Source organism: Corvus kubaryi, unplaced genomic scaffold, assembly GCF_017639235.1.
Source record: "Corvus kubaryi isolate FWS band 111438036 unplaced genomic scaffold, C.kubaryi_AGA036_p1.0 37308, whole genome shotgun sequence".
NCBI lineage: Eukaryota > Metazoa > Chordata > Aves > Passeriformes > Corvidae > Corvus > Corvus kubaryi.
In genome coordinates, this window is record NW_024581096.1 from 21,393,367 (window position 1) to 21,536,062 (window position 142,696).

At 43.6% G+C, this 142,696-nt stretch overlaps 5 protein-coding genes and 1 long non-coding RNA gene across 34 annotated transcripts in view; 2 read left to right on the plus strand and 4 right to left on the minus strand.

Moving 5' to 3' along the window:
• Positions 1–20,786: 20,786 nt before the first annotated feature.
• Positions 20,787–51,328, minus strand: PIAS2 (protein inhibitor of activated STAT 2). Of its 10 annotated transcripts, none has more exons than XM_042028799.1 (14): positions 51,306–51,328; positions 39,301–39,775; positions 36,955–37,039; positions 36,307–36,357; positions 36,122–36,212; positions 32,674–32,808; positions 30,625–30,730; positions 29,984–30,057; positions 28,978–29,138; positions 28,242–28,375; positions 27,647–27,818; positions 25,326–25,465; positions 23,453–23,490; positions 20,787–22,764 (listed from the first exon to the last, which is right to left on the minus strand). In XM_042028799.1, the coding sequence occupies exons 2-14, from the start codon at positions 39,770–39,772 to the stop codon at positions 22,576–22,578; spliced, it is 1,848 nt and encodes a 615-aa protein (XP_041884733.1). In that variant the 5' UTR covers positions 39,773–39,775; positions 51,306–51,328; the 3' UTR covers positions 20,787–22,575. The 10 variants fall into 10 exon arrangements, 7 of the variants coding, with proteins under 7 accessions (XP_041884733.1, XP_041884740.1, XP_041884738.1 ...); XM_042028806.1 differs by lacking the exon at positions 51,306–51,328 and adding an exon at positions 48,620–48,724 and having other exon boundaries at positions 20,787–22,761; XM_042028804.1 differs by lacking the exon at positions 51,306–51,328 and adding an exon at positions 48,620–48,724.
• Positions 51,329–54,488: 3,160 nt separating this feature from the next.
• Positions 54,489–83,427, plus strand: KATNAL2 (katanin catalytic subunit A1 like 2). Of its 16 annotated transcripts, XM_042028808.1 has the most exons (18): positions 54,539–54,641; positions 60,544–60,798; positions 60,978–61,123; positions 61,534–61,700; positions 63,730–63,772; positions 64,182–64,305; positions 64,589–64,636; positions 65,284–65,379; positions 65,890–65,988; positions 66,775–66,852; positions 70,033–70,131; positions 70,695–70,758; positions 71,995–72,113; positions 74,202–74,293; positions 75,813–75,923; positions 81,241–81,481; positions 82,565–82,667; positions 82,986–83,427. In XM_042028808.1, the coding sequence occupies exons 2-18, from the start codon at positions 60,769–60,771 to the stop codon at positions 83,123–83,125; spliced, it is 1,800 nt and encodes a 599-aa protein (XP_041884742.1). In that variant the 5' UTR covers positions 54,539–54,641; positions 60,544–60,768; the 3' UTR covers positions 83,126–83,427. The 16 variants fall into 16 exon arrangements, with proteins under 16 accessions (XP_041884744.1, XP_041884743.1, XP_041884747.1 ...); XM_042028810.1 differs by lacking the exon at positions 60,544–60,798 and having other exon boundaries at positions 54,489–54,641; positions 81,319–81,481; XM_042028807.1 differs by lacking the exon at positions 54,539–54,641 and having other exon boundaries at positions 54,985–60,798.
• A 1,347-nt stretch (positions 83,428–84,774) lies between these two features.
• HDHD2 (haloacid dehalogenase like hydrolase domain containing 2) lies at positions 84,775–98,550 on the minus strand. 5 transcript variants are annotated; one of them, XM_042028824.1, is made up of 8 exons: positions 98,532–98,550; positions 97,972–98,043; positions 96,074–96,180; positions 93,697–93,905; positions 91,321–91,405; positions 87,950–88,166; positions 87,134–87,197; positions 84,775–85,920 (listed from the first exon to the last, which is right to left on the minus strand). In XM_042028824.1, exons 3-8 carry the CDS (start codon positions 96,172–96,174, stop codon positions 85,817–85,819), a joined length of 780 nt encoding a protein of 259 aa, XP_041884758.1. In that variant the 5' UTR covers positions 96,175–96,180; positions 97,972–98,043; positions 98,532–98,550; the 3' UTR covers positions 84,775–85,816. The 5 variants fall into 5 exon arrangements, with proteins under 5 accessions (XP_041884758.1, XP_041884760.1, XP_041884759.1 ...); XM_042028826.1 differs by lacking the exon at positions 98,532–98,550 and adding an exon at positions 98,333–98,421; XM_042028825.1 differs by lacking the exon at positions 98,532–98,550 and adding an exon at positions 98,242–98,415.
• An 86-nt stretch (positions 98,551–98,636) lies between these two features.
• LOC121664996 lies at positions 98,637–99,981 on the plus strand. The gene is made up of 2 exons (XR_006016190.1): positions 98,637–98,834; positions 99,351–99,981. It is a non-coding gene; the product is annotated as an uncharacterized LOC121664996 (long non-coding RNA).
• An 829-nt stretch (positions 99,982–100,810) lies between these two features.
• On the minus strand, positions 100,811–105,036 carry IER3IP1 (immediate early response 3 interacting protein 1). The gene is made up of 3 exons (XM_042028829.1): positions 104,838–105,036; positions 103,179–103,280; positions 100,811–102,309 (listed from the first exon to the last, which is right to left on the minus strand). Exons 1-3 carry the CDS (start codon positions 104,926–104,928, stop codon positions 102,254–102,256), a joined length of 249 nt encoding a protein of 82 aa, XP_041884763.1. The 5' UTR covers positions 104,929–105,036; the 3' UTR covers positions 100,811–102,253.
• A 15,355-nt stretch (positions 105,037–120,391) lies between these two features.
• Positions 120,392–142,696, minus strand: part of SKOR2 (SKI family transcriptional corepressor 2) — a 34,554-nt gene continuing 12,249 nt past the window's right edge. Inside the window, exons 6-10 of the mRNA XM_042028909.1 lie at positions 136,916–136,981; positions 136,432–136,530; positions 132,191–132,258; positions 123,436–123,500; positions 120,392–121,166 (exon numbers count right to left, since the gene is read on the minus strand). Coding sequence (XP_041884843.1) covers positions 123,438–123,500; positions 132,191–132,258; positions 136,432–136,530; positions 136,916–136,981 — 296 coding nt within the window. The 3' untranslated portion in view covers positions 120,392–121,166; positions 123,436–123,437. The remainder of the gene's footprint in view (positions 121,167–123,435; positions 123,501–132,190; positions 132,259–136,431; positions 136,531–136,915; positions 136,982–142,696) is intronic.

Sequence of the window (142,696 nt, forward strand, 5' to 3'; positions counted from 1 at the left end):
TCTCTGGGAGCATCTCTAGGAACTGAGGTTTTCTCCTTTCCCATTTGGAGCAAAAGTCCTCATTGCTTTCATCTCTCCCTGTCCAAACTTCTCATGAAATTACAGCTGTGTCAGCATCTGCTTATCTCAGCACAGGTGCTTTTGCTCTCAAGTACAAGTTGAACGCTCCACCCCCCCTATCTTCATGAAATTACAACGGGTACTCTGATATACCATAGCTTTACAACAGAATTTCAGCTTTAAGCATCTCCTCTTTCTTCTCCCTCAGGTTTTCAGCTCTTCACAGCACTAAAAGGGTTAATCTCACCTAGGCCTTGCAGCTGGAATGTTGTTTACCGCTGTTGGTCACATGATCTTTTGCCAGACAGCAGGGCAGCTTCAGCTGAATCTTGGCTGCACTGGAGACGGGGAGGAGCTGAGCCGCTCTGGCTGCCCACAGCAGGGCTGTGGGGGGTTCCACGGGTGGAACAGGGCCCATTGGCTCCAGGATGGCCGTGGCCCAGCACAGCCTGGCCTGAGCAGGGCCTGGGCCAGGCCCGCTGGCCCCCGCACACCTGTCCCAGCACCGGAAATGAGAGAGAGAGCTGGGGGGGAGGGGGTGTTTCTATTCTTAAGTGTGTATCACAGAGGCGGTCACGATTTTAAGTGGCTTAAAGAATTGTCCATATTCAAACTGGCCAGCTGATAGGTTCTGTTAGGTCCCAGAGGAAGCTGTAAGCACCCCTTTGCAAGAACATCACTTCCAAGACTACGCTTGCTAACCCATGACACCAGTGTACACTGGGTGGTTTTTTCCAGGAACCTGTTAATTTGGAAACTTTTCAACACTTCTGTAACGTTTGTTTTCCTGCACAGATTGGAGTAAATTGGAAAGGAATAAAAGACAGAGGAAAATAAATGTCAGTTATGTTGGAACCGTGGGTTCAGAGAATTTAGGCTTCTGGGATATAATAATATGCATGGAACAAAATGGAGGATTTTGGGTGTGGGTTAGTTCTTCTTCTTTCCTCCTTCTTCTTCACAAATCTGGCTGTTCTGGTATTGGTTCAAAAAACCCGCAGTGCGGATCATAGATGATTAGTTATTGGATTATAAGTAAAAACAGATTAGCTGATATTCCATAATTGGGTCATTTGGACTTTAGAAGACCTTGGAAGGGAGCTCTCAGGGGCCATTTTCCACCTTGTTAACTAAGAGGCACATCCCGTGCAGCTGTGCTATAGATAAGAAATAATAAACATCAATTAGAAGAAGAACCCTGCATCTCCTGCATTTTAGTCCAAACTCTGAGTAAAAGAACTCACGAAAAAGAGGTAAAAGGAAAATAGAGAATTTAACACAGCTTTATGTACAGGACTATGCCTGAGCACCAGGTCTGCAAAATGGTGTAAAAATTGGTGTGCTTACGTGCACACAGACACAAGGAAAAGCTGGTTTTGTTACCAGCCATCAAGTCTTCAGAAAGGACTCTTCGTGCTGACAAAGAACTGTGCACAGAACTGAAGTTCAGACTGCACAAGCAAGGGCCTAAAAGTGCTGCTCAGCTCTTCAGAGCAAAACAACAGCACTTTCCCTCTGCTGTGACACAACCAGGTTGTTTAAAGGAAGCTATTTCGTATCTGCTTCACAACCCCTCGAAGATATGCTGAAAGAAAAATGCGCCTTTGTGCAGGAAAAGCTTGACAGAGAAGTGTCTTGTGAACATTTCCTCTCATTCAGGGGAAGGAGATGAATAAAAGAGCCCTTCTCTTTCTCGGTCAAGTAAAGGACTTTGGTCATATAGATTATTGCGTCTTGAATACAGGTACTGACAAGGCAGCAAACACACTGGGCTTACAGCCTGCTCAATGTGAAGTTGTTAATTGTCTGGCCAAAGAGGGTCTGGAGCCCTCAGATCCAGCTTTTCCTCTGTTACGGTACTGCTTTGAGGAGATGGTGCAACAAATACCTGCTTTTTAATAAAATGAACAATGCCCTTGAGGCAACATGTAATTCTGAACTCCTGGCTGAACATTTATGACCGCTGAAATTGCTATTTAATAAAAATAAAAAGCCCTGCAGGCCAGAATTTCCACATTCCCACATTCTGCCCCTCTCCAAATATGTGCTCTTGTTATTTTGTTATCTTAAACTTATCTAATTTTATTAAACTTTATCCAATTGAGCCAAGTCCTGCAAGTTCTCCTTAGGCAGCTCTGTGGAAAGTAACAGCAGCGTTTTTCCACCCCCAAGGCTGACAGGGGTTTTAAAAAGGACCTTTCATTCTGTATGGCTGATACAACCATTTATCCCATCCACAGCGCTTTATATATAATAATATGCTTGATTTTATAGTCATCTTTCCTGACCTTCAGTTCTTAGGAAGTATTAGTGTATAAATGTTCCCTTAGCTTGGTCCCTGAAGTTGGTGCTTTTCAGTGAAGTCATTCACATGCTCACTCTGTGCTTGACAATTTAATTACCTAATATTTCTAAAAGACGTTTTCGGATGAAAGTCTGTATTAGAAACGTGAAGTGCTGTTATTACTTTAGTGCCTTCCATGACAGCGAGTTATTTTAAAGGGACTCAGTGCCATCCCTGCATTCCAGCAGGGAACTGATCAGTCATTTAACACATTTTTAAAGGTAACTAATCAGGGGTTACAGCACTGACTACCTGCTCCAAGCCAGGAATCAAAACATCCTCAGAGGGAAAACCCACTGCAGGGGAGGGCCTTGGAGCAGAGCAGTGAACACCACAGCATGGAGCTGTGCCGGCGGGGTTTAGGTTCGATATCGGGGAAAGGTCCTTCCCCCAGAGGGTGCTGGGCACTGCCCAGGCTCCCCAGGGAATGGGCATGGCCCCGAGGCTGCCAGAGCTCCAGGAGCATTTGGACAGCACTGCCAGGGATGCCCAGGGTGGGATTGTTGGGGTGTCTGTGTAGGGCCAGGAGCTGGGCTCTGATCCTTGCAGGTCCCTTCCAGCTCAGGATATTTTTTAATTCTATGTTTGGAAAGAATGAGGCCTTGGAGCAGTGTCTTGTGGTAAGACCCCTATTCCTCTTTCCCTGCAGCTGGAGGGGAGAAGACACGGGAGCTCCCAGCACACTGCAGGACACAACAACTTCATCCCTCACCCTCTCCTTCACCAGGAACAGGTATTTACAGTCGGCTGTGACTCTGAGGAGGTGCACAGGTAGGGAGGGTGTTGCTGCTTCTCTTTCTCCTTCTTTTGCAGGTGGGTGGAGTGCACCTGGTCAGGGCAGGTCCCTGATCTGAACATTCCTGTACATTCTGCCCACAAATGTGTGCCATGAGTTCAAGTGTAAGATTTAGGGTTCAACCCTGATCACCAGTGTTTATAGTAAGAGCACTGCTTTGGATGAGGCTGGGAAAAGGCCACATATCTGTGTATGATACAGTGTTGCAATGGACTCATCTTGAAGAAGAATCACAGAATTAAGTTGGAAAAAACTTCTGAGATCAATTATCTGACCTGGATCAGATTGGCATTTTCATAGGGGAAACCAGTAAGTTAGAAACACTGCAGGGTGGGTCTTTCGGTTTTCTTCTAATTTATTTTTCCCCTTAGCAAGCCTGCCCCATTATTTTTGAACAGAGCAGCTGTGGCTGCCCCTGGATCCCTGGCAGTGTCCAAGGCCAGGTTGGACGGGGCTTGGAGCAGCCTGGGATAGTGGAAGGTGTTGCTGCCCATGGCAGGGGGTGGGACCGGCTGAGGTTTAAGGTCCCTTCCCACCCAAACCATTCTATGATTCTTTGATTTTAAATTGCTGCAGTTCTTGTAACGTTTCACCTGTTTTGAGTCTGTTTTTTATTCTAGTGAACCAGTGATAAACAGACACTTGCATGTCTTTGCATTTCTTAATAATTAATGCTATTAAAACTCTTTCCCTTTTTTTTTTTTTTTTTTCCCCTTAAACTCTCTTAGTCTTTCATTGTATTAATATTACTTTTTATTGATTTGGACGTTCTGGTTACCCATGTCAGCTTCTGTAAGTGTTCTTATTTTTCTTTGGTTTTCAGATTATTTATTTCTGAGGTGAAGCATGTAGTGGTTCATTACAATAAGAATTTCAACATCTTTAGGAGGACGAGATGCCCTGCAGAAGAAGAAGGAGTCTAGTCTGGAGGCATTATCAGCAGCACTGCAGTGTGAGCTGCCCTAATACTGTAATACAGAAGTTAAAAGGAAGAAATGTCATTTTTTTGCCTGTACTGGCCATGAAACTTGAGAGTTTTGGCAAAAGTGATGTTCTGTTTGCAACAAAGGCGTGATGTTTCTCCCATCTACAGACACTGCTCTCACTTCATTCATTTCTTGCTTGCTGGAGCACACAGAGGATCTTAAACCCCTCTGCAGCAAGGATTTCATGGCAAGATACCTTTGATCTGGTTGCTGACTGATACAGCAGAACAGAAATTCTGTAACAACTCTTCAGTGAAAATAATTTAAAGTCACTGTTAATCTTTAATCTGAATTTGTGTTTCCAACTGTATGTATGACCAAAAAAACCTGCGGTGCCAGTGCCTTTCTCTCTCATAGAACAGCACATATGTCTAGGCCTGTTCTGGCATTTGTGTAAATGAAGTGGTAAATAAAATATTTGGAAGCGGATAGCATTTACTGATACACAGTCCTGAAGTTCCTGCCACAGGATAGCAGCCAGTCCTGTTGGCATAATATGTCCATGATGATTACATTTCGAATTAGTGCAAATGGACATGTAGGAGGCTTAAAATATGGAATAAAAATAAGCTGCTGTGGCCATCTCTGCTCCTTGTCCCAAGAGAAAACAACAGTGTGGCCTGTGTGTGTAAATGTGTTGGAAAATTTAAGACAATGGAAAAAGTTTCAGTTCAAAATGCAATATCTTTGCTAGTTAAATATTTATCAGGAGTGAATTCCACTGGTACCATTAAGAAAGTGTATAATTAGCAAAAACAAAGAGAAGTTAGGTAAATTTCTCACCACTTAGGTATTTATTTAGATTATGAAATAAGTGTATATAGCACTCTTCTGGCATTAGACTTAATTCTTGCTATGAGTATTGATTTTATATTTTTTTAGCACAGCACAACATAAAACCAGAGAAAACTATAAAAGTAGAAAACTAGTGGTGCCACTTTCTCTAAGTGGAGAAGAAAGAGAAGAAAGAAATAGTTCAAGGTTCAGAGGAAGTATGTAAATGTTGCTGTGAGACTTTGGATGACAGGATACCTGAGAACTTTCTGGAAAAGGAATGTCATTGTTTCTTTATAAAGGTGAAGAATAACCGAATGGGTCAAATTCAGAAATGAAGTACCTTCATATGAGGTGGATCACTGACAAAAGTATAAACATACACTAAAAATCGTCTTGTTTGTACTAAATTTCCCTTGGTGGCGAAAGAAGGAGGGGTTGGTTGGTTGTTTTCTGCAGACTGTTAAGTAGGAAAGAAACTATAAATGAAAAGGACTGTGGGGAAATAATACATTTTGGGATGAAGAGGCCAAGCTGCTGCTTAGACATTTCTCATTTTCAAACAGAACTTGGCTATCTTAATGAGAGCCAATTTCTGAGAAAACATACAATTAAAAAGTTGAACTCAATATCCAAAGTTAGTACAAGAACATGCAGTAATTGATATCTGCAGTGTATCTGTTCATGTAAAAAAAAACCCCACAACCTGTTTTGTCTCATACATTTAATGATATTTTGAGCTGGGCTGGTTGATATTTTAAATTAATATCTTATCCTTCCAGGAAGATGTGCTCATTACCATGCCAGCTGTGTTGGAAACTTTTTTTAGTTTAGCAATAGAAATGCATTTTTAATTTGATTTTTCTGTCATTTGTGACTCCTGCTCAGACAAGGAACCTATTTAGGTGTTTCTTGTGGTGTATTTTTCTTCACTTGATCAACAAGTACAAACCACTGCTGAAATATGTGGTTTCTGTTTGTTTGTTTGCTACTCCCTACCATTTTTTCCTCCCAGTTCTGTCTTTTTCCCTGAACCTGTGAAGCATGTCCTGCATTAAAGGGATTTGCAGGAATAGCCACGTTAAAGGTGCTCCTGTGACCTACAGGTGACTTATGACAGACCGAGACAGGCCAAGATTAGTAACATCTCACCTGCCTTTGCTAAGGTGTCTCATGTACTTAACAGATAACTACCAGCACTTCTGGGGGTCAAGATTTCTCTTTTCCTTTCTTCTTTTACAAGTCAAAAGAAGGGAAATATTCTTAGCACAAGATAGAAGAATTACGGAAATTAGAACTATTCCTTTCAGTGATGTAGTTTGTGAGAAGGGCTCTAAAAGTTTTGCACTTGGCTCATTAATGTTTTTTAAGTGGTTTTTGGCTGAGCTGGACCACCAGTTTCTAGAGCTGGTGTTTTGGCTCCAAAAGGAGGAGGAGACCCAGGGTGTGCTGGAGGCCGGGAAGAGGGGGTCACCTGGAAGGACTCTCATCCTGGGAGACGGGAGCAGGAGTGGGAGCAGGGCTTGCATGGCGAGGAGCAGAGGTGGGAGGAGAGGAGAAGGAGCTCAGGTGAGAGCTGCGGCTCTCGGCTGTGTGCACCAAACCCTCCTGGAACATTTGGAAGGGATGAGCTGTTCTGTCTCCACCAGTGGATTCTTCATTTTTTGTGGTGGTTGACACTTTGTGGCACAAAACCAGGGCTATAATTTAAGTTACTCCTTCGCTCTTTGTGCTCAGACAAACAGGCCAAAAATGTGAATGGATATTTGTAATGCTAAGCTTAAAAGTATGAAGAACCTCATTTCCTCTTTAGGTTGTGAATTTAATGACAGCAAAACTTTGAAACTTCACATCAACATTTGTATACTTTGAAAGAAAACAATAGCTGATTTTTATTTCTTTTTCCTTCCCCCTTCTGGGTGAATTTCACAATAGAACAGATCAAATCAACCTTGTCAGAGTCCTCAGTGCATAGAGCATCTTTTCTTCAGCCAGAGCTTGAGGAACCTGATTCACAGAAATAGAGCAAGAAAGATGTATCACAATCGAGTCCACATAAATTCTGTTTGTATCTTTTCTTCCTTTCTTTTGTTTTAAAAATCTCAAGACAGAAGAGGGCTCTGCTGAAAGCCTTGCCTCTTGCCAGATCTTTTTTAAGTTGACATGTACCTCAAGCTGTGCACTACAGAACAGAAGCTCACAGTCCTTGGAGTGAAATCTGGGAAATATTGGGGGAGAGCTTTAGGGGGTACCCACTGACCATTCTCACCTGCTCCTCAGTATGGAGGAAGATACTTTTGGAGAATTACTCAGTAGTATCCTTCATTTTTAGTGGATTTCTTACTGTGGAGGGCCGTGTCTTGTAATTTCCTCTATCTTTGATGTCTGCAACTGCAAAGTTTTAAAGTGAATAAACTTTAATATGACTTGGAGTGTTGTTGCTCTACAAGTGTTTCACAGTGATGTCATGATGTGACTATTATCTTAGGGTATTGGTTTTGAATAAGGATAAACATTATGTACACCAAAAGCAGAATTTTAGATGCTAATAACTTTAGAAATTGGAATATTGAAGTGCATTAAGAAGTATTGGCACTGTAGTAGTGTTGGCACAATAATTGCCTGACCAATGAAACTTTTAAAATTGGCAAAAAATGAAACATTATTATATTGTTACTAGTATTATTTTCTTCTCTTGCAGGACAATTTCTATGAATTGTAAACTTTCAGACAGCACCTTGGCCTTCATCAGATGGTGTAGGGATGGTTTGGGTTTTCTTATTAACTTAAATGACTTCCTTGGATATGTCGATTTCTTCTCTGAAGTCACAGCAGCCCTCCTGTCACTGACAGTGCCCCTGTTGTGACTGACTATTTCAGATGAACATGCTCTTCAGCCTGAAAGAACTCAGTGTATTTCACTTTCTTCTTCTTCTTAAGGGGGGGGAAGTGATGGAAGAAGCTTGTTTCTCTAACAGCTTAACTTCCAGTGATATGAATTCTGATATGAATTCTCAGCCCGTAGTTTTTCCTGTATCTTAAGGGATTGTACCATTTCATATCCAACCTGTGGGTTGAACGTAGAGTAAATACATGTATGTAGTAATGAAGGCAATAATGTAGGAATGCAGGAAATAAAGTTGATCTTTCAGTAAAATCCTGGAGAGTGGAGCTGCTTGTCTCTCTTCTCCCTCCATTAGAAAAGTACGTGTAACTGAGAATGATGGTTTTTGTACCAGTTTGACTTTCCCACTCACCACTCTATCAAGTAGATTAGAGGTCTTGCCCAGATATAATACAAGTTTTAATTGTGCTTATATTTTATTAGGGGTTTGTGTACAGAGACAGTTCTGTGACAGACTATTGCAGAACATATCAAACCAGTACTGACAATGAACTAAATTAACCTTTCTTTGCTGGGATTGCAGCTGGAGCTGGAGGAACTTTACCAGAGTGTCATGGAAAATATCATTGTCATCATTCCCATGTATGGAGAAGGTGAAACGGGACCAGTGGGTAATGTTATGGTTAAAGAAGACATTAAAACTTTAAAATTTCAACTGTGGTTGGAATCCAGTTTTGGAGAGTACCAGCCTTGATGTGAAACAATTGCATACATTTATGGCAGTTCAGATGTCCGGCCAGCCTGAAGGAGCCATTCTTCAGTCCCTTTCCCCCCTCACTGTCCCATGTTCTTTCTTTTGGGGAGGTTATTTCAGGCCAACCAACTGGGGAGTGAAAGCAACTGAGAGGGAGGGGAGAATTCACAGAGCAGATCATCCTCCAGTGACAAAATGTGCAACCTCAGGCCAGTTTCTCAGCGTCATTCAGACCCCAAATGCCAGACATTTGCTTGGGGCAAACTGCTGAAGGGAAGCTGTGGGTCTTTAATGCCAGAAGATTGGCTTTCTGTGCCTCACTTTGCTGCTTCTGTCACTTACACAATAAACGTGGCCTTCCTGCTATTCCTGACTGAGAGGACATGTAATTTGTTCTGGTCTGAAGATATAAGTCTCTGTTTTTCTACCAGTAATTATATCATAATGTGCTGGATATCTCTGGAAGCATAGTTGGATAGAAAGACAAATATTATTTCCTGTGTTGCAGATGAGAATTGTGAAATAAAAAAGCAAAGCCAACTGGAAGTTTTCTCTGGTGGTCCAGCTGTTAAGGTGAGGAATTGTCAGAACTGGGCTGGTTCAGATACCATTTTTTTCAGCAAACAGGTACAAGACAGACTTTCTCACCAGCTTTTAGTCCTGTTTCCCTTTGTTCAGGTGGAATTTCCTGTACTGGCTTGTTTTACAGCTGAAATTGACTGCACTTTACCCTAGTTACCGAAACAAAGGTCTCTCAGCTAGGATTTTATTCTGATTCTTATACTTGATGAATCTCAGCCACTCTTAAGTCAGGCCAGTTCCATCTGTGTGGCAGGAATGAGCCACCTCTATTTTAATTTCCAGTGGAAGTTCACTAACAATTCGGTTAGCATTCATCACAAAGTGATCGTCCTCCAGATCCTACTTAGAGCCTTACAAATATACTTCTCAAGTTTTAATTTAACCTTTGTAATAAATATTCCCACTGTACAGAGTGAAATTCTTGCTTGAAAGCTGCGGTTGGAGCTTAAAATAATGCGAGAGAGATGGTGAGAAGCCTCTGGGGTGGAAAGGAAGCACCATGGCACAGAGGGAACGGCTGCAGATCCATGCTGAGATACCACAGTGACACTCTGAGGATGTCAGTGGTGCATACAAGTGCTTCTGCTGAGCTGAGCTTCCACAGGCAGCCCCTGCAACAAAAGTATTTAAATATCTGAGTGTTAAAACACGGCACTGAGAGAGGCAATTGCTGGTCGTGCAGATATTCTGTGTGTGCCTTGTATTTTCCGTGAGGGCAGAGAGACAAGATTCACGCTCACAGCTTCAGAACCTAAATGATTTCATTGGCCTGCACAGGAGAAATTAATACACAAACACAAGATGATGGACCAAATCCAGTCTTATGATTCCAGTGAGTATTTCTGTGAATTTAATGAACCTGATACTGTCAAAAACTACGGGCTCGATTTTCTATTAGTTGTGTATGCAGCTTGCTGTTAACTGAATGCTTTATACAGGTGTGAAAGTTCAATGTATTTGCTTGTCTTCTGGTGCCTTCCAATAAATTAACCTATCTTGATTCATGTAGCTCGTAGGTTCCTCTAGGATTTATCTTCTTTAAATGATTTTAGCAAGGCTTCAAAAGACTGTAACAGATAACAGGGTGGAGTAGGAGAATTCTTGATAGCAAGGTTGCTTAAAGTGACTATTTCCCTGTAAAAGCCTAAAAATCATAGAATCCTAGAATGGTTTGGGCTAGAAGGGACCCTAAAGATCATCTGTTCCAACCCCCTGCCAAGGGCAGGGACACCTCCCACTAGACCATGTTGCTCCAAACCCTGTCCAACCTGGGAAAATGCATGTTAATGTCAGTGTTTGCAGTTAAAAAAAAAAAAAAAAATCAAAATCAAAGGCAAAGGCAAAAATGAACAGAAAGCCGTCCTTTGCCTCCCCAGACTTCTAGCAGCTATTCTCTACTGAAATTAGCCACCTTCTGTTATTTGAATCTCAGCTGAAATGTGAAACTTCGAGAAGTTTCCTTTTAAAAATAACTAAGTGGAAATTTGCAGGGGAAGTGGATACTCCGCGAGTTCAAACTGGATGAATAAAAATAAACATCTTCTTTGGATATTTTGATCCAGCAATTGGAAAACTCAGCAAATCAGCCGCTAGTCCAGATGGAAAGAAGTTGCTGAGGACATTGTGCCAGCTAGTTCTGGATCCTGTCCTTAAGGCACAACACTGTTTTTTTATTTGATTGCAAGGGTGTAAGGGTAAACTTTTTTTAGTTTAGCAGGTTAACCCTTAGGAAAGCCAACCTTCTTCTAAAGTAGGTCCATACTTTCTGTAGAGACTAGAAACAAGAACAATGTGAAAAATGTGGGACAGAAGTAGAAGGCAGCAAATCCGAATGGTCTGTTACCTGGAGTAACATATACAGCATGTCACTAAAGATTTGTGTGTGAACCCCTTCTCATTGGAATTTGGAACAACCATAAAATATGGCTATCCACAGACCTTTTTCTTTTTAGTATTGTAATCTGCTGTCAACAGAGAAGGACATTCATGGTTCTTTTTCAGCAGCTTAATATAACCCAAGATCCCAACCTTTGGCTGGAATGTAAGCCACCAGCCCAAGGAAAAAACAGAATGCAATGAGTGATGGTTTTTAGTAATTCAAACATAGTTTTTCCCAAATTGCTTGTTCTAGATAAGTAATTTACAAATAGCTTTAAGATTTAAAATATTTAAGTAGTCATAGGGAAATCTCAAATGGCTGCCATGACTTTTGAACTGGAATGGAATGGAATGGAATGGAATGGAATGGAAGTGAATCCCTAGGCAAGGCCTACTACATGGAATCCAGTAAGTTTATTTTGATGTTGGTTGTTATGTCTGCTGAAATAGTCTTAAATTTCAATGTGTATTTTGAGTTCTTATATCGTGCATGGTGTGCTTATGGCTCCCTGCTGGACGTGCCTTGCTTCAGATGACCACCATTCACCTATCTTACCCTGTACCAGCAAAAAAATACCACTGTGCTCTCCTCTATGAGGGACAACCTGAGAATGAAGCTGTTTTGGGCAAAAAAAAAATATTCCCACAATACCAAGGGTTGTCAAAAATACAGCACTCCTAGTGCACACATGAGCAAAACTGCCTAAAATGCATTTAGATTTTCTGTGTTATAATTAATAATTTGGTACTGTTTAACAGGGTATTACAAAGAGAGAACAAGCAACAAAAAAGCCTTGGGCTACCACACATAAAATTTGTTTTATGTCTTTATATGCTGGATGCTGATGTGTGGGAAACTACACTGTATTTATTTTAGACTCAGGGAACGTGTGTGGTTGAGATCAACAGGGATATGATGGAGAAATGTTAGGATTAAATTCTAGTCCACTTAATTTTTTTGTAAAGAAGCAAGAGCTCTCCTCTAATCCCAGAGTGGTTTGGATTGGAAGGGACCTTCAAGCCCATCCAGTCCCACCCCCTGCCACGGGCAGGGACACCTTCCACTATCCCGGGGTTGCTCCAAGCCCTGTCCAGCCTGGCCTTGGACACTGCCAGGGATCCAGGAGCAGCCACAGCTGCTCTGGGCACCCTGTGCCAGGGCCTCCCCACCCTCACAGACAGCAATTCCTTCCCAATATCCCATCCAGCCCTGCCCTCTGGCACTGGGAAGCCATTCCCTGTGTCCTGTCCCTCCATGCCTTGTCCCCCGTCCCTCTGCAGCTCTCCTGGAGCCCCTTTAGGCCCTGCCAGGGGCTCTGAGCTCTCCCTGGAGCCTTCTCTTGTGCAGCTGAACACCCCCAGCTGTCCCAGGCTGGCTGCAGAGCAGAGGGGCTCCAGCCCTGGAGCAGCTCCGTGGCCTCCTCTGGACTGGCTGCAGCAGCTCCAGGTCCCTGTGCTGTTGTTCCCCAGGGCTGGGGCAGCTCTGCAGGTGGGGTCTCCCCTGAGCGGGGCAGAGGGGCAGAATCCCCCCTCCCCTGCTGCCCACACTGGGGATCAGCCCAGGGCACGGGGGGTTCAGGGGCAGGGCAGGTCCAGCTCTCCCCTACAGCACCCCCAGGTCCTTCTCCCAGGGCTGGTCCCAGCCCTTTCTCCAGCCAGTCTGTACTTGTGCTTGCAATTGCCCAATCATTGGATCATTTGAGGTGGAAAAGACCCTTAAGATCATCAAATCCAGCTATAAAACTAACTGTGACAAAACCAGAGGTGCAACAGGCAATCACCTAAGTGTGTTTTCACATTCAGTTCCAGGAAACCACAATAGCTCTGTTCTAATGTTGTTTAGATCAGTAATGCAAAGACTCAGTATTCCCACTGAGAGTCCTGTGTTCACCTCTCTGGCACCCAAACCAAGAAAGACCTGGACCTATTGGAATGGGTCCAGAGGAGGCCACTGAGCTGCTCCAGGGCTGGAGCCCCTCTGCTCTGCAGCCAGCCTGGGACAGCTGGGGGTGTTCAGCTGCACAAGAGAAGGCTCCAGGGAGAGCTCAGAGCCCCTGGCAGGGCCTAAAGGGGCTCCAGGAGAGCTGCAGAGGGACTTGGGATGAGACATGGAGGGACAAGACACAGGGAATGGCTTCCCACTGCCAGAGGGCAGGGCTGGATGGGATATTGGGAAGGAATTGCTGTCTGTGAGGGTGGGGAGGCCCTGGCACAGGGTGCCCAGAGCAGCTGTGGCTGCCCCTGGATCCCTGGCAGCGTCCAAGGCCAGGCTGGACAGGGCTGGACAGTGTCCAAGGCCAGGCTGGACAGCCTGGGATAGTGGAAGGTGTCCCTGCCCATGGCAGGGGTGGGACCGGATGAGCTTGAAGGTCCCTTCCAAGCCAAGAATTCTGTGATTCTAGGAGGCTTTTTATTCTAAAGTTATGAAAAGGTTGAATGGAAATAGCAAAATGTAAGTGGGTAGGTAAATTATATCGTTCTTTATAAATTACCTTTCTTCTGGGAAAGTTATCATTTGGGGTTTTTTTTCTGCTCTCCTTTCCGTTGCTGTAAACCTTTGGGATAACAAGCAATGGGTATCCTAAATAACCAGAAAAAGCAGAAAGAATTGAGTTTTCTAAATAAACTCTTTTAGAACTGTTTAAACATTAACTTCTGGCCTTCGAATAACCGGATTTTCTTAGTTAAATTAAATTTTTCCATGAAAAGCCTGGAAAATACATTCTATCCTAAAAGTATTTGTTTATCACTAAGCCCAGCTATTCACATACCAATTTGTCTTAACTATCTTAAAAGCAATCAGAAGATTTAAAGCCTACTTTAAAAATTAATTCCAGACCACAGTGCTGGGTGGTGGGCAGGAAATACACCAGCCCAGCTGCTTAGAAAATGTCTTGGCCATCAGGACTGAAGGATGTGAGCGCAAGGACAAAAGAGCAAAATGCAGAATTTTTTCACCTCTGTGACTTGTGAGACCTATCCTGGCAAAGCAGGGGAGTTTTGCAGCTGTAGCCATGTTTCTAAGCCAAATTGATGGGTTTTTAGGTACGATACTTATCAGATTGCTTGTCAGCCTGTTGTCCTGCACATCTTCAGTTCAGAACATCTACAGTTCAGATAATTTACTCCTTTTTTCCTGGCAGCCAGCTCCTCTAGGCTTTGGTGCCAGCAGAGGGTGCCAGAAAGATGTGGCAGCTCCTGCACATTCAGACTTTTCCTTTTCAGGTTAGGTTTCTATCACTTAAAGTAAAGATTTTCCTTTGCAGCAAGACTGGGAGGAAGAATTGGTCACCAGCAGCAGCAGGGTAGAAAATTTAGTAGCAATTTGAAGCTTTAAAAGGACACAGTGCCAGGCCAAGGAGCTTCAGTGGCAGGACATCACCTTGTGAATCCTTAGGCTGCCTTTAAAATAATTAAATAATCCTTCTTATGCTGCCCCTGGAACTTCAGCTTTCCAGCGTGGTACAGAGCCCTTCCTCGGGTACTGGGGTTTGTTTGTGTGTCCCATTTCACTCCTTCCTGTTTAAAAATGCACTTCAGGAGTATCCTGTGACATCAGGAGGCTTCACGGGGTACATTTGGAACTCCCCACATGGAAAAACTGCAGGAAATGTCATGTTTTATTTTGGAGGTGGCTCCTTTTGAAGCATCACTGCGGTACCTGCTCAAGTAATCAGTGATGAGATAAGAGATGCTCAACTTTTAAAGTCTGAACTGGCAACCTGACTTCTTAAAAGAATAATTTACATACTTGTGTGGCTGGGTTTGAGTATTTAGGGTTTTTTTTCCATGTTTAATTTTTAGCCCTCTGTATGTGTCCTACTGCACTGCTGCCTTTCCCACGCTGGAGGGCCCAGGGTGCCTGAGTGTGTTCAGGGCTTTGTTCTTGTTCCCCTTCTGGAACATTGTCTGTGGTAATTGCTTTGGTGATTGTTCCGGTTTGGCCAAATTTAGAAATACATCCTCTGAGAGAAGGCACAACCACCCCTCCTCCACCAGGTTTGGGAAAAATAAATTTTCCTCAAAGGAAAGTGAAAGAGATAAAAGCTATTTATTTAACAAACACATGGGAAAAGGAAAATAATGCTAAATAATAAAATGTCTTGCTGTGGAGAAAACACCTGGGAAAGTGTCAGAGTCCTCCCTTTGGTCTCCTCGGAGCTGGGGCTTGGCCCGGGGCCAGGCCCTCTGTGCCCGATGGAAAGTCCTCCCGATGTGCTCTGATGTTAAAGCAATCAAGCAGTCCAGTAGAAAAGGGAGAAAATCTGAAATTCCAGGGGAGGAAAAATTCAACTCTCAGTCTCTCTCTGGAGAAAAAGCAGCTGAACCCCTGGCCAAAAAACTGTCCTCGGGAAAACAGCAAGCCAGGTGCTTCCTCCCTCCCCTGCCACAGCTGGGAAAAACAAATTGCTTCTGCTTTGAAGAAGTTTTGCTCAGTTTTTCCTTCCCCCTCTCAGGCTCAGATAGAAAGGCACAGGAATTAATTTCTGGGCATAGGCAGCGATAAGGGATACACATCATAAGGTCACCCCAAGACAGTGATAATAGAGCTACACTGCACAGGTTCATAATAAAGGACAGGCTGTCACTGTACATAATGTTTTGTGTCCTGTTCCTTTCCTAACAGGTGCAAGCACGCCATTTCTCACCTTGACTGCTTCTGAACATTGAATTAACACTTCTGAGTGCTTATTATAGCCCAAGGAGCTCAAGCTGACCAGGTCAGTTCCTGTGACATGTGAAACACCTTTTTCTCCGTGTCCTTTTCTGTCTATCTGAATTGAAGTTTCCCTTTTTCATTGCCAATTAACTTGGTCACATGAGATCTTTCTGCAATTGGGAGTTGGCTTCACTTTTACCTGCTTTAAAGAATTAATTGGAAAGCAGCAGTTTCCTAGCTACCATTAAGGTGTTCAAGGGTTTTGTCTAGGCAGAAACTCACAATAAGCCAGTTCTATTTTTTCCTGTAGCTGGCTCATCCCTTTTTAATTTTTTTTTTTTCCCCTCCCACTAGGTTTTACTGACAGTTTGAGATCCAACACTGGCAGCCAGGTTTTTCCAATGCATCTTTGATCATTGCCAGATTTTGCCTGGAGATCCTTGGCAAGTTGTGTCTGCAACAGGTAAAGGCAAAGGCTTCAAGGAGCTTGTTCCACCTCTGGACAACTTCCTAGGTAAGTTGTAATCACTTCTGTTTTATGGTGTGTGATGCACTGCCCAGTTTTGTCCTAATAGTTCCCTCTCAAAACCAGGAAGGAAATGGAAATTTTTTAGAGTGTCACACTGAATACACACAGAGTGTTAACAAAGGGTGGTGATGGCATGATCACCTAATTAAAAAAAATAAAAATTGCATCCTAATTTGCCTTACGTGGTTGTTGTTGCCTGTGTGTTTTCTGTGATCACTCCTGGCTGTGTCAAAAACATTGACACATTAAAAAAAAGCCACCTAGGGACTAATGGTGTTCTTCTATAGTTTGCCTAGACCACAATTGTTTCTAACCTAGAAAATGCCTCCCTTCACTGTTGCTCTTGCAAGAATTCTTGCTGAATGGCCAAGTTTTGTCCTCTCAGACAGAAGATGTGTTCCTTGATTTCCTAACAGGAATCCTCTGTGCTCTGGGAGACAGATGGCAAAAGGCTGGCAGCTCAGAAACACAGAATCAATTAGGTCAGAAAAGACCTCTGAGGTCATCGAGTCCAACCTGTGACCCCAATACCACCTTATCAATCAGACTTTGGCACTGAGTGCCATGTCCAGTCTTTTCTTAAACACCTCCAGGGACAGTGACTGACCATGTCCCTGGGCAGCCCCTGCCAATGCCCAATCACTTTTTCTGTAAAGAATTTCTTCCTAGCCCTCCCCTTGTGCAGCTTAAGACTCTCTTCTTGTCTTGTCCCTTGTTCCCTGGGAGCAGAGCCCAACACCCTCCAGCTGCCCCCTCCTGTCAGGGACTTGTGCAGAGCCACAAGGTCCCCCCTGAACCTCCTTTGCTCCAGCCTGAGCCCCTCTCCCAGCTCCCTCAGCCACTCTTCACAGGGCTTGTATTCCACACCTTTCACTAGCGCTGTTGCCCTTCTCAGGACACGCTTCAGCCCCTCAATGTCCTTCCTAATGTGGGGGGCCCAGAACTGGACACAGCACTCAAGGTGTGGCCTCACCAGTGCTGAGGACCAGGGAAGAATGACCTCCCTGGTCCTGCTGGCCGCTCCATTCCTGATCCAGGCCAGGTGCCATTGGCCTTCTTGGCCATCTGAGCCCACTGCTGGCTCATGTCCAGTTGGCTGTGGACCAGCACCCCCAGGTGTCTTTCTGCCTGGGCACTTTCTCTCCAGGCACTCTGTCCCCAGCCTGTAGCACTGCAGGGCATTATTGTGGCCAAAGTGCAGGACCTGGCACTTGGATTTGTTAAAGCTCATATTTTTTGATTCAGCCCCTGGATCCAGCCTGTCCGGGTCCCTCTGCAGAGCCTTCCTGCCCTCCAGCAGATCCACACTCCCAGCTTGGTGTCATCTGCAAATTTGCTGATGGTAGACTCAATCCCCTCATCCAGATCATCAGTAAAGAGATTAAACAGGGCCTAACACTGATCCCTGGGGACACCATGGTGACTGGCTTCCAGCTGAATGTGGCACCATCCACACCACTCTCTGGGCCTGGCCATGCAGTCAGTTCTTAATCCAGCAAAGAGGGCATCTGTCCAGGCCCTGGGCTGCAGCTTTCCCAGAAGAATGCTGTAGGAGATGGTGATGAAGGCTTTGCTGAAGTCCAGATAGACACATCCTCAGCCTTTCCCGCATCCACCAGGCAGGTCACCTGGTCATAGAAAGAGATCAGGTTGGTCAAGCACGACCTACTCCTCCTACATCCACACTGGCTGGGTCTGATCCCCTGGCCATTCTGTAGATGCCATGTGATGGCACTCAGGATGATCTGTTCCATGACCTTGCCAGGCACTGAGGTTAGGCTGACAGGCCTGGAGTGTTCCGGATCCTCCTTCCAGCCCTTCTTGTGAATGGGCATCACTGTGGCACCTCCAGTCATCTGGGACCTCCCCTGTGAGCCAGGACTGATGGTAAACGATGGGGAATGGCTGGATGAGCTCCTTGCCCAGCTCCCTCATCCCTCTGGGATGGATCCCATCTGGTCCCATAGATTGATGAGCATCTAAGTGGCTCAGCAGGTCACCAAGTGCTTCTTCCTGGATAACAGTGGTGCTGTTCTGCTCCCTGACTCCATCTACCAGTCCAGGAGGCCAACTGTCCCAAGGACAACCTGTCTTTCTGTTGAAAACTGAGGCAAAGAAGGTGTTAAGTACCTCACCCTTTTCCTCATCTTCAGTTACTATATTCCCTGCCCCCACAACCAATAAAGAATGGAGGTTGTCCTTGCCCCTCCTTTTGCCATTAACATATTTATAAAAACATTTTTTATTAGCTTTCACAGAAGTGGACAGATTAAGTTTTAATTGGGCTTTCTCATCTCCAGTTCTCTTTCTGTATGACCTAGCAACATCCTTGAGCACTTTCTGAGTTGCCTGCCCCTCTTTCCAAAGGTGATACACCCTCTTTTTTTTCCCCCCCGAGTTCCTTGCCTCCTACAACTTAAAGTCTCCTACAAGAGACTACCTAGACCTAGAAATTCCAGGCAAACCTTCCAGCACCCACCACCTAGATTTAAAGCAGATACAGAAAATACCTGCTAACATTGGAATCACAGACTCTCTGAATCATTTAGACTGGAAAAGATCTCCAAGATCATCAAGTCCAGCTTGTGACCAATTCCCACCTTGTCGACAAGCCCAGAGCACTAAGTGGCACATCCAGTCATTCCCTGGACACCTCCATGGACAGGAACTCCCAACACCTCCCTGGGCAGCCCCTTCCAGTGCCCGACAGCCTTTCTGTGAAGAAATTTTCCCTATTTTCCAATCTAAACTTCCTCTGGCACAACTTGAGGCCATTTGCTCTTGCTTAGTAGTTTAGGAATGGTATTCACTACTAATCATTCTCTCCCCCTCACACCATCCCCACCACTGTGGTGGCTGGAGAGAACTGGAGGCACAAAAGGTAAAGATCAGGGGCTGAGATAAGAACAATTTACTGGAAACAGCAATGAGATAAGAAAATGAACAGTAACAGCAACAGTACTGATAAAGGTGTACAAAAGGGAGAGATTCACGTGAAAAGTGGTCACCACGGAGCACAGCGAACTGCAACCACTCCACCCCGACTGAGAGACTCACCTTCCTCCCTGGCAGTGTGAGGTGGTACAGAATAGCCTCCAGGTCCTGGCCATGCCCCTGCCAGCCACTGCAAAAAACCCTGTCCTGGCTGGAACCAAGAGATTCCCTGGGAGCAGAGCCCGACCCCCCCGGCTGCCCCCTCCTGTCAGGGACTTGTGCAGAGCCACAAGGTCCCCCCTGAGCCTCCTTTGCTCCAGCCTGAGTCCCTTTCCCAGCTCCCTCAGCCGCTCCTGGGGCTCCAGCCCCTTCCCAGCTCCATTCCCTTCCCTGGACACGCTCCAGCCCCTCCATGTCTCTCTTGTCCTGAGGGGCCCAGAGCTGTCCCCAGCACTGGAGGTGCCTCAGCAGTGCCAGCACAGGGGACGGGCCCTGCCCTGGGGCTGTGTCACACTATTTTCTGATTTAGGAAATGCCTCAGTTCCTGCTGTTGGACAGGTGCAGAATCTCCTGGGGCTGGTGTGGTGGTGTTAGGCAGCAAAGTCCTGCCTCCATAGCTCTGTGACAGCGGAGTACACAGAGTATGAAAACCAGAAGCCACCTCAGGCTAAGAGCCTTGGGGAGGGAGGGTAGAAGCTGTCACTAGAATTTTAGCAGCTAGTTCACTTCCAGAAACAGCAGAAAAAAATCACAGCAAATGAATGGGTGAGGAAAAGAGGCCAGTTGGTGCAGCAAGGCTTTCACTACATGCTACTACCTGTGCAGTAGGGAGGACTTTGTGTGTCAACCTCATCCGCTTTAGTTCCCTTCTGCAGCTGGCTCAAAGGTGTGCTTGATACAGCTCACCAAAGCAGCAACCATAAACTCCCACAGTGCAAACAAAGACGCAAGAAGTCATCTAACCTTTTCTCCAAGATTTTTCTCATGTTAGAAGTTCTTGGATAGACATTCTGATGCGTTTTAGGATGTGTTGAAAGAAAAATAAACTAAAGCCACACCAAGCTACACTGGCCAGTTTTGCTTAGCAGGGCAGCAGTAGTGCAGGCCCCACCTCAGCTGCAGCCTCTGTCCCCCTCCCCACCCATCCCAACAAATTCCTTGTTCTCTTGTGGAAGCAAGAGGACGGAAGGGGTACTGCACTGCTCAGACCCCTTGGTACGCCCTCACCCTCAGCAGAGTTAAAGGATTTAGGAGTTACACAAGCCTTATAATTACTGGCACTGCAGGAAAAGCACTCTTCTCAACACCTGCTTCACACTGGGGCCCATGACAATCCAGGCTCACATGTCTGCAGCTCACACTGCTGCTGTCAGGGGTCTGGAAGGTTTGAAGCTAAATGCACACAACAGCTGAAGAACACAATCCTACCTCGGCCCCAATTACTGCCTGCTACACAGGGCACAGTAATTTACAAAATTGCAGCCATACTTTATTATACCCTGAGTGGTTTAGAGCACATCCTAAGATGGACACTTGTCCTTGCTTCACTTTTCTAATGTACCTGGGAGATGTTCTCATCCCCTCAGCCCATTCAGCCACACTTGAGTTTGACATTAAGAGCACAAACAGCATCTGCACCAGAGACCAGTTTTAAATCTTTTATTCAGAATTACTTTGGAACCTCTTTCCACACTCTACTTATAGGTCAAGTCGACGTGCAATGGTGATGCAGAAAGTACTGATCTGCTGCAGGCCATCAGGAAAAACTTCATGAAAAGCATGGTTTTATTGGAAATAAATCATGCTAGAAACTGATCCTTAACAGATACAAAATATTAAACAGATAAGAAAAAAGAAAAGAAAGATTGGATGCACTATTAAGACCAACATGTGAACTCAAGACTGCTGTGAAAAATCATACAAAAAAGGCAATAACAAACAGTAATGCAGCATTAAAGGTGGGGGTACAGGGCAGACAAGAGTTACAAAACATCCTGTTTCAATATTTCTCATCCACGTACTTGGTTCAAATACTGTAACAGTACTGGAAGGCAAAAAGCACCAGACATCCAACTAAAGAGATAAGAAAAAAGGAACATAAAATTAGCAAAAAAAGTAAGATCTGGTCATTAGCGAAGGAATAATCTCAAATACAGTTACTTAACAGAAACACAACACTTGGAAAAGCTGTTATTTCAGCATACATAGACAATACCATTATTCCAGCTCTATGGAAATGACTTGGTTTTCCTAGTCTGTAACCTCTTCCACATACAGTACTGCTGAGGTTATCCCCAGAGGTGTGTGTGGGCAGACACTGCATACACACCAACAAAGCAGCACGGTCATCACAGGAGTAAAACAGGGGGAAGTTGTTCCCTTTGAAGTAGAAAAGCAACAATCAGGAGGCCAGGAAATATGGGGCAAAGCATCATTAAGCCCTAAACACACAATTCAAAATTAGGTGGGGACACTGCACAGCTATGGCTTCTATCTCCTAAAAAGCCAAGCCTCCCTCACAGTCCACATGGAATACAGAAGCTACTGAAGAGACAGAAACCATAATCAAGAAATCCTAGAAAATACTCCTACACTGGAGAAAGCAATTCCTATTTTGTCTCCTTAGAGCTGCCACAGAAAGCAGCTGCACACTCAACTGTATACTGGGAGTTTTTGGTGGTGGCGAGGTGTCCCAATTATAACATGGGGGCACAGAGACTGTGTGATGCAGGGTTTGCATAGATAGTCTGTCCCCTTCCTAGCTCAAAGAACATAAAGAGGAAGAGGTCACAGCTTAGGCTCTAGTTGCATTTGTGAAAAACATGGAACTAGAAAAAAATAACCCCCCCAAACAACTCCATTTATAGAGGCTTCCTGTACGTCCCCAGGTGAGGGGGAGGTGGGGAACAAGACATATAACACATGTCATGGCTATTTCAAAGCTTCATTCTCTTAATGAAGTTTATTACAGGCCCCAGTGAAAATCTTAAAAATTCACTAATTCTTACACTTCTGCACCTTTGTCCTAATTGCTGTCCTAGAGTGATTAAGTGCTTTCCTTTATTAAAAAAAAACTCAGTTTGTTTTTACATTATTGCTGTGTTTTACAACAAAATTAAAAATCACTTATGGAATCCACGCAGCAACAGAAAGTCAATATCCCCAGAACAAACCAAAAGCATGAACACGTGTTCTCAAAAGGGCCTTTTCTATACCAGCTATTCAATGAGGGGGGAGGGTGGGGGAGAAAAAACAACCAAAAATCATCCTATCGCTTCTCCTCCTAGCATCAACAAATTCACCCCACTTTCCCAGGAGGCAAATCCTTTCAATAAATATCAGCGTGAGCTCCGAGGTGCTGGAATTCCAGGGGGTAAGGAGGAGCAGCAGCAGCTGTGTGCAATGCCTGCGGGGTCCCGTGCTGCCCCGAGGGTCAGTCCAGGGAGATGATGTCGGGCGCGCTGCCGCCGCCGCTGCTGGTGATGACGCCGGCCTTGGCCTGGCCCGAGGGGCTAACGTGCGTGCTGCTCTCGTGGTGGCTGGTGGAGGTGATGATGCTGCCAGGCGTGCTGCTTGTTAAGGTTGAGGTGAGACTATCCAAAAACATAGGAGGACAGTACTGCTTGAAACAAACAATGAAGAGTGAAGAGACTCACTGCAAGAGGGAAATGTATGCTCTGAAGATACATCTTCCCCACACAACAAGCCCCAGACATGCTCCCAGTGGGACCTCGGTAAGGCACACAGAGCAAGAACCAGAGTTCTGCAAGTCACTGACAGACCAAGAGGGGACAGCAGCCACAAGCCCTCCTCCCTCAATCCCCCCCTTTTTGTTCTCCAGAATGGTTTGGGTTGGAAGGGACCTTTAAAGCTCAGCTCATCTCATCCTATCCCCTTGCCATGGGCAGGGACATCTTCCACTATCCCAGATTGCTCCAGGCCCCATCCAACCTGGACACTTCCAGGGATGGGGCAGCGACAGCTTCACTGGGCTTCACTGGGTGTGCCAGGGCCTCACCACCCTGGGGGTAATGCAAGTTAGGGCTGAGCATGTGTTTGCTTTAGAAGGCAAATTATCAGTAAAGAAAGTTTCCAGGCCTGGATTCATCACAGAAAGGCTAAACTGTATCCTCCTTAATGCAGCTTCATTACCAGTTCTTGCTAGGAAAACAGGTTTTCCAAGTCTGTGGTTAGGTCTAAGCAAGAGAACTGCAAACACAGTTTGGATGACGGCATCCTGATAATTACTGGAGCACAACACCACAAAAATCAGCCTCGAAAATTAACCCCACAAAAGATCAGAAACATACCTGTGAATCAACTGGGATTAGCGAAAGAAAATCCAGACCTAGGAAGAAGAGAAGGGTAATAAATTAACATGTCTCTCTTTTATGCATGCACGACAAATTTAAGGATTTGTTTTGGTGGTTGTAGAACAGATTTTGCAATTCATACAGAGTTTCTAAATGGAATATACCACTGTGACACCACTCTCAACGACTACTTCAGGCAGCAGCAAAACGAGTTATCTAGTACAAGTGGCTCTTTTTAAGAATGAGGATGACATAATGATGTATTATTCACTGGATATTGCAGGGTGGTTCAATGTGGTTGCTTAGATGGAGGTTGCCATTTGGAGCTGTTGGTTCATAATGCAAGTTTCACTGCATATTGTACCTGACTTGGCCAAACTGGGACATGAAGAGTGTCATCACATTAAAGATGCTGGAATGAAGTAAAGTCACAACATGCACAAGTCCAAAAACAAGCAGCAGGTCTCTTCCTCCACCCACGGGCAGCCAATAAGGAAACATTTCTAATATCATCCCCGTTTTGTGTCTAGACAAATAAAAGGAACGAAGAAGAGGAAACTACAAGTAGTTCAATGTATATCCTCTAAGAGCAGTGACAACTAGTGTCCATCTTAAACACCATTAGCATGTAAGCACTTAGGGCAAGATGTTTAGAATTATGAAACCAATGAAATTACCACATTTTTTGGTTGTTTTTTTTTTTTTTTCTAAATATTGGCCTTGTGTTTGCTATGTCAACAGAAAGAAATGGTATACTCCCTCCCTCTCCCCTCACCTCCAAATCTCTTCTGGCCTGTGACATCTCTCCTCCTCTTCTCCATTAGAGAAAAATTTTGAAGGAGATTTTAAAGTTCAGCTGCATTTACAGAACTTCTTTTGTCTGTGCAAGTTCTAGAACTTCAGTTGATAAGAGCTGGACAACAGTTCTAGACTTCTATTCTCTCACCACATTCTCCTATCCAATTTGGGAAGACAACTGATTTCTTAACAAGGGAGAAGTGGAGGGAGGGAGCAGTAAGGGAGCCAAAATGGAGAGAAAAACAAGGGGAATGATATCCATCTCATTGCCAAACTGGTGCTGAAAGAAGAGGAAAAAACCCAGAGATGTTGCAGGGGAGGAATGGAGACAGGCAATGGAGCAGGGAAAGGGGAAGTACAGGAGGCCAAAGTGACACCTGTCACCACAAGTCACCACTTCCTGGGCTCTGGGTTTGTTACAGCCGGCCAAGAGAACCCCCAGAGTCCCTATATACAGTGTTCTTTTCAAGGAGCCAGGATAGAAAACAATCAGTATCCCCACCTTTTGTCTGATATTTAGCAGCAGTGTTGAAGAATACATCATAGGCATTTAGGGTATGTCTAGGTAAAGAAAGTCAATAGAGGTCAGCTCACAGATTGTAGCTCACCTTAACCTTTTTCATACAGTCTAGACAGAGCACCACTACAATCAGCTAGCAGAGTAACTACACTGAGGGCTGGGATGAGTCAGCACCCTCACACCTCTAGTAACTAAAACAAGCAACTACTCTCACTTGCATCTACAACACAACCACCAGATGTTTACACAAAGTCTGGCTGAGCATGGCAAGAGCAGTTTCCGGCTGCCATGCCCAAGTGCCAATTTGTACCCCAAAAGCAGTGTTTGTCACATCACTGTTGCAAAATGCAACCTGAAAATGGGCAGAAAGTCTGTACTAGGCTTGTCTAGACATCACATCAGTGCAATACTGCATATAGACTTGTTCCATTAAAAAAAAAAAAAAACAAAAAACAAAAGCAACCAAAGAGTTAATAAATTCTTCCAATTTTTACCCACCCCATAAATTAATACTGCTGTCAGAACACCCATGAAAAACACTCAGCACCTTACCTGGCAAGTCTGATGAAATACTGGATATTGGTGGATGATGGAATGGTACTGGGTAGTCTGTTAATGAAGGAGGAATAGCAGCAGCATCGACCGTCGTCACACTGGGCACTCTGGCAGTAGATGGCTGATACATGAGAACCCTGTTTCAAACAGCATGGGAAATTACAAACAACCTGGCCGTTAGTTGCAGAAGGGAAACCATGCACTGCTGTGCACTCTCATTCACAAGTCACCGTGTGACAACACAACTATAGCGTGGCTACTCACTACCAGTACTCCACTCTAATTTCCTTTTTCATAACAGTCTTCATAATAACATGACCGTATCTTGGCTCTCAACAGCAGCTGTGACATAAGAGCAAGTTGGCATTAAAACAAAGTACAGTGCTGGAGTCATTGGCAACAGTCAAAGACAGAAATGGGTGTCTGTGAGCAACCACAGAGGGATGTGCACGTGACCAGAGCCAGGAGGAGAGTGCTCCATTCAATTTCTCCACAGAACTGCTGCTCGGTGCCCACCTGTTACACCAAGGGCATGACTGACTGTTATCCTGCCCCACAGGATGACACAGATAACACATGTGGGAATTAAATATCAGCCTGTCTTTACTCACAGCCTCCAGTTCAGCTCTCTAGGAGCATGCCACACCCTCCTGGCAGCGTAGTTACAAACACCACCACAGGTGCTCAGGCACCAGCCACGTACATAAAACAGTTCATGAACTCCGTATCAGGTGGAAACAAGCAGAATTCTGCTCCCAGATGCTTCGCATCACTTCCTCCAGCCATCAGTGCTATACACTCATCTTCCTTCCCAGACTCCTACCTGTTAAGCTACTTTTGACATCAGAAGCTTGACTTTCAGACCCTCCCTTCTCAGGCACCTCTCATACTTCAGCCTACACTGTTGCTGCCTCTAAGAAGACACCCCAGTTTTCCCAAAACTAGCATTCAGACAACACTGTTTAAAGCAGGTAAGATATACCCCAAAAGCCTGGCTTTGATTTGGATTTGAAGAACGAAAATATGCCATATCCATACCCAAAAAGCAAGGAAAATACATGGGTCACAGAGAGACAAGAAAAGTCAGTCCTCCTACAATTACAGTTGCAGGTAGCCATCTCAAACACAGGAGCACAGAAGAAGTCTTGGCGCCTTCTGAAACTTCATTAAGAGATGTATTTGTAGCTACATTTTCTTGTAAAAGTAAGGAAGAGTCTCTTGCAGAAGGACTCCTCCACAATCCTCACAAAAAAGCAACAGCATTTCAGTCTCACTGCTGAAAAAGGTTGAAGATGACCAACTATTTGCTCTCCAAGGACCACACACACATTCCTGTGGACTAGAGACTCAGCACACCTGCTCATTACTTTTGAAACAGAAGGGGAACCTTCAAAACAGAAGGGGATTTGGTTTATTATTATTATTTTAGTACAAGACATAAGCCACTACACAGAGAGACACAGACACACACCTCATGCAGGCAGCAACACTAACTGATGAGCCATTGTTAAAAGCTGAGCTTGGAGCAGTGAGTGCTGGTGAGCCTGACCAGTGGCCCCCACTCCCTGCAGGTCTGGGCTGCCCCAGGGGCCAAGAGCAGGAACATTATAGAAGCTACAAGCAGCACCTGAGTCGAGGTGCACAGATCAGAACAGACAGAAGGTAGCACAGCAGGAGAGAAGCTGGGCAAGCCTGGTGCTAAAGTCAGGCCAGACTACAAAGATGGAGCAGTTGCCAGAGGACTTGGGAAGTCGTCAGTTATGCTAATCAAGGTGCAGGACTGACTGATGACCACAGCCAACAACAGCATCCAAGACGTTCCAGAATTTAACAGAGAGATGAAGGAAAAGCTTATCTTGACTCAAAACAGCAAAGTGGCTCCCTTCCAAGGCTGACAGGATGGATGAAACACAAAACACAGCCTCGTCCCCTGGGCACTGGAGCAAATTAGATAGAGAGTACAGCAGACAGCAAGAGAAAAGCCTTTAAGATGACACTAACTCAGCAAGAATGCATAAAGTTCCTCCACTTGGCATAATCTACTTTCTCAGAACACTGCCCATTAGCTTAGTCAGCTTCCTTTTCTATGCAGAAATGTCCCTGCAAACACAGCAACAGTCAGCGCAAGTCTTTTGTGAGGTGTAAAACTATTTAATAGTGTTTTGCCTGTACAAAGTTACTGTATCAATACAACCTTCTACAGGAGAGGCCTAGACATTCTCCTCTGCAAGTGTAGAGCTGGATTCCAAGTCCATTTCTCTACAGATCAGTTTAGCTGAGACATTACAGAATAACAACTAACTTTAAAATTGACAAACCCTTTGGTTGGGCTTCCGTGTATTTCAGACATAAATATGCACTTCCGTTTGGCTGGAGGATCTTCCTCTTCATCAGAAGAGCTTTCTATTGTCAAGTCGATAACATCAACTTTCTTCTTGTTTACCTCACTGGCCACTGTCACGGAACATGGTTTGCTAACAACACTGGAACCTGAAGAAGAAAATAAAAATCATTGTTCTCCAAAAGCTGGTGATGTCAGCAGTTTCTATTTGCAAGAGAACCAGGAACTCAGATCCTGTGTAATAGATCACCTTTGTGGCCATTACAAAGAATGTTATGCCCCAGTACCTGCTTTATGACTCTTCTGTATCAGACTATTAAAGAACAAACTTTTGTTTTCACTTATCATTTTAAGAATGTAAAACAAAAGGAACCTTTCATTTCCTTAACTGCTATTATAAAGAGCAAAGACAAAGATGAAAAATGCACTCTTAGAGACACAACTCTTTCTTTTCTAGTTTAAATTAGAAGAAGGTTAGAAGTAGTAAGCCCTACACAAAACAAACACCAACAGCCACACGCATTATCCAAGCACCTTGTGCTGGTTTGCAACCAGTACCCAGATGTACATACTTTCTATTTTTGTGCATTGTGGACTTGACACTTTCACAGCTTCCTTCTTTGGCCTCATGGGGCACCAGGAGCCATCTTCCTGGAATTTGATCTCATCCACATCTGAACATTCATTAAGGATTTCCATAAAGAGGCTGAAAAAATAAAGTTTCACTTTTGATTCTAAGTGACATTTTTATTCTAAGTGAAAAAGAGACACAGAGAAAAATCTAATTATGATCACCTTCTACCCACTGTGTCTACTCTCTCCCTAGTTCCTCTTACCCAAAAACCTGTAATTACAGCCATTGCAGATATCAGAAAATATTATCCCAACCTATCCATAGTTCACTCCAACACTATTGCAATGCACAGATTTACATACTGAAGCAGAAATCATCATCCCTTGAACCAAGTTAGACCACTGTTATCAGTTAGAAGTTACATTTTGAAGTTAACACCTTTCAGGGATGGAGACATGTTTAAAGGAAGATCTACCCCCAGGTGTCACATTTACATTTCTCCAGAGGAAATATCCTGAGACTCAAGAGTTTGATGGTGCAGTTAGGAGAAAAACTTATATAGTTCATTACATGGGAAGAGAAACTGTTTAACAGAGTTTAATGGTTCCTCCAGTCTGAAGTATTTTGACAAAAAGAAAGTATGAAGTGGCTAAAACTCAAGTCACATAAGTAGCTACTGAGCACATAATGAAAAATTTTAAGTAACTGTGTAATCTACAAAGGCAGTCTCTTACCCATCTAGTATTAGGCTCTCGTAAGCTGCCTTTTTGTCACAGACAGGACAGATCCAGGTAGGCTTCTTTTCATTCATTTGAAGATAAAGAGCAGCATCAAAACATTGCAGGTGTGTGCAAGTCACAGCCCGGCATGGGATTGTCAGTCTCATTTTTCCCAGCTGCAGCAGATGCATTTCAAGGGTGTCAGAACAGAAGACAGACAAACAGGCCTGAATGGTTAAGAGTGAATCCAGAGGCATTTGGTGAAACAACTCTTCCTGCTCACTACAGAGGTGCCCAGGGCTAAGGGTGCCGCAAGCAAATCCACCCCATCACAGCACCCACAGTGCTCTTAAAAGAAAAATTAATCCCTGCCCCAAGGCTTCACCACGCTGAGAACAGTCAGGAACATTTTTAATGGACTTGAAACAATGTTATTTACAGGATTTCATTTTTATTAAACAACCTACTGAAGCACCCACTTCTACAATTTTCTTATAACCCAGTATTTCAGGTGTTTTCCTGAGCTCTGTGTACTTGTTACACTCAGAATGACCAATTTCTTCTTGGAGAAGAGAATCCCCAAGGCAGCATTACCTTATTGTAAGGTGATCAACTTTTTTTAGTTTGCTACTGTAGCTACAGTATAAGCAAAGCCACCAAGATGAGGAGATAAGAGGTTTTAATTGTCACTGTATCCTTTAATTACTCTGTCAGCCTGCCAGATTACCCTCAGCACCTCAATATAGGAGATTAATCCTTCTACAGGCCTCACTGTGCACAAGCAGCAACATGACTCAGTGCATCACAGCTGAGGCATTCACAGTCCTAAACCACAGCTGGGTGACTGCTGCTACAATCAGGTGCTTGTAGATGCACCCTTCTCCCACTATTTTATCTTGACTTGTTAATATAAAATACAAAGCCAGTGAGGTTTCTACAGCAAAGCCTTTGAAAAGCAGCCCAATTCTGCACTACAGATGAAAATATGAATCTGTATTTGGAAGTTTCCAGCCATACTTACAGGACACATCAGAGAGACCCGCAGACTGGTTGTGGCAATCTCACTATCAGGATCTGCAGTTAGTTTTTCTTTAACTATTAAAATAAATAAAGAAGTTATACACAGAGATCATTATTTCAAATGCTAACCGTGATTCAGCAGTACATGCACTTTTCTTCCAGCTATCTAAAAAAATTAAGCATCTAGGAAACTAGTTCATAAACAACAAAAGTTTCACTGTTTATAAGCAACTGGCAAACTGCATCACAACATTATCTGATGTTGTTTGACTGCAGATGCAGTAACAGCCATACAGAGCAAACTCAACCCAACATGTGAAGAGATAAATAAAACAATCAGGACTGAGTGAGGTGCAAGTGACAAGAACTCAGGACATCTAGCTGCACCTCACAGCCCAGCACAGTAAGAGGTGCTCATGGCATTCCCATAAGCACATTTCAGATGAGACCTCTGGGTATGCTCCCTAAAAACTCTCACTGAAAAAGAGTGTGATGCCTCACCAGCAGCCAAAGGAACCTGTGAAACCCTGGGCATGGACTTTCTTTACAAAATACAGCAAGTCTCTTCTGTATTACCAATTCTAGTTTTAAAGAGCCACTGACCACCCTCCAAAAGTACAGACAGGCAAGTTTATTACTTACTTAGTGCTCTGGAATGATCAGGGTTTCTGATACCTTTCATTTTCAACCTCTGCAAAAGCATAGCTGAGGTGAGCTGGCGAACCAGATACACAGACATGGAGTAATTCTACAAAAAGAAGGATTAAAGATTAAATGCTGATTTCATACACTACTCCCCCTATGACAATAGCTCACTATTTACTCTAGTTGTAGCATACAGTAAAAACAAATGTTTCTTTTTGCTTAATCATTATTAAGAGCATTGACAGACAATTTGAATTCTGGGGAGGTCCAACATTCTGCCAGAATTCTCTGGCCAATCAGGTCTAATTATCCTGCTCCAGTTATAACTGAACTAAAAAGTAATTCCACAACTAAGAGACAATCTGGGCTCTTCTCCTGGAAAGATAATTTATATGTGACACATTTCATACATGTAGTCTTTTAAGAACTTCTCACATTGTGTCTCCTTAATCTTCCCCTTTTTTCCAGTGTCAGTGGGGAGCTCAAAGGATCACATGACAAAAGATAAACAGTCTTTATGGTATAAACAACACCTTCAGAAGGTACAGAGCTGCCCCAGTTTCTTTGTACCCTTTCTTTAGCTTGTTCTGTACTTCTAAGCCCAGCCTTGTTACACCATGTCCATTCCACTGAGCCTGGCCCCGTTTCCCAGCATTTTCTACTCCTCCCTAACTCACACCACTTGTCAGCTTCTTTTGTTCAGTGTTCACTCCCTCTTCTAGGTCACTAATGAAAAGTCTGCAAGCCCCAGTGCTGCAGGATAATAATAATGGTTTCATCCATTTAACAAGAACAACCTGTGACCTCTTATTTCCACTCTCTGCCAGCCACCTTCCTATAGCTCCTACGCCGCCTGGATACTGCACAGGAACTTCAAACAACTCCTACAAGCCCTGCTCCTCCTTTACCACCTATAGGAAAATCAGCTCTTACCTAGAGAAGCAGATAAAGTGTTCTAATTGCACATGAAACCACTAAGAAACCCAGATTTTTGGGTTTTCCTTAACAAATGGCCACCTGTTGCCTACAGAGAAGATTCTATAGGCTCAAGTCTGCCCAGCTCTGAGGGGTTTACGACCCCTTGGCTCAGCAGCCCTCCTGTATCAGCCCAGTCCATGCCAACAAGCCCTTACATGACACCCTGCGCTGTTCCCCAGGGTCTCACTTTGAGGATGAAAAGCAGCAAATTCTGGCACCAGCATTAAACCACAGAACTTGGTTCACCTCTCAAGGCAAGGGGAGGATGTCCAAGCATTCCGAGTCATCTGCTTCCATCAGAGTATATTTTGGCAATACAGGGAGGAAAGCTAGCAGGCATCAGCACAAGAGGCCAAGACCACCCACAGGACTGCAGCCATTTTAAGATTCTGTGCTTTGACTGGGAAGCAATGGCTCAGATCTTTCTCTCCATCCCTGTTCTAGAAAATTGTCTTTTGATGTCAGCATTGCCCTTCACTAATTTTTTCAACATTAGCTTTCAATCCAATTTCTTTTTAAAATTTTAATATAAAAGCTTATACTGAAGTCTCTTTGAAAGATGTGGTATCTTTAGTCCAGAGCATTTGATTTTGAAGAAAAACTCAAAGAGAAAACTACTCTGATAACTGAATCCAGATTTTACACACCCGCTCACAGATAAAGCAATCAATAGTTCTTGACTTGCCAACAGCTGGAAAGGTGCTGCAACAGTTATTTAAACCTATGATGAAGTCAGAAATTCCTTGCACTCTCCTCTTCTTTCCTTAATAAATCTACAGGGAGATTTACTATTCACACCACAAATAGTTTGTTATCTTTGACATGAAATTCAGGAAAACCTAAAAGCAGACCTTCTAATGTGAATCCTCCAAGAAAATCTTCCCATCTGTATGTGTATCTCACACACATGTTACTGGAAACTACCACAGTTACAGTTGTTTGCTGGCACTGATAGTAAGTTCAGCCACCTAACACAAAACACTTGCCAGCCACATCAGGCAGTAGGGGAGCAGGAATGCTCAAACAGATTTAGATGACTTCCCACATCCTACAGAACATGCAGGTTACCTTGCCAATTTCAGAAGCCCAGGAAATGGAAATCTGATTTGGCACTGCTGACGACAGCCTAACTAGAGATGTGATGTTCAAGGGGCGCCCAGGTCGCTTCTGTTCAATTCCATTTTTTGGTGGTGGAGCATATCCCTGTGGAAAAAAAGGACAATTGATGTGTTACCCAGTCTTCCCACTGTACTCTGAAACTGCTGACACAGATTTGTTAAACAAATCTATGAGAAGCAGGTAAACTTCAGAGGCTCTCTACTCTGGAGAGCAATGCCAGCATTTATTCTGAGAAATAATCAGACTTTCACAATGTAACACCGTAACTCAAACATAGTTATAAGGCATTTGTTGTTTTAACTGGGTTTTACAGAAGTACTGAAAAGGTGAAAGAGAACAGTTTGGGTCCAGCTAAGTTCACTGGAAGAGTAAAAGGTCACATGGATGTTTTGTCCCTTTCCTCCCCATGCCCTACTGGAACAGAGTGAAACATCACAAGGTCATAGCCTTAGTCACAGAGTAAGTAATGAAGACTTTACTCAGTGTTTCACACACTGAAAACACTCTACTGATTAAGAAACTATTACGTCTTGTTCCAAGAGCTCTGCATCTCCTCAGTGACTGCTTTGCCTCGTATCAATTACACCTGGCTCCATTAGCAACAGGTGTCACCTGTCCTCTGCCAAGGCCCCTGAAGAAGGACTGTACATGGAGTACCAGCTGTATTTAAGAGATCATAGAATCAGAGTGGTTTGGGTTGGAAGTGACCTTAAAGATCATCCAGTTCCAATGCCCTCACCATGCAGTAAAAGCCTGCAGATTATTGCTCTCGCCCTGCATCTGTCACGATGAAAACAAGCCAGTCTGCCACAGCTACCCTGAGAATCCCTGCTCTGAGCTCACAGTCAGCCCGCAGTCACTCGTCTCAAACTCATCCTGCACCTGAAGGACGCCAACAAGATGCAGCTCTGCATCTTGCACAGACCTTACTGATGCATTTCATTTAGTTCAAGACAGTGTTGTTTTATACTAAAAACTCACCCAGAAAGGATATGCTGGGAAAAAAAATACGTGGTTTTTTAACCAGAGAAACACATACATTCACAACCTAGTGCTTGGGAAAGCAGGTACTTTGAAAGATGCTAAGTCTGGAAATGAAAACAAAAATAATTTTAAAAAAATTAAATATAAGCAGCCTCTTCCACTCACTAGCCCAGTGTGCCATGAGTGCTTTACCCCAGAACACACAGGCAGCAGACATATGGGAACTGCTGACAACTTCATATTTAAAAGACAGAATGATTTCAAAAGAGACTGAATGCAAGTTCTCTTACATTTCCAATTTTTTTCTTTTAGAGACAGACTCTCCAGTGCACATGCCTCGTTTCAGTGAAGCTTTCAGTGTTTTCTTCCACAGAGCCTGTTCCTGAGAACAGATTCACTCTCGTACTCCTACAATTTGGAACCTTCCCTTCCTATCCTTCTAGGAGCACTCTGCTTGCCTCCCAACCAGCATTGCCAGGCAATGTTTAGTCAGGCTGCCAACTCTAGTGGCAAAGCACTGCCAACATTACTTGGGCCTTCAAGTCTTCCATGGCTCATCAAAGAACCGCACCACTCAAGGCAGGTATCATCTGCTACAGCAAGGAAATTCATCAAGAGAAAGCATAACTGCTCATTTATTTGGCTTTTCTCAGTGACACAGATGCAGGGATACAAGGAAACATGGTGTTACCATGAGCAAGACCTGGAGGAGTACTGGCACATGGGCAGCATTTCTCTGAAGCTTCTGGTAAGGACTGCAGGCAAGGAGATGACCAAGAATAATTTACAGACATCTGCACAGGCATGAACTGCCCTACCAGGCAAAGACAGAAGTTCACTTACGAACTGTGCAAGTGGGCAATACAAGCTGGCATCACTGGTTAATTACCTAACACTACTGCGACGGACAACAGTGGTCTTTGAGGCAATGAAGTTAATCTTACATTTGCTGCAACAGAAAGGAAGTGCCAGATGATGCAGAGAGACCAAATCAACAAAAAAAGTCTGCAGAAGCCTTCAAATGACTATTTGTCATTCAGCTCATAGTGAAAGAGGAGGGGAAGGGAAGTTGTCAAGACAATAGTGATTTATTCACTTTCTCACCTAAAGTTTGGCTGAACAGATTAATGAATCATCTTACCATGTGCAGGAAGAACCTAGAGGATTTGGGTCTAAAGCAAAGTAATAATCCAAGATTAATATTAGTTTCTGCTACAACTGTGACATGTTACACACAAAATGGAGAGAACAGCAGGGTGTAAACTATATTAACAAGATTGAGAATCGGCTGACACTGATGTCCACAAGATAACATCAGACCAAATTCTTTTTGGTTGGTTGCTGAAAGACAATCTGCAGAAGAGAAAACCCACAGTTACCCCATAGAATGTAACTGGCATTCACAGAAAATACTGACAATTAAACACAAGAAAGAAACCCTCTTATAACCTAAAGACTGAAGTAGGAGGAAGAGAACCTAAGGAGTCTCATTTAAGCTGAGTAGAGGCAAAAATAAAAAGCAGTCACAGTTGCATATGGGAGGAGGGAAGGTACAGAACAATACAATGTGACACACCAAGGTGGTTACAAACATTCTGAGAAAGAGGTTTCACACATTCTCTCTCCACAGAGCATCTTTCCAAACCCCACTACTGAAAAACCCCTCTGTACTACAACTTTTTCCATCCTTTACAGCCTCAAGAACTATTTCTGAATGGGTTGTGTAAGAGTTTCTCTGTTCTATTGAAATAAAAAAGAGAAACCCATTTGTGAGATATTTTGAGAATGAGAGAGCTTTTCCCTTTGTGTCTATTCCCAAGCCTTGAGATGACCCTGTGACTATGTACTAATTTTTGCAACATCAGACACCCCTGAAGTGTAACTGCCAACAGTGTTCTGTTCCAGTACCAGCACATGCTAGGAACCCTAAAACATGTCTGTTCTTCATCCACACAACATATTGTGCTCTAACCAGACAGATGTAGAGCAGTGTACAAGTTGGACACAAGAGGCTGGTGTTGGTCCCTCAGAACAAGAAGGAACTCAAGCCTATCACAAATAGGCTGCCCACACAGTGAGGGCTACCACCCTGAAATAAACTCAGCCTGAGGACCTGTGAGGAGGATTTCTCCATGCAGACACTGGGTTGTTTTTAACATATTTAGCTATATTAACAGCAAAAGACAAGGTTTGCTATAGAGGGCTTAATCACATTTAGTCCATGCAGTGGCTGTAATATGGTTAACAGCAGTAATGGTTATCTCACACAGCAAATGGACAAACTCCATACCTAACAGAGAAATCTGAGTGATAACAAACAACTTGACTGTTTCTGCAAGCTAACATTACAGAAAAACACATACACACTTCACAAGTCACTAAGAAGCCAAAAATATGTACATAACATACTTACCGGCAATGGGAACAGCTTCCCATTTACTTTAATGCACAAACTATTAGGATAATTATCCTCTTGAGGGCAGCTTGTCTCTGCTAGGCATAACCTGTATCCATAGAAAGAGAAATTATCATTTTCAAGTGTCCCCACAAACACCCATTAGCCAATTAAGTTTTCAGAGAACACTATACAAAATGTACCTTAGCTGAACTTGGACTGTGTAATCTCTCCTGCCTCCAGGCAAGAAGTCCCTGTGACAAAGAAAAAGAGAAGTACCGACTTAGCAGGACTCATATTGCAGCCATACACAGAAACAACTGACACACCTGCCCCAGCATCACTAAACTTTGCTCTTGTTTTTCTTTTATTGAGCTATGAACACCTTAAAAGTGACATTTCTGTTTTTAACTACTGCCAAGTTACATAGGACTTCAGGATCAGCATCCTCTATCAAAAGATCATAGCAACAATGAAGTAGGACGCTGCCAGGGATGAAAAAGCACCTATGAATTCTCATCGTTTACAACATCAACACTGGGAAAAAATAGCAAAGCAGGCTTCCATTCCTGCAGCCAGGAAAAACACAGGGAAGCTTCCCACCTCTCTAAACTGTGACAATTCTTTGGAACAGAGTAATTGTTAACCCTTTAATGGGGTAGGATTTACACAAAACGCACACAAATTCTGTGCACAGTTGGTCCTGAAGAAAACAGGACAGATATAAACTCAAGAGTAACTTGAGTGAAAATTAACACTCTGCATCTGCAGAGTAAGTGATGCATATAATGAACCAAAACCTCCCGAAATTTTGTAGTTTACCTACACTATACCACACACTTAATTCTTACCTGGAAATACAGATTTCTCTGACCTGTTGAGGTGTTAAAGCAAAGATAAAAAACTTCTCCTGGAACCTCTGAATACTGCTCTGTACTAGAAAAAAAAAGACACAAAAGAAGTTGAACCATGGTGATTAAAACCGTTGATTAAAACAGGATCTGCAGTTGAGCTTTTCCTGGAACAAGGCATAAGTCACTGAATATTCTCGAATGGTGGCTGAACTGCATGTAACTGTTAACAAAAAAAGCAATGGAACAAATCTTTCATTAAACTACAATCAGATGGTTTAGTATCACATTACACCTCAGTACTAAAGCAGCCTGGCTTTTTTGTTTTGTTATAAACCTTTCTCCCAAATGAGGAAGGTTCAGACAAACACACAACAAAATATTACATTCAATACCTCACAAAAGGAATACCACGGAGATGCTGGCAATTCCTGTAAGGTACTACAGGAAGAGCATGTGCACCAGAAGTTATTAATGGACAGCTGGAAAATTCAGAAACAGCTATAAGTAACTAAACCTTTGGGGAGGAAGGGAAGGAGCACAACCCTTCACGGCAAAGAAGCCAGGTAGACTTCATGTCCGGAATTACCCTTCAGTGGCATATGACAAAAAAAAAAAAAAAATAATGTTCACATCAGAATCCAACTTGTCTGTCAGTGATGGGAATTGGCAATATTTTAGTATTTAATGTCCATAGAACACACATGTCACTGTCCTACTTTCTTTAAACTTGAGAAGTTAAAAATCTTGACCTGAAATAAAAGTAAATTAGACATGTCCAATTTAAAATAAGCAGCAGGGAGGACAAATACAAAAACAGCACAACTAAACCAGGCAAATTTTGAAGAGTTGGACTGCCTTGTGCACGGTGACATTTGGGGGAGATTGTTTCTATGCCCAGAAAAAAACACACGAAAAGGAGGCAAACATGAAATGGAACCCAGATGGAGCAAACACACACCAAGTTCCTCAAACAATTCCAAATAGCTACAGAGTGCATGTATGCACACACACACACAGAGCACATCTGGTATTTTAGAATAATACTTGAGCACATGTAAAAAAGACAGTGGAAGTATTTTGTTACTTAATTCAGTGTGGGTTAAAACCAAACCCCACACTTCCATTTGTGCTCTCATATTAGTGGAAAGGAATACCACACTCATTCTTTCTAAAGCATGAAGCAGTGAGGGGGACTCCTAGCTCTCTGACTTACCTGTTATTTCAATACAACTCCCAAATGCACAAAAAATGTGAGCATCACTATGCACAAAGAGAAGTGACAACAGGCACTGTAATTAATGTTTGTTAGTAAAGTTTTCTGCTCTAGGTACTGGAGGATGGCAGATGATCAGTACATGCCTCACTGACGTACAAGTCACAGCCTAAAAGGCTATATGATCAGTTAAGAAACTAAAATGTTTAAGAGGATGCAAACTATTTTATAAGCATACTACTAAATAGTTAGGGAACATTTTTTGCCAGTAAGGTAAGCCAGACTGAATTTCAAGACATAAGCTGTAGTTCCAAATAATTAAAAATGTTCACGACTGAGGCACTTGGGGAAGATAAACCCAGTTTCAGGTTATCTGAGAGACAAATGTTCGCTCCATATTATAACATACAGTACTGCAACAACTTGCAGGCTGAGAAACTTCACTACTCTGAGCACAACACTGAACATCGCAGCACAAAGTATCTATTTCAGTGCCAGATCTCAGAGCCTGCAGAATTGTTGGGAGTGAGATAAGGGTAAAGTAAAAAACCAATGAACTTTTTCTCTTTACCCTGTTGCAACTTGTAAATTACTGACCCTGAAATCCTTTTTTTGTTACTCCTGACAAAACTGCTCCTCATTTATACTAGACAGAAAATTCAGGTCCAAATCTTTCAGCCAAAAAGTGGAGGCTCAGACTAGGTACTAGGAAACATTTTGTTACCAAGAGAGTGGTCAAACGGGGTTCTTGGAAAAGCAGTTAATACTGTAAGCTGCCAGTGTTTAAAAGGGACTTGGACAATGCCATAACTATTACTCTCTAACTTTCGGTCAGGCAGTTGGATGATCACTGTAGGTACCTTTAAATTGAATTACCCTGCTCTATTATTCAATATTCAAAAGACAAAGGTCTTTAATCATATTACTTTTATAACAGAGAACACTATTTTCTGAAGTGTGGCTTTGCACTTTTGGGGAAAATGATAAAGAAAGGGAAAGGTAAAGATATAAAAGGAAAGGAGTTTCCACTTGTCCCGGCAGCAAAAACCCACTTAAGCCTGGGCTCAGTATTGTCAGAAGCAAAGCTTATTTAATGAATTAAGCAAGCTGCAGAGGTATTAAACACTTACCTAGACTAGTGGGTTTAATGAGCACATCAAGCACATCATAAAAAGGTAAGCTTTTCAGCTGAACATCAGGATGAACAGGCGGAATTGGAGGGGATGGCTGCTGCATCTCGAAGTGGGGCTTAGTGTCTTGGAGGAGCACGGAACTGACGGGCGAGGACGGAGACTGAGGCGTGACTGAAGTTGAAGGGAGTGGGTGAATGCCTGCAACAGCCAGGTCAGGCTCGACTGGAGAGGAACTGCTGTCCAAGTTGAAAACCGCAGGTTTTATAGCCGACAAATCCGACAGTCCTTCAATCGTCCTTGGGTACCGACGCCTATAGAGTTCTCGGATTTTGATCTGAACTGCTGGGCTGCAGCCGCTCTTCAGTAAGTGCAGTGCCCTCATCAGGAGGTCATGTTTGCGCCCACTTTTATTACGTCCAGCAAATCCCAGCAGCACTTGCAGTTCAGAAACACGAAAACTTGATACCATATTCTAGAAAGAAAGAAAAGCACAGGTGAGCCAATAGCAGCAAGGAGGCCTTTCCAAGCAGCATGGTGCGGCATCTTTCATCATCTAATCTGACAGCTTGTTACTTGGTTATGGCTACTGCCCACACCTTTACAAAACACAAGAGCACAGTTAGTTTAAAATGAAGAAACAGAGCGTCCAGGATGCAGGTTCAGTTTGCCCATGTTAATGAAAGATTTGTTTCCACGCTCAAACAATAGTAACAACAAAATCGTAAATTCACAGCACAAGCACAAGCTGTACCACAAAGAATCTGTCTCACTTTGTGGAACAAAATACCAAACCAAACCAAACAAACAAACAAAATCAAGTGAATCAGTATTATCACCTGTTTTTCAACACATTTTAAGCACCTCCTCACTTTATTTCTTAATTTCTGTATAGTTTATTGTGAAACTCCCTTCATTTTGGACACTGTGTTAAAGGCATGCATAAAGCAAGATAGGCACATCAGGTTTAATTGCTGGAAGAAATGCACAGCAAAGCAGACAGTTCTTAAAAAGCTACTTTCTCTATTGTATACTGTGGAATACAAACAACATAATTGATTCTTCAAATGTCTCCTTTTCAGATCACATTCTGGTATCAAGTGTCACAAAGACAGCTTCCAAACAAGTAATAATGTTTACTTGGTTATCAGCGTCAGTTTTGAAAGACTGAGGATTGAACTGCAAAGTTACAACATTAGAATCCTTCTGTTTAGGAAAACAAAAATAAAAAAATTTAAAATCCCACTATGCTTTAAAAGGAAACAATCTTCTGCCCCGCTACTACTAACAATTAACTTTGCACAGGTGCTTCATCTCACATTTTTGTGAGCATTTATACCTCCATTTCAGAGGTATAAAGTTATCCAGAATACTTCTCACCAACTTCCTTCCTATTTCTGTGGGACTCTTCCACCATAGCAAGGAGATAAAGTTTTTAAAGGCGAAAGAACACTTGCCTTCAATCTGTGCTGCTGCATCATGACAACTCCAGACTCGAGGACTGGAGATTAAGGTGCTAACAGAAGGTATGAAACACCAGACATCTGGGATCATAACACATTTTTAAAAACAGTTCAGAAGTGCATTTGGACGTTTAATAAAGCTTTGGGCATTGATTCCAGAAGGGATACAACTCAAAACACAATGTTTTGACTTTACCTTCCAAGTCTTTACTACACAGAGTTAACACACATGTTTTAATACATCTGACCTCAGCTGAAATTTTAATGACTTTTGCCCAAACACTGAGTCAGTCACCAAAAAAGTCAAAACCCCCCCTGTGTCCCTGGCTTGTTCCCTGTTTTCTCTTTAATATTGTGAAAAATCTTTTGGCAGTAAGACCAGTGAATTGTGTCAGATGAAAGAAAACTGGAGTTAAAATCACAGAATCATTTAGGTTGGAAAAGACCTCCAAGATAGTCAAGCCCACCCATTCCTCCAGCACTGCCAAGGCCACCACTAACCCATGCCCCCAAGTGTCACATCCACATGGTTTTTGTATGCCTCCATCCACAGGGTTTTTAAATCCCTCCAACACTGCCCTGGGCAACTTTTGCCAGGACTGGACAACCTCCTTGGTCAAGAAATTTTTCCCAGTATCAAATCTAGACCTCCTCTGGAACAACTTGAGGCCATTTCATCTTGTCCTCTCCCTTGTTCCCTGAGACCTGAGCCCAACCCCCACTTGCCTCCCTCAGCCACTCCTGGGGCTCCAGCCCCTTCCCAGCTCCATTCCCTTCCCTGGACACGCTCCAGCCCCTCCATGTCTCTCTTGTCCTGAGGGGCCCAGAGCTGTCCCCAGCACTGGAGGTGCCTCAGCAGTGCCAGCACAGGGGACGGGCCCTGCCCTGGGGCTGTGGCCACACCATGGCTGGGACACCATGGGCACCTTGTCCACCTGGTGGCCCAAGTCCGGGTACATGCTGTCCCAAGTCCAACTCAATGGCTGTTTCGTGTGCCATTAGAACACAGCAGGAGTAAGTAGCCAGGATCTGCCTTTTCAAGGGCCACATTATTTATGCACATCAAAAAGACCACCTAAAACACTATGGCAGAAACATCATCTGGCACACCCTTTCCTTATCACTGATGAGACAAGATTATCATATTTCAGACCCTGATTTTTGACATTTCCAGACAGCCCATTTGGATCCAGTGACACTTCTATCAAGAAGCTGTTCTGATCACAGCTAACACAGCAGCCTTCACACAGTTATTCCCCCAACACTCTGTCTAGAAATGCACCATGGACACAGCAGCCAGAAAAAACAGTCACAAGAAGCACTGAGTGGCTCACCCAAACTTCTGAAGAGGCCAACAGCAGATCTCACCTTAATTTCATCCCAGCAACTTCTTTCAACAATGAAACAATACAAGATGGAGAATGTTACTTTCCACCTGGCATTCCCCTTCTACTCTTCCTTACTCTCAAATAGAGTGAGGAAAACAAAGTGTTTCAACATTCATAAGAAACGGCTTGAAATACTGTAACAGCTTTATAGTTATGACATAAAAGAGAACCTGTGTTAAAAGATAATACTGGTATTCATGAATTTACAGAAAACTTCACATTACATGCTTCTGTAGATAGCTGCATAAGCTTCATAGCAATGCCAGCTCCTTTATTTCAGATGCAGGCAGTAAGCATGATGCTGGATTCCATAATCACAATGCAAATGAGTAAAATAATCCTTTACACTGAGATTAAGGAAACAGCATGTATTGCAAAATACTACCTATTACCCTGCCTGCTGCCTTCTATGCATTCCTGCAAGTTAATCAAGGTGAAATGCGCAGTCCGTCACGCCTCGACACAGCTAACATTTTAGACAAAAATTCCACAAACTAGCACTTTGTTACTAGATGGATTTCATCTTACTACAAGACATAGCCTGGCTTCAATACCATAGTCATCAAAATTTTAAATTAACACCCACATTAAAATGCTTGCAAGTATAAAAATATACATAGTTTTGCCCACCAATGCAAAAATCTTACACAGGCTTTATAAAAAAATTCTTGCAAAGAGCGAGGTTTACAGAAGTATTTAAACAATAGCTTTTACAGCATTTTCCCTCTAAAGCTGATTCTACTTTCCCTTTAAGGTAACAACAACCACGTGTATGAAAAAAAACCTTCCAGTGCCTAAAGGGGCTCCAGGAGAGCTGGAGAGGAACTTGGGACAATGGCCTGGAGGGACAGGACACAGGAAATGGCTTCCCAGTGCCAGATGGGATACCGGGAAGGAGTTGTTCCCTGTGAGAATGGTGAGGCCTGGGCACAGGGTTCCCAGAGCAGCTGTGGCTGCCCCATCTCTGGAAGTGTCCAAGGCCAGGTTGGACAGGGCTTGGAGCAACCTGGGATAGTGGAAGGTGTCCCTGCTCATAGGAGTGAAGCTTTAAGGTCCCTTCCAAACCAAACCTACGATTCTGTACTGATCTTCCTACTCAATTTACAAATATAAAGTGGACATTCACTATCATCAACAAACTTTTATGAAGACATACGTCTGAAAACACTTAAAATCATGGTGCAAGGCATATACTGCTTCCAACAAACCCTTATCAAGTTATTTTCTTTTGGTTTTCCAGCACACTGCAGAAGACTGCAGCCTCGTTATTAATATGCTTTTCACATCACTCAATTAAGATTAGACATTCAAGTTGTGTCATGTAGATGCCATTTTCTCTTAAAAGAGGTTCTTTACAGCTGCACAGCCCAGTAAAAAAGCTTCAAAAAACCAAAGCCATTTTAGTTTTAACATTATTCCATGAACACAAAGAGTAGTTTGACAGAACTCTAAGGAAGGAAATCAGAATGGATAATTCAAGCACTTTTATATTCCAGAAATATTTTTTCTGCTGAAATTCGTACTTGAAGCTCCTAAGAAGTTTCATAGGTTATTTTGCTTCTTACAGTTGAACTTTAGCAACCATGATTCATCAGCAGAAACACTGTTTTAAAGCATTAAGCCGTAGGTGTATCTGGAATGGCATTAATTTCCCAGGAAGGATGACGTTAAGGAGCCCAGGAAATGCTGACATGCCGCTGAAACTAAGGGGCAGGCATGTTTCAAAGCAAAGTAAGGGATCAAACATCTCTCCAAACAAGAGCTGTGTCGTTCTCCACACTCCCCTGCAATATTAACAGTCACTCTACATCTCTCTCTATCAATGCAAGGAAACTGAAAATGCCTGTTTACTTCTTGATATATGTCTACAATAAGCACCAACAACTGTGGCTTTCAGGTCAAGTACTGCTCAAGCAGCGAACCGAATACTTGCACTGCAGAAGCAATCCAGCCTACTCAGAAGTACTGGTCAGCTTGCCCCTAAGAGCTCTGCTTCAGCCCCACTGGCTTCCAGACAATTTCCGAAGTGTCTGAATGCTCTGTACAGAAGGAACACACCAAGGACAGGTTCCACAAATCCTCTCTCCTGACTTTAAGCCCTTTCATGGACATTCAGCAACAAAGTACATTTGTGACATCTTTTGCAGTAAATCTGCATCCATGCTGACTTACAGCAGGCTAGAAATGGGTAATGCTGGTAAAGAAAAACAACCAGTGTCCTGGGATGGTTGACGATCTCTCCACTGAATGAAAATGTGTTCTCAAACTGATATAACCATGGATAAAGACATGCAAGGCACAGGGAAAAATGAAGATGCCGTTATTGAAACCTGTGTCAGTAGTACAGGACAGCAAAAGCAGCTCCAAAGAAAACCACAGTCAATGTAAATCATAACCACCAGATCCTAAGTATTATGGAGATTTTCCTTTGCACTGCCTCTAGCCTGGCTCCACAATTAGGAATTAGCTCCAAAGCTGCATGCACTTAATAACAGCAAAAATCTAAAGTCAAACAAACACAAATATTTAAGACATTCAAAACAAAGTATGGTCATTTCATTGCAGCGTCCTTTTTAGAGTACCCTAAACTCCATTATCTCCTTCCTCTCCCCATCACTATATCTCAGCACAATCAGTTAACTGTTAATGATTTTACATACAACAAACTTTTAAAGTGCCCCGATAAACCTCAGTGATCTAGAATAGTGACTGTGAACCTAGGGACAACACAGGAATTTTGTGCAGATACAAGGTAACAGCACATTATCACAGGTTATTAGGAGTATTTTATCTGCACTTATGTTATTTAATACACTCAATTTAACTGCAGCCTACGGATCATTACAGAACCAGCAGCAACTTGTCGATATCTATTCAGTCCACCATCTTAAGTTTAACCCAGGTCATCATGTGGAATTTCATTTCTACATCAAATACATAAACTGGTCGGCATATACAATACAATGGTATTAACACAGATAAAATAAAACAGTGTTTGGCAGTGAGCTTGAGGAAGACACATGAAAACAGTTTTCAGCATTTTCTTGTTAGCAATTTAGCACTAAGCACTGCTTCACCTGGTAAATGTGAGGCAGTCACTTACGCTGTCATTCCAGACTGGAAAAATAAAGCAAGAGGAGTGGAAAGACACCAAGTCTGGCATGAACAAGAGATCCAATATATGAAAGAGTGAGAATTCTGTATTCTAATATGGTATCCAAACCACACTGCTCTTCCCAGTTTGAATCATGTGACTTCAATACCCAGGTGTGCAACAGCAAACAGTAAAAGTGGGACCTACTTCCAGCATTTATAAACCTGATTTTCCAGTAAATTTTGTGCAATCTCTCCTGCCAAAAAGGATATATTAGCACAATTCCATCTCTTCTCAATCAAACGAGTTTTTACACAATGGCTCTGAAACTAGTGTCACAAATTAGTTTTGGCACAGGCATAGCCACTTGCCTATAAAGAGCCCTCTTTTTTGCCCTACAAAGATGACACTAACAAATGACTTCAAAACCTGATTAAACACAAACTATGTGACTGATGCTTCACCTTCTAAACTACTGATCTGTTTCAAAGACTGCATGCACTCCACATTATTTGTTTCCAATTTAGACTCAGGACACCAGCAGAAACACAGAGGACCCAAAAATACTCTTTCAGTAATATGTAACTGATCCTCTTATCTGCAGTACTTTGTTGAGATTCAACAAGCTTCAAGCCAAGTCTTGGCTAGGTCAGAATCTGTTGGGAGCTGGAATCGTTTTCTCACAGATTGCTCTCAGAAGGAGCTGTAGTTCCCCACTTCTGGGCCAATTCTGTTCAAAAATGTGTTTACTCGTCATCTCTGGCCTCCACACCAGACTGATGATTCTGTTCCACATCCGCCTCTGCCTGTGTAATACCTTCAACATTTACTGGGCTGCTGTGGAGAGGGGATCATGGATAAAGGTATGAGTCAGGTTTAAAAACACATATGGGAACAGCAGCTCTGGAAATGGTATCTCAAAACTAACTGTATCTCACAACTAGGCACAGGTGTGCTCTCCACAGCTTCTCAGCCACTTCCTAATACTCCAGAAAACAGTGATCTACAGAAATTAATAAATATTACTAGTTAATAAAAAGCTTAATCATGATGGTCCGGAAGGGTAAAGCTTTGACCAGGCATTTTCAGCGGTATCTTGAAAAGTAGCAACTGTGGTTAGTTGCATCCAAGTCCTTTGACAAAACTGAAGACTTGCAAAAGGTCTGATGTAACAAGGCTTCTTTCAGTCTGGTTTATTTCACTACAGCCTCTCAGTTATAATGCTTGGATCTCAGCTCCACAGAATTTTTACTGTGAACATCCAGAGGATGCCAGGGATAGTCCTAACAAATATTAAAATGCTCCTCTGCCCTGAAAAGAAAAAAAAAATGCTGCTCCTGCATGTTTCCCTCAAGAAACAGGGTTTAAGAAAGAACTCTGACCTCCTGCCTTTAGTCAGTCCTCAACAAATTACCAAAATGAATTCCACTCTCAAAATGAGCCCAAGTGGCCTTTCATAAAGCAGGCAGAGATGACATACTACAGGAAACTGCAGTCAACAAGAGAGCAGCAAACAATACTGCCATAAAAACATTCAGTACGTTAATCTATAAAACAGCCATTTCAGATCACACCTAAAGGTAAATTCACAAAATCCGCTGGGGGTGAGGAAATCTCTCTCTCACCTTTGGTCAAAAGCAGGAAGATTTGGTTGTCTGAAAAAAAATTTAAGCCTCAAAACCAAGTGCTTGGTATTCAAGCAGGCACATTCAAATGCATCTTCAAATGCAAAAAGAAGAAAAGAAAAATTCAGCCAGGGCCTTGCAGACATGAAGCAGACAATTACATTCTCTTCCAAAAAAATACGTAGACCTTTCCCAAAACAGGTCATGAATTATTATCAGATGGATGCTGAACATTTAGAGAAGCTCCAGGCTAACAGATTAATCTCACAGGCACTCCAGTTTACAATTAAGATGAATGGGAACATCAAAAGATATGCCTTCAGACTTTTTTTTTTTAACTAGTGGCATCTCTTCTTTTGAGTGATGAAAGGGCAGCCCAGCAGTTGGCCTGAAACACAGTTCCCTTTTCCCTCCATATTTCCTGTATTACTTCTATCTATGCACCTCAGTTGCTTGTCAATTTCAAAGGTATTTATGTACCTTATTCCCTGGGGGAAACTATCAATACTTAGGGATATACAGATAAGCGATTACAGGGCTTTGGGAGAGACAGACCACAACTCCAGCTCAAGATTGTAGAGGAAGAGATAAAGAAAGAAGAGTCACCCCTGGCACAAAGTTTACACTGGGACTTTAGCCAAACCCTTTGAGACACCTTGGAATGAGGGTTACGAATGGGTGAGAACACCGAGCAAGGAAATGTGTAAACACAAACACATCTAAAAGGGAAAAAACCCCCAACAACACAAGCACAAAAAAATAAGCCAACAGTTCCTAAACCTGAGACAGAGCACTGCTGTCCTCAGACAAAGAAACTCAGTTCTTTCCACTATATTTTTATAAGTGAGCTCCTCAGCTGCACTACCAGTGCTAGTGCTGGAAGAAGCCTCAGCATGGGAAATTCTCTGGCGATTGCAGCACACTTCCCACTGCAGGTCACACCAACACTAGCTCTTCCTCTCCACTGAAGGCCAGCTCACAGTGGTTCCTATTTAACCGGCTTTTATCCCTCCTGTAACAAAGTCTGGAGGGGGGGGCGGGGAGCGGCCTGCACGCGGAATTCCCACGAAGAATTCCACTTCTGCAGGTGTGGATGCTGCTGAAGGATAACCTCCTCCTTCTACACAAAGGTACCAGCAGATTGTTCAGGAAATAGGAGGAAAAGCACAAACTATTCAGTCAGCTCTTTGTGTACACACCTTAGCAAAATGAAAGGACACACGCAGCACACACCCACTCCGACAAATCTGCTACAGAGAGTCCACCACCACAATATGAAAGATAATGAACCGAAGATAAAACACGTCTGAAAAGCAGCACTGGGTTTCACGCTGGGCAGGCACAGCTTTCCCGATTGGAAAGCGGTCCACGGATTTCCAGAGATTCCACAGCTATCAGCATTTTTAGCAGCCCCGTGGTTATTCACCGCCCTCCCTTCAGCTGCACGGGGCGCGGGGCCCAGCAGGAGCCGTGCGAGCCCGGGGGCCGCTCGGCAGCGCCGAGACGGCTTTAAAATGTCCGAAGGAGCGGGAAGAACCCCCCCGGCGGCAGCAGCAGCACAACCCACACGGCTGTGTGGACAACCGGACACTGACAGGGAGGGTCTCCCTGGGAAGACCCCACCGACTCCCGGGAAGTCGGGGCGGCCCCGCTCCTTCCCTCCCTCCCCTCTCACCCCGGGGATGGCGCGGGCCCCCCAGCACCGACATCTTGCCCCCGCCGGGACCTCTCTCCCTCCTTCCTCCTCACCCGCAGCTCCTCGAAATCCGCCATTTTCTACCCGCCGCCGCCGGGCGCCGCCGCCACCATCATCGTGCACCCGGAGCGCGCTCCCGCCACGTGACGGGGAGGGCGGTCGGGCGGGAAGGACGGCAGGGAGGGGCGGGGGACCTGAGGGGAAACCCGTCCGCGGTGGCATAGACACACCGGGAACCCTCAGGGGAGACCGGCCAAGGGTGGCACGGACACACCGGGAACCCTCAGGGGAGACCAGTCCATCTGCACACACGCACTCCTGTAGGTACCGCCGCAGTTCCACGGGGCTCCTGCAGCAGCTCCGGGCTGTGAAGAACTCAGGTGGTCCTGGAAATTATCCCGGAGGGATCACAAAATAAAGATGATCTCTCGAGATCACCCAGACCAAACTCCTGACAATGCAGGGTCACACAGGAACTCGTCCAGGTGGGTTTGGAATGTCTCACAGAGGGAGACTCCCCGACCTCCCTGGACCCCCTCTACCAGAGCTGTGCCATCTTCAACGTAAAGAAGTTCTTCCTCACGCTGAGGTGAAACTTCATGTGTTTTAGTTGTGTCCATTGCTCCTCATTCGGTCGCTGGACACCACTGAAAAGAGTCCTGCGCCATTCTCTGGACACCTGCCTTTGAGACGTTTAGCTGCATTAATGAGATCCTGTCTCAGTCTCCTCTAGGCTAAACATGCCCAAGTCTTGTAGTCACTCATCATAAGACATGCTCCAGACCCCTCATAATCCTTGTGCCCTCCACTGGACCTCTCCATTAGCTCCTTGTCTTTCCTTTACTGAGGAGCCCAGAACTGGACACACATGCCGTGTTTCCTCCCCTCCAGGATTAACACTGCTTTTTAACTGAATTGTTCTATTAAAAAACAAACCAACCAAACAAAAATAAAACAGAAAAACCAACCAAACCAGCAAATCATAGAATAAATAAAACATAATCCAGTTTGCAATTGAAGTGGATTAAATAGAAAGCTTGCAGTTTTACAGCCGAGTTTATCCACCCAATCAAGAGCACTCATAATTTGTGTTATAATGATGATGCAACACATTAATAAAAAATGAAGGGAAAATGTCACCAGCAGTAAGCTTCAAAAACTGGATAATGAGTTTCCCGCTGCAAGGGAAATGTTGAGACATTTACAGAAAAATAAACATCGAGATGCAGCCGAGAATATTGTTTTCAAAAGCAGCCAGAGATCATTACCTAGTCACAATAATTACCTACTCACAATATTCAGTTTCATCGGCAACTTGGCTGTAAAACCGAACAACCGATTTATTGCAATAAAAAATAGCAAAGACTCAGCCAACAAACAGGCAAGCAGCCAACACAACCCTAACAAGAAGATGAAGAGACACTGGAAAAGAAAAGAGGCCTGAAATGCAAAACATATTTGCTCGTATTAACTGAAAGGCAGCTAGTTTTGCACGATCGACACATCCAGAGCAGCAACTAGAAGAGTAACTTATGGGCCAAGGGACACGCCACCTTGGCAGCAGGCTCTGCAAGGAGGGATGCTGGCAGGCAGTTTTGGGAACAAATAGCTGAGCTTTTCTAGAGGATACTGATCCCTGCCGTACACACTAGCTGTGGGCACTTAATACTGCTACAAGATCAAGGAACTCCACAATTAACATCATTAGCTGCAATTCTGCAACAGCTTTCTGAGACAGGCTTTCCTTTTTATTTACTGTTTCCTCCAAAATAAACCCTTTGTTGTGCCAAAGTTTTTCACTATAGGCACAGATATCTAGCCCTCGGCAGAAACAGCTTCTTTGCTTGGTCTTAAGACACCCTGGAGATTTAAGCATAAGGACTTCATTAATTTCAAACCCCTTCTGTTAGTCAAAACCAGGAATCAACAGGCTAATAAAACATGCCATCTGCCACACCACTGCATGAGTTCAACTCCTAAGTCCATCAAATGCTCATTTTTCCTTCCAATGCAATACCAGACTAAATGGGCAAGCTGCAGGTTAGACTCTCTTAGATCATTAAAGCATGACCAGACCAAAGCATTCTCTTTTGTTCTTTTAGCAAACCCTCAAGTGTTCCTTCCTTCAAACACACAGGGAAGGACATCAATGTTCAAGCTCACATCAGAGCCAGGCACGTCTTTTCTAGAGTACAATCACCTCTCACTTCATAACCACATCCTTCAACCTTTCCATTCTTCTCATCCTCAGTATCTGCGAGGATAAGGGCAAACATTATTTTTATACACCTCACATGCGTAGGATAACAAGAGTTTACATATTAGCTTTCCCTAATATTTTTACTGAAGTGTTCCTTCATCGTATGTTGTTTTTCTCCCTCCTTCCCTCACAGCCTTTCTACTACACATCTCTGGGGCCCTAGCCTCACAAAAAGAAAAAAAAAAAAAAGCCCTTCTTACTTTTGGTCCTCCTCAATTTATGTCTTAGAGCACAGGCATTTCCTCTCCCATTCCATTATCTCCACAGAAAAATTTCTTTCAAATCTCCCTCTTCTGTTTTTCCAGTAACTAGAATTAATCCCCCCTTTTGCTCTAGTTCTTCAAAATCCTGCTGTTTCATGAAAACTTCTCACACACACACATCAACTCCAGGCTTACACTCCACGGCTACCAAGTCATCTTAGATAAATTTCAACATTTCCAATATTTCTCTTTCCACCATACTTTTAAGAAACCTACCTCAAATGTCAGAGATTCTTCTGGGATCTGAAACCTTTGCTTCTTCTTGCACCTCCATCTCCGATACCCCTTTCTTCTTCTTCTCCTCCTTCTTCTCTCTAAACCTGCTGCTGCATTTCCTAAATCATTGCCCAAGCTCTTCCTTTGAGTATTTTCCGAATTTTCAGTGAAAGCCTTAAAACTCGGCCCAGCATCAGCCATTGGAGGAGACCTTCCCCAAGACAGCCAGTGGATACTCCTATCTCCCAGGATATCACCGAAGCAGTACCTGGGGTTTTTGTCTTCCCTAATAGGCTCTAATTAGGGTGAGGAACGAGCCTATAGGTGCTAAGCAACCTGCCCCCTAAATTGAGGCTTGTTAGGGGAAAAAAAATAGTCTGGTTTCAACCTTTTCTAGTAATATTTCTAGTGCTATGCACAGTATGTCCATACAAGCACTGCCTGTTCCCACAGCTGCGTTAGCTACAGAAAGACATCTGAACATCCAAATAAACCCTCCCAGCCTTCCACAGACGCTGCAAAAAAAACCAAACCAAAACAAAACAAAACAAAAAACAAACCCCAAAACAACAAACAAAACAACCCTACAGCTGCTCACAGGATTGCAACAAGTGCTCTTATCAGCATTATACCTCATCAAACCCCTCCTGTGCTGCTTAACCAGCTGCTAATAGACAACAGAGTGTGAACTGCAAGCAGGGATGGGGCTGGGGTGACTGGGTGGAAAGTGGATTTGTTTTGTGTGTGCTGTGTTTAAAGGAAGGAATTTTATGAGGTCAGCCTTAGGCTCCTCCATCATCTCTGATATCCCACAGACATGTACTTTTTAAGGTAACATTATAAGGGAATGGCAAAAATATTTAAGTGGTAGTCAGTGCCTAAAACCTCTTAGTGCGAGGTCTAGAGCTGTGAAAGCACAGAGGCTTAAAGACACCCTTAATCGTGCTGCTGACATTACAAATGTGGGCTCTGGCTATAGGATAAGACACTGTTGAGCTGGGTACTCAGGTTGGACGGGGCTTGGAGTAACCTGGTCTAGTGGAAGATGTCTCTGTCCCAGGCAGGGCATTGGAACTGGATGTCTTTAAGGCCCCTTAACAACCCAAACTATCCTGTGATTCTCTGATTCTGCTTACTGGAAAGAAATCATTTATGTAGCTGCATTGTATCTGCACTTTCAATGCAGCTGTTTGGCGAAACAGAGTTTGGATGGGACATAATCTTCTGTCAAGGCATATGATGAATATAGTTATATGTAACTACATTGATGTCAGACTTAATAGACATACTAAAGTTTAGAAAAATCCAAATTATAAACCTAATGTGTTCTTTTATATATAGATATACGCATTTATATATTCAGTTTTGATGAGGAAATATTAATTTTGCCTGGCCATCCTAACATACCAGGGTGATACACCTATATTTTGGTTATAAGCCCAAAAGCAAAATATTTAAATTTTGCTATGAAGTTGCTTACTTGATCATTATTATTTTTATCAAATTATGCCTATTGACATAGGCCTAGATTTCACAGTCTTGAACACAGCCTCCCTGACTGTGGGTGAGCATTTGCTTCCATGGACAGTTTTTGTAAAAATTACCCTCAATTTTTGTTCAAAGGATTTGAAGTGTCTCTTTTTCCATCAAAACTATAGAAAGCCACATATGAGGGTACCACTAGCCCTTGAACAGTAATGATGGAAAACTCTCCAGTCAAGCACAGTCCTGAACCCAGGCTATTTTCCCAACAGTGATGAACTTGGGATGGCTTGAATCCTAACTTCGATTACAGGAACTTCTCTTTCAGAGCCATAAAAAAAGATGCCCACAATCATGGAAAAAAAAGATGTGTTACCCACTGTACTGCTACATTAAGGCCAAAAAATTAAGCACAAGTTCTAGTAGGTGGGGACCTAAGTTAGTTAGAGGGACATCGATCCACTTGGAAAAAACTCCATGATTTATGGAACAAATGTAATAAAAAAATATTTGTGTTAAACTGCATCCTTGGCAGGATGAAAGTATGTTGCATTTCAGCACAACTGCGTGAGCTGTGAGCACACACTCAAGCCTGTGTTGGCAGGTATCAGATTGGGAAAGTCTTAGAAAAGGGCTGGGGAAACATTCCAGAGTGGGAACAGAGTGACACCAAAAGGACGAGGCCGTATGGGGTACTGACGGTTATACTGAGAAATATGTTTGGAGGAAGAGCTGGATATCTGAAAAAAAACAGGATATCTGTTTTTGAGGATGAGATGCTAAGCAAGTGTGGTATAGAATCCCAGAATGTTTTGGGTTGGAAGGGACCTTAAAACTCATCCAGTTCCATGCCCCTTTCCACTAGACCAGGTCGTGTTGCAGGGATGTGAGAACCTGGTCATTACTCTGCCCAAGACCTGAGCAGCTGTTGGATTTGGGAACAGGGCTGATAAAAGCCCTTCCCACCAAGCTGTTGGGTGCTGTGCATGTATCCACCAATCCCTCTTCCCATTGTGCAGGAAAAGCACAGGATTCCTCACAAAAGAGGAGTCTGGGGAGGGGTCCTGAGACTGAGTTTTAGGTTTCGTCTTGCAGGATCATAGATTCTCCTCCAGCTGGACTGAAGCTGGACCATGTCCAAAAGGCACAGTTCACCCCTCCAGTAATTCACACGCTGAACCCAGGAGGCTGCAGCAACCAGGCAGCTGAGTTGTACTCCAAAAAGAGCGCTTCTCACAGCCCTGTGTTCCCTCACAGTGGTGGTCTCCACTTTAATGCCCACTGGCACGTCCTTGATGTGAGGGGTAGACTGCACTCTGTTGCTTCTCAGGCACAGCTTAGCTGTGTGGGAGAGCTGGCCATGTTTAGCAGTGGAGTGAGCTGGGCTGTGCCGATTCGGGTTATTGTGGCTTGATTTGGCTTGCTTGGGGTGGGGTTGGGTTGGATTGGCATGGTTTGGGTTGGTTTGGCTTGTTTGAGGTTGGTTTGCGTCGTTCTGGATTGTTCCGGGGCCAGACCACTGAATCCCCTCAGCCCGAGCCCCCTACCCAACCGCCCCCCACTCCGCGCCACCCAGGCGAGCCCGGCGCCCATTGGCCAGCGCCGCCTTCCGCCCACCCTGCTCTACTCGTCATTGGGCAGGCCGTCAGTCAATCTTTCACCTTCCGACGTTCCGATTGGCTGCGCCGGGGAGGCGGGGCGCGCCTGTCCCCCGCGGGGGTCGGCGGGGTGCGGGTCCGGGCGCTCGGTGTGTTATTCCGGGCGGCGTTCCCGGTAGCATTCCCGGTGGTATCCCCTGCCGCCATGGAGCTCTTCTGCCAGGCGCTGAGAAGCACCCGCCAGGCGAGGGAAGCGGTGAGAACCGGCGGGGCGGGCGGCTCCGCGTCGCGGTTGCGCGTCGCGGTTGCCACGTCAACGGGGGGGCGGGGCGCTCTCATGCGCGTTGGGGTTGGGATTGTCATGGCGGCGGGGATGGGGCTGGGCATGATGGGCAGGGATGGGGGTGGATCCCGCACAGCCCCTTTCTGAATGGTTCTGGAGCAGCAGGCACGGCCAAAGGAGACAATCCGTATTCCTTCCTCCCCTGGTTCTTGTTTCAAAAAGCCACAGCTATACTGCCCTATCCCTGGAAGTGTTCCAGTCAACGCTGGACGGGGCTTGGAGCAACCTGGGCTAGTGGAAGGTGTCCCCGCCCATGGCAGGGGCTTGGAACTGGATGGTCTTAAAGTCAATTCTAACCCAAACCATCGTGTGATTCGATGATTCTGTGGTTCTTGTCCAGAAAGCCCAAAACCCGCAGGATTTTGAATTTCGTAACCTGTTCTTTTGCTTCCATCTGCTGGTTAAATTTTACCGGAGTGAGAGAGGCTGCAGGGATGCTAAAAGCCTTTCCCGTAAGGCTGTGGGGGCTGTGCATGCATACGTACACCAATCCCTCTTCCCACTTGAGAATGAAAAGTACAGGATTCTCCACAAAAGGGGAGTTTTGGGAGGAGTCCTGAGACTGAGCTTTAGGTATTTTATCAACCTCTTGTAGAATCATAGAATGTGCTGGGCTGGAAGGTACCCACAAGGATCATCATGTCGTAACTCTTGGCCTTGCACAGCATAGCCCTGAAACTCATACCATGCTTTTGAGGGCATTGTCAAAACACTTCTTGAACTCTTGCAGCCTTGGGGCCATGCCCATTGCCCATTCCCTGGGGAGCCTGTTGAGTGCCTGACCACCCTCTGGGGGAAGAACCTTTTCTTGATGACCAGCCTAAACCTCCCCTGACCCAGTTCCATGAAGTTGCCTTAGGTCCTGTCACTGGTCACCAGAGAGAGAAGAGATTGGTGCCTGTCCACGAGTTTTCTCTCCTCAGAAAGTGTTAGTAGGATAGCTATATTTACCTAGGAGCGGGATCCTCCAGCACAGTTTCTTTCTGAGCTCTAAAATAGATTCAGATCTCAGCCATTGAGAATGGAGCCTGAAGGCGTGGTATTGAAACAGCATTAACATGCAGGAGGAGGAGAGGAGAAAAGGGGACCTGATTTTTAACCTCACCAGGGGGGATTTGCATGGCCTTCATCCCAAGGATGGTGCTGGCTACTAAATGCAAAAACATTTGTGGGATTGGGAACTAGAGGGCAAGAGCTCTTCCCTGTTAGCTGTGTCACAGGGTTTGGTTTGATGTGCTTTTGGTAAACTGGCTTCTCCATAGCCTTTTGGCAGGATGGATTTGAAGATAACAGTCTATATTTTGGGTATAGAGAAGAAGCAGTAATTTGTGTTTCACAGAGGAGCAGAAGTTTGGAGACTTTTCTTAAAACTAGTGACTTGAAGAACCACCTGAAGCTGCCAAGAGGGTTTTTGGATTCTTGTTCCCAGTCATAGGTTCTATGGTGAGCTTGCTGTATGTCTTTAATTATGAAAGCTCATTATAAGCCTTGAAAAACTTTGGCAACTTTATTGTTTGTAGCAGCCTTGTATAATCTGGAAGAGAGAAGAGGGCAAAGCGCCCTTTCTTTGTCCTGGGAAATTCTATTCAATGCAGCCAAGTTATACATTGTTTAAAACTCACCAGTTCCGTTCTCTGCTTGTGTTTCTCAAAAAGTACGGTCAGCAAGCCAGACAAGAACTGAACATTCAGCCTTCTGAAAAGCCTGTCAAGGCTGCAAATATCCAAAGGGCTATGGGGAAGTGAAAGCTGTGGGAATACAGGGTGGTGGAGGGAGGAGGAAAACTAGGTGAGCCCATCAAGCCTATCTGTCCTGGCACATGGTGCCAGCTTCATCTTGAGGAACCCCATACTGTCAGCATCCTGTGATCCCAGAGACAAAGAGGGAGAGGGTTCTGCGTGTGTATTACAATCAGTGCTTTCCCTGTGTGATTTTACAGCTCTCTGGTTGCCTCTTGTCTGAATTCCTAATCTGAGATCCTTCTGAATGCATCCTGGCTGCCCCAGTTGGATGTACTTAGAGTGCCTACACTAAAGCAGAATAGCTCTTATTCCCAAGCTCCTCAGACCATGATTTACTCTTGAAACTCTCTATTTCTCATCCTAACAAACATATTCATGCAGAATATATAGGGTCAAATGATAATGAAATGTTACTGCGTTAAATTAATCTTTTATTAGGTCCATTAATTTCAGGAAATTACACAAGAGGCTTGGTTGATTTATAGTATAAATGCATTTTAGTAAAAGGTGTGGAAATGACTAAACAAACAATTGCACCTAAAGATGCAAACTCTATTAGAGTTTAATTTAAAATGACTCAAAGAAAAGGAATATGTGCCACTCTTTTGTTAGGCTAGAAATAAATAAAATAACACTATAAGTGTTAAAGCTAATTAGTTAAGCGCCCAACTGTTTCGTTTTTAAAACAAGATCACATTTAAGTGCCTTAAGGTTTTATTAATTTCATGGACACCAAAATCCCCTATAGTAATTGAAAATTTAATTACCTACATTTTTCTGTTCTTTTAAGAATGGAAGCTTATTAAACTTTAAACATTTAAACATCTATTGAAATACCAGTGGCTATAAACAACATGCAATTCTAAATACTAATTAAAGAGGAAGGCTAAATCACTATAAAGCTAAACTGAATTTTAAGTAACTTTGCACTAGTAAGTACTCCTGGTTTTTTTCATGCTGTGTAAGATTTGCCATTTCCTCTATAAGCACAGCAGAAGCCCTGGGCAGTGTTAGTATCTGCCTGTACTGTGGCAGGCACAATTTTGTGGACGTAAGTGCAGTGGGTCAGTCCCTAGAGGATAAACTGGAGTTCAGGACAGCAGACAAGGGTGGGCAGAGAGCTGTTTTAAGGGAACAGATAAAGCTGCTGGTGGCACTTGTACAGACAGAGGTTCATCTGCTTCATGGAAGGAGTATGTGCTAAAATCAGACTGGTGAAATGCAGGAAAGGGATTGGTGGGACTGGTCAGGCAATGATCCGTGTGCCGCTGGTTCACCAGATTCATACCTTGGTAAAAGTTGCATGTTAAAAGAGCCTTGATTTTTCTTTGTTTTATAGAAACCTCACAGAACTGGGCTACCAGAGATACCTTTGTTTTGTTTTTCAGGTCCAACCTAATGCAAGTCATTGTCAGTGGGTCAACTGATTTACAGCTTTGTTAATTTTCTTTGGACACATGTCTGACTTTTCAAAATCAGCCATTGCTGTTTGCATTCTTATTAACATACATTAAAGACAGAATTAACCTCTCAGTCTAAACTCTTCTCATTTTTAGATGGGACTCTTTTGGGATGTAAAGGTTAATTTTTCCTTCTGCTTGGTCAGCACAACCAGAAGAATACTGGCATGTCAAGGTTGAAGTAGGTGGCTCACATGCAGACACAATGTTATCCTACATCCGAATCAAGTCTGTACTTAAATCATTTGAGATGCTGCCAATCACTGTATCACTATTTATACTAGAACTTAAAATGCTTTAGGGATAGCAGAAATAACCCAGGGGGATGAACAGCAGCAGATGACATGCCAGAACACAAATTCTTTTCAAGGAAAGTTCCAAGCATGGATCATGAACCCTGTCAGTCCATCAGGAAGAGGCAATTCCTCTCTTGTCAGAATATCCATGCTTATTACATGAAACACTTGGTGTGTTTGTCTTCTGGGGCAGCCACTGTGTTTGCATACTGTGTTTTAAATATTCAGTGGTAGCTGTAACCTTGCCCTTTGATATGTTAGCAAACACAACAGTTAATCTTCCTCAGCATAAACCTTAGGAGCAGTTGCATTTTGAAGGATGTACAGGTGGGATTCTCAGAAAGTGATGACTCCAGCTTCCTTCTTGCACGTCCAGATGTGTTTTGGAAGATTCAGGTCATCCAGGAGAAATGGTAAAAGGGCCACAATTCAAAATCTTTTTTTCAACCACCAGCACCTCAAAAAATTTAGAAGGAAAAGACCCTTTCATCTCAGGGTGTGTGTGTTCTCTCTTTGCTCATAGCAGTTCTCAGAATTGGTTCATTTCTTGTAGCACCTCCCAGGAACCAATCTGCTTCATTCAGGAGTTACTGATCTATGAAACATTTAAACAGCACTCTTTTCTCCCCAAAATGGTTCAGAAAAACTGTCTTTGTACCGCCACTGAAATGGTACTGTAATTTCCTTTTGGAAGTACTCTCAAGAGGGTATCTAGGGTAGTAAAGGTAGAAAGGGGTTATGGTTTCTTCACTTTTCCCCAGCCAGGTTTAGCCTTCATTCTAGAAGGCCAGAATGAAGATTCTACGAATCTTTTTTGCAATATGTGAATTGCAAATACGCTTTGACTCTGCTGGAGACGTTAAGAGCAAATCCCAGCTCTTCCTTAGTCGTGACACTAGATGGCCCCACGACTGAAGCAAACGTCCCAGGAAATAACCTGCTGTACTGCAATACCTTTTCTCTGATCTACACGGTACTTTTTACAGGCTGGCAGGTTTTATTTTAAAATAAAACAGTAGCTGATGGTCCTATAACAAGTGTTGAAATTAGCAGTGGAAATACCATATGATACCCAGTGCTGTGGACAGAGCAGACACAGCAGATAGGTCTAACCTAGTGAAGGAATAGTTCATAAAGAGGTAAATTGGTTTTGCACCACCCAAAAAACACCTTTGATTTTTGGAATAAATGATTCTCTAGTATCAACAGTTTTCTGTAATGATTGCTCTCTCTTCCAAGTGACTGGAAAGAATAGAAAAATAGTCTTTCTGTGTGTATATTTCTTTTGCACATCTTTTGGGATTTAGAAACATCAGCCTTGGTCAGTAGTAGTTCCTTGGCATCTCCGTGTGCCAGGCACAGGCAGAGAGCAGCACAAGCCTTTGGATACAGATGGTGGGGCTCTGTTGGCAGTATGAAAAGGACAGAGATCCGTGTGTTTCTTACCTACAGGCAGCACTCTTGGGCTGGGCTTTTTCTTGGGGGTGGATGCAGGCTCTGCTCCATTGGGATAGAAGGGAGGGAAACTGGGGGAATCAAGAATGAATCAAGAAGTAGCAGCCTGTGTAGCTTTACTGTGCAGTGTGATCAGGGATATTTGTGTGTTGTGCAAGCAACAGAAATTGCTGCTCTTTCCCTGTTCATTGAGTAAGTGCCACTTTTTCATGTTCACACTGGGTCCTCATAAGTAATCACAGAATCATAGGAAAGACAGAATATCTCAAGCTGGAGAGGACCCATGAGGATCATCGAGTCCAACTCCCAATCCCTCCCAGCCTGAAAGAGAAGGGAAATCATTAATTTGCCTAAGTATGTGTTTGGCCATACGTGCCTTTTCTGTGGTCACAATTTCGAGTCCCAGCGAGGCAGACCAAAGGCAACATGCTGATTTCTAGAGCTCTCATTGTAGCAACTTCTGTTACGACCCTAAAATCTCGGGAGTTTTCTGCAGACACTGAGCATATATGGCATATTTCATCAGAGTAAGGCTTTATTCCAGCATCTTGCATGATTTCTGTTTCCACTGCCCCTGTTCCTCTGCTTGATATTGCATCTGATACTCTCTCAGATGAAGCTTCACTGAATGAAGACAAAAATGTTTTATGCTGCCTTGTTTTTATTGCTGAACCGTTTGTGAATGAATTTGGCTTCTCCAGTCTGTGCCAAGAAGTCCATGGGACTGACTCCATATTGAAATTTCTATGTGTTGAGACCTGATTTTGGTCACTGCTGTGTTAAAATTGTGCAAGTTTCGTGTTATCCCAATCCACTAATACTTCCAGTGTCTGCGTTTTATTTGTCGTGTTTATATATCAAGGCCTATGAAATGGGAGGTGTCCGCAAGTGTTACAGCTGGTCTTTATAGTAGAGTCATGCAGATCCCAGACCTGTTCTCCAGCCCTCCTTCTCCAGGCACTCAGAGAACAGGTTTCTGGTTGCAAGGGAAGGACACAGCCAGGATGGAGCACGAGATTTCCTTGCACAGCCCATGAAGCATTGAGGTCTGCAAGAGTCCCACCCTGAAATTCACAGCAGCCTGAGCATGTTGGGAGCCATAACCATAGCAAGGGAAGTAAGTTATTTGTTCAGCCTTAAAGTAATTTTCTCTTCTCTAGCAAAAGGTTTCTACCCATCCAGTAGCCCTGATAATGTGTAAGAAAAATTAGATTGAAAACCACTTTCCTTGTGTTTATTAACAGTGAGTTGTTTTACAGTTCTTACATGCTGTTGTCTTAATTTGTTTGTTTCCAGAGGCTACATTTAGATGCTGTTTACAGCAATAAAGAGAATATTACATTTGATCTAGAGCTCTGTCTTAATTCACAGGAGGAGATGCGAACAGAAGCTCGTCGGAAAAATCTCCTCATTCTAATTTTGCATTATTTAATTGAGGAAGGGTATGTTTTTTAAATAATAGTGCTTCACCCTTGTGGGACTGTGTGTATCTGACCTGCTGTACTGCATCTTTCTGTCCTCTGTTGGCTGAAAGGGACAGTGTGGGTCTTTGGGTTGATGTGAGAAAGTGGTAAACGACTATTACATATCCTCACAGTTTGCTTTGCTAAATTGTTTCAGTTTCTGGAACAAAAATGCCCTGTATAGTTTAAAAATACCTTAGATCAGCCAGCAAAGTTTTTTTTAAAAAAAAACCAGCAAAGTTTTTTTTAAAATAGAGTTTATACTTTTATAAAAATAGGATTGTGGACAGGTTAAAGATACCATAAACTTACTAGTGCTATTGTTTGCTTCTTTGCTCCGAAATCAGAGTTTTTTATCTTTGTTTGTTTTGGTTTTTTTTAATTACCAGATATGTTGATGCTGCAAATGCCCTGGAGCAAGAGACAAAATTGGATTTACGTGGCTTTGAAGTTTGTGACAACATTGATCTTGAGACAATTTTGATGGAATATGAAAGCTACTATTTTGTAAAATTTCAAAAGTATCCTAAAATTACCAAAAAGGTCCTGGACACCGGTATGTGGCTCTGTTCCAAAAAGAAAGCTTTGGTTTCCAAAGTCTAAAGCATGTATTTCCCTGCTGTGCTTACAGCCCTTGTCATGTATATCAGCATTTAATGTTCCAGCTCTTATAATTACAGATCTGTAGTTCTAGCACATAAGGCACCAGAACTGAGAGATGTGGCTTTGAGACCTTCTGCTTTTCCTTCTTTCTTTATATAAAGGAAACTAGAAGGTGGCATTTTTCTGTCTTTTAAAAGCTACATTGGTATTGGAAAATGTCAGCTAAGCACAAAGCATTATGGCAAAAATATATTTATCCACTTTCCTCTCATGGGGAGAGAATAGTAAGTGAATGATACAGAATAAAGCAAATCAGAATATGAACATACTGTTATGACCCTGAGAGCCTGAAGGGGTTTGCACTTGAGCACAAAATGTAACTTGGAGAAGCCATAAGAACAACTATGTGAGAATAACTGATTAAGAGCTTGAAGGATATAGGTTTGGATTAGACATTAGGAAAAATTTCTTCATGGAAAGGGTTGTCAAACCCTGGCACAGGCTGCCCAAGGAAGTGGTGGAGGAACATCCCTGAAAGTGTTCAAAAAATATTTGGATGTGGCACTCAGAGATGTGGGTCAGTGGTGGCCATTTCAGGCCTAGGGGAGTGATCGGACTCGATGGTCTTAGAGGTGTCTTCCAACTTACAGGGTTTAGTGATTATTTGCATGAAAAAGGGCATGTACATCTACAACATATGGATTGGTGTTAACACAAAGAGGAAGAACAGCCCTGCAGGACAAAACAAAAAGGACTTGTTATGAATCAAGAATGAAAATGTATTACAAAGAATTTTTTCACATCATAGTCAAACTGAGCTGTAGTCAAGACTGAATCCATGACCTGAGTGAAAAAAAAAAACCAAAAAGTCACTCTTGGACACTTGAAAGCTCTCATTATTCTTTTTTTCGGCAGTAAAGCTTCTCAGGCATGGAGTACTCTGCTATTACCTAAGCTCAGATTTGTGACCATGCTGGCAGGGAGGCATCATCCTTTTTCCCTGAAGCACAAGCCTCTTCTTCTCCTGCGTGAAGTTTGCCCTAAATTGTGTGCATGGCCAGACTCATATATCTAAACAAAATCCTTGGTGTGGTGCTCCTTCCTACTGAATTCTTTGCAACACTCTTGGCAAGTCCTACAGAAACAAGCTGGTCGTTTCCATGCTGAATTCCAGTTGGAAGCATTGTAGATACACCCATAATATTACAGGCTTCTCCATGAGCTCTGCTGCCCCTAAAGACAGCATGCTCCCAAGCTCCTTCAGGGAAAGAGCTGTTTGGGAAGGATTATTTTAGGCAAGTGTGTGAGAATCATGAGTGGAAGAGCATTTTACAGAGAACACTGAAAGGGGACGTGTTTTGGAACAACCAGGGGCATGCTGGTAGCATACAAACCCTTGGCTTTATGAGTTCACATCTGGGCTTTGAGAGTTTGACATTTTGTGAAAAAAAGCTATATTTTGACAGAAATTGTTTCAAATTGTATAAATGCAAAAGATAATATAGTTTGACAACCAGCATTGCAATGTGGCATTTATTCTGTCTTGTTATGTTGAACATGATTCCTCTTCAGAGGAGCAAGGCAAATTCATATTTCCCAATTCAGCAATGAAAAAAATTATTAGCATTAAATAAGCATTCTGTGTGATATATTAAATTATTGTACTTAATCTAATTTTGGGTAGCATCCATTTTACCATGAACATGATACTGGTTTTAAAATGTAAGCAGAGAAACCAAAGACTGAATGAGCTAAAATGTAACATGCTTAAAGCAAAACTACTCTCACCAACACCAGTTTGTTTTCAATAAGTTTTTTGCAAGCTTGCAGTGCTTTTACTCACACTGTTCCCGTTTATGTGTTATTATTTCCAAGGTCATTAATGTGTGCTTAAAAATATTTTTAAAGGGGAAAAAAAAGGTTCAAATTGCCCTTTTTTATATCCTTAATTATTTTCCATTTTAATATTAATTTTGCCACAGCAGAAAATAAACAACAGCTGAGAAGTGGGGGAAGAGCAAAGAGGTAAGAGAAATGTGTGGGCTATTTTTATGGGCAAAAAATTTTCCCAGTAAAAGCAATATGCACAATGGTTAAAATAATGTTGTAATACCAGGGGAGTAGCAAAGTCTAGAGCCATGCTTCTGACTGTGTGGAGCATTTCTTCTGTATGTGTTAGAGGAAACTAGAGACTCATTTCTCAAATGGAGAAGCAGACAATTTACAGAGCTTCTGCAGTGTGGATAAAGCGGTGGGGCGTGTTTGAAAAAAGCAAGCATTGAACTCTGCTGTGATTGAAATTAATGCCATAACTTCAGTGGAAGCAAAGTTAGCCCAGAAGTGCTTTATTTGACAGCTCTGGTTTTTAATCTTTTGGTATTTTGAAGAAAAAGGAGAAATTCTGGAAGTCTTGCATTGTTTTTCTTAATTCTAGGACAGCAAGTTCTTCTCAGAATGTACCAAGGGTCAAACAACAGACAGTGCAACGAGCAGTGTCAAAAACTTCACCTGGGAGTACAACAGAACCTAAATCCTCCACCAAAGGGAGCCCCAGACAGGTTTAAACAAGTTTTATCTTGGCAGCAGTACAGCTGAAATTAATGTGATTTTATCTGGGGAGTCTATAGGCAGCAAGAGGATGGGAGTTACACGATTAATATTTGTGCAACTAATGGGTTTTACTGATTATGTCATTTAAGGGTGCAAGACTTCAAGAGAATTTCTGGCTGTGAGTTGGGGGGCAGTCACAGGCAAAAATTAGAGGGAAAGGAGGTATATAATTCAACGTACACTGAAAGCAATCAGGGTTTTTCCATTAATACCAATATATTCATCCTTTAGTGCCAGAAAGCCAAACAAAGAAGTAAAGAAGAAAGCCTGGTATCAGTTGTAAGCATCTTCACAGTGCATAAGTTGTTTGAGACTGGGGGAGTGATTTGGCTCTGTAATGCTCGTGTCTGAGAGTCTCATTTTGGTAAGATTGCTGTGAAATCTACTTTATTATCATCCCTTTACAGAGGGTGAAGCAGGAACAGCAGGTTGGTTGGTGGGCAAGCACTGGGTCTACTGCAGATTTTTTTTATGGGCTTGGCTATAATTCTGCACCAAGAGGAACTCATCTCTGACCTGTTGTTACCCCTAAAAATACCCCAAAACATTACCTTTTGGATTTTACAGCAGTAACTGCTGTGAAGTGAATACATAATCCTAAAATAGCTCCTCATTTCTGAGTTGACATGCTGTGCCTTGTACTTGGCCTGTCATTTCCACTGTTCATAAGTATTGCTTCTTATGTAAAATGCAGTTTTCTGCTCTGTACATGGAATAACTTCTCTGCTGAGCTCCAGAGCCGTGGCTTTCACTGCTGTCACCAGTCAGGTGAAGTCTAACTAAATGTACAGTGGTGTTTGAATGATCGGTATTACTCTTGGAACTTCATCTAGGCCTATATGAAGAGATGGGATGACACCTATAATGTATTATCTTCAATTCATCTACTTAGCAACACATCTGTTTTAAAATGCATTTTTCTTTAGAATAGTGATGGTGCAGATACTCTAGATCAATCTGACTTTGGTTTAAGCATCTCAGGAATCCGCAAAACTGGAGTGGACAGCTCTCACCCAAGAAAGGTTGGTGGAAACCTGGTGTGTGGTTTATCAGAGAAATATGAATGTAGGAAAAAACCCACAAAGGTTTTCAAAAATATCAAATGGTAGGGTTTTCTGTCTGTTTTTATATAAAATGTTTCTGTATAGTCAGCTGAAGGGTCAGTTTTATAATTTGGGTAATAATTCTTTGCATATGAGGCACTTTTTGCATGAAATACTATTTAAAACATACTCAGGGAGGAATATTTCTTTTTTAAAAACCCGGTGGTAAATAACTATGGTTGAAGATAAATTTTGAATTCCTGAATGAGGTGATGAAAGGCTCTACAGTTAAATTGTTGAATTGACTGAGTTGTGTGTTCTGTCCCCATTGCTACCATGGGTTTTGTGTCAATTTTTGCCACAATTAGGACTGAATATGCAGTAAGGAATCCCACTGCTGTAATTGAAAGCAAAATTTAGTCCAGTGTATTTTTAAGAGTAGTGGTACCATTGTGGTAAAGTCTACTGTAGCATTTTTTTCTCCTTTAGGGCCAAATAATTGACTTCCACAAGATGATTCAGGATGCTGTCAGAGTGTCACCAGATGGAATTCCCTTGAACAGCCTTAATTATGATCCAGACCCATCAGTAAGTTTTCTGTTCATATTTCCATCCAATCAGTATGAACTTGAGTTTTGCATAGCCAGGAACAAAATAAAATACTACAACAATGTTGGTTTTGTTCCCAAGTGCTAAAAAAGGGCTTATATTTCTGAGAGGTGTATTTCCTCCTTGAAGGGACAGTCACACTTGATAGTGGTCTAATTTGATGACAGTTGTTTACTCTGATTGTGAAAGCAGGCAACAAATAAAAAGGATACCTTATGATGAAAAAAAAAATAAAAATAATTGCAGACACCTGCAGAACTTCTGGGGGTGAAATTCTGGTTCCTTTCAAATCAGTATGTCTCTAGCATTCGCCTCAGCTGAGACAACACCAGAGTTTAGATGGTTGAGATAAATTCTGTGTTAATGCTCCAGACACAAGCCAGAACTTCTCAGAGAGTGCATCCAGTGTACATGGTGCTCGTCTGCCTGGCAGCTGCTACACTGGAAGAAACTATCCAAAAAGAAAATGTCACAAATCTGTGACCTACAGTTACATTTTTCCCTGCTCTTAATGTATGTAGGGCATATTTAGGACTATAAGTGCAATAAGAAAGCTGCTCATTTTAATGTTGATTCAAGTTAGATTCTGTCAGAGGAAAAGATGACTTACTGCAAATATTGTTTACTTCAAAATTTTTATTATTACCCATATTTCTGCAGCTTTAAAAGTTGATATTACTATGATGTATCAGTTTTTTAAAAAATATTTAATAGTTTTCTAAAAATCCTTGCAGTCTGACAAAAACTTATGTTTTTCTCTTTCAGGAACGATTATTGAAACCACTTAGTGCTTTTATTGGCATGACTGGTGAGATGAGGGAACTTGCAATGGTTGTAAGCAAAGTAAGAGCAGATCTCCACGTCATTTGTAGAGAGATGTTGATTATCTTTATCAACTGGGAATGCTATTTGTTTCTTTCTGCTGTCACTGATAGTGCTTATTCCTGAATGTGCAAGTTATTTTTTTCTCCACATAGCTCCCCAACAAGTAATTTCTTTACATGTAGTGATGTTTCTTTCTGATACACAATGGGAGGAAATAATTAAGGCCATTCCTTTCTAATGGGGAACAGGTAATTTAATCATGCTGGGGAGACTGTCATGGCTTTCCTCTTTGCTCTTAGTGCTACAAAAAATGTACAATACTTCACTTAAAAGAGAGATTTAAATACATTAGCTAATACCAACTATTATCTAATGTTTTATCTAGCTGTGATCAGATGGTGGGAGAAACCTTGATTCCACCCTTTGGTTGAAGTTTCCATTCAAGGCCTAGGGCTGTAGTCAGTGTGGATGGTGTGCCAGTATCACAGCAGTATCTGGATTCTGAATGTATCTACTAGATGGCATCTACCAAAATTATTATTAAACCCTGATATTCCAGCTTGGTTTAGAATCAGAGAATCATTTAGGTTGGAAAAGCCACCTAAGGTCATCAGGTCAAACCATTCCCCCAGCACTGCCAAGGCCACCACTGACCCATGTCCCCAGGTGCCACATCCACACAGCTTTTAAACCCCTTCAGGGATGGGGACTCCAATACTGCCCTGGGCAGCTGGGACAGGGCTGGACAGCTCCTTGAGGGAAGAAATTTTCCTTAATATCCAACCTAAACTTCCCCTGGCCCAGCCTGAGGCCATTCCCTCTCCTCCTGTCCCTGTTCCCTGCGAGCAGAGCCCGACCCCCCCGGCTGCCCCCTCCTGTCAGGGACTTGTGCAGAGCCACAAGGTCCCCCCTGAGCCTCCTTTGCTCCAGCCTGAGCCCCTTTCCCAGCTCCCTCAGCCGCTCCTGGGGCTCCAGCCCCTTCCCAGCTCCGTTCCCTTCCCTGGACACGCTCCAGCCCCTCCATGTCTCTCTTGTCCTGAGGGGCCCAGAGCTGTCCCCAGCACTGGAGGTGCCTCAGCAGTGCCAGCACAGGGGACGGGCCCTGCCCTGGGGCTGTGGCCACACCCTGGCTGGGACAGCCCAGGGGCCACTGGCCTAATACTTGTCCTGTGCCTTGCTTTGTGCTGCCTGCACGATTTGCACTCCCTGTGCATTCTCACGTGGTGCAGTTGAGAGATGCTGCAATTGTAGGCTCTGCAAGCAGTGCCCACATACCAGCACTGCTGGAGCAGCATCAATGATAGACCATATCCCAGGGCAGGCTTGGGGATTCTTCCAGGATGTACAGCTTGACCCCTGGAGGGAACCACAGCATTGTCAGCAGCATTTCGTTTCACTCCTGGGCTGAGGTGCAGTCTAACAAAGAGGCTCTGGGCTGCTGGGGATCTGTGGGTACAGCACAGGTAGATACTTAGCATCCACCACCTGTGGATGAGTCACTCATCTCAAAGGATTCATGGCACCATGAATGTGTTGGTAATGTTGTGACTTTCTGCATATAAACATCACAAGTGGTATCAGCTTGGGTAAACCTGCTCTAATCATCTTTCTAAAAAGCCTGGAAGATTTTCGCGTACAGATTTTTATAGCTGTGTATGGCCCAAATTCTTGGTCTGCAAGTCTTGCATTTGTTGTTTAGTAGAACTTAAGAAATGTCTTAGGAAATTTCCAGCCTTAAAGTAAGAAAATTCTCATCTGTTTCAGTTCCTGTCTGGTCTTTAATTTATGGTAGACCTTTAAAATAATGCTGTTCTTGCTGCTACACTAACAAAAAAAGCAATAAAAAATTGCTTTCCCTTTGTTATGGTATGTTTTTTGAATTGTGCTCCATTATGGTATGTTCCTAGTTGCTATGGTAATCAACACTGTATAAATCAATAAAAATAAATAGCATGTGATATCTATTTCATAACACAATCTAATTTAATTTGGAAACAACTATGGAAGTCTCTACTTAATAGCAGAAGTCTGGTTCATCTTAATTCACTGTTAATAGAAAGGGAAAGTGTAATCTACTCTATATAAATAATTTTTTCTAATTGTATTAAATCATCTTTTCCCCTTGGATACAACCACGTAATTTTTCTTCCGTCTGTATGCACTATTTTTGTTGGAGAGCAGAATTTATCCCAATTATTTGTACTGAGGATATGATATGTTTTGCAGAACAATTAGCCCCTGGAACACAGAGCCACAAAATATTATGAAGGCAAATGGAAAGATTCATAGAAGATTTGGAAAGTTTGATGAATTAAATGAAATTAATTTATTGAGTGCTTCAGGGCATAGACTAATTACCGTCTATTGTTTGATAGATGCTTAGGAGAAAAATTTCTTCCTGTTGCAGTTTCTCACAGCTTTTCTTGCAGCATGTAAAATCTTGCTTAGTGTGCAGTAAATAGCAATTTTTCACTGTTGCTTACAACACGAGTAATAATATAAGTAATAGGTCATAACATTATAATAGGTAATAAGTGGTAGGTGCAACCATAAAGTTACTGAGCATCAAGTTTAAAAAAAACCAAAGTATTTTCATGTTGCACATGAGTGAGCTGTGGAACTTGTGACTACAGAATAAACATGTTTAAAAAAGAGAAGAGAGAAATTCACTGAAGAGTGAATGTCAAAAGGTGTTTCAACTCAAAGACTAAGATGTAATTTGAATTGTTGAAGTCCATGGATGGGTGTAAACTTGAACCAACACATCCCTATTATTCCTTTTACTTCTTTTTTTAAACATCCAGTACTTGCAGCAATAGATACAAAATATTAGGGTTGGCAAACCTTCATATCACGATCGCTCTTGATATGTTTGTTGGTTACTAAATCGAACTCACAGGAAACAGATCTGAGGAAGATACACATTTATGTTATCATACATTTTTATATGCTGAGCTCAGCATGTACATTTGGCAGGAATACATCAGGGAAACTGGGGCCTGGAGGGGAAGTGGAGGGGAAATGATTGCTGTGTATGCCTCCCTCCTGGGAGATCCCTGGTACCTAGGGTTAAATTATACAGCCTGTATCACTTAACAGCACTCTTATTTTATCGCTGAGTCGATCCTTTTACTTTGCCAGAGTTCATTATCCTAGTGCAGAAGGAGTTTTGCTAACAAGATGTGATGTGTGTTGCAGGACATTTATCTCCATAAGCTGAACGTGAAGTGGGATGATATTATAGGATTGGATGCAGCTAAAAGGCTGGTCAAGGAAGCAGTTGTTTACCCCATAAAGGTAAGGTGCTAAACAGGTTTGAGAAACCCAGTGCTGGGCTTGCTAGCTTGTTTCCTTGTAATTAGAGTGGTGTTTTAGAGTTCTCACTATTTCTGTGCTTTTGTAGGCCATTCATGTTAGAACTGTTGGTGTTCCTGTTTCCTGTCAGAACTACTCCTGTTCCATCTAGAGCAGCACAGGCATTCTCCTATAGGAAAATTACCTTTCACTATTAAAATTGTAAGAGTTAGGTACAATTCTTTGGCACCTTTGGCATTGTAAGGAGTGCTGGATTTGGCCTACATTAATTCCATGAAAAATGACTTACAGAAGAGAATATCACATCAATTTCATTTGATAAAAAAAAAAAAAAAGAAAAACCACTGGAAACAGATTTCAAATGTTAAATAGTGTTTTATCTCAGTACTCAGATTGTACATGTCACATTGTTTTGGTGCAGTTTTATGTCTCTCTTCAAATTTCTTATGTTTCTTGAATGTGGTAGGAGCAGTGAAGGTACAATCCTTGCAGTTTGTTTTAGATGATACATTTTTAATCCCTGAATTACTTTTCTGTTTCTACAGTATCCAGAGCTGTTTACTGGCATTCTGTCCCCTTGGAAAGGTTTATTGCTGTATGGACCACCAGGTATGGAGGGCTTTTTACCACATCTTTGTGTTTGTCACTGCTTCTTGTTTTGTCCCACGGATAAATCATTGCTGTTAATTAGATGAGATTGAAAAAAAAGTACGTGTTCTGTACATAAATTAAAAGGAGAGACTGTTGGATGGTTATGTCCATCTCTGACACTCAAACCTGGCTCTTGTCCTGAGCTTTGGTTATTTTTATACTCAAATCTTCCAGACACAGTACTTCCACTAACAATTCAGGGGAGTGAAAACTCAGACCTTTGTTTTCACTCAGCTTGGACCATTTTAATCAAGTTTGGCATGAACCTAATCCTATGATACGTCAATAAATCTGCCATGGACTTACCTCCTTAGTGAAAAATGTCCTTCCTTTCTTCTGCTTTTAGGGGCTGTTTTGGGAATGGGATGGAAGCTTTGCCTTCTGTCAGCTGGGTGTTTTCCTTGTCAGTGCAGCTTCCCTGCTCCTTCTGCCCCACTTTGACACAGAGGTGTGGCTGGAAGGGGACAGAGGGCACAAGAACCACCCGAGTCAAGTTGCAAAGCCTGTCTCTGCAGTATTCCTTTTGTTCCTTTGAATGTTTAGATGTTCCTGCCACAGAAGGCATCTGACCACTTCAGCATGCACTACTTCAGGATTTGGAGAATGCAATTTGCAGTTCTGTATTACCTGAGTTTCTCCAGACAATCCTGAAAGGGCCACAATATATTCCGAGGGCTGGAGCCCCTCTGCTCTGCAGCCAGCCTGGGACAGCTGGGGGTGTTCAGCTGCACAAGAGAAGGCTCCAGGGAGAGCTCAGAGCCCCTGGCAGGGCCTAAAGGGGCTCCAGGAGAGCTGCAGAGGGACTGGGGACAAGGCATGGAGGGACAGGACACAGGGAATGGCTTCCCAGTGCCAGAGGGCAGGGCTGGATGGGATATTGGGAAGGAATTGCTGTCTGTGAGGGTGGGGAGGCCCTGGCACAGGGTGCCCAGAGAAGCTGTGGCTACCCCTGGATCTCTAGGAGTGTCCCAGGCCAGGTTGGACAGGGTTCTGAGCAATGTGGGATGGTGGAAGGTGTCCCTGCCCATGGCAGGGTATTGGACTCAATGCCATTTAAAGGTCCCTTTCAATCCAAACCATTCTATGTGGTTTTTACTGTTTTTTCCCAACTGGTAGCAGAATGAGGGGAATTTATTCAAATGTTTGCGTTGCATTCCTTTGGAGAGTGAATTTCTCAAACACTGTTGTTTGTAGGTACTGGAAAAACTCTGCTTGCTAAGGCTGTTGCCACAGAATGCAATACAACCTTTTTCAACATATCGGCATCCACCATTGTCAGCAAATGGAGGGGTGACTCAGAAAAACTTGTCCGGGTAAGAATTATTCTCTTGTTCATTATATTTTAACATCATGTTCCCACTTAAAGAACTGGGGTTCAGCACAGAACTGGAAACAAGTGTTCCTATGATACTCATAATCTTTCCTGATTTAGACAGAACATGACTTTTTTTATACTAGTTCTGAAAGCAGGAATAACATCACTTCTGCAGAAGTCTCATAATGGATTCTTGCTGTGGGACTTCAGTTCTGTAATGTAAGATGGAGCAGATGTTCTGAAGGCAGCAGAGATCTTTGAGTGCCTGATTAGGAGTCAGACAGTCAGAGTTCCAAATCTGTGTGCTTAGTGACCCATTCAGAGCACTTCACATCCATTTTGCAGGGGTTGGCTCGTAGGCGCCCTGCAAAATATTATTTGGATTCCCAAATTCTCTATTGTTCTTCATGGCACTAAATGGGCAAAGAACTCCCAGTCACAGAGATCTTCCAGTCAAACACAGATGTAATGTTGTTTCAAGGAAGGTAGTTTGGTGGTAAATGGGTAAATCCATTTTTGTATATACCCTAGTGAGAAGTGTGCATGGCTCAGCTGTGGTACAAAAATATTCAGGGGTTCAGGTGTAGCATCCTTACCCATCTGAATCTCTATATAATATCTACCAGCTCAGTGGAAATCCACAAGCCCTTAGCCTGCCTTACCCTCATCTCTTGAGCTGCACTTAAAGTAAATGCAGAGCTCTTGGAAACAACCACAGCAAACTGTTCTCTGCAAATGGCATTCCAGGCATTATTATTCTCTCTTGAAATGTAGGCAATGGCTACAGCACACTCACTAGTCCTGCCTCCTTTGTCCTTTAAAATAGCATATTTTTCTTCTGACATTGCCTCCCTCTTTTACTGATCCTCTTGACATCTGTCCTGACTAGCTTCCTGGAATTTTCTTTTCTGGCAGGAGTATGTGGGGACAGTCTGGTTTCTGCCACCATCATCCAAATGGTTTTTGAACATGCCACAGCATTTACGTTGATATTGAAATTGTGGCATTTTACCCTTAATTAAACTAATGGCAGAATCAAAAAATGAAGTAAGATTGTGGATTGGGAGAGCTCTGAGAAAAGTATTGTGTGAATTTATGTCCTAAAATCACATGAGGCTGGCAATGGAGTTTTCTGAAGTTGGGGGAAGGATATATGGGGTTTGTGGTCATTTGGGGGCATATCCACTCATCCTGTTTTCCTCAGTTCTACACTGTATTTGTGTGATTTTATATATTTTATATATTATATGTTATATATTATATTTTTAGTAAAATTGTATACTGGTCATGGTCTACTTGTTACTCTGGGCACATAATTTAAACCCTGTGTTTCATGCTTACAGTGAAGAAAATAATACGTATCTTTTAATATTTTATTTTTTTAAGTATTCAGATTTAAAAGTGCTGGACTAATATATATTGTTAGTGATACTTACCTAAAAAGCCAAAAAAGCATTTTACTGAAGAAGAACTGACAGTGTGTTCTTACTCCTAACACAGGCCTCTCCATGTCTACAGAAAATTAGATGAAACTTTGTTCTCCAAAGAGCAGATCCACATTTTTTGTTTCAGCTTAATAGTCCATTTTTTAAAATCTTGATTGTTCAAGCAATTTATATTTGTTTTGTTCAGGAAAAAAAATGAGTGTTTGATTCTTATCAAAAGAATCAGTCCTTTTTCTTTCATTGTGCTTCAGCTGACCTGCAATTTTTTTTCCTCAAATCCTTATTTTAAAAAAACGTACAAATGGAGCAACAACAAAAGGCACATGTTTAGTCTCAATAACAATTTAGGAGTTCCCTGAATCCTCTGTTGGATCATTTTCTTCTATCCCATTATTTTCAGAGGACTCTGATAGGATTTAGACAGAAAGATTTACACATAAAGACAGGATTACAAGGCTGTGTTCTTTATATCTCCTTTACAAACCTCTCAGAATCTGAGAGGACTCAGGGACCCTCAGCCTACTCAGAGCCTTTTGCTAGCAGATATCCTTTGGGATGTGGGTGCTGTTAATTTATCTTCCATGCCTTTGGTGTCTTCTTGTGTTAGTTTCTCTTTCACATTTATTCTTCTCTCCGAACAGGTGTTGTTTGAGCTCGCCCGGTACCATGCTCCTTCCACAATTTTCTTGGATGAGCTGGAGTCAGTTATGAGTCAAAGAGGCACTGCTCCTGGGTAACTGGTGGGACCACTTTGGGGATTAAAAGAGAGAGGTGTAGTGGTTGTGTCAGTCACAGCAGCCAGACAGGTTGTGTGAGGATTAGCAAGGGGCAACAAGAAGGAGGGAGGGGCAGGAGTTTACAACCAGTTGTGCTGTGCTTTAAAGGGATTTGAAGTGGAAATAAAGGCAGTGGTGGTGGGGAAACAACAGGTGAACTGTTAGAGGTAAGTTAGAAGCAGCTTATTTTGTGACACTTTGAACATAGGCATAGCAAAGTAATAGGGAGTGTACACAGTGGACTGGCATTTTCATTGGTGACAGATTTTGGTGGCATTGTCAGGACTTCCCATTGCAGGAGTGGGAGGATGTTGTTACTTTCATCCAAGATGTAGACAGTTTTTAGTTAAAAACACGTTTAGAAGATTTGGAATGGGAAAGAAGCAGGAGAAATATAAAAATACTGTTATAACCATTAGGAACCCATTACAGTGGATTTTACATGCAATGAATTACATGATCACTTTATTTATATTGTATTGTATGTTTATATTACACGCCTGCTGCTTATAAATAGAATATGCCCTATTGTAAAGATACTACTTGTAGTCATTCTCACTCAATAGATGCAAATAATGTGCCAAATTTCTCCTTCATATGTACTTTTAAAAGCTCTCATTAACATCACTGGGTTATATATTCTAATAAGGGTTTTTATCCTAGATGTTGTACTTATTTTTACATGTACTTATTAAATACTGACTTGGCATTGATGTTTGAATGCCTTTGCAGAAATAAGTCATTAAACCTGAAATTCAGCCCTTACCATCTAAGGTCCTGATGTTTTTCCTGGGTTTGATCCAGGACTGTCCAAGAGCTTCACATCTGGAACCAAGAGTTCCAGCTGGTTTTCTGCAAAACAGATTACCTGTATCAGGGCCAGAATTCTTAGCACTTTGCTTAAGTTCTCCTTTCTTGAAGAAGGATCCTTTCTGTGTCATCTCTGCTCCATTTCTAAACTCGTATCAGTATGGCATATTTTTCTGTTTTCTTTTGATAGAACATTTTGCAAAATGTTGAATTCAGTAGTAGGTTTTTCTTCTTGTGGTCACTTCACATTCACTCACAGAAAAATGCTACCCTGAAGAGGTAGGTGTACAAGTTATTTGATGGCAACTATCACATTTTAAGAATTCCCTACTATAGATCAATCAATCAATCAATTGGAGCCTTAGCTCTTTTCCAGTAAATATTGGTCTTGCATGGAGATTAACATGAAGAAAAAAATAAAAATAAATATTTTCTTTGGATCCAGTGATAATGAATTCTCCTCACTTTAATGCACTGAAAAGAGTCAATTTAAGTAATCATTAGAAAGCTTGATTTTAATGCTTAGATGTTAGCTAATGGAGCTTAATCATGCTTTGAACTGGGGCAAAACTGTGACAAGGGCTCAGTTGCTGTGAATGACGCTGTATAAATAAAGATGATTACTTTAATGCACTGAGCAAATAATATTTCTCTGAATCTTGGTAGTGGTGAACATGAAGGAAGTCGGCGGATAAAAACAGAATTACTGGTGCAGATGGATGGCTTGGCCCAATCTGATGATCTTGTATTTGTTTTAGCAGCTTCCAATCTGCCATGGTAAGAGATCCAGAGAGTACATTTTGAATACATTTTCATGAGCTTCTAAGCACAGATAAAGATTTTATTTAGACTTCTGCAGAAAAAGCCTTGATATTTGGTTAAAGCATTTAAAGATTAATTTGGAGCTTTTACTTTAAACTCTTCAATTCTTGCTATTTGTGTCACATGAGAATAATCCATAATAAAGTCAACATATGCTGGTTGTACCAGCTGCTAATATTTAAAATGGAGTATTTGACTTTATAGGCAAGTTATTTACTATGTTTAAGCTAAGAAGTGTTTTCAGCCTGGAACTATAAGGTGCTTAAAACATCTGGTGCTTTGAAAGATACTCCATAAATAGGAATGTTGGATTTTACTGGTATCAAATGTGACTCTGAAAAGTTGAGGGACGAAAATCTTCAGTTTTTTTAGCACAATTTAGTATAGAAGGAAAAACAATTTAAAATTGCAACTGGGGAATTTAATCATGTTGGTTCTCAAACTGGACAGGACGTGTATTGGGAACAAGGCAAGCTGGAGAGCATGAGGAAGGGAAAGTAACATTTGTAGTGTAACAGCTGTGGATGCTCAGGAGAGGAGTTGCTGATCCTCATAGCACTGAGATCTTTCTGGATACCCCTGTTCCTAAAGGCACATGGACCTAAGTGTGTCTGTTCCCGTCTCACATGTAGAGGAGCACAAGCCTGGAGTCAGAAAAGCAGAAGACAGCAGTCCTGTTTCCAGGGAACTTCAAGCCATGGTCTGGGAGTCGTTTGCTGGAGCCCAGTGGGAGGTGTTCCCAGGAGTGACCTTGTGTGAGCAGCATTTCAGCAGCATTTCAAGTGGCAAAACTTGAAATTTGACTTGAAGGTGCTTCGTTTAGTGAGGTGACACTTGCCCAGCCCTGCAGTGTGACAGCCACAGAGCAGGGCACCCAAAACCAGCTGGGAGTCAGAGAGGGCTCTGTACCCACAGAACCGCAGGCTTCATTCGTGGATTGTTTTTCAAGATTAGTGATTTTTGGCTGAATCTTACAAAGTTGCCATGGGGACAAATGTTGGAAAAGCCTCTCTGTGTGACCGGAGGGCTCTGGGTTGTGATCAGCAGGCTGTTGGGAGTGTCTGAGTCTGAATGCCACTGGGTGTGTAACCACAGCTGCTTGCTTTTAAGTACTTATAAAAAAGTCCTAAGTCCTAGAGCATATGTTATTTTGAACATACAAATGCGCATTTGTGCATATCACCAAATGTTCTCTCACAAAGTCTGTGGTAATGTTTATTCCTCTTGTCAGCTGATCCTCTCCTTGGCAGGCCTGGCTAAAAAGGTCCAGGGAACAGGCAGATAGAATTAAACAAGAGGAGTGGAGTTTTTGCCTGAGAACTGAGGCTCAAAGGTAGTATTTTCAATCAGTCCCATGTGGCAGGTAAGCCCAGCTTGTCTTGTCCAGGGCTTCCAAGCTTTTTAACTGGGAGAATGGCTGTGTGAACACCTAGAATTTGTGTAGAAGTTAGCTGTACAAATTAGGCTGGTCCCTGCCCTGGGCCAAAAGTGTGAGTACAGAGCCACCACAGCCTTTTTTTTATAACCATAATAGCAAAGTTTCTGTGTTGGTTTGGGGGAATTTATGTCTTGGACAAACTCATGAATTTAAATCAGTGCAAAATCCACCCCATTTTGGTACAGTATCTATATAAAAGGAACTGCACTGGATTCAATTTAATTATGTTCCAATTGTGTAAGAAAATGCTGAAAAAAATAACTGCTCTCTGTGTGGACAGTTAAGTTTGAAAGAGAATTAATACAGTATTAATACATTTTTCTCTGTTAGTAATACACTGTAAATGTTTATGTCATTGCAACATCATTGCCCTTTGAGAAGAAGAAGAAGCTCTGTGCAGTGCATTGCACCTTTCTGTGGTCTCTTAAATTGTTCTGTGAGATAATTATCCATGCAGAGAGATTTCTGCATGTGTTTTGTTATCCCGTGTCTGCCTTACACAATCAGTAAGCTTTCTGGGAAGTTGTGTAAAATATACAGAATTCAGTTTTGAATATTTTACATATTTGATTTTTGACCATTTTGTAATAGTGAAGTTCTAATTTCTGCAAAATTGCTTCTTTGAAACATCAAAAATGACAGCCTTTTTTTTAAGGTTGATGCACCATGACAAGGTTTCTGTTTTGAGGGACCTGCCCTGAAACAAAGCTGTTCGTCTGTGTTGGGACCAGGGTGGCAGCTGAGGTGTTCACTTCTGAGTTTTGTATCTGAGACTTTAGAGCTTCCTTTTGGACTTTCTTTCTTGTGGGCAGGTTGGATTTTGCTCTTTCTTAAGCAAACCTAACCCATGAGTGTACTGACTAGAGTGTCTAGCAGAAATGTGCCTACCACAGAGAAAATGCTCTAAGAAGTGGCTGAGCAAATGTTTAGAAAGATGTTTGAGGGAAAAGCCTGAGCTTTCACGTCATTGAGGTTCTCCAGCCTCGAGGAGTTTGGGATTATCTGCCTCCAGAGAGGTCAGCAGGTTTTGAACCTTTTTTAGGATCCCAACTATACATTTACAGATTATTTTTATGAGCATTAGGTTACATTTAGCCCCACTGTCAGACCCAGACTTCATCTCCACAGGAATGTTTCATAACAAAATTTCAAAATACCTACTGCTACCTAAGTTGTGGCTTCACAGCACAGCCCTGTGCTCTTGCAAACATTTGTTGTTAAACTGGATTTCAAGAGATTTGTTTAACATGGGTATTTATTGATCAGGGGGAAAAAAATAGTACCAAGCTGCTTTTAGAAGAAGGAAAAGAAGTCTAAACAAAGCTCTTTACACTGTCCTAAGCTCCACTGCAGCTATTGATCTTCCTCTTCAGCCTGTGCTTGTTGCCCAGCCCTGCTTCCTGCTGCTCATCTGCAAGATGTTTCTAGACAAATTACTTGTTGAAATGATTGAATGTAATTAAATAAAATAAAGGCCTCGTTAGTGAAGGAATAAAGAGATCCTTAATCATGTAGTGAATGTTTCTTAATGTATCAGGACATTTAATTCAGTTTTCATTGTAGTGCTGTTTTCTTCTCATCCTTACCCTCAGGGTGGGTGAAGTTTTGGTGCAGGCCAATAGATCCAACCCAAACCATTCTGTGATTCTGTGGTGCCTCCTAACGTTAATTACAAAAATTCATCCATCTTATGGATCTGTCGAGCTTTGTTTATCTTTTCATGAGCATCTCTCAGTACACCCATTGGCTATTGTTTCAGAGAATATTTAGGTTGGCTCAGGGCTTTGTATTCTGCTCTGGTTAATGTCACTTAACCTTGCATTTGATCACTGACAAAAAACAATTCAGCAAACAACCTAAACACTTCAGATAACAAAAACATTGTTTCTGTATTTCCCTCTTCAGCCAGCAGGTCACTGTAACCTTCTGGATAAACAGAATCATAGAATCACAGAATCATAGAATGGTTTGGGTTGGCAGGGACTTTAGAGCACATCTAGTTCCACTCTCCTGCCATGGGCAGGGACACCTTTCACTAGACCAGGTTGTTCAAGCAACCTGTTCTTGAATACTTCAGGTATGGAGCAGCCACGGAGCAACTGTGGCAGGGCTTCTCTGGGCAGAGCAGAGAGACTTCTTTGGAGACTTACTTACAGAACATGGCTAAGGAGGCTTATGAAACTGTGACCTTGGGGGGACCTGAAGCAGAAGGAGTGATGGAAAATGTCATCATTTGGAGGATTTCCAGGCTATTTGCAAAGACTGGCTGTGATTGTCCTTCTGCAAAGGTTTTTTAGAGTACCTGTGTGGGCACCTCTAAAACCCTGAGAACTTCTGCCCTCTTTACACAGATGATGTTAATATGGGTATTAATAACAGCAAAGTGTTGTCAGCCAGAGTAATTCTTTCCAGCCAAGCAAGGTGATTTTAAGAACTTGAGCTGAAAAATACATTTGGAAGGTGAAAGGAGACTGGTGTGGTTCTTTGTCTGTTCTGGGTGGGACCCTGTGCAGGAGGTGTTGCACTTAACACTGGACAGCACCTGAAACAGCCTAAAAATATCAATAATAATAATAATAATAATGTCACTATAGCGACAGCTGTTGCTTAACAAATTCTGGTATTTACTTCTAAGGCCTTGCTAAGAAGCACAAGGATGGATCTGAGTGCATTCCTGTTGTCCTCTGGATTCCTGGTTTTCTGATTTTTGTGTTCATTGCTTGGATTAGTGCATGTGGAACAAGGTTTCCCAAGCCAAGATATTGTTTCTGGGGAGAGGGACACTTCTGTTCCTGCTGAGCTGACAGCCAGGCATGCTGAGGTCTGGCAGGCACCTGTATGAGGGTTTGGGAGCCCATTTTTGGGGTTTTTTTTATGATGTGCTATGCCATAGAAAGCATTTGGTATTAAAAAAAGTAAGGACAAGTCACCAAAGTTCAGCTCTAGTGTTGTGCTACAAATCCATCTTGAGCTGGCTTTGAGCTCTCTGTAAACTAAAAGGGGTTTCATACGAGCACTCTATTTGTTGCTTTAATGTTGACTTTTCTGGGAAAAATATTTCACCCAGGGAATTGGGAAAGATAGGGGCAGGTTTATCTAAGTGTCTCTGCAGTCCCAGGTTGCTGATAGAACCCTCCAGCAGCTGATTCCTTGTACTCAGCCAGCACAGGTAGAAGTAGTGCTTAGGGCTTCTGTTCTTCTGCCTGCACAAGAAACTTTGAAGTGGGTTTCCCCTAGGTGAGAGTTTCTTGCCAGGTATGAGGACTAAATAATATTTTAAACTGGAATAAGGAGTCTGTGACTGAGTGGGGCCAGTAAAGAAAGATTGGTACAGGACCTTTTTCTTATCGTTTTTTAGACAAAAGATCATAACCAGTGTTGACATTGACAGAATCAAGGTTTTTGTTCACTGACACATTTATCCAGCCTGTTCACCCTTCACATGATCCTTTTTATAAGGATAATGTCTTTTGTGGCTGTATTATTTATAATTTGTATTGCAGGTGCAGTCTCAGTTCAGCGTCCTGTTCTGCCATAATACATGGCCTCACATCCAAGACCTTCAGTCTGGATTTTACACCTACTGAACATCACTTATTAAGTAGCAATTAATTAGTCCTTAGAGTGCCCCAGACAGGCAATTTGTAGTGACTCCTTAATAGCACAGGGGGAAAGGGAGAGGTTGTTGCTGATGAGACATGCTGCAGATGAGTACCAGGGTGAGGGATGGAAACTGCAACTTCTGGTTGTTTTTGTTAGCCTCGGTGTCACAAGCCAGCATATCACTGAACAGGAATACACTGGATATTTAACCCTTTTTGTTTTTTGGCACAGCTACAGGCAAGGATCTTGCTGTCAAAGCCACGTCTCCACTCCGAGATGCGCTGAGACACTCTCCTCCTCTGCTTGCAGGGAGCTAGACTCTGCCATGCTGCGGCGGCTGGAGAAGAGGATTCTGGTTGACCTGCCCAGTGAAGAGGCACGGCGAGTGATGATCCAGCACTGGCTGCCCCCTCTGAGCAACAGCGGCGGGGTGAAGCTGAGGACGGATCTGGACTACAGCCTGCTGAGCCAGGTGGGCGGCACTGCGGCAGGGACAGCGGTGCTGCAGCTGTTCCTGGGCCACAGCACTGACCGAGGGCTGGGACAGCACCTCGGGCTGCAGCCACTGCCACACACACAGCTGGGAAAGCGCCTCAGCTCACCTGGCTCCAGCCAGAGGGACACTGGTGGGACACGGGGCTGAGCATGGCACAGGCACGGGGAAATCGCCGGCTTCACTCAGCTCTGCCTGCAAAATGGTGTGTCCTGGTTCTCTCTGCTGGGCAAGCTTTTCAGCCTTAAATACAGGGAGACTTCCAGCAACAGCAGATTTTATCACTGTTCTCACCAAGCTGGGAGCACTCCAATTCTTGAGGGTAATGAACAGTTAATTGTGTAGGGAAGGTTTGCCACAGCTCCGCTGCTGCAGCAGAGAAGAACATTTGACAGTGAAGAGATTCACTAGATACCCAGGCTTCCTTCATTTAGCCCTTTGTCACATCCTGAATTCTTTGGAAACAGAATCCTTTAATGGTTTGGGTTGCAAGTGACTTCAAAAATCATCTTGTTCCAACCTCCAGCTGTAAGCAGGAGCACCTTCAATTAGCCCAGGTTGCTCAAGGCCTCAGCCCCTAAATATTTTAGTTTACCCAGCTGAGATTTTTTACATCTGTTTACAGAGACAATACTGCTCATTTCTGGGTTCATAAGTGTTAATAAGGAAATACAGTTATTTCATTAACAAGGAAGTTGAGGATGGACTCAGAAAGTCTGATTTGACCTACAGAAAGTCTTTATTTGACCTACAGAAAACTGACATTTAGAAAGAAAATGTCCAGTATTTTCCTTGGTCCTACAATGTATTGTAGACATTCAAAAGAATAATGAGGTACATCATTTTGAGGGGAGGATACACATAAAAATAGATTCATGTGTGTGTGTCTGTGTGTATATAAATGTATATTTCAGACAACAACAGACCTCACAAGTATATATAAAAATACATATACAATATATATACAATATACCTGTAAATTCCATTTCGGTCTGATTGATTTGTGAGTTGTAATTCATGTAAGTGAGTTGTAATTCATGTATCATTCTGATTCTGTCACAGGAAACGAATGGATACTCTGGCTCAGACATAAAACTCGTGTGCAAGGAGGCAGCCATGAGACCAGTGAGGAAAATCTTCGATGCTCTTGAAAATCATCAGCCAGGTACCTCAGCTCTGAGCAGAGAATCCGGCCTGGGAAATGCTGTAACTCTGGGAACGATCATTTTAACTCCAGCAGGTGGAGCTCTGATATCTGCCTGGAAAAGTTTTAAACTGTACAGTTTCTAACCCACTAAATTTCTAAAAATCGGGGCTTCTTTTAAAGCTGTCATTATCTGTGCTCCCAGCATAAATACAATTTTTAATTTATCTCACTACATTTATTCTGTTGTTTTCCTATATTAAGTGTTGGATTAGGCAGGGACATAAAAGGGTGTATTTTGGTAATAGTAACAGTATTTATTAATTCTCTTCTCTTTAGGTAACAGTAACTTGCCCATGATCCAACTGGATACAATCACAACAGCCGATTTCCTGGATGTGATCACCCACACCAAGCCATCAGCAAAGAATCTAAGCCAGAAGTACAAGGCTTGGCAGAGAGAATTTGAGTCAGTCTGACAGAAAAAAACAAACCAACCCCAAAATCAAAAACCTCCCAAGCCTTTTGCTATCCAAAGTGGCCTCCAAAGGATCAAATGGTGATGGGGAAGGAAGTGATGTTGTTTCAAGGAACACAAAACGCAGTGACAAGTGTCAGAGGGAAATCTTTACTTTCAAAATGCAAGGGTGGGTGAAGGGGTGATGGTTATTCTTTATTAATGACCATTCAAAAAGTGTTCTTCTTGGAATTCATGTGATGGCAGCTCCTATGCATCAAAGCCTCTAGCCTTAATTTTATGTATAAAGACTTAAAAGATTGATTGGTTCTCAGTCTTTATTCATGACAGATTTTGAGTAGAACTGGAGCAAAGTTTAAAAGCAGATAGGAAATTATTGCAATTCTTCATTTCTGACACTCACTAGAGCATCACAGTCAGCATAGCTTTACCAGCAGAGACCTGCACCCTTCTTAATGAAATACAAAACAGGAGTTTTCAGTGAAATTCAGGACCTTAGCAGGGACATGTAAATTTGGCTGGTTTGTCACTGATTTCAGTTGAGTTCAAAGCCTTGAAGTGTGTTATTTTCCTGTTAGTTTGCTGTATTTCCAAGGTGGGGAAAAAAAGGAATTAGAGGAAAACTGCAGAAAATCAGCAGATTTAGGGTAATTAACTAGAAACTTACTGGTTTGCAACTAGAAACCCACTGGTTTGCAGCCAGCCATAAAACAGAATGCCAGAATGGGTCAGGCTGGAATGGACCACAGGAGATCACATCTGGTGTCACCTCCCTGCTCCAGCAGGGCCATCCCAGAGCACAGGGCACAGAATTGTGTCCAGAGGGCTCTGGAATATCCCCAGGGAGGAGTCTCCACATCCTCTCTGTCTCTGTTCAGGGCTCAGGCCCTGCCCAGGGCAGCAGTTCTGCCTCCTGTGCAGGGGAATTGCTTGGCTCAGGCCCTGCCCGTTCCTCTGGTGCCACTGCCAGGCCCCGGAGCAGAGCCTGGGCCCTGAAGGTCCCTTTTAGTTCCAGCATCAGTCACACATTATTGGAAGTCTCCAAGGGAAGTACCTTCACAGGATTTTGCTGATACGTCACCCACCTCCTGCACCTGACTGACCCCAGGCCACTGACCTCCCTTACATCCTTCCAGCAGGTTCAGAACTGCTGGCACAAAAACCAGGTGTGTGAATTTATGCAGAACTGAAGCTGACAGTAGAAGGGCCCAGAGACACTATGTAAAGATGGCTTCTGTTCCTCAGAGGTCTCTTCTCCAGGGCAGAAAGTGACATGATGAGAGGAAACAACCTCAAGTTGCACCAGAGGAGGTTCAGCTTAAGATATTTGGAATTATTTCTTCCTGGAAAAGGTTGTCCATCCCTGTCCCAGCTGCCCAGGGCAGTGGTGGTGTCCCCATCCCTGAAGGGGTTTAGAAGCCGTGTGGATGTGGCACCTGGGGACATGGGGCAGTGGTGGCCTGGGCAGTGCTGGGGGAATGGTAGGACTCCATGATCTTAGACAACTTTTCCAGCCTAAATGATTCTGTGATTCTGTGATTTATTCTTGTGTTTCTACTGCAAAATCTCCTCCATCCGCCCATTGTGTTTCTGACAGAGACTGAATCTGAACGTCACAACCACCCACCAAGTGAGGCTGCAGAGACACTGTCACATGCAAGGAATTCATTCATCACCATGGTTTTGTTTAACAGGAACGAGCATGGCTCATTAACACAAAACTGTATTTTCAATAAGGTTAATACTCCAGTAATGCATAATTACAACCTAATAATTTAACACACAGGAGCACTGTAAAGCAACTGTAAAGGACTTTGATTATTACAGTTTGCAAATGGACCAGAAAAGCCATTTACCATCATTACAAAGTTGGTTCATATTGGGGGATGTAGTGCATAGGAAAAGCATTGCACACTACAGAATTAAATTTCCTTTTACAGCTCTGCTAACCAACTGTAAAAACTGGAATCTGTCCCCATGGCTTGTGAAGGATTTTTTCCATAACATTAAAAAGAAACAAAAAAATCCCCAACAACAGTGGAATTTTGCAACTGTAGCATTAATAGGACCCTGCTGAAGCCTAATTTTAAGAAGTCACAGTCTCTAAGGCATTTAATACCAGAGTTTTGTTTCTGTATCATTCTTTTTAATAACAGCATCTAATTAAAACATCTGTAAAATGCTGACAGTTTTTAATTTTATGTAAAATTTGAAAAGCAAACAACAGGATCTGCTCTAGTGAAAGACAGCCACAGTAGTTATTATTAAGCAGTGGTGATATTTCCATTTAAGAGTCACTTCTAAAAGTGGATAATCTCTACCTTTAAGGTAGAGCAGAGCAGAGCAGAGACACTCTGAAATCACTACAGGCCCACTGAGGCTCTCTTGGTGTTTGAGTTTTATTTACTTGAATGTTTTCAGTGCATGTTTTCAGTTCAACTGATTCTGCAGAAGGTGACACTTTCCAGACGGGGCTTTTCATCAGGTATTCTTTGAAAAGTGAAAATAAGAAAAACACTGCCACACCGTGTGTGTGATTGTGCCAGGCCCATACAGATTCCCTGCCCCTGACAGCCTGGGCAGGTTTCTGATGGATGCCACGCATGCATTGATCTTGGGACCTTAATTTTTGAAGCAAGAATGAGGAAAATGGTGTGAAACAGATGTTTCTTCAAGCTGGCTGTTCCCTTTCTCACAGCATCTGCTTCAGGATATGTTCCACTGCCTCTGGGAAATTCTCACAGGTTAAGTAGGGAGCTGGGTTGATTTTGTCTTCATCTGCTGGCCGATATTTACCTGTAACAGATTAACACAAAGATCCCTTTACCAAACTCCTCTGAGTAGCCTTCTTTTTTCCCCCTAAAAATTACAGCCTTGTTACAGCAGTACCAACCAGGAAAATGCCCATCTGGGCTTCTCCTGCAACAAACATCCCACAAGGCTTCCCTAACAAACCCTGAGCCCTACTGGAGATTCCTTCAGGGGCAGCTCTGGATCAAAACTAGTGTTACTTGCACTGGTTTACTCTGCAGTACTGGCAAATGTCCACATTGTAGGTTCTTAAAATGTCATTTTCACTTATACCTGGAATCACAGAATCCCAGAATGGTTTGGTTTGGAAGAGACCCTAAAGCTCATCCAGTTCCACCCCCTGCCATGGGCAGGAACACCTTCCACTATCCCAGGCTGCTTCAAGCCCTGTCCAGCCTGGCCTTGGACACTTCCAGGGATCCAGGGGCAGCCACAGCTGCTCTGGGCACCCTGTGCCAGGGCCTCCCCACCCTCACAGAAAGAATTTCTTCCTAAAATCTCTAACCTGAATTTCCCATCTTTGATTTTGAACCAAATACTCCCTGTTCTATCACTACAGTTCCTGATGAAGAGTGCATCTCCAAAGACTATTCTGAGGAGGAGGAGGATTACTTCCCTCAATTTTCAGCATATCACGGCTGCATGAGCATGAGCAGCTGCCACCTCAAAGAGACCTTACCCAGTCCACGGGGCCATCAGCAACACTGAAAATACCTGCCAATCCCTCCAGGTTCCACTTTTATGCAAATCAAAACTAGATTTATAACAACCAGTGTAATTACTGAGGAATGTCACCAAACTCCTGTACAATCAGAGGTTACATTGCTGTGACTGATTTTGGCAATCTGAAGTGTGACAGTAACAGTTCTCTCTGCTCTGTGATTACTGCTCAGGATTTTTTGAGTCAGAGCAAAAATTCACACCTAAAAGAGCAGCTGTCCCCAGCTACAACTTTGGTCACCCTGCCATCATCTGGGGGTCTGTGCTGTGCTCTAGCTGTTGTGACAATGTCCTGCTTGACAGGCTGCCTCTGCATCACCCCAGCAGGGATGTGGAAGGAGTGTCACACAGCACCAGGGCTGTCACACAGCACCAGGGCTGGCCCCAGGGCTCAGAGTGTACCTTGACTTTTGGGCACAGGGTGAGATCACTGAAGGCACCACTGTCTCCTGAAACGACCGATCCATCGCATACTTACCTGTCCTTACCAAAATCCCACGCATGCCTGCCTGCTGGGCACCACCAACATCATCCCTGCAGTCCTGGGACACAGCAGGAGAGCAGTGGGTTAGGAGGCACAGACACTTCCATAACCTTTTCTGCTTTCCACATCACTTAAAAGCAGCAACACAGAGTCAGATCTTCCAGCTACCCGTTGGTCACACTGTCACAGGAGTGGTTTTCTATGTGCTCTCTGCCTGATCAAATAGCGACTGAAGAGAGGTAACCCCATAGATCACACACTAAATCCTGTGAACTTTCATGGAATCATTTAGGCTGGAAAGCCTATCTAAGATCATGGGAGTCCAACCATTCCCCCAGCACTGCCCAGGCCACTACTAGCCCATATCACCAGGGACCACATCCACACAGCTTTTAAACCCCTGCAGGCATGGGGACTCCAACACTGCCCTGGGCAGCCTGTGCCAGTGCTCAAACTCCTATTTCATTAAGAATTTTTCTCTAATATCCGATCTAAACCTCCCCTGGCACAGCTTGAGGCCATTTCCTCTCCTCCTGTCCCTGTTCCCTGAGGGCAGAGCCCGACCCCCCCGGCTGCCCCCTCCTGTCAGGGAGTTTTGCAGAGCCACAAGGTCCCCCCCTGAGCCTCCTTTGCTCCAGCCTGAGCCCCTCAGCCCCCTCCTGGCGCTCCAGACCCTTCCCCAGCTCTGTTTTCTCTCTAGAAATGACAGTCCCATCCTTTGGAACCCTGCTGTGCAGGCCATGCACACCATGCATGGCAGCACTGCACTGCCAGGCAGGTGAGGGCAGGGGGGGTTTTGTGCCCACATACATCTCCGATCATGACGGCCTCCTCGGGGGCACAGTCCGTGCCCCGCAGAGCCTCCAGGAAGAAGGTCTTCTCTGGCTTCCCCACCACGGTGGCTTTGGTGTCCGTCGCGTACTCCAGCCCTGTCACAAAAGGTCCAGGTCCCAGACACAGCCCCTCCTTCTTCTTGAAATACCTGGCTTTATGGATCGCTATGAGAGGTGCCCCGTCCAAAATCAACCTATAGAATGAATGAAGAAGAGAGTACAAAAATTATGTTAAAGAAATTATATTTACAGCTGAAGGCCTCACAGAATCCCAGAATGGTTTGGGTTGGAAGAGACCTTAAAGCTCAACCCATCTCCCTCCCTGCCATGGGCAGGGACACCTTCCACTGTCCCAGGTTGCTCCAAGCCCCGTCCAGCCTGGCCTTGGACACATCCAAGGGCAGCCACAGCTGCTCTGGGAAACCTGTGCCAGGGGCTCCCCACCCTCACAGGGAACAATTTTTTACAGGTAGAGGATGAATCATTTGGCCTTAACTTTGTATTTTAGCACTGAAGGAATTACAGTAACAGGTAACATAAAAAACCCCACAAAGCCATTTGATGCATTCCGGTCCCTCTGAATTCCCCAGTTGACCGTGGGAGTTTGAGCGGGCTCGCTTCCACAGAACCTGCACCTCATCTCTGATTCTCATATTTCTGTTATGTGCCCTGCAGATTTTCCTTACAGCAGACACAGCATCCCCCTGTCCTGCAGCAAAGGGAAGCTGTGTAGGTGCTGCACTAGAGGAACGCTCCTGGTCCACCAAGCACAGCAATATTATTGCTGTCCTCCCCTCCCAACAAGAGCCCTCCAGACAGCATCTGGGCTGCCAAAGCTTTTCCCTCTGATTTTACACTTTCTCCAGGTAATGCAGGTCATTCCAATCTTTATCACAACAGTGTAAAACACTGGCTGTTATTCTCAGAGCAGAAAGGAGGATTCATTTCCCCCTTAACCCCTGGTTAACAAAACCAAACCAAACCAAACCAAACCAAAGCCTTTAAGAAAAGAAACAAAGTCTTGCTTTGCCCCTGTTGTAAGAGGCTGGCTGAGGTGAGCTGGATTCTCCCTGGAGGATGTCTGCAGAGCAGCCTGGAAGCTCTGAGCAGGACATAAATGATATTTCATTTCACTTAATTATCACAAAACACTCCTATTGAATCAATGCATTCCAAAGCCAGCTGAACAAGAAGAGAGCTGGGTTGTGCTTCTGTGAGCAGCCAGACACGTTCATGATGGGAGGATGCCTCTAGGACACAGAAAAAATTAATCTGACAGCATCACCACAACCACTATGTTCAGCAGTTTGCAGGAGAGATCTCACCTGAGAGAATTCTTTTAAATGTGGCATCAAAATCCCGCATATACAGAAAGAGAAATTTAGTCTCAGTCATCTCAAGTGGTGCCTGGAGAATGGCCAGACTCTGTGTATCTCATTTTGGGACTCGTGTTGGGTTAGATTTACCCAAGTTAATGTTGGGTGTCAATGGAATACTTGCCTACGAGGTAATTAGTCAGCCTGGGCTCCTCACAGTCAGTGCAGAGGAAAAGGCACTCCTAGGGCACAGTTCAACTGTCCTATTTTAAGCACTATCGGGTAAAAAATGCTGTAAAGTGCCTCCCTTATCCCTCCAGAGCCCAGATCACCAGCACAGACACAGGAATCTGCACTGCAGATACCTGCATTTAATCAGATTCACCTCAAAGTTCTGCAATCCCGATGTAACTCCATTTTCAAGGCAAATCCCAAGTGACTTAATTATCTGAGTAATAAAGGAGAAGGAATAGGGTGAGGCTTGACAAGAAGAGAATGTGCCAGTGGTCAGTATTTCCATCGGGCCTAACAGAACCGATGCCAGCAAAAGTTTATCCCCTACAGAGGCCTGGGGGAAACACCCAGAACAAATCAGTGAGGTGTTACAGATCAGACAGAGCTCATCCTGGGTTTTTTTAAGTGTCCTGGTCTTCAGCCTGAAGCAAACAATGGGTATTATTCACCAACTAATATATTCAGGACAGAAATACCAGTCAATAAATGATGCAAGCACTGGGATACTCAATAGGTTAAGCATATGCAGTTGTGAAATTAAGAATCCCCTCATGATCCAAATCAAAACTCCAAAATCAATGCCTTTGGCAAGGTGCACTAACAAGGCGGACAGGCTCAGTTTGGGTCAACACCTGTTGCTATAACACAGAACTGGCAGCAGATGAGGACAGCATCGGCCTCCTACTCCAAGAAACACCCCCAAGACACTGGTGGGCAGTAATTGATACTCCCTCTTCCAATGTTATGGGTATAAAGACAGACTAAGGTGTTTGAAATCAGGGTTTTCATCAGATTTCAAGGTGCAAAACTGTGTGGTAGCCACACCCTGTGAGCCAAGAGGAGGAAGGGCTAATCACACACATCACCAGGGCTACACTTAGCAAAAGGCTCACAGCCAGTGTCTTCAAGCTGAAGGCTTTTCAAGTAAAAATCAAGAGTGTGGAGTCAAGCCAGAACCAGAGAGAAGGACACATGGCTCTGCACACACAGTTGCAGCCTGGCTCATGGATGGTCACAGATGGAATTTATCTGATCTACCCCTTAGTGTAGAGACAAAAAAAGCTTTAGAAATAAAACAGTAGAGATCAGCTCCATAGTCCACCTGGTCCAACAGGTTGTGCTGGCCACTCCTGAACAAAAGATGCTTCAGAAGATATTGCTGGACATCCTGCATTAGGTAGGTAAGGAAAAATCCACCCTAAATACTGGATTTCCTTCCCTATAGCACTCAGGCTCTGAAGGCTGGGTTTTGAACACAGAATCTGCCTCTCCTCTTGGAGAAGAGGAAATGACCTCAAGCTGTGCCAGGGCAGGTTCAGGTTCAACATGAGGAGGAATTTCTCCATGGAAAGGGTGGTCAGGCATTGAAAGGAGTTTCCCAGGGAAGTGTTGGAGTCTCCATCCCTGGAGGTGTCCAAGGAAGGCCTGGATGTGCTCTGGGCTGGTGACAAGGTGGGGATCAGGTCTTGGAGGGCTTTTCCAACCCAAATAATTCTGTGATTTTGAGAATGCATCCCCACATCCCTGTTTTTGTGTATCTCCCCTGGATGCACTGCTAAATTTTCCCCCTCAGTGACAGCTGTGACTGTACTTCTGCAGTTTACTTAGACTGAAAGCTGTAAAAATGAGGTCTGGACTGCCTGAAGTTCATAGTGAAGAACCCAAATCCAATCAAGATTAGTGGCTGCCTCATACACTGCGTAATGTGTGACATTCCTACCACCCTTTCCTTCCCAGAAAGAGGAGAGAGCCCAGCACAAGCCAGCCCCCACTCAACCCCTGACAGGGGCTGCCTTACCGAAAGGCTCTGTTCATCATCTCGTAGTGGAAGTGCTCAGGAGCCAGTCCCACCACCACTGCATTGGGGTTATCCGTGCCAATCCCTGGGAAAACAGAACAAGACTCTGAGCAAACAGGATTTAATTCACACTGAGCAGCACACAGTCAGCAAAGTGCATTTAGTCAGTTTCAGTCAAAAACGAGCATTTTCCAACACAGACATGTCACAGAGACTGCTTTTGTGTCTTTTATAGATTAAGAAAGCATCTGTGGAGAAGCTTCTGGTCTATCCAGACTGTTCCATCCTCCAGTGTGAACAGGACTCTGGAGCTGGACAGTCTTAACAGCAGCTGTGGGATGATTCTGTCACTGCTCCCACTGAAATGCAGCAGGATACAAAAATCCCTCTTTTCGTTGAATGACTGCTTCCCAACTGAGAATCCCTCTCCACATATATTTATGTGCTTTGTAAGACAGTAAAGCAGGAATTCAAGTGAATCCCATGCAGCTTTTCTATTCCCTCTAATCACAGGAAACTCTGTTGTTCCACGCATCAGTCTGATTCCGACAACAAAGATGATATTGCAGCATGGCCCAGAAGCTGTTACCCTAGATTAATTTGGGCTTTTCTGGAAGGTCTTTTTACAGTGAGGATTAGTGCCCTTGGGAACAGCTCCACTGCAGTCCCACCCTGGGACAGAACCAGGAGTGGAAGCAGAGCAGCACCAACAGGAGGGTTTTATTAATGACACGTTATCAGCTGCAGCCTGCACTCACTGGGGATTTTGTTCCACGTTCAAACACACCCTCTCCACCTTCCCCAGGACAACCAGAGCTCCTGGCTGGCTCTGCTGGCTGAGGTCTCCTGCTGCACATCCCTCAGCTGGTTCAGCCAGCAAAGCATCCACCCAAAGATGCCACAGTGCATTTGTGTCACCACCTAGAAGCATCCGAGTCCTTTAACCAGGGAAGGATTCCATTCATCCATCCCTGACCAACTTTAATAGAGAGATTAGCCAAGAACAGCTCAATAGCAGCCATTAACAGGAATTTAAAGCACTCTCCACTGTACTTAAATGTTCCAAGAGCAGCACTGAGGAAATGTGAGCCAAGCCCCTTGTAGCAAAAACAAAACAAACAACCCACTCCAGACCCAAGCAATACAGATAATGCACCGATGTGCCCCCATGATACCTCTGTCTGTGCCATCTCTTACAAAATTAGCAGCAGCTCCTGCAAAACTGATGAAAAGATCCCAAAACCATAGAGATTAAGCTGACTTAAATGTTCTCAGCAAATGAGCTGCTGCCTCTGCTGTTTCTCACCCAGGAAAGCCTTCCTGGGAGCACAAATACAGAATGTGGCTGGGGGCACATTTCACTGGATACGATGTTAGGCAGAACAGATTATCAGGTTCCACTGCTCTCACAGAGGCTTTTCTCCTGAACACTGACCTCCCTGAAGACTTTTGACCAGACTATGGCACCAAAATTTAACAGGAAATTCCTGGATCCTGGCAAGATTAGAACCTTCTTAAATTACGCAGCCAGAATATTTCAGTTTGTAAGGCAAGGGGCAGGGACGAGTGGCAGGTCACCCATACTGCTGCTGCCTTGACTTTCAATAAAAAATTTTGAGTATATGATACACAGTTTTCAACTCTCAGTATGTTAAAAACGTGGGTATCTTTGCTATTCTTAATGTCCAAGTGAGAACACATCATTTTCTACTCCCCTTGTTGCTGAGGAAGGGAAATGGGAGCATCTGAAAGCAAAGCAGGTTTTAACCAGGCCTTTAGGGATGACAATTTAGAGGAGCCAGGGTGATGATGAACCTTCTGTCACCAGTGAAAGTATCCAAGTTCGTGGGGTGAAATGTAAACATTCAATATAAGATAAGCAACAATAACAGCCTGGAGATTTTGCATTTAATAATAATCTATTAAGAGAGAAACAGCCTGCTGTGTGTGCCTATACACTGTTTTTTCAGCTCTTTATGAGTAAAATTTCTGTCTGAAGTCAGGAATTGCACAAATTGACACATCTTTACTATAAAAAAAAAAAATCAGCACTGGTAGGTCCAGTAAAGCTCCAGTGACCTAGTGATAACTATTACTTCCTTTTTCACACTGGAAATTAGTGGCAAGTATTGAGTTTTACATGAATTCCTGACTATTTGAAGGCCTTGGCTGCCATTTCCACTGCTCCTCAAGAAGATGTAACTTCAAGCTGTTTGATCTTTGATTTAAAATGAAGGAAGGACCTTTATGACCCTGCAGAATTCCACATTTCAGGCTCCACCATGGCTAGCGGTCTGTCTGTGACCGAGAGCACAACGTTTCCTCAGCTGTTCATTAGCTGTTGTTCGCTAATTAGTTGTCTCCTGAGCACCTCACCTGTGAAATCAGGCAGGGCCTTATCGTCCACCAGGAGCAGGGGCCGCACCTGGTGCTGCTCCAGGAGGTTCCTGGCTGCTGTCAGGGAGGTGAAGATCTCGTGTTCCGCAATGTCAAACCCCAGCCCCGTCAGCCTCTCCAGCAGGTCCCTCTTGCTCTCCTTGGTGGTGTTGGTCACAAAGCGGACGGTCACCGGGGCACTGCGCAGCCTGGCGTGGACAGAGGGGGAAACTGGACACAGGCTCCTCCTGTTCTCACATCTGTGCTTCTCTCTGGGGCTAAAAACTGACCTAAAGGCTGCAGGTGACCACACAGAACACTGGCACCACACAAAAACTTCTGTGATGTGGAACAGACAGCAAGAATTACACCTGCCAGACCAAGGCAAGTCATCCTTCCCTCCTCTCCCCCATCTACCACAAAGATTCCTGAGGAAAACATGATTCCAACTCCCTCTTCACAGCAGCAGCAAGCACATCTACGATAACTAATTTGAAAAGTGTTTTTATTCAAAATGCACAATAAATAAGGCCAGTCCCGCCTTCTGGATCAACATAAGCAAACAAAAGAAGCTTGTTGCTGAATTAATATACTGAACTCCACTGCTGGGTAAGTTTCCCAGCAGCTGTGGTTCGTTCAGGATGCTCCAGGAGCCTGTGTTACCTTGGTGGTGGTTTTATATCAGCTTCTGCAGCCATTTCCCCCTTTCCTGAGGAACACCAGTATCACATAAAACCACGTTATTGCCCTGTGCTGACAGAAAATGCTACCAAACAATCAAATAATTTTAAGTGACAGTTTCAACAGCATTCCCTTTAATTATTCCCCCACCATCACTTTCTCTGTTGCTATAGAAACAAACACTGGCATCAGGACTGTGTGGAGAACATCAGAATAAAGTTGGAGACTTGCTTGCACCTGCCACTTCCTTCTCCTGTTTATCTCTTGTTTTAGACTGACCCTCCACAGGTATGAGCTGGTAAAAAAGCCCCCTGGTTGATAATAAAATAAAAATTAATATGCTTTTTCCCTATGGGCCTCAATAGGGATCTATGAATGCAGTAACCCTAAAATAGGCATCACTCCATTTGTTCCCTAAGTAAGCTGCATGCCAACCATTCCAGCTTCTTTTCAGGAAGGACAGGGACATGGATTGGCAGTAAAAGCACAGGATAATAATTTTTTTCAAACCTCTGAGCTAAAAGACCTGGCTGCTCTCTGACACCTGCCCTCCATACCTGTGACAACACACAGATATTATATGGATTTTCAAGAGCGTTGACTCTCACCTGGCACAAGCTGTCCCTGCAGCAGGAAACACAGTGCAGTGAGTGGAAGGGCAATGAGTGAGAACCCAATGTTTCAGCAGTTTTTACTTCCTTGCAATTTTACATCTTTAGGATATAATCATTTCCACAGCATTACCTGTGGAAAATGCAGCTTCCTAATCCCTCTGTGAACTTTTCCTCTGAGCAACAGTCCAGCTGTATGAAACCCCCTTAGCAGCCCACACAGCTCCAGTAGAGAGTTCAGTTCTGCTCCTATATCCTGATTAATCTTTAGTGTCCCAGAATCTCAAGGTGTCCTCCTTCATTCACACCATGATAATATGATCTATCACTTTGGGATTTTTCTTTGTCCATTGCAAGGTATCTTCTCCAGGAAAACACTACAAATATTCCTGGGGTTGTGTGTCCTATTTCACCACTGACTTGGTTGGAATAAATCACTTTGCTGTGCCTTGGTCTCTTTAGGCACCCTTTCACCACAAGAGAAAGCGTTAACTGCCCTGTTTATTAATGTGCCAAAGTTCCTACAAAAGATGGGCTGTATTACCAAATGCTTCTCAAACTAAAAAAAAAATAAGGTTGTTTACCTAGCAGAAAGAAACTTTGAAAACAGTAATAACAAAGAAAAGCTTTGTCTGAAGGAAACGAGAACTCTGCAGAGGTTACCTTGCCCACTAGACCAAGCTTTTCTGTTATCCCGTTTTATCTCAGCACAGATCTAAAAGCCCTGACAGACGATCAGGCTCCTATAGTTAAACAAAGACCCAAGGACCAGCTCAGCTGAACTGATTTTGAGGTAATTCACCCGAACTCAACTTCGGCTGTCTCACATGTGAACCAGTGAAGACACTTTGAATATTGGTGGTTTTATGTCTAGAAAAGGCTTAGAAAACACAGAAAGAGGCACTGAGGAAAACAGCAGAACTCAGGTGACACCAATAGCTGCACTCTTCGCTGCGTTCTCCTGGCATAAACACAGGTTAAAGGATTTGGCAGCGTGTTTGCTCCAGGCCTGCTCACCCAACCCCTTTGTGCAAACAGCACCGACACAACCTCCCAGAGGAAACCTAAAAAAGAGGGAAACTTGCCTTTTGAGAGCCTCCTGCGCACCCGGCACGGCCGAGTCCTCGACGTGGAGGGTGCCACTGAGATCCACCAGCACAGCCTTCAGCGCGCGCCACGCCGACATCGCGCCCTGGGACAAGCAAAGGGGACTCAGGGACAACACCCAGGGGCTCCCAAAGCACCTCGCAGGTGCCAAGCACCACTCACAGTATGAAATGGGCCCCTCTAGATGGGGGGATAATAGGCAGCATTTAAAAAAAAGAAAAATACGTAATTAATGGGGTGGTGTTTTTTCCCCCAAAGACTCTGTCTGTGGAAATCAGGTGCTGTTTGTTCTTTAAGTGCATCAAAACAAACAAATAAAAAATTCTCTGAGTGACTCAAGGGTGTTGGGGAGAGGGTCATTAGGTCTGGGATTGCTGGCTCAAGGGCTCAGCAAGAATATTTCAGCAAGTGACACCAACAGTGAAAATAAAGACACTGTGGTCTGGCTGTAAAGCTCAAAATGCTCTGCCAAAGTGGGTATTGTTGATTTTATTTTTGTAAGCAAGACCTGGGGTGATCCAGCCCCCACCACAGCCACTCTGAGGCTACTCAGTGGTGACACTGAGGAAATTGAAGATTTTTAGCCTGGAAGCTCTCAGGGCTCACAGATATCCAGCAACCTCGAAGGGGACAGCCTGGCAGTTCTTCTGGGTCTACAAGACTCAACCCAAAATAAAAGCCAGCATTTGAAAGGTGAAGGCACCAGGGAAGGAACAGAGAGGGGATGTTTGAGTCACCTGGCTGAAGATCTGTCTCCAGAAACAAACACTTCCCCTCACATGTGCCACAAGTGCTGCATTTTGCTCCACAAGCAAGTCTGAGGAGCTGTTTCTCAGAAAATGTCCAATACAGCTTCAATACAGCAAGATTTTCTCCTGTTCATTGGACACCAACCATCTAAAAAGGCTGAGAGAATTTGGATTGTTCAGCCTGGAAAAGATTTGGGGTGACCTAACTGTGGCCTGCCAGTACCTGAAGGAGCTGTTAGGAACGATGGAGAGGGACTTGGAACAAGGCATGGAGGGACAGGACAAGGAGGAATGGCTTCCCAGTGCCAGAGGGCCGGGAAGGAATTGCTGTCTGTGAGGGTGGGGAGGCCCTGGCACAGGGTGCCCAGAGCAGCTGTGGCTGCCCCTGGATCCCTGGCAGTGTCCAAGGCCAGACTGCATGAGGCTTGGAGCAGCCTGGGATAGTGGAAGGTGTCCCTGCCCATGGCAGGGGGTGGAACGGGATGGGCTTTAAGGTCCCTTTCAATCCAAACCATTCCAGGATCTGCCAACCCTACAAGTGACCACAATTTTGTGTTCAGCTGGTTTGGTTACAGGCAACACGTAGCACGCTTGTACTTTTAAAAAGCAGAGGAGTCAACAGCACGACTAGAATCTGCCCTAATAAATTTATGTCAGTTTTATAAATGGTCACATGAGCCTGATGTCTCAGGTACGTGACACACACACACAAAAGGAAACTCTGAGATTCCACTACCATTATTCCTGCTGGTTCTCTGCAATAAGAAAATAAATAAAAATGCTTATTTTACCATATGTCTGTTGATGCAAAAGCCAAAGTTAAATGTTAATGATACACAGCTGAAAACAGAACTCCTAAATGAGCTTCATCAATTCCAATAGAAATTATTATTATTATTACTACTACTACTACTACTACTACTAGTGTTACTGTTATTTTATTTTTACCCTACATTTCCATCGGTTCTCCCTTTCACAGTGCCTTTATCTGGGAAATACTGAAGTTATCTGCAGAGCCAGTTTTCAGCACAGCCTAATTTTAATTTTAAGGATAAAGCTCTGCCAAGGAAGTCCTAAAAACCCCCTAGAACCTCAGGTTTCATAATCACATCCCAACGAAAACTCACCTCGTCAGGAAAACGGGACCCCCCAACCCCGGTCTCTGGGACAAGGACACGAGGAACACAACAACACACAACCTAAGGGAAAGAGGGATATATTCTATAACAATATATATAGTTACATATGTCCCTCGATGGAAGGATGCTGATGGCACAGGTGCGTTATCGCCGTGCCCTCCCGTTCCAGAAAAACCCCGTCCGCACCCCCGCCCGCGGGGATCGTACCGCCTCTTCCCGCCAGCTCACAACGGGCACGCGGGCTGGCCCATTCCCTACCGGGGGAGTCAAGAGCGCGGCGAGCTCCCCTTTCCCTGACGCGGATGGTTCCGCCCGCCCGTTCGCGGCCGAAGGCGGCGGACGGGCCCACGTGGACGAGAGGGGGGAGCAGCGAGCGCGGCTCCGCAGGGCCCTGACCTGCTCCCGCCGCCGCCGCCGCCCCTGCGCTCTGCCCGCCGCCCGCGGGTCCTGGCGGGGCGCGGCCGCCCAGCCCCGCGCCGGGCCGCCCGCCGCCGGCACGGCAAATAAAAAATACAACGTAATGAGCGTTGTCATAAATAAACACCGACCTCAGCCCTCAGCCGTCCTGGCGCCGGTCGGCGTCCGGCAGTCGCGACAGGCAGCGCGGGGAGGCAGCCCCTGGGGCCCTGAGGGCACGGGGCGGATCGTAACATGGGTGTGGTTATAAATCGTATAAATTACACCCGTTCTATCCTTTATGTGCCCGTTATTATACCTGGTTTAGCCTCTTTATCCTATATACCCGGTTTATAATCACGTGCTATGTGGATATGATCATCAACCATATAAATTATATCCCTTATATCCTACATGGACATGTTTATGTCCATAGCTATACATTATGGATCTCCGTAAATCATATATCATTAATGTATCAATAATCTGTATACTATGGATATATTGCATCCTCTACTGATATTATATTTAATAATGTATCCATATATCGATATTATGATTTTAGATGTATTTATACATTATATATATATATATATATATATAGAAAATACGTTATCATATCCATATATAGATATATTATACCCATAAGATACCTATAATAACTAGTATCTATTTATATATATAAAAAACATACCTAGGATATCGGGAAGAAATTCTTCCTATTACATGTCTACTATTAAATTACACCCATAATACATCCATAGCGACTAATCCACTTATTATCTCCATATATATGGATATAGTGATATTTATAATTCTACACTTATGCGTTTATGTATTTATACATTTTTTAATATGAATTTTAATCTATGAATGTATGACTTTTATATATAATTTTGTAAATTATTACTAATGTGTGTGTGTACATATACATAGAGTAACTTTATTTTGCATGTTCCCTGTTTTTGCAGAACCCAGCCAGTTTTAGCCGCAGAGTTGTTCCAGAACGGCTGGAAGCCACGTGAGGGGACAGCAGCAGCGTGGTTATTCCCCGGAGTGTCTCTGCACTCCCCTTGCCCTCTCCCTGCTCATTACCTGTGAATCAGGGGGATGGGAAGCAGGAGACTTAGTTTGTCAGGAACAACGCATCCAGCTTGGTCAGCATACCAGGGCAGGAAGAAAAGATAAGAGAACTCTGATAAAACCAGGGGGATCTCAGACAGACATCCTGCAAACTAGCTCAAACCAGTCTCAAAGGCCAGTGATACAAAAGAGCATGCGCGGGGGAGAAAGGTGAAAAGTTCAGGACGAGGAAGACCGTCAGCCTTCCTCCAAAAGACCCCCGGAGACCCCTACCAAGAAAACACCAAACCACACTGCGCAAGCGCAACGCGGATGTAAATGACTTTTGGGTTCATTATAATACGAAGCGAGGCTGGGCGGGGCTAGGTGATGAATATGTATAGGCGTGTTGCGAAACTTAATGAATATGGAACTTGTAACCCGGTAAATACCGAGCTGAATGCAGCTGTCGGCACGCATGGCTTTGGAGGAGCGATCCCCCGTGCGTCCCAGCTGGAAATAAACGTACCTACTTTACTACTTCTTTAGTAGTGGAGTTCTGTCCGCTCTTCACCTGCAGACCTGATCCTCGGCTGCTGCCCCACTTGGAATTGCTATTTTTCATCTGTCAGGTGAACCTCGTCCCAGTTTTGCCTCCAGCGTGGGGTTCCTGCTGCTCCTTCTCCCTGCACTGCCCCTGTGCTGAGCCACGCTGGGCCTGCAGCCCCTCTGAAAGCACAGCAAGAGGGGGGAAATCACTCTTCACCCGTTTTATTTTAAAGCTGCTGCTTGCAATCTTTAGTACTGGCTTTTATTTCAGTGAGAAGGAATTGTTTTGACAGTCAAGAGAAGCGAAAATGGAATTAACAGACACGCCATGCTTCAACTCGTTCGGTACTCCCAGCGCCACAGCCACAGAAACATCAACCACTGCTTTTCTTTCCAAAAAAATTTCACGGGAATACAGAATGTTCCACACACGCACTGCCTGGTTTCCATGAAAGACAGATCTGTGAAAACAACTGAGCCAGGCTGTACACTCATCACCTCTGATTTACACGAAGATCATAATAAAAAAATTACTTCTAACAGATCCACACGTTTTAAAACTTAAAGATCCTGTTCTGCCTCAGGACAGCGTTACCACGTCTCATTGGGTTTGCTACATAAACCAAAACACAGCTCCACAGCAGAGAGATGATACCAAAACACAGCTCCACTGCAGATGAGACTTGCGAGTGCCACAGGGATGATGAAAAAAATACATATTTCATGTAAGAGCAGCTACTCTGGTATCTGGAATGGGATGAAGCTGAGTTTTGAGATATCCCCACTGTACACAGAGAGAGAGAGTTAGGAAAGAGAGTGCTAAACTTGGAAATTCAGGATTTATTTGCAAAAATCACTAAGAAAAAAGGAAACAACATAAAACTCTCTCCTGGATACACTTTACTCTGTGAAAAAATGTGATTGAAGATCATTAAATGCATTTACTTGTTTTACAGATTCTTATTCATATCCAACAGCGTATGCTTTAGTCATCAAGACATCAGAAGAGATGATCAACTAAGCTGCTTTAAATTAATGAAACTGCCAGTTTTCCCTTGGCCTCCCCCCTTTAAAATTAGGGTAGAACACTCTAGCAGAGGAACAGACAAAGAATTCTAACTTTTCTAAAAAGATACATGAGAATCACCTTTTCCAATTCAGACCTAGCTCAGCAGTCTTAATTGAGACGAGACGGCTACCAAAGCCATTAGGAACATTCTTTGCAGCAGAACTGCAAAGTTTCAGCAGAACAGACAGTTTCACTTTCAAAGTTGTTAATTTAACAAGTGATGAGGAGGAGGAGGGCAGGGGAAGGAGCAGTGACAGAAAGAGGCTGCAAATCCACGGGTTTTTTACAAAGAAGTGCATTTGAAAAGCGCATGGCATTCACCTCCCATGGTATTCCCCTCCCACGTTTCCCGGGAAGCTCAGAATACAAATGGATCCCCACTTCGACCACAGTAATCACCACGCAGAAGTTTAATACATATTTTAAAAAGTGTAATAACAATCCTTGACAGAAGAGTAACAAATGCTAGTCACTAATATCCCCAAAGTTAACACAGAGTTGCCCAGCTTCTGGTACAGCTTTTTTTTTTAAATTCGTTTTTTTTAAATTTTGCACTGCAATTGCACCCATTTTCAACTGACTTTGCCATCAGTATGAAATACTGATTTGAAGACAAAAATCCCCAATCAAAGCAGGAAAATTCAGCTTTCAATGCTAACCTGAATCAGGACTTTACCCAGCTGGTTTTATCTCCCTTGATATCACAGCTGGACTTCAATCCTTTATAACAAGTATTCTTTATAACAGGTTTTCAGAGCCTAATTCATATTCTCTTAAACAGTTCTGAAATGAAAACAAACACATTGTTGTTTCCTCAATTTAAAAACAAATTGGAGAGTGTACTGAAGGAAATTCATCCCTGAGTAACAAGACATTTAAAAGCTGCATCCCATTGCCAGTCACTGCAACATCCTATGACATTTACTCTAATAATTAATCAACACTATGAACAGGCAGCAACAGAACTGGTCACAGTCCAATGTGTTTGCAGCATTGTTGCATTGATCCCGTGATCCTGCTTAATGAAACTGCAAGGGAACATTAGGAAATGGGATAAATAGAAACAGCGTCTTTTATTATTTTAAGCTGAATGTCAGATTGACAGCTAAACTGTGCTGGATCCCAGGAAACTCAGAGCAGTGGTGGTCAGGAACTGGCTTCTTTGGATGTCCAAAGGATTTTTACCGGGTGTCTTCAACCAAACAACAGGAGGAGAATGATTGTGATGGAGTTCAGGGCTATTAATGGCACTGCAGAGGGGAAAAAATAGAAATTAATAGTGAAAATCTTCCTTTCTACATCACAAAATGACAGAGCTTCATATAATCTTGGGAGAACACCTTGGGAGAAGGAGAAAAAACGGTCAAAATTTTAGAAATACACTTAATTTTTCTATGCAAAGTTGGGACCAGTGGAAGGAGCCAGGCTCTAATCCTAGGATACCAGAGATTAGTAGGAAACAACAGCAGAAATATTTTTCCACAGCCTGTTTTAACTTTAACCCAGAGCCTTTAGTTCAGTTTTAACTGTAACACAAATAACTCTTTCTCCAAATGAAACTAAACCATCTAAAAGTCAGTTTTATCCTTGGCTTTACGGTGCTTTATAAGAGATGTTTTAGTTTTTACTCAGTGGTGGGCAAGACAAAGTTTAAGATTTGTTACTTCCTCTCTATCATCATCTACAAAATGAATTTTTGGTGTGCTTCATAATGAGGAACTACCAGCAACTTAACAATTAAGTATATTTTTCTCCCCATCTTTTAAGGCACATAAGCCGGGCTTGCCTTTCAGAAACTCCAGAATTACATTTCCCTCACCAGGTACTTCCCATAAAACTGGATTTAGACAAGGTGATGCTAATTGCCCACTTTGGTTGATCACCAAGTTTCCTCCCAGCTCCCGAACTCCAAGGAAAGGCAAAGGCTCATCAGGAGAAACACAAGCCAGAGTCAGGGAATGTTTTTACACTCTTAGCAAAATTAAGGGCACTCTAGGTGAGGCCTGCACCCTCCTGCAGAGAGTCCAGGCGCAAAGGCAGTATAGTACAGATTAGCGCAAAAACAAGACATTACAGATTGTAATAGTAATAATAATAATGGAAAATATCGTGCCCTTACCTCTCATAACAGTTCGTATCGATCGAATAAGGTTTGTCAGCTGTGCTTTAATTCCTGGTTCCTCTCCAAATCCTCCGATCCCTTGATCGCTTCCCCAGCCAACTGTGTCACATAAAAGCAGGCACACACATTAGGAAAAAACCCCCAAAACGACACAGCAAATGCTGTAATATTAACGAGCAATCTATGCTGAATGTAGCTTATACTAACATAGACAGACAGCCCAATTCGCCTTTTTTCACGAGCAGATTTTAATGCAGCAGGCTGAAAACTGTTAAACCTCATGTGATGTGATTACAAATCCATGTTTCCATATGGAAAACCCTCACCTTTTTAATAACCACCATTCCCTCCATGCCCAGAGTAACATGTGAGTTCATCTGGGCTTAAAAAAAAATAGCTGTCAAAATAAACCCTAAACCAACTGCAATCTGTTCACAGTCCTGAAAATAAAGTAGCAAATAATTGCTGGGTGTGAAGTGATGATGCTTCAGGACCGAGAAGGGGGCCACACAACAGAAAAACAGCCAGCACAAATTCCAAAATCAGGGTGACGATTTTTGCAACTGCTGTAAAAAAAAATTAAAACTTTTGAGGAAAAAATTGGGAACTTTTCTGAGCATGACAGAAGTCCTTAAGTTTTATGAAGGCCTTCAAGGAAGAAACCCTTCCCACCTACTGCAGGGACACAGCGTGCTGGGACCAGGGATGTGTCCAGGGATTTCTAAGACCTGCTGGTCACAGCCCTTATCATTTAGGGGATGAGCAGAGCAAGGATCAGCTCTCAGTACCCCAAGCTCCACTGCCCAACCTGTGCGTTTCTTTCTCCAGAGACCACTTCCGAGTGATTTTTGTTTTTCCTTTCTTCTCTCCCTGGCTCAGCTGGCACCAAGCTGAAGGTGGTAGGCAAGTCCTCTCCCTCACCAGCCTTGCCAGCTGGTGCTTCCCACTGGGATGAGTCTGGAGCTGTTCCCAAATCTCACGAGGCTGACAAGTGGCTTCACCCATCCCACTAGTCCCCACATCTCCCTTTTTCAATTCCAGCTGCTCGTCAGGAAAGCAAAAGAAAACCCCAAACTGAGCAGACGCCTTTGAAGCAAATCCAAGTTCTGGGGAGCGAGAGAAAGGGATCCCCTTCTGCACTCCTGGCAAAAATCCTGGCTCAGCCTGACGTGGAGAAGTCAGGATTCTCCACACCAATGAACTGGGAAACCGTGGATCACTGGCCATTTTTTTTCCCCACGGCTTTGCAGATCTTTGTGTTGGTGGATTTTCTCTGTTTTGCAGGGCTTTGGCTTCTTTTGAAGGACAAGGATGCCCAGCCCTGGGAATCTCACGGACCGAGACGCCATCTCATCAAGAACCAGGCACGACAAGAGACAGGAAACCTTTGGACGACACCAAACACTGCGACGCGCGGCACGAATGGGGCGGGAAATAGTTAAAAATGGACAGGAAAAAAGGACAATTATGGGGGGAAAAAAAAAGAGAGAAAGACAAAGGTACGACGGAAGCGGCCGCGAATTCATCCCTAAAGCCCAAACCCACCCCCCAATCCCAAAGCCCTCCCCCGCGCGCTGATGCTCCCACCGGCAGGGAGCGGCGGCGGCCGCGGCCACCGCGTTCCCCCGCCCAGGCCGGGCGGCCCTCCCGGCTCACCGTGGCGGAGGAAGCGCTCCTCGTGCAGCACGGCCACGGCGTTGACGATGAGGAGCGAGGCCTGCAGCAGCGAGTAGAGCGTGAACGCCATGGCCCGGCGGGGCGGAGCGGGGCGGGACCAGGAGCGGCACCAGGAGCAGAACGAGGAGCGGCGCCCGGGAGAGACGTGGCGGGGCGGGGCCGCGGGCTGCCCTCACGGGCCGGCAGGGGGCGGGGCCTGCTGGGGGCGCGGCCTCCGCGCTGCCGCCCGTTGGGCGCGCGCCGGGGGGCGGGGCCTTGCGGGGCGGGGATAGCGGGGGCTGTGACGTCAGACAGGGGGGCGTGGCTTGTGGAGCCGCGGCCGCCCGGGGGGCGGGGCCAGAGGGGGCGGGGCCTCCCGGCCGCGGCAGCCGCGTCTGAGTCCGGGCTCGCTCGCGGATCCCTCGGGACCCCGAATCCCTCGGAGCCCCTCGGGTCCGCCGGAACCCTGTGGATCCCTCGAGTCCGTGGATCTCGCAGAGCCCCGTGGACCCCTCGGTGCCTCTGGGATTCCTTGGAGCCTCTTGGGTCCATTGGATCTATGGATCCCTCTGGTCAATGGATCACTTGGATGCCTGTGGATCCCTCGACTCCGTGGATCTCCCGGAACCCCGTGGGGCCCGTGGAGCCCCTTGGGTCCACTGGATCCGTGGATCCCTCACTCCCACGGATCCTTTGGAGCCCCGTGGAGCCCTCGAGTCCATGGATCCCTCAGAACCCCGTGGGTCCCTCAGAGCTCCTTGGGTCCATGGGGTCCGTGGATGCGTCGGGTTTGTGGATCCCTCAGAGCTCCGTGGCTCCATCAGAGCCCCTTGGGTCCATCGGGTCCGTGAATCCCCTCGGTCCATGGATCCCTTGGAACCCCGTGGACCCTTTGGGTCCATTGGTCGTTCAGAGACCTCTGGATCCCTTGGGTCCGTTGATCTGTCAGAGCCTCTTGGGTTCTTTGGGTCCGTGGATCCCTCGTGTCCATGGAGCCCTTGGAGCCCTGTGGATCCCTCGGGCCCATGGATCCCTCGGAGCCCCGTGGGTTCCTAGGAGCCCCTTGGGTCCATCAGGTCCATGGAACCCTCAGGTCCATGGATCCCTCGGAGCCCCGTGGTTTTCTCAGGTCCGTGGGTCCTTCGGAGCCCCGTGGATTTCTCAGGTCCGTGGATCTCTCGGAGCCCCATGGACCTCACAGCGTAGGCTGTGACATGGGAAGCTCCGCTCGCCGTGTAGCAAGTGGCCTTTGGATTCGGAGCAGGAGTAAGGCTCATCCTCATCCTCCTCTGTCGATATCGTGGTAACGTGGCGTCTCCCGGTGGTGGGAGCCGGCAGGGAGACGTCGCCCGGCGTGAGGCAGCCCTCGTGACCATCCGTCATCAGCAACCTAATACTAGTAGAATTAATAAAAAACCATAAACACTGCATATGCAAAAAATACATGAGTTTATACTTCTATTTAGTCTTAAGGACAGCGGGCTTTTTTCCATGTGTTTTCTCAATACACTGGTTTTTCTTATATCCTGACTAAGGGTTCTAGCAGGAAGTCAGCCCAGATCCCAAATGCTGTTTGCCCAACACATAATGCTGCAGAATCCAAAGGAAAGAAAACAATTACCTTTTTTACTGGATTGATAAGGGTTTCTGGGCGGTTCTGCAGTCAAATAACAAAATAATAACACCTGGAGCTCAGGGATACTGTATCTCCCTGTTATAGTTATTGTAGTTGTATAGTTATCCCTGTTACTGTTATCCTGTATTGTAGTTACAGAGTTATCCCGGTGTAGTTATTGATGCACAAATAGACAGTTGTTCCCCTTGCCTCTTTCAGCCCAATTGGCTGAAGGGGGAAAATCCCTCTGATTTTATTTCTCAGTAATCATACAATACACAAACCTCTTAACTCCGGATGGTTGGTAGATTTTATTACTCAAGCAGGGCACAATGATTTGCATAATCACTGTGTTGTGATGGCTGTTAGGCCCGTCCACTGCGATAGAAATGAAAACTTTGTGCTCAGTGTGGTGGACTGGGGAGACCCCATCTCGATTCTCTGCCCTGCCACAGACTTCTGACACCATCTGGGCAAATTATTCACAGTTTATCAATATTGTGTCTCCATGCTCTGTGTGAACATCCACTCACCAGCAAGTGATGACCTGATACTTCAGCAATTAATTGTCAGTAATATATAATCGAGAGACGCTCAGACACTGTGTGAATCAGCTGTGAAGAAACCACACCTCAGCCTCTTCTTGTGTTCATCTTTCCTTTCCAAAACACCCGCTTTGGTACAGTCAGTGTCACAATATTATGCATCTTAATGATCATTACTATTAAATAACGTTACATTCTAATACTGGAATAAAGATAAAACACCTCACCATCAGAACCACAGTGTATTTTCGTAATAATTTACTCCCAAAATTACTGCTATTATACAAGAGAGATAAAGAATCAAGCATATTCATCAGTTTGGTCAAAAGCATTTATTGTTTCAGCCTCAAAAAGGAATACAGTCTCAATTCAGGGTAGTGACTAAAACATTTATTGCAGTTCCAGTGAGCTCAATATTTTTGAAGCCTATACTGAAGTATTTACTGACATGAAAACTCTTTTTTTTCCCCTAGATGCTGGCTTTGATTCTGAAAACTCTTATGTGCGTGATCACCTTCACTTTGTAAGTCAGCAGTTAGTGGGAACACTTGAGTGGAGTGGCACATGTGAACACACAATTGCAGCCTAAGGAGTCCCAACACAGCTTCTTTATTTCTCATCTAGATTTTTGAATTTGGTTTAACTGCAAAACTCCTAAAAAACACCATTTTAACATATTAAAATGGAGCCATTTCTAGCTGCCCAGAGCCCCCCAAAATTTGGGTGGTGGGGTGGGTATAATTCAAATAATCTTTTTCCATCTGTAAATAATAATAATTCAAAAAAAAGCTTGTCTTGAATTTGCCAAACTCCATACAGGCTGAGAAAGTCAATATTGGGCTGAAAAAATTTCATCCCAAAGGTCACTGCTAATTTTTAAGAAGTTCTGAGTGGTGGCGTGTGCTGATCTCACAAACAGAGATGTCTTTTGTCCTCAGCATAACTTCGGGCAGTAATTCTATAATTAAATACAGATGGATATGGGGGTCACTAACATAGATATCTAACAACCACCATTATCAAGTAGCATTTCCTGGGCTACCTCTTTATGGTATCCAACCTATAAATAAATGCTAACCTCAGTGAAGAGCTAATGCTTAGAGTTACGGCCCTGAAAAAAAACGAGGTTTTTGCAGTAAGTATACAAGTTATGGCTTAGTATTTTTACCCATAATTAAGATGTATTTCCAAAGAGCAGCTGCCATCAAGCTGACATAAACTTGACATGATTTTCCCCTTAGTAAAATCCATCATGGCAACTTAGCAACCACATCTTATCTCTGAATCATCACGTTATGTGGTTGAAGGGAAAACCAGATAAAGTTGCTTGCATTAGAAGGAAAGGGGCTTTTTTTTTTTTTTCTTCAGTAAGGTGTTGTGTTTCAGTACAGTAAATTCCTGTGGTGTCGTCTGCAGGGTGCAGTCAATCACCATAAAGGAGTTTTAAACCACCTTACAGATGCCAAAGGATTAAACTTCAGGCTGGTGAAGTATTGTGAAGGCACTGGTCTTTTTTACTCTCAGTTTGTCATTCAGTAATTTCAGACAGAACACATCTCTCTGGGTCTCACTGTCCCCTACACTTAATGAGAGTCAAGCGTGTTGCATGGGAGTTTTTGGGATTAACTGAGTTTAATCCTGGTGACAAAATACCAGGACGAAGGAAGACTTGTTATGACTTCAGCCCCTATACCCTTCACCTCCCTTGCCACCATCATCTTCTGACTTTATTTTCTGAACTAGTTTTAAACATTTCCTTCTTTAGACATTTTACATACTCAGATATGCACATATCAGTAACAAAATTTTGGGGACACAGAAGAGTCTGGAAACTGGGCCCAACGATCCCAAGCTGAAAGCAAAGAAATGCATTTTGTTGGTGGCAATTTTTTTACCAGCTCCTACCGCAAGTAACTTTATTAACTGAAAAACTTTGTGTTAGTGAAAAAAATTAGCTGTGGCTCAGGTAGGTGCTATAAATAAACCCAATAGCTGAATTTCACAGTTAGACTAAAGCCTTTGTCATCCCTTACTCATCACACCTATAGCACTGTCAAAGAGCTGTAAAGGTTAATGGTGCATCCGACTGACGTAACACGTCCCTGGTAAGCACAAATTGAGTGACTGGTTTAATGTGCAGAAGGGGTTTTTTTTTAAACCACCAAAGCTGGGAACAAAATAAGATTTTGTACATTTGGGAGAATGCGTGTCTGGTCCTCACCTATCAGCAGCTGTGTGCAGAAAAGATCCTTGCCTTATCCATAAGTCATGGGTCACCTCTGCCCTTGCATATTTGAGAAGTGAGCAGCCATCCCTTCAAAAACACAGCCTGACAGCCTTCCTGAGATTAGAGAGGACATTAACAGGCATCCATACACAAAAGGACTGCCTGGGGATTGAGGAACAAAATGTAAAACACTACACAATCTTGGATTTACACCTAAATTTATCAATGCTGTTTTCCTAAGTTACTTGATTCCGTAACCATAACAGCCTTTAAATGTCATTTGTTGCCTAGTTCTCTCTCTCACACGGGCACAGAAAACAGACACACACATGCTGTTGTTCATCTTGCTGTCACCAAGAGTACAGAATTGTCATAGAATCAGGGAATGGTTTGAGCTGGGGGGGGAGCTTGAAGATCATCTCTGTTACATGACATCGTTCTATTATCATTGGCACTGTTTGTGTTGCATCTGCACTGGAATACACCAGTCCAGAACCAAATCCTGTCATGCTCAGTGCCATGCAAATATTTTTCAGAGGTAGGCATAGGGATTTTCCAATCCATGTCTCAGCTGGAAGACAGTGGATATCAAAAGCAGGCCAACATGGGGAGCAGGGCAGCAAGGAAACTAATGGATTTTTTCAGGGAATTACAAGTCTCTGCTTAGCCCTGCCTCACTGCTGACAGACGGGCAGGATTTTCAGGCATGGAGGTAGCGGAGAATCTTAGGGAGGGATTTAGAGGATGGGGAAGCAGCTCCATGAATTTTGAATGGTGGGGGATTTAGTCTCTGTGCAGTGAGCAGCATGAAGAAAAAGCAGGGGTATTAAGGAGTGCAAAGAGAAGGGTGTCTGAGGCTGGTGCTGCAGCAGAGGACAGGCAGGAGCAATTCACTAAATACAGGTGTGGAAAGTGGGAGGGAGACCCAAGGACCACAAACTCTTTCAGGCACGGAGTTGGTGTTTGCCACCATGGACTTGCACGATGTGTTTTCGTCGGACCATGGAAAATGGTGCCAGTAGAAATATTTTGAGTGGGAATACAGCTGCCACCAAAGCACCAGGGATGGCTGACACGTGCCCACAGCTTCGGAATCAGGTCTGGCTTCCACGTCTGCTAACAGAAAAGGCACTCAAAGAGCCCTTTGGGGACAAACACAAGGAGCTGCAGTGGTGACCAAAGTCCTTTTTTCCCTCAGGTCTCTGAAATGTGGATCTGTGTGGGGCAGCCTATGCCTGCCCTAAGTCTCTCTTTCGATAGGTTTCATATAGATGAGGTGACATGAGTGTTTTGGTGTCCCAGTTGGGGCCAGGCCTTCCATCAGCAGCTTGCCCAGGGCACAGTGGCCCCATCTAAGCCTGGAGAAGGAGGAAATTCACAGGCTGTAGCCTAGGGGTCCCTGGGAGCAGTTAGCAAAGGGCATGAAGCTGGAACAGGCTGGCCAGATCCAGGGATCACACTGATCTTCTTAGAGCCAGATCCCAGCCCAGCCTGATCCCTGGAACCCCCACCTGAATGAGAAGGACAGCCAGGAGAGCTGGTGTCATGCCAGAGGTCATCAGTGCCCGGAAAGTCACAGCACTCGGTTTAAAGATTAATAGATGGTCTCTTTCTCCAGGCTGTAAAAGTGGGTGGGTAAAAAGCAAATCACAGACCTGGTGGCTCTGGAGGCTGCAGCCTGTGCAATAATGTTAGCATTAGCAAGCTGGAGTCATGCAGATAATAGGAAACCATGTGCAGGTCTCAGCATAAGGTCTGGGATTCTCAGTGAGTCAGAGGGATTGGGAAACATTTGTAAAAATAACCAGAATTCCCCCTCCTGTATTTTTTCCTATGACTCACCCCACAGAAAAGAGACAATATGAAAAAGACGTAAATCTCTGCAGTAAATTTTTAACACGACACGTCACAGAGAAAAGGTACATGAATCTATGCTTTTTCTCTACTTCCATTAAGAAACTCAATTTTCCTGCATTTTCTAATACTTTTGTGGTATGAGTTCACAGTCCAGCAGTATGGTGGAGAAAATGAAGTGCAACATATCAGTCCATCCACCCACTAGCACATATCCCGAGTCCTTTATCCCCTTTTCTCTCCAGGAGAAAGCTGCAGATGGAAGAAGCTGTGGCCTGTCATTACTCTGGTGCTGAACTGGGGGGTGTTGTCGAAGGAGAAGCATCAGAAATGGAAATTGTGCCTTCAGAGATGGCAAACTCTGGCTGGGCACACATTTTGTTTGTAAGAAATGTAATTTATGCACATTGGGCCAGTCAAATCTGCCGTCGAAATCCTGTCAGAGCTCCAGTTTGTCACTGTAACTTTTTCCACCACCACAGGTGTTTTGAGATCTTTGGAGGAATAATTTGATGTGCAATGCCTGGCACAACAGAAATGGAGAAAAATGAATAACTGGGTGTCTGGTATCATCATGAAGAGCTGTTGGTATCTTGAAGCCGAGTCAATTAATAACTGAGTGTAACTTATGGCAATACAAAACTGATCGCTGGGATAGAGCTGATTTAATTAATTATGGAGGTGACACATTCCTCCCCCCTTAATTTTCTGTCCTTTAAAAAAACACATCCTATGACCCCATCACTAAGGGAAGCTCGATGAATTCATACTAGAACTGAACAAGTTTTTTGCTTGAAGAGATTTCTCAAAACATATAATTTCCCCTCTCTTTATAGAAATAAACACCACAAGGAAAGTCCCTCTTCTTGTGACTTCAGGTTGTTGAAAGCAATGAAAACGTCGGCATTAGTGAGGAATGGGGGACTTGGGTGTTTTAATTTTCCTCTATAAAATTTAAATACATATCTATATCTATATGTCTATGTATCTATCTATATCTGTATCCCTGTATATCTGTATCTATATACAGATACATGTATAGGTATAGATACATTAAAAATCTGGAGGTGGGGAGAAGAATTTGGAGCAGTTAAAACAAAACCAGGTGTCATTGCCCTAAATTGCTATTACCCAAGCCCCCACCCTAGTGGTTCTCCAGCCACTGTTATCCCATTCAGCTGTAGGCTGATAAGGGAGCCTGGGAATACCCCAAGAAGCCCCACTAGGGCTTGGCAGGCTGTTCCTGTGTGCTGCCTGACCACTCTTGGCTCAAGCAGGAATTCATCCCTGCACACATTCCCATGGCAACCCCGGTTTCTCTCTTCTCCCTGAACACTCACCTCCGGAGAACACTTATTGCCATGCTGATGGCAACCAGCAGCAGGAGGCTTCCACTGAGAGACACCATGACAATGGCATAGGTGGAGGGTGGTGAACCTTGAGGAGAAATCACAGGTGAGTTTTGCCAACAAACAGCTTCAGGAAACACAGCCTTTTGTGAAATTACAGGTTGTTACAAGCTGAAAACACTGACAGTCCTGCTGCAAACCATGGGTGGAGGGGGGTGGCCAGCTCTGTGTTAGAAGGGTGTTCCTGGAACTATTTTTTCTTCAAAAATCTCATAGCTCAATCAAGCAACCTGCTTGTCTTTATCTACCACAGAGCAAAGCAAAACTCCTTTTCAGTTTGCAGAAATGCAGCCGTGTGGATCTCGGGGTGGGAAAGTCCGCCCTGCACTGTTAGACCACAAAGTTATTTCCCATATTGTCCCCCTATTTATTGTAAAGCAGTAGCAGGATCCTGAATCTTACTGCCTGTCTAGCCAGCACTGTCCATCCACTTCCACCCTTTCCAATCTGTTTCCATCCTTTTTTTTCTTGGATATAATTCCAAACTTAAAGGAATGAAGACTGGCTTACGTCCCAAATCTACCCCTGCCTCCAAAGCTCCCACTGCTCTCTTGTGCTGCAACCCCTCCTTTTAGTTCCACCATTCTTTCCACCCTAAAACCCCAACCGAAGCATGTCTACCCTGGCTGATTCATCCACTGCTTGTGAGCCCACTCAACACCCTGTATCTGCTAACCTGACAGACTTGCTAACACTCTCAGCAGTGTCCCCACACAAATAAGCACTGAAAAAATGATTTAAAAACAGGAGAGTAAAACACCTTCTTCCTGGAAAATCACCGTGTTGTACAAATCTTCACCACCAGCATGGGCCATCCTGAAAAGTTAAGAAAAGACATTCAGATCCCAGCACATTTTAAAAAAACAGCACACAGTTCAAAACCAGCACATTTAGTTCAGATTCCTTTAATGACACCTGAGTATTTCACCATCTCTAATGTGAATTACCTTTACAACTGGAGATCAAAGCAAGATGTGTTAAGGGACAGATCCCAAAGACAGAAGTTAATCCGACACAAAAAACCTGAATGTTTCTGCTAAGGCAGTGAGCTTCCACTGTCTTGAGTTTGACTTCATGTTTATCCATGGCATCTAATCTTTGCAGAATCACAGGATTCTAGAATGTTTTGTGTTGGAAGGGACCTTAGAGCCCACCCAGTTCCAACCCTGCCATGGGCAGGGACACCTTCCACTATCCCAAGTTACTCCAAGCCCCATCCAACCTGGCCTTAAACATGTCTACGGACAGAATTTTGGCATGGACAACAACACCGGCATCACACTCTGACACATACAGCAGACACTTCTATCTAATCCTGGCCAATTTGCCCCAGGACACAGAGCCTTTTCTTCTACTACCTCCAGAAGTGGTAGCTAAGTAGACTGTCCAGGCTTTGCTCTTATCCATAAATGCATGTGAATAAACTGAAATGTCAGCCCAGAATCTGCTCCAGGATGTCAAGTGAAATTTCCCCTGGAGATATTCTCCCTCTCCCCAAGGAGAGCTGGGCTGAGTGTTACCGAGAATGGAAAATCAACTTGCTTACTAGAGAGTCCTCCAGCTCCCCAAGACACCAACTCGTTTTGTCCCATCAGTAAGATGTCCTGAGGAGAGCCTCAGTGTCACCCTTGTTCTTAAAAAGAAGTCAAGAAAACACACTATGGAAATTAAAATATCGAGCAGAATTAGATTACAAATTTATGGATTACCTTGTGACTGCTGAAGATCCTTGTGTCAGCATCATGCTGCTTAGCCCTTGCCTGAAAGTAAAGCTGGTCTGAAGGGTTTGAGACTAATTGCTCACTTCATTTGCCTCTGTTGATTGCTTCCTTCTCTCCCTGGTTTTTATAGGGCAAGGTAATCTCTTCCGTGGGTAGACAATCAATAAAGTGTGGAGGTGGATCAAACAGAGGCTTTACTCACCATCCTTTGGATAAGCAATTGTTTTCACAGTCTTCCTGGTGGAGCAGGAGGCACAGCTGGACTCCACCCAGGAGCCTGACAGGGCTCCCACAGGGCACGAGATCCCTCTGATGTGCATGAACTCCTCATGAACTCCACGTGCCCAGGACTTACTGCAGAAACATGCTGTGTCCCAGGAGGGGTGCCTTTGGGTCTTTTCCAGAAGCCTGGGTGGAGAGGGAAGGTTTGGGTACTCTCCAGGCAAGGGAAGCCCACCAGCTGCCACTGCAGGACTATGGCAAGTGAGCCCCGTCCTTGCTGTCTGGGGTTGAACAGTCTGACCTGGCTCTCTGCACTGAAAGGAACCAGGTAGGAGTTTAAGGAGCTGTTGTTGACTGTCAAATGGAGACAGCCAGTTTAGGGCTTCAAAAGTGCTTCATTTTGGTGTTTCTTACAGCCTGGCTTCACTGCACCACAGGCAGGAGGACAACATCAATCTATCTCTGAAGCACCTACCCCTTCCCATCCCTTTGTTAGGGAAGCCACATCTGCACAGCTCTGAACCTTGTTCTGCTCTGCAGGAGCCCCCATTCCCTCTGCCAGACTGGGGCTGAGCTGGCAGCTTCACCGAGTTATCTCATGAAAGGCTGCGGTTGCCTGTGCTCTGTGGTCACAGAAGGAGTGGTGCTCCAGGGTGGAGACCTTTTCTTCGTTAATGCAGGCACAAAGAAAACATTAATAAAGTCCAGATTGGCAGGTATTTTCAAAGAATAGAGATTGACAGGTTTTTCTGCTGTGCCTAGACAAATAGGTGCACAACAATTTCACCTCCTCCAACGTCACAGCAACAAACAGGACCCAAGCACCTCTCTGAGTCCCCTGGAGATTGTTTGGAAGGGTTTCAGGTGACCACAGTTTAGAGAATGACCACAACTGTGAATTTTCCTCTATGGTTTAAGAAAAGAGCAAATTAACTACGTTAAATAGATTTTACACAGAGATGAACAACAGAGACCAGGCCTTCAGACACATACAGGTATTTTTTTTTTTGTTTAAGCCACACATCAACTCTTCATTTTGTGTCACCTGCAGATGAGGACACTTAGTCTGTATGAACCTCCTCTCTCTCCTGCAGGGCATCACTGGAGTTGTGTTTGGCTTTAAGCATGAACAAGCCCACTGTTAAAATAGTTCCCGTGCTGTACATGCCACAAAAGAGTTCCTGAGCAGGGAGGACTTTGTATTCAGGCAGGTGCCGGTGTTTTCCTTCTTTATCAAACAAAGGGAAAGCTCAAATCAAAGCTGAGATTGCTTTGTGGAACCCATTTGTGATTTTTGAGTCTGATCCAAAGGTCACCAAAGTAATGTGAATCTCTGCTGATTTCTCTGGTATCCAGGCTGTGCTTCTAGAGGAAAAGCTGCTAAATACACAGCAGACCTCACTCTTGAAAGCCACTGGACATCTACATGGTGGATCTACACCCCTTGTGCATGCCCAGTGTGAAGATGTGGTGGAAGCAACTGGGACGTGTTCTTGTCTTGTGAATAGAAATTCACTTTTATTGAACTTTCAAAGACAATAAGGAAAAAAAGCAATGGATGCTCTCAATATTCCTGAATGTGAATAGTCTTATTTTTTAAAAATTTAATATGTGAATATGTATTCTTTTTTTCTTTTTCATTCTGGTGTCACCTCACCCCAAACTCAGTTTTGTGGAGAAGCTTGCAATCACAGTGTGGGGAGCTGTGGTGGAGGAGGAGGCAGCTCTTTCCTGCAGAAACACCTTATTTCACGTGGATTGGATGCAGTTCCACCTCTGAAAACTGCCAGCACAGATAACAACAATCCCAGTGAGACCAAGGCAGGCAGCCAAGTGTGCATAAGGCCACAGAGGCCCACACCACAGGTCGCAAGGGTGTGAGATGTGTGCAAGGCCAGAGCTTCTCAGTACCACTGTAGGTTTTTTAGCTGCTCTGGGACTTATTGGCGAATACTTGGCTAGTGGTTTGGAGATCAAAAATTTTGTATGTGAGGGTATCTATCAAGGATAATATTACTATAATGGAAAAAAAAGCCCTCTCAAAATTGCACTGAATAATCCAAGGCAGCTGGGTAAAACAGTGTCAAAATAAATTTAGAATCATAGAACCACAGAGTCATATGGGTTGGAAGGGACCTTAAAGACCATCTTGTTCCATCCCCCTGCCATGCTTGTCTGGGCATAAACTCCATGGAAAAACCTCCTGGAGGAAAGAGAAGTTACTGGAGATGATAGGAAAGCAGGGTATGTCCTACAGGAGCTTCTTCAGCAGCTTTTCTTAGCAGAGTGATTCTGCTTTAAACGCCAGCAGGGTGAACATGTTTACCAAAGAGGGTCAGAGGAGACATTTCACTTTGGTTTTGTTAATTCCTCAGTGATACAGCCTCAATAACACAGGTTTCCTGCAGAGGAGCTATTTTTTGGACATAAATTTTTGCAAAACTTATAATAAACCTTTGTCACAGCTACCTCAAGGTTTTACACTACATAAAAATTATGGAAAAGGAAAAAGAACCTGAGGAAATCTGAACTCTAAAAGGCACAGGAATTGACTTCATCAGTAATACAAAACAAAAGGTGCAGTGATTTTTTTTTTTTGCTGTTAACAAGCAGGGCCTCATCCTGCTTGCCATACCCAGGTCAGACAAAACTTCTCAATCTGTACTGTAACACCTCGAAGAAACTTTTTCTGGCAGAGATACCTTTTTCATAATCATCAAGGTTTTATATTCATCAACGTTATCAATCTCAGAAGCAGTAAATGCTCGGATATGCTGTCTGCTTCAAATAACTCGTTCATGACTCACAAGGCCAGGTTGGATGGGGCTTGGAGCAACCTGATCTGATGGAAAATGTTCCTGCCTATGGCAGGGGGTGGAACTGGATGAGCTTTAACATCCCTTCCAAACCAAACTGTTCCAGAGTTGTGTGGATTGCACTTTCCGTTTTAGAGCAAGGTCAGCAAAAGGTAGAAAGGGTCTTTGAGGGAGATGGCTTGAAGGCACGTAAAATTACGGTCCTGAGAGAAGGTCTGTTCCCATGTCCTGGAATAAGGGAAAGCACATATCTTCATGTTTTTGCTTGGCACACTTCTTCACCAACATAAATAGCTGTGCTGAAGGATCTCAGAAGCAAACACTGCAAGCCCTAGGTCCTGGAGAAGCACCACCACATCTCGAGGACAGAGCCCACATCTGGGCAGTTCTGTGGGGTAAAACACAGCTCTGTGGGGTAAAAAAATTACTGTCAGTCCATTTGGAAAGTCAAATCACAGCCCAGTGTGTAGCCTGTGCTGTGAGTTGTGCCATTCTCAGGGGGTTTTGGTTTCCAGAACGCTAAAACTAAGGTCTGTGAGACTGCTAACACCCTTTGCCTCTCTTGAGATAACAGCTGTTGAGGTGATATTTGGTCACTTACGCAGGTTTCTTCACGGTGTTGACAAGCTGCACGTCATATGTTAGAAAAGCTGAGTGTTTATTTTCCACACCAACATGTCATTTATTTTGTGTTAAGGGCAGCAACAGCGTGTGTTGTTCTGTGTGAGCAAATTAACCGTGCCTGGGACCATTCCCACGTGGCACTGGAGAGCTGCAGCCTCACCACAGCACTCTCACCTTCCAGCTCAGGGTGGCCACATCCAAACTGCCATCAGGAGAGGCTGAAGGTCTGGGTCACTCTCCATCCATGCTGGGAATTGTTTCCCAGTGGGCTCAAACACAGCCCTGCCAAGGCCATTGCAATGAGTTAGCCAAGTTAAGTCAATTTGTGTAGACACAGGATACGTGTGCTGCGGATACAGTCATATCACCTACTGGGAAAACCTTCCAGTATCCTTTTTTTTCCATGTCTTTGTGATGCCAGGTGGTGGAAGGGTTGAGTTGATGAAACACAAGTGTTTAATGGGATTGTTGTCACTTTAATGTGTACAAGCTTTGGCACAAGAGGAAAGCAAACAAAAAGCGACTGTTGATAACAAGCTTCCCTAGATATTTATCTAAGTGATTTGTTTAGGTGGTGGCCTCTCTTTGTTGGTTTTCAAGAATCACGTTCTTGACCTTTATCAGCATGAGGAATTATTTTTTAATTCAAAACACCTCATTCATGCTTAGTTCTGAGATATATGCTCCATCACAGCCTTTGCCGTTGTGGTCTGTGAATCAGCTACAAACCAGGCAAACGGTGCTTGCATTTCCTGAGTGGGCATAAATAACCAAGTGGAAATTGGACATTTCGAGTGTGAGTGTTCAATTTGAAGCGTATTTGTTGCTTATTCAATCTGTCATTTGTGTGAACTGTGCATTTAGTGCACAGCCCCACAACTCCAGCAGCACACTCGCTATGCTCTGGAAAGTCCCTGGGGAACACAGGACGGTCTGAACACCGCTGAGCTGGGAGCAGAAAACAAATAAATCTGCTTTAGGTGCTTTGTGTCTGCTCCAGGGCCTGAACGGGCTGGCTCTCAAATGGTGAGGGACAATGGGTTGCTCTACACGCCTGACCACATCCAGGAGCTCTGGCACTCAGAAGCCATTAGGGCGGTAATTTCTTATTGAGCAATGGGATTACTTTATGTCTGGGCAAAATTTTTGATCTATAGTGGTAGGAGACTTTACCACCACGCTGCAGTCGGGTTCATTCATCACAGAAAGCAGCACAGTGTCACTCTGTGCAATAATCTATAGAGTATCCTGTATCCTGAATATTCTGTGCAGCTAGTTCCCCATCTCATAAAGCTGATTGGGAAAAGGTACATAAAGACCACAGAGCTATGGGGCTGCTCATGTTGGAGGGATGGCTACAACTTAATCTGGAAAAATGCAAACCAAAAAGACTTGATAAGATGCCTATGAAATAAGGCCAGACATGGAGAAAGTGGACAGCAATGGCCAGTAGTCAACCGGCAGTTTGTCTCATCCAGTGCAAGAAGCCCAGGACATAAAATGAGGCTAAATTTGGCAGCTCCAATCATCAAAAGCTGGTTTCATTTTTTTTCCCCACAAGCTGTATTTAAGCTGTGGAGTTTATTGCCACAAGATGCTTTAAGCTGCTAAAAGCGCGCCTAGGTTTTAAAAAGTCACTGCTTGCGTTCATGGAAGAAAAAATCCATTGAGGGTTATTAAAAACAAGACATCATGTCTAGGTCAGAAAACCCATGAGCAGTAAATCATTAGTAGCTGAAACAACATTCTGGGAACATATCTGTAACTGCTGGTGTGCTTTCACAAAGTATCTGATTTCCTCTGTTACTGGGAACAGGGTACTGCTACAGGTGAGCTTTAGGTCTGACCTGGCCCAGCTTTTCTGATGGTTTTGCTGCTTTTTTTTCCCACGCCACAAAAGCCATAATTCTGCTGGTTCCGTGAGTCTTGTCAGCTCACCTAATACCTGAGCAAACTGTGAAGGGTAGGGCATGAAAACAGACCGTGCCCTTCCTCCCCTGCCTCCCAGATCTGCCAGCTGCACCAAGGAACTGTACAGCCAGGTGATTTAACCTCACGGGGATTTGCTGGGAATGAGGCAAATATTGAGAGAGCAACTCTGCTGGGCATGGCTAAAACCACTTTTGGATGCTGGTGGTGCTGTACTGGTGTGGGAGATCCTTTGTGTTTGGGGCTGAAACCTCTAGCAAGGACATGAATTCCCCTCAGGAAAGCCCTGATAATCAGGGTGTTGTAGGTCACCAAGGAAAGACCTGGGGGAATACAGCTGCAGTCTTCAAAATAAACTGACTTGGGCATGTCTTCCTTTATTTCTGTGGATCCACAAGGCACGTCCTGAAATTGTACTACATATACTTCTGAAGGTCTTCAAAATAACCAGAGGCAGAAATTTCTGCCATGAAACTCTTCGACAAATTATTTGTGAATTAAAATACTTCTAAAAAGGTATTCTTGGGGATAAATTTCCCAGTTGTTTTCTTCAGTGGAGTAAGCATCGCATTAAATTACAGGGAAGCTCAACTATTATCTCATACTTTTCTTTTTTTTTTTATTATAGACTTTTTATCCACATGAATGATAAAGAAACTACAACAGAGTTAAATACCTTTTTTGATAACAGTGATTATATTCTTAATTACACTCAATATTAAATTGTAAAATATTTCCAGAGGAGTACAATCGTAATTCATACAGCAGGCAAAATACCAGAGGAGGAAAGGGATGAGGGAGAGGGGTGTGAGAATCTCCAGACTGCTTTTAAAAAGCACTGTGTATGGCTAACTCTGCTCTATCCATCCATCCATCCATCCATCCGTCCGCCCGTCCATCCAAACGTGGTTCTGGCCCATCTGGTGAGACGTTCATTTCCTTCCATAAAACAATCACTATTCCAAAGCAAAAGGTGAACTGGCAGATGTTGTCAGTGTCTGTGGCATTGAAAGGACCAGCAGTTCCTTTCACAGCTTATTTGCACGATTCAAAAGCATTTTTTTCTATCAAGCTCAATAGTCCTTCTAAAAACACAAAGACTTAAACTTTGGTACCACCAAAAAAAAAAAAAAAATCAAGGACAGGCATTTTTTTTTGTTGTTTTGTGTTTACTAATAAATGGCTGCTACATTCTATTTGACATGGTTGTCCATGATACTATGAGGTCACTTGTCCTTAGGTTCAGAGGAACCTGATTTTTTTTTTATTTAGATCCCCAAACACTTCCATTTCACAGTCTATATACAAGTCAGGTTTCTGACTGGGTTATAACTTATAAGGTAACAGCTGCAAAAGCTCCTGTGCTTCTGGGAATTAAAAGAAAAAAAAAGAAAGAGAGGGAGAAAGAGAGAGAGAGGGAGAAAGAGAGAGAGAGAGAGAGAGAGAAAGTGTTACCGACATTAAGCCAAAGTTTGAGACACTCACAGAATTATGACACTTACTTACAACCCTTGAGAAAAGAACACACGTAGGTCATCTGCTCTGGGAGCATCCCCTGAGACTTTGATAGTGAATATCTGTGGGGTCATGTGGAAATATTCACAATAAAGGTGAAGTGCAAACTTAAACTGACTGCAGTGCGATTAAACACAACCAGATCTGCTGTGGGAAGGAACTCAGGGCCCAGCAAGGGCAGCTGAGGGGCTCAGGGCAAGAACTGAGGGGTTCCTCTGCCTGGCAAAGGGTCTCCAGCCCCTGGGAGCGCTGCGTGGGCAGGGATGTGCAAACACGTCTCATCCTGAGGAGACTTTTCCTGCCTGGCACGTGAAGGACCTGAAATTGCTTCTGAACAACAGAGCTGCGGTTCTCCGCCCGGCTGGTTCAGCTGAGCAGTTAAGTAACAACTAATCTTTCAAAAGCACCGGGGCTGCTTAGAGAACTCCCCGCTGTCTGCAGGGATGGCGTGCGGCTGGAAACAAAAGCGGCGTGAGGGGCACATCCATCCTTCATGCTCTCGGCAAACAGGCACGGAACGCTCGCTGCTGTGATGCCAGCACCGTCCTTGCAGGGACTGGGAGCTGATGGAAGCCCGGTGCTGGGAACAAACTGTTCCTCTCCTCCGATGCTGCCATCCTCAGGTAGATTTTTATTGTGCATCGAGCGCTGCGGACAAGGCGCTCGGGGCAGGACCTGCTGCTTCTCATCTGGGGAGGCGTGCTGTTTTATTCAGGATATTAATGCCGCGGAATTTGTTTTAAATCAGCGCCCAGATTGCTGTAGACTCGATTGGAAAACGGTGGCAGTCAGTAAGAAAGTGTGCACAAGAGGGCAAAGGAGACAAGCTCGATGCTTAGATTTATCTCCTTATCTCAGCAGGCAGAGCTCAGGGCCACAGATGCTGGTGATCTGGTTACTCTGTACTTACTCCTACTCTTTTTAAGAATCTGCTTCTTCTACAGCTCAGGCAAACCTCCATCATGTCTACTATCAAGCCCTTCTCAGATGTCCCAGACTCTCCTGAATGCCACTCTTTTGTGCATTACTGAGATCTCAGTGTATGAGTAGCTCTTCTTTTTCTAATCCCCCTACTTCTCCTCAGGGATTTTTTCAGTGAATCCACAAGCCAGATTTTGTGGCATAACACAGTAGCAAGGCTAACAGCTTTTGGCATCTGTCTCCAATCCCTAATCTCCTTGTTTTACCAGGAAAAAACCCAAGAGAATGTCATTTAAATGTTAAGACTTCAGCACCCGAAACTGGAATCTCCCAGGCCACTGGGGATGGAGGTGGTGTTTCTATTAAATGAATGCTCCTAATAAACGGTCCCAAAAAATGTAGTGTTTGGTTTAGGAAGGCTCTGGATGTGGGCAGCAGGATAATTACCTTCTGTAGGACACTGAACTAAAGAACCACAGTCAGTGGGGTTCTGTGAAACTCCCAAAATATGATGAAGTACTGCTTTTTCCTGGAGCTAAAGGAGTTCCATTAAGGGCAGAAAAGCCCCTCCCTACCTGGAGTGTGAATGGGTTTTTTTTGCACTCTGAATGCCAAGGTATTTCCCTCCTTCCACTGAAGGTACATGATCTTGATGACACTTTCCAGTATCAGGAAAAGCACATGCTCAGGCAGTTAGAGTCATGGAATGGTTTGGGTTGAAAAGAACCTTAAAGATCCTCTCACCCTACCCCTGCCATGGGCAGCGACACCTTCCACTATCCCAGATTGCTCCAAGCCTCATGCAATCTGGCCTTGGACACTGCCAGGGATCCAGGGGCAGCCACAGCTGCTCTGGGCACCCTGTGCCAGGGCCTCACCACCCTCACAGGGAAGAATTTCTTCCTGATATTTAATGCAAAGCTACTCTCTTTCAGATTCAAGCCATTGCCTTTTGTCCTGTCACTACAGGACTCATGGGTCACCTCCCAACACTACGTCCCACCCCAGTGAGGCCTTGTAAGTCGTGCCACGTGTTATTTATCAGCTTTAGATTGTAGCACAACACGTGCACAGAGAGGGCTTTGACACCAGAACCAGCAACATCAAGCAACAGAATGATCCTCTTAATCCTTGCAATGGCTGCAAATGAAAACAGGCAGCCAGGTCAGGTGGAATGAAGTCTCTTTTTCACAAGCTCACCTTTAGCTTTTGCTGAGGTGTGCACCGAGCTTTTCTTTCCTGATCAAGCTTGCTGCATAGGGAATCTGGAATGACACAGAAACAGAGACACTGCTCAAGCCAAGGTCTGGCTAATGAAACATCCAAGCTGGAAATCCCTGCAAATGAAAGGTTTTGTTTTTCTCCCTGAAAACAGGGAGCAATTGTAGGAAACAACACCTTAAGTAGAAGGGTTGTACTCTTTATGAAACTGCAAGGAGGTTGGAGCAGAAATAAAATAAAAATGGTCAGAATTAAAATAACAGATAGAATCTTAAAATTCATTGTTAAGGATGCCTCCTGATGCTTTGTTTATATAAGAGGCTGACAAAGGGTAAAGCCATCGGTGAGATCATAAAAAATCAGCTGTCTGTGACAGATCAGGCAATGCACACTGATCCCTGCACAGCCAAAATACAGCAGGTTGGGAGCGTGAGACTTCGTGTATTTATATCCCCGTAATTAGGAAGTTCATAATAGTTATCTCCAGCTTGCACCAATCTGAAGGGAAGCCACTGAAGTGGAACAAATAATTAAAGAAAAACAGAGAACATGGGCATATTAGGGAACACAGTTATATTTAGAAACAAAGTGGGATGATGTGCTCATTTGCCACTGGGAATACATTACAGGGCTGCTCTTCTTCAGTGCTGGGCCTTTAGAATGCAACAAAACTAAATTGCTCTGAGATTTCCCCATAGCTGGGAATCCAAGTGGCTACAAATTCTTTGATGATGACTTTTGGAAGGACCGCTGGAGGAATTCAGGCTGGGAGATCAAAAATTTCTGTGTCCCTACACTCCTAGGGGCTGCTGCACGCTGAGCTGACCTGCTTCTGCTGCCAGGCACTCCAAAATATGCTCACAAATAATGTCAAATACGTTACTGCAAGCTGACAATTATGTCAGCTGAAGTCAGGATCAAGGCCTTAACCTGCACAAACAGCAGAAGGAACAGATGGGCAAATGCAGAAAGTTCAAGCAACCTGCCCCACACCTAATGACACAGTGAGTTTGCATCCGTACCCACTGACCCCACACGTTCCTGTACATCCCTGCTTTGATTTTAAATGCATTATGCCCACAGAGGATGTTTATGTGTATTGTGCCCAGCATGTCTCTGGGCTGGGGTAAAGCATCATGTCTGCAAACACATTGAGAGACTTATCCATCCCTGCCTACCTTAATGAGGAAAAGAGGAGGGAAGGGTCAGTGTGAGAGGAAAGAGAGGGGCTCCTGCACCTCGAGAACTAACCCTTTCATTTCTTGGGAAAGGAGGTCAGTCTGACTGAAAGCATCAGCACCAGGAAGCAGCAGTGTCTGTGACTGAATGAAAGCAGAAGCCTTTCACAGGAGCACACTGCTTCCCCCCTACACAGCCCTAGAAAAGGGGAAATATGTGTGCACAAACCACTGATGACCAGAAAAGACCAAGATTCCAGGTCTTTTGTCTGGCTGCTCTTATAATCCCTTCCCTTGACAGAAGATAAAAGGTATCAGGAACCTTGTGGCCAGATCCCCCCCAAGAACAGAGCTGTCCCCTCCACCATGTCCCCAAACACAGCTGCCTTCAGTACACGCTGCTTGCAAAGGCTGCAAAACTCCCTCCCAAGCTGCAGCAGAGAGGGGGGGTGTAGAGAAGCTGCCTCCCTGATCACCCGTAGCCATGGTTTGGATGCAAAAAGGAGCCACAAACAAACCGCACAAAAAATCAGCACATTCCAGCTGGGACCTGTGGTGCCTCACCAGCTGATTCCTGCCTCTCTCCCACTCACGAAGACCAACTTGGGTTTGCATGGCCACAAATTATATAGGACATCTCCCAAGCTGTACTGACCTAGATAATACAACGGGGTACAATCTGTCAGAAATTAACTGTTCTTAATCCACTTCTCTGCTATATTTGGCACATTGGCGTCTTTCTAATGTGTGTTGTTTTACCTGATCTCCTGGTAATAGATGACAGTGGGAGAAGTGGGTGTTCAACAGGGAAATGACTACTTTCTCCATGAGTTAAATCACCTACAATGTCATCTTCTATTTCTGTCGTTGTCAGAGCATCTGGTAACTCCAATGCTGTGGTGGAATAGGATTTAGGGCTCTTCATGGCAAAACAGTCCCCCCTTTGTGCATCCATGGGGGCTGTCGTGATGAGGGCACTCAAAGGGGCATGGAGATGCAAAGGGTGGCCCTTTTCAAAGGGTGTAGAAAAACAACAGAAGTGCAGGCAGTTTGGTTTTAAGCAGCAAAAAACCAGTTTCTCACAACCAAATCCACATTAGTAGGAAATACAACACAGGAAGCCAAGGAAAATGCAATATGGACACTGAGTCCTTTTTCCTGCAGGCTGACTCCAGCCTGGTCCTGGTACCCATTAGGAACTGCAGCACACTCCCGTATGCATTCCTGGAGCACATCCCCTTTGCTCCACCTGGAAGGAACCCAGTTAGCAAGCCCTAAGCCTGCTCCATGACTCAAACCAAAGCACAGATAATGGATAGGACTGGGGAGTCATTTCTGAAGTTCCTCTCTGACCCCTGTTACACACACTTGGATATCAAAGAAGCTTCAGCACACCATCCTCTTTCAGAGGCTTCACCTCTGCATCCCATCTCTGGTGAGGTACACAGTAATACATCACCCTGCCTTCTGTCGCCTAGAAAAAATATTTTGCACTCAGGCAGTATCAGAGGCTGGCTCTCTGTACATCTACACCCATTTTTGATCAGAACTTCGGTAGATTTAAAGGAAAGGAAGCTTTCTGTTTAAATTTCTACAAGGCATCCTTTTCTTTAACACTTGAGTTTACTGGAGAAGGAGGCACAGCTCCATCCTATCAACCCAGGGTGCATCCACATGCATTGTCAAGACACAAGTTTTGCTCACCTGTCTTAAAAAAAAAGAAAAAAAACCGACAGTGGGGAATAAAATTCTGGTGAAAACAGCTCACTTTCCTGTACACAATGAGGGATGAGCCTTTTCAGGACACAGGACACAGCGTTCCAGAAATGTTCTTTCACCTGTTATTATGTGTGTGCCTGTAAACAGGCACTTCATCACAAGATGCCACTCAAGAAATCCGAGAGCCATTCTGCTGAACAACTGTTTGCGTTCTCACCAGGGTCAATCATCTGAGCTGCACCACTTCAGGCCGAGCACAGAAATCACAAATGGCACTGAAGCACTACCATTTCCCATTTCCTGCTTTTGAGAACAGGGACAGGCACGCAGAGACCGAGGTCTCCACACAGAAAAATGTGGATGCTTCTTGCTTGGATAATGAATACATTAGTTGTACAAAAGCACCAGCTCTCCGTAAACAATGTAAATTAAACTAGGAATTAAAAGTACTGGTGCTCTTCTGAATTACAGTGTGACCCAGAGGAACATGCTCTCATGCTGCTGAAGATTTACCAATTTTACCACATGGTAGATTTTTTTTTTCCTTCTTTAAAACATCCCTTGCCAATCCTTAAGGATCAGGGTGAAAGATGATGCAGAGATGGAAATCAGTTTTGCAGAGAGATAGTTCCTGATTTATTTTATGGCCTGACTCTGAAGAACAGAGTTGATTTAAAGGAGCACTGAAAGCAGAAAACCATAAAACACAGAAGAGTTCCAGATGAATCCAGTTCTGAGCTCTGAACATTATTATCAGCCCAAAGTGAGGCTAGTGAGGAGGAAATCTGTTCACAGGAGCATAACCTAATTAAAACACCCCAAACAACACCAAACCAACATTTTTCACCTTATCTAGAAAGACAAAGACCTGCCTGAGTATTTCACATTTCTAACACACCTCAAAAACCTATCACCTTTACCCCAATGGGAAATTAGCGGGGTTGATCATCACCTGATGATCTAAACCCCAATGGGTGATGAACACCACCTGAGCTTTTCCTGATGGGTAGGTCACCACTGAGGTCAATGCTGCCTGAGAACCCACTTGTAACTACTTTTAAGAGACCTCTGAGAGAAAATTAAGAAAAGCTCCTCAGTTTGCAGGAGGCTTAAATTTCCTGCTTGCTGTTCTACTTCCCCGTGGCCATGTCTAAGAGGGGTTCATGAAAACATTAAAGGATGAAAATCATCTTGCTGGCAATGCTGCTTCTGATCTTTTTCTCTCACCAGGCAGCTAGGAAGAAAGTTCATGGTTTTAAAATTTGTTCCGCTAACACAGTTGCTCAGAAGACAGTATCAGACAGATGCAGAGTCTCAGGCAGGAGTAAACTTGGTACTTGCTTACAGTGCTAGGCTGTCTCAGCAGATGAGTTCTGGTCTCACTGGACAGAAACCAAAAACTCTAAAGGAAGGTGAGCTCTTCTAAGGCTGTACCATGTGTGTCATGTCAGAACTCACCCCATCCTGCAGAGCACCAGTTCTTTCTCACTGGCCTTTTCCGTGCAACTCAGTAACAAAATCCACATGATCCTCAGAATCACAGAATCTTTTAGGTTGGAAAAGATCTCTAAGATCATTGAGTCCAACCATTCCCCCAGCACTGCCAAGGCCACCACTGACCCATGTCCCCAGGTGCCACGTTCACAGGACTTTTAAACCCCTCCAGGGATGGGGACTCCACCACTGCCCTGAACAGCTGACCTCAGTGCTTGACAGCGAATAAATTTTTCCCAATATCCAGTTTAAACCTCCCCTGGCACAACAGGATCCACATGCAAAATCCATATTTTATACGTGATCTCCACATACATGCCCTGTAGTCGGCCAGTTTGGGAGACAGCACTTTGCAGGAGGAGGAAGAGAAAAATGCAGTCGTCTAAGATCCATTTTTGTTGTTAAAGATGATGATTGGTTGTTTCTTAGCACTCGGCCGAGAACCTGGCACAAACAGGTTGCAAAACTTCCTGGCAGCTGCTTCAGGCACTCTGAAAACTGAAACACGGGAAGTTCCACCTGGACATCAGGAAGAAATTCCTTACTGGAACACTCTGCATGGAGAGGTTGTGGAGTCTTCCTCACTGGAGGTATTCAAAACACGCCTGGAAAACTGTTCTGAACAAAGTGCTCTGGGGGACTCCAATCAAGCAGGGAGGTTGGACTAGATGACCTCCAGTGGCCACTTCCAGCCTTACTCATTCTGTGATACTCATCAAAACTAATGGCCACACAACCTCCTGCTGCTCCAGCAACCTACTAAGCCAGGCTGTGTCCAAAGAAGAGAATAGTTCCCACCCCGTTGCCCCAGCGACCTGAGCCTTACTCCTGACTTTCAGAAATCCATAAAACACTGTTATTTGTCAGTTCCGGGGCGGGCAGAGCTCAGAATCGCTCCCCATGGATTCAGCCCCGCTTTTGGAACGCGGAGTCACCAACTCGCGGCCGCTGCAGTGGCGGCCGGCAGCCGGCAGAGGGCACCCGCGGGCCGCGCTGGGACGGATCGCTCCCAAAACGGGGAAGAATCTCCCCCCAAAAAAACGGGACAAAAGCCTCATGGCCAATGTTCACCACCGCCCGGCCACAGGGCATGAGCTTCACGTCAGGCTGCAGTGGGTGTTGGGGATAGAAAGTTTTCAAGTGCAGTCATATTTGGTTGATTTCTTTCGTGGTTAGGTTCAGCTTCTATTCCAGACGTTCCTGAAACAGCAATCAGGCTGGGTCAATTTATTTAAAGGTCTAATTACTCAGTTCAGCGTGAGCGAAACCATCGTTCTGGCAACACCTGCCTCTGGTACCTACAGTTACAGTGGATCAGGGAGTCACAGAATCGTTTAGGCTGGAAAAGCCCTCCAAGATCGTTGAGCCAACCATTCACCCAGCACTGCTCTGCCCACAGCAACCCGTGTCCCCAGCTGCCACATCCACACAGTTCTTATATCTCTCCAGGGATATTCAGGAAGGACTAATTTAAGTTGTATATCTTCAGCAGTGAGAAAACCCAGCCTGACTCCAGGCATCTATATTGTTTGTCAAATGATTTTTAAAAGCAATTAAACCAAGTTCTGTGCCTAGTTACATCAGTAAATGTTGAGTTTAGTACTACAAAGGCATACACATATGAAGGTCCAAGTAAAGCTGTGATTTTAGTATGCATTAAACACTTCTGCTTTTCTCTTTGCACTTCTATATTAACAAGATAATTACGTTAAAACCCCGTTAAAGTAATAGTGCAGCACCTCAGGTACAAAGAAAAGCCTAACCTGCCCCTGTTAAAACAACAACAGCAATTAAACAAAAATAAAAAACAAAAGAGCCACGCTTTTTGTATATTCTGCACCAAAAGCTTTAATTCATCCATGCCATAACTCAGGAAGGCCGAAGTAGTTCTATCATTACCACATTCAGTTCATTAATCTTAATTCTAGATATAAACACACAAGATATTTTCACATGAATGAATTAAAGCAACTGCAGGGATTATCACCTCAAAAGTGCTGACTCCATTTCAGTTATCAGCCAAGACATCTCTGAGGATTCCTGCACCCATCTTAAGCAAACACACTCGTTACTTGCAGCAGTCTCTCAGTTTTTCATACAAACATCTTTTCATCGTTCTCATCACAACCTGCCCCACAACTATGAGCATGAAGACTTACTGGTGATTTGACAACATTTCAATTAATAATGAGTAAACCCAGGCAGCTGTAGTGAGTGAAGAGGTCCTGAGCTGTTGGTGCAGTACATTAAATGTTGAAACTGTTCTCTGTAAGTACATTCAGACAGCTCTGTTTAATGATTAAGTGACTCTTAGTCTGTTCATAGTGATGCCATGAAGATTTTTGCCTTTTCTTTTATACCCCTGTTACACCTTTTTACAACTTCTGTATTCCTAGTGCTTTTTGCCTACATTCTTGGACTTGTTTGTCAAGCTGAGAGACTAAACATTTTAGCAGCTTCGTAGCTAGGGATCAGTGTGCCCCAAACCCCAAGGTCCTCTCCAGAGCACATTCTGTAAACTAAGATAGAACCATCCAGGGGAAGGCTCCTTGGGGAGGGGGGGGGCTCATTCAAGCTTCTCATTGGGGAATTTTTGATAGATATGCTAATTAGTAAGACCTATAGCGTTATACCAGATCTTTTGGGGGTGTGCATTTGACCTGGACATAGTGCACCTAAGGATCCTTAAAATAAATACCAAGGTAAAATCCCTTTCTCCCTTCTAACTGTGTCTGACTCTTGATTTTAAGACCAGGAAAAGGCATCAATTGCACATGTCAGTAAGTTAAAAGGGTGTGAATTACTTGATCATATCTCTTTTCCTGCCCAAGAAAATCAGGAAAACCACCACAGCTGGCTCACTGGAGGTCTGGGATATCCAATTCCAGAAACAACTTCACAACTGGACCACAAGGTGAATGGCAGAGGTGATCCATTCTCTCCCTGGGAGGCAGAGTTACCTCCAAGTTCAGCTGATGCAAGAGATAAAGGCTGGGGGTGGGCCCTGCTTAAAAGTGTTTTGCAGCAGGAAATCCAACTGGACACCTGTCTCAAGTCCAAAGCAGCAGTGCTTTGGAAGTGCTTTTCAAGATAGCATCCTAATTAGAATTTTCTGTGACAACAAAATTCACAGGTCAAGCCAAACTTCCTGCCTGGCATAGGGACACAATGGGGAGCACAGTAACACCTGGACACATTAAAGGAAAAGAGTGGAGACCAGCTGGAAAAAAATACCCAGAGATGATCTGGGTTTGAGTTTCCTCCACAAACAACCTCTTTCAAACACCCTCCATCTCTCATTGAAATCTCTGAAGTCAGCAGGAATGGGGCGCGTGGATGTTCGGCAGCTCTAAAAATAAGGCCAGTCCTAAATGCCTCTAAACATTGGAGCACAAATCCTGGCCTTCAGCTTTACTTTTATGTCCTAACCCATCAATTAGAAAGTGACAGTACCAGGAGGCTGGGCAATGCCTTCTCTGCACCAGGGCCCCGTGACAAGCAGAGAGGAAAATTTAGATGGTGGAACAGGGGGCTGATTCAGGGAAGTGGGGATGTTTGGCAAACTTGCCTCAAAAAAATAAAACCAACCCTGTTGAGCAATGTCAGACTGATCACCGAGGAATCCCCAGCAAAGCAAGCATTAGCTGACAGCCTCACCACACCCTGCTCTTGAAACCACACTGAGCACTATGTGAGTATGGAACAGCTTCCAATGATCCAGCCTCTTTGCTTGCGCCAGATTAAGAACGTCAGTTTTTCAAAACAACACAGCTGAATGTGATGATCTAGAGCTGCACTAACACACAGGCAAAATCCCTCTTGGTTTTAAAATAACAAGCAGGAGACCCAACAGTAGCGTGTGCCTGCACTGAACCGTGTTTTGGCAACTTGATCCTTTACTGCTGAGTTAAGCACTTCTTCTGAAATGAGAAAAAGGCACATCCTAAGGTTTGTTTGCTGGTGAGAAGCTGGGATTGAGCAGATTCCCTACCGAGGGCGGAAATACACCTCTTGGCAACTCACACGAGGCAGAAACATTTAACTGCTTAAGGTTTACTGATTCACTCCTCCCCGCTCCTCTCTGCAGAAGCACCTCTCTGTGTTGAGTCAACACGTTTTGTTTAGTTGAAACGTGAAGACCCATCTGGTTACGGTATGAAAGTAGATCTCCAGGTAATTAGGCTCTAAACCAGCTGAGAACTGCATGTTTACCTCTATGTATAAGGCAATAGGAGCTTGGTAATTGTGCCTTTGCATGGGTCATGAAGGAAAAGCTTGAGGTGTGCGCTTAAAAAACACAAAGCAGCACCTTAAAACATTTCTAGCAGAGAAAGTAAACTTACGATTTGTAGCTGCTGCACCATTTCTTCTCTGTACGCCAGTTCCCGCTTCATCTGATCTTGAAAATTATCTGTATGAGAGGGACAAAAATGTAGGTGCAATAATTAAAACAGAGACCTCTCAGCAGAATTTACATAAATCAAACTAAATCAAACCCAATCACCACTGACAAACCAAAAAGCATTACAAAAGTCCTTCACTCAAAACATATGCCTAACAAATACTTATATAATAAGAAACACCACTGACAACAGAAAAATTGTGGGAAAATTAGATTTCGCTACTTCCCCCATCAGAAAATGTAGGATGCTAAGTTTGTGTTGCTAGCACTTATTCCCAGGTATTTCCCTCACGGGCGAGGCTCTGCAGTCATTAGTCAAACTTCTGCAAGCCCTGAAGAGAACAGCAAAAACTGCTCTTCTTTGCTTTGGCATAAATCTGTTGACATCAACAGGAATGTCCAGCATGTGAGAGGAGAAAGCGTTCAAGGATGCAGGGTTTGATTTGAAGTTTGTAGCATTGTGCTGACAGCTTTGAACAGAACTAAAGCTCCAGAAAGAGTGACGTGGAATTTGGAAGGCAAAAAGTTTTTGAAAGAGAGATCCTGGGCAGCTGGGTTATAGCACAGGCCAGCCTTCCTGCTCCGGTAGATCCTCCTTTCCTGATTCTCCTCCTAAATAACCATTTCAGACAAAACTTCATTCAGTAGGAGATTAACTGATGCTCTGTGCTCCATAGCACCGCTGTTGGAGGGTGGGAAAAAGAGAAATATAAACCAAACTATTTACAAGAACCAAATAACTTGGAGAGCTGCCTGATGGAGATCTGGGTGTTAAATGGAAGAGGAAAGAAAATGCATTCCAACCACTAAAATTTTGATTTGAGTAACAAGCCTGTCCTAGAAAAAAGTACAAGGGGGCAGAGCTCTTCACACAAGAACGTTGTCCTCTCTGAATGATGAGCTAAAGTTGTTGTTTAAAAGGAAAGGAGGCTGGAAAAGAGCAATGAAACAAAAGAAAGAGTGAGAAATTTTGGTAGGCTGAAGCCATCATGAGTCCAGCACAATCACATTGAAAAGGACATGGTGACATTATCTCAATGAAGTTCCTCAGATTTCAACTAAATTCCCATAGAACTTTTAAGCCTATTCCCTCTATTCCAACTTCATCAGAAAAAATAAGCCAACAAAATAAAACAGATTTACAATTCCTCTTTTCCTAGCCCCCCCCCCAAAAACCATGCAGTATGAAAAGGTAACTGCCTCCTGTCCTGGTCACTAAAAGCTGATAGTCTCAACCAAGGTCCTCCAGCTTCACTCTGAGTAGGCTTCAAAGAGAAATTTTCCTTTTTTCCTCAACACTTTCCTCCCAGCTGCCTCTTCATGAGCTCATCACCTCTCCAAAAAAACAGCTCAGGGATCTTGCTCAGTCCTGCACAGCAAATGTCCAAGCTCACGGTGGAAATGGGGTGTTAATGGTAGGGACAGCGTTTTTTTCTGGCGGCATTTATCCGAGTCCAAACGCTCCCAGACAAAGCCATAAGCAGTACCCAGGAGAAAAGATATGAATATTTAAATAGCTTTCTTAACACAAAATTAAATACTTCAAGTACCCAGACTGTGTCTCCGCCATTTTATTGCCACGTTGTTTAAAATGCAGACAGACAAAACACGGAGCACCCGACACCGAGGGTACAAACCAGAGCAGGGCTCCAGGAGAACACCCTGTTACCAGGCAGAGGTGCTTGTATTTCTATCAGGACAGCAAATACTTTCACTTTCTTCATGTGATCTGATCTTTTTTTAAAATTTTATTCAAGTGATCTCTGCATTGAGAGATCTTAAAGGCAAAGGAAAATTTCACCTGCAGCTTTCAAGCACAACAGCAACGTGAAAAATCCAGCAGAGACAAGACCTTGCTGTTTTATAAATTATCACAGTCCGTCTTCTAAGCAGGTACAAGAAGCCACAGAGAAGAGTGCAGCATAGCACTGCTAAGAGAGCTTGCAAGTAAGCTCAGTTTTCATTTAATAGTGATTTAAATGAGAAGAGAACTCTGAAACCAAACACCATTTACTGCACAGCCCTGCTGTGAGAGGTGGCTTGATGCTATGAAGGTATAACACTCCAAAAGTGCTCAGTTCCAAGTAGAAGATCCAAAAAAGATGGCTTTGGAGTAAACTTCATGTAACCTGACAGAAGCATTTTCTAGAGAGAAAGACAGCTGAAACAGGGATGAGTTTTCCCCTATTTCAAAAACACTAAGAAGACTTAAAAGCCAAAGTCTTCCCATTTATCCTCACAGTGCAAAGGACGGGGGAACCATCAGAGAATTACCCTGGCAGTGTGTTTTTGTCCTCGGCAGGTTTAGGGCTGGCACAGAGATCCTGTCTGCATGGCTGATGCCACAGGGAGCCTGACTGGGATACAAACCCTGCTGCCTGCCTGCTCATCAGTCCCTCCTGCAGCCTCAGGTCTTTCCAAGACACAATGAATCCAGGAATACAATTTAAACTTTACCTCAACTTTCCTTTAGCTGGATCTCCAAAGACTTCTCTCTCTGGCTCCTCCCTACCCAAAACACCAGAGGCAGTTTTTACCTGGGGAAACCTGGCAAAAGAGTTTCTAATACCTGACCTAAAATTACAGCCCTGTCCAGCAGCAAGAGCCTGTAACAGCCCCCCTCTCTTGTGCTAGAACACGTACTGCACTAGAGGACAAAACACTCTTAACATGGATTTACACTAATTTGCTTTACAAAGACCCTTTTCTTCTTATTTTATTACGTGTGGAGGAGGGGTGGGTTTTTTTGGTAAATCTAAATCTGTAAATAGGCTTTACGGTCACTTGTAGATATTGTTTATAGCACATTATCTGTTTTCTATTTTAATCCTGAACAAAATTGACCACTACTTTGTGGTACATTGAAACCACATATTTTTCAAGCCGGCATACAGCAGTCACCACTTCCTTGGTCGGCCGTACTTGTTCTTTTCTTTTATTTGAATTGTATTTCATGTGGTTTAATTGCAGTGTTTATTTACCTGGCAAAGACAGAGCATTAATTTTACTGTAGAAGAACAAAAGGATAAATAAGAGACTTGAATGGCAGAAGTCCAAGATGCCAATTCGCCAATACCACACAGGAGTGTTTTGATCTCCACAAATTATTTGAAAATTACCTCACTCCCAAACCCAAGTAATGACTGGATTTATTCTGAAGGATGAGGTTATGCTCCTTTCATTAATATCTGTATCATGTCAAGCGACTCTTCTTTATTTATGGAGCTGTATACATTTTTCAATATTTGGGCTAAAGATGGAGTCATTCCCAGAGTCCTCGCACTTCCTTGCTTCCCTGAACTTAACTGGTGCTACAGAAAGGGGACAAGCATATTTTCTTGGAACAATACAAAAATTCTGTCTGTGTTCCCACCTTTTCCACTGGGATCATCCTGATCTAAGTGGGATTTCTCCTGGAAGAATTTTTCTGCCGTTGCTCCAGTGTCATTCAAAAGGTGCAAACCAAGGGGTGTTTTTCCATACCCCTGTACAGTCAGCCCAACCTTCTGGAAGGTTCACAAAAACCCTGCTAAGTGCCCATTTCATTTTATCTGAGATGTGCCCTGCACATTCCACGACTCCTGGACAGCAGCACCCAGCTCATCAGCTGTGGTGAAAGGGCCATCACAAGGGGAAAAATCCAAACAGGTATTTCTAGTCCTTGAAAAGGCCAGATCATTTTTCCAGCATCAGCTAGAACCTCCTGAAAATGAGGACTAAGGACCTCCTGAAAATGAGGATTAAGTATCTCAATTTCAAAAGCTCCCGAGGTGTTGGCTAAGACCACCAACCTCACCATAGCCCATGAGGCCCCAGAAGTGTTTCTGTCTGCTCGCTGCATTCAATGCTACCAAACCCAGTAGAATGTACTCCGAAACAATCATCCAGCTTTGTATTTTCCCTACAAAAGCCCTGCTTCGACAGCTGCAAAGCCACAACAGAAGTGTCAACATAGAATCATGGAGTGGTTTAGGTTGGCAGTGACCTTAAAAATCACCTCGTTCCAGCCCCAGGGACACCTCCCACTATTCCAGCTTGCTCCAAGCCCTGTCCAACGTGGCCTCAGCAGAACTAAGCCCAAGATCATTGGCAGCACAACTGAGAACCCCTCTCATTTTATCAGCCTGACAACAACCAACCACATGCACACACAACACCAAACCCCCAGATTTTTTGTCTTACTGAAGACTGGGAAAGATGCGTTTCCTTTCAACACCTGGAATTCCTGTTCCAGCCTCCTCCGTAGGTCAATCTGCTCAAACAAAACCTTCTGGAGTTCCTCTAACAAAGAGCAAAAGTGGTTTTGATAATCTGTATAAATAATTCTTGAAAGAACAGTTGCAGAGCAATTCATTACTCTAGACAAAATATTTTAGCGCTTACTAAAAAAAAAAAGTGTTGCATAGACCTACCATAGATTTTGTGCAGAAAGCCATGAATATAAATCAATGTAATATATTATTTTAAAGTATTATATTACAGTGTCATGTATTGATTGATATATATGCATTAATCTCAATTATATCCACCCAAAGGTCCATATATTATTCATATGTTACTTGACAAGCTTAAAATATGGTGCAGAACAAAAGTGCCCCCTATTATCCTCATATTCTATTAAAACAAAGAGCAGTTTTATAATGTAAGAGGCCCTTATTTATTTTACCTTTCCCCATATTTTCCACATCCTTCTTCAGAGAATGAGGTGAATTGGTTTCTTGTGTGTGTTCTCCTTAAAAAAGAGAAAGAAAAGAAGTCATTGATTTACTGATAGTGCTTTTTGTCAGTGTTGCCCTTACTACACATCTGCTTCAGAGAATCTGCAGAGGAAAAAAAGGGGGGGAAAAATAAAAAAAGAGTAAGATTGAGCTTTATCTACAAATTCTGGGTGTGTAGCACAAATATTTGCAAATTCATATTTTCTTCTAGCTCAGTGAAGTATCTGCTTACAGCACAGCCTCTTGCAGACAATAGCTGATATCTCCTCAATACTCTTCTTGGTGAGCTGATTCCTCCTTTCCCTCTAACCCCTCTTGAAGATGCTCTTATGAGAGAACAACTCTGAGCAGGCAGAGAAAGGGGAAGATCATTCTCTACAGTCTCATCTCTTCTCCTCTCAACGGGAAGCCCGTGCTCTCCATCTGGGCAGGACCCTGCTCCAAAATCCACAGGAAAAATGTCTTTTTGCCTTCATCAGCTCTTCAGCTTTATCATCTTCCAGAGCTCCATGGTATGGGTGTGTTGCAACTGGATATAATTTATATCCAGCTGAGATAAAATTGACATTAGTGGTATTTGCATCTAAAGGATACAGCTCCGGGGTCAGCCAATTGAGGGGCTCCTGTCTTAGGTTGCTCACATCAACTTTTAATCATATTGTAGTACAGAATTTTCTATGTAACAGAGTTTGGCTATTTCCAGATACATGCATGCTACTTCCTTCAACCTTTTTTGTTTACAAATTAAATTAAATTTAAAAAAATCACAAGTTGTGAAATTCACCTGAATGACAGTTTGACTTAAAAACTGAACCTTCTGACGAAAGGTGTTACTTTCACTATTCTCTGCAAGTGCAAAAATTTTCCTGACTTCTGTGAATTGTTTCTATAAAAAGCTATGAAAAACTTTTAAAAAAATAATAAGATACCACTTTAGCTGAAATTGATGTGAGATTTTCTGTTATTTACAGCTGAAGTAGAAATGGACTCAATAATTAAGAAAATATTTGGTAAATAACCAATTATTGAACTAATTGGATTAATTCTTGTTTTAGTCCAGCCAGTAAATACACATCATTAACTCTACTGATAAGTAATCACAAGAGACAGGGATAGAAATCTATTCATGTGTTTATGTAGTTGGAAGAGAGAATCACAGAGAAAATATCTTGGGTTTTGATGTTTCATTTGGTTTTTCTTTTTTTTTAAATAAAAATCCATAGCACTGAATGCGTCATCACACAACAGACAGCACTTACTTTAAAAATTATTGTGTCATCACAATAGGCTAATTTTAAAGTTGAATTGGAAAGTCTTGTAATAGATGCAGTCAGAAATCTTTTTGCAAAACATTTGTTTCTGTTTTTAAAAATCGATGCAATCCTATATACCATAAACCTTGAAGTTATAGCACATGAAGCCTATCCAATAGCTCTGCATTTTAGCATCTCCTCTCTCTCTTCATTCCTTAAAAAACAAAAGCCAAAAAGCAACCACTCATTCAGGCGCATACATTTACACAACTATTATCTGGTGCCAGCAATTCCATTTTTAAAACTTATTTATGTAACATGGTGATTTAGAAAAAAAATTCATTTTTGTGGGATATTTGGTAAAAACAAAGTATTTTCTGCAGGTAAGTTGTCTCACCACAGTAGAAGATATAGTGAGCTTAAAAATGATTCACCCTTTCGGCAGTGGTTTGAGGAGTTTCCACAATGAAAAATGGGTTTGTTGTTTTGGGTTTTTTTAGCTAGCATAATTATTTTTTAAACTGGATGGCTAATAAAACAAAATATTTTGTTAGATAAATTGGGCTACACTAAATCTAAAGGGAGGAATTTAAATTTAGGAAGGGTGAATTTGTTGAATTACAAATTCTAGCACATTCCCAATCCAGTTCTTCCATTGAGGTGTCCTTTTCTGTGTGTTTTATCTGGAATTTTGAGGGATAATAGGCTCACACACAGAAGGTAACTGGATTTTTCAAGGAGGAGAAAGGGAAAGAGAAAGAGACTAGAGTATGGTGATGATACAGCTCTTTCCCACTTGCTCAGTTGAGGTCCCAGGGTCGTATGGCTTGAGGTTGCTGACTTGCTGGGACAGAAAGAACTGCATCAAAATGAAAATAAGGGGATGTAGCATGAAGAATAACTTCCCCAGCATCTGCAGCCTCCCTACTAAGCTACTGAAAAGGCTTGTTAGGAAATCCTCCATGCTTGCACCTGAAATAAGTAAAGAATGGGGCTGGAAAAATGGAGGCATTTAAAGGCAAAACCCAGGATATACGGTTTTAAAGAATAATTGCATTTCTAAACTGCTTTTTGATGTCAAAAAAAAAAATAGTATCAACATTATTATTATTATTGTTAACAGCAGTAATAATCAGATGGGTTTCACCTTTTCTGTCCCCCTGAAAATGATAATCAGGAGCCTGCTCTTCTCCGTTTTTCCATACTTCCCAGAGGCCTCATCACGCACTGTGTACTGTTCTACCTTAATTGAAAGGGAGGAGGTATTGAGTATTTAACCAGCTTCCCTTCTCTTAAATGTTAATTAAAAGCTAAATAGGTGTTTAAAAACAAACAAACAGAAAGCCCAAAGAATTTTAATCAGTTTATGAAAAAATCACTTCCCCTCCTAATAGCTCTACCATAACTCTCCTGGGCCTTGTCTGCACACAAACTTGCAGCATTTAGAGCAGCAGGACTGAAAGCTGTGCCACCCCCCTGTATGGACATGGAGATTTCCTTTAGGAAAGGCTATTCTAGTTTGTTCAGAAAAATCAAACTGTGCCTCACCCATCTCTTGGATAGGGCAAAAGAGGGTGAAATATTTGCAGGCCACTTAAACTGCCTCAGTGAAAGCTTTGGGCGCCTCTGTTCTTCCCGATGAGCTCAGGTGCACAGACGCTTTTTCTGGAATAAAGGTGCAAATGGCTTTCTTAACCTGGAGGGTCAACACCCACCCATGGAGGACACCCCAGAATTACTCAAAAATTGGCACAGTGGAAAACAGAGGTCCCAGGGTGGGACATTGGCACAACCTCAGCTCTTGCAATGCCACCATTTTATCAGCTCTGCGTCCACCGGAGCGCTTAAGATTTCAATTTTTAACATTTGAATTTTTAATATTTCTGAACTTACCCTCCTCAAAAGAAATGCATTTTGCCTTCACTGCAAAAAAAAAAAAAAAAAAAAACCACAAGCCAGATGCATACCCCTTCATGTTGTGCCACCTCCTGCAATCCTTCCCCAGGAAGGTCTCAGAGCGCTCTCTGAAAAGCAACTAAAAAATTCCATGCTGTCCCAGACAACTCAGCTACCACGATGTGCTGATTTGTCCAGCACAGAGCATGGATGGTCTGGGAATATAATTCCATTCTCCTGGCTCTACACCCTGCACCAGGTCCCCAAGTCGTGCCCTCCACAACTCTGACTACACCTGCAGTTTCAGATCACATCATGGAGAACCATCTCCTCTTTCTCTGTCTCCACTTCATGCCCGTTATTCCTGGATGACAACTGTGCTTTGCAGAGCACACCACATCTGCCAAAAGCTCTGCACCTCACCCCTGACACGGCGCTCCTGGTCCATCACCACTTAAACACCCACCGGTATCTTCAGCTGGAGAGAGCGCTGTCTGCAGACACAAAGACCACAGCAAAAAGTTGCTGGTATCTTCTGGATATAACTATACATAGATATATACATTTATATCCATTTAAAAAAATAGAGGCAGATGTGAACCAGCAGACTTTCAGTGCTCCAGAGGCACCCTCTGCATCTGAAATTAATGACTCGCTCTAAGACACGCAGAGTTCTTGCGTATGTCCCGAAGAAATTCTAAACTTACTGAAAATATTCATGCATCCTGCATATTCATGCCACTTTTTGGGGGGAATAATCAATAGGATAGTCAGGACTTGGCAAAATATGCCTACTTTAGGAAACTCAATAAGCATCTTTTAATTGTTTTCCTGTAAAGGGGCTGATAAATGTCTTAAAAAATCAGGAGTTTCAAATGGCAATTTGCCCCCCAAAAGTGATTTAAATTTAAAACAAACTAGTTCTTTTTTATGCCCAGATAAATCCTCATTTGTAACATCCATTTAAAGTTTAAAACATGACCATCTGATTAAAAAACATCTGCATTGAAGTACTAACACATAGAGGGGAAAAAGAGTTTCAGGATTTCAAACTAAACACTCAAAAACCTAAGCGTGACCAAACGAAAAATACAAAATATTTTTTAAATATAAGAAATCAGTTGGCTTTTGGTCTGATCCTTATTCATATATCTGAGAACTATTTCATAATTTTATTTTAGAAGCACAAGAGCTAGAAAATTTCTAATTCTTGGTTTGGTTTAAATGGAGGGTAATATGCTTGCCAGATTCCAGAAGATGAGGCTTTAAAAGATGAGCGAAACACACCTAATATTAAGAAAATTGCAAAATATAAAGAAATTCAATGACAGTCCACCCTCTTTTAATAATTAAAAGAGAGTTCCTGGGCTCCTCAATAATAACAGATGAGAAATCAGAGAAATAAGGATGCAGTCCTACAGTCCATCTGCAGATTTGTCTGTCGTGAAGATCTGCAGATTTATACACAATTTATCTATTAATATGCAGTGCTGGATCCCACATCTGAAACTTCACCTTGTCAACTTCTAAATTCTTTGGGGTTTTTTTTGCAAACACCCTTCCATAATAAAATTTAAAGTCATTTAACTTCTGTACCCAGAGCTTTCCATTTATCCCAGTTAAGACTACACAAATGTCCAGTCTACTATAGAGTAAAAGCCGGGCTATTTTCAACCCTCTATGAAGTATTTTAAATCTCCAGCAATTGCAGTATTTGCAGAGTTGCCCTGAAAATATATTTAAGACTAAATAAAGGAAACCTGGCTCACCGTTTCCAGCTTGAATTTTCCTGAAACTGCCTGAAAATGCATCTTTTACAGACCAAGAAAAAAAATCAGGGGAATTGCAGCAAGATTGGAGAAGTTGACTTCAAGGTGTTAATAACACCCAGTTTTAGGGCTCCCTTTTCTCATGAAAATGGATTAATAATTAGATGGGCTGAGGAACAGCCTACAGAACTCCACTCCTCTTTAAGAAACAGGCAGCCTTGCAATGTTCTCCTACCCTTCAACTCCTGCCAATGAAGGAGGGTCGGGATGGCAAACCCGAGGAAAATAGACCAGTTACATAAGTTAGTCACAGTTACCTCTCAAAACTGCCGTGGGATTTTGAATAATTTCAAGCTCTTTCCAAGCACTGCCTGACAGGGACAAAGGGGGATTTTCACTGGCAGTTTTCTGGCCATGCAGGACAAACGGCTGTGCGATCCTCGAGCCCGTATCTTTTTCAGCCTTGGAAGGAACTCTTGTTGTGAATCTGCGAGTTCACTGACACACTGAGACCGGGAAGCCAACACTTGCACTTAGAAACAACCATCCCTGGCACAGAAAACTGCTTTTGCTTTAAGACCCTCTTTAGTAGGTTTAATAAATAAATACAAGTCCATCTCACATCAAGAGGAATTCCCAGGACCATATCATCTTACTTAACCTTATTAGGAAGGCAGAGCTTTAAGCAACTCACAAATGTATTAAGCATTTTTAAAAAAACTGGACAGTCAGGATATTCTGCAAAATGGTTTGACAACCAAGCAGAAAAGCAGTGAGAATAAAATCCACTAACTCTGTGGAAGACTAAGAA

Coding starts and splice junctions, on each gene's coding strand:
- KATNAL2 (XM_042028808.1), top strand. CDS start 60,769: ATGTTGGGAGCCATAACCATAGCAAGGGAA. Junction 64,306..64,588: donor CCAAAGGGAGCCCCAGACAG/GTTTAAACAAGT, acceptor TTCATCCTTTAG/TGCCAGAAAGCCAAACAAAG. Junction 70,759..71,994: donor ATTGCTGTATGGACCACCAG/GTATGGAGGGCT, acceptor TGTTGTTTGTAG/GTACTGGAAAAACTCTGCTT.
- HDHD2 (XM_042028824.1), bottom strand. CDS start 96,174: ATGTCGGCGTGGCGCGCGCTGAAGGCTGTGCTGGTGGATCTCAGTGGC. Junction 88,167..91,320: donor ATGATGAACAGAGCCTTTCG/GTAAGGCAGCCC, acceptor TTCATTCTATAG/GTTGATTTTGGACGGGGCAC. Junction 85,921..87,133: donor TGGGATTTTGGTAAGGACAG/GTAAGTATGCGA, acceptor AATCTGTTACAG/GTAAATATCGGCCAGCAGAT.
- PIAS2 (XM_042028804.1), bottom strand. CDS start 48,643: ATGGCGGATTTCGAGGAGCTGCGG. Junction 39,776..48,619: donor CGGATTTCGAGGAGCTGCGG/GTGAGGAGGAAG, acceptor CTTTCTTTCTAG/AATATGGTATCAAGTTTTCG. Junction 29,139..29,983: donor GGGTCTCTCTGATGTGTCCT/GTAAGTATGGCT, acceptor CATCTGCTGCAG/CTGGGAAAAATGAGACTGAC.
- IER3IP1 (XM_042028829.1), bottom strand. CDS start 104,928: ATGGCGTTCACGCTCTACTCGCTGCTGCAGGCCTCGCTCCTCATCGTC. Junction 103,281..104,837: donor GGAGCGCTTCCTCCGCCACG/GTGAGCCGGGAG, acceptor TATGTGACACAG/TTGGCTGGGGAAGCGATCAA. Junction 102,310..103,178: donor GATACGAACTGTTATGAGAG/GTAAGGGCACGA, acceptor TCCCCTCTGCAG/TGCCATTAATAGCCCTGAAC.